The sequence below is a fragment of the Salmo trutta genome, chromosome 18 (assembly GCF_901001165.1).
Source record: "Salmo trutta chromosome 18, fSalTru1.1, whole genome shotgun sequence".
Taxonomy (NCBI): domain Eukaryota; kingdom Metazoa; phylum Chordata; class Actinopteri; order Salmoniformes; family Salmonidae; genus Salmo; species Salmo trutta.
The window spans coordinates 48,860,229-49,004,407 of NC_042974.1; the positions used below are offsets into that span (position 1 = coordinate 48,860,229).

Here is a 144,179-nt window from a genome sequence, read left to right on the forward strand (position 1 = left end):
GTAGCCTGACAAGGACTCAAACCTGAATCCAGCGACTGTCAAGCCAACACCTTAACCATTACACCACTTGGTCCGTACCATTTGACAAGGTTACTCAGTGTTGGGTTAATATTAATTACAGCTCCTTTATTGTCACATAAGTAAGCCTTTCTAAAGACTTCAGAACTGGCAAAAGACATGCTCAAACTTTAATTAGCATAACCATAAACCACTTAAACTGGCACATCACTTCCACTCACAGGTAGCCCAAAATAACTAACCTAAAGCCCCGCCCCCACTAAGCCACGCCTCCATTGATTGTACTTTTATGTTAAAAATGTTGGGTACAAAAATGTAGCATTATACTAGATTATCTGCACATGTACCCTAAAAAGTACCAAACAGTACCATGTGAGATCATATGTGTACCTCTGAAGGTACATTATGCGTATTATTATCTTTTGTACCCCAAGAAACAATACTGTACCCTAACTGTACCCTTTTTTTCTGAGAATGAACCATAATTGAAATTGTTTTGGGTTTGGACTGGAGTAGGTTGGCAAATTAACTTCAGATAATGAAACACCTTTTGAGGTTGATGGCAAGCCTTCCAGTCCCATTTGTTATTTCCTGTCAGTGCATTAAACAGTCTGTTACACACTCCAGGATGTTATGTCTACTCAAGCAGCCTCTTGTTGCCAAGGAGCCTTGTTTTGACTGCATGCTGCTCCAATTAATGGATCAAAAGTCTAAATAATCAACTGCAGTATAGATGTAGCTCCGGGATCGACAACCCTAGTCCTCATGGGCCCGATTGGTGTCACACTTTTGCCACAGCCAACACACCTGACTCCAATATTCAACTTATTTAGAATACAATTCGTTTAATCAGCTGTGTTTGCTAGGCATGGGGGGAATGTGTGACACCCCTTCGGCCCCTGAGAACTGGAGTTGCCCATCCCTGATGTAGATCAATACAAAACAGATACATTTTCAAAATAGTAAACCTACCTGCCTAATCTATTACCTCTTTCAGCTCCTCATGAAGATGGTACATGGATATGAATATGTACTAATCACCTCACACAACTACTCTAGCTAAGCTACACAGAACGTCCACAATGACCATCTCAGTTGATTGCTTTAATTTGGCTGTAATTGTATAGAAGTCTTTGTGCACTTGCTTCAGCTTTGCAGCTGTTTTTAACTGATGTGGTTCAGTGCATTAGGGATTACCAGTCAACATCCCTTCAGTGGCCACATGAATGTAATAACCATACATGAGTTGGTGTTGCCATTTGCTGTTAACAGTTTGGTAATATTTAATGAATAATTGATTTGGTGTACATTTCCTATTGTCAAAAAAGAATTGTACTGTGGGCGAACAATATACCACAGTGCTCACAGATGCTGTATGAAAGAAAAAACTCATGTCTACAACTACAGTATATAATAGCCTAATGATAAACTTGCAGACTTGAGAGATGAATTCATTGTTTGTTGTTTTCAGATCATAACACCAGTGAGCAAAAACAAGCCTGCAAGAAGCATGAACTTTACGTCAGCTTCCGAGACTTAGGATGGCAGGTAGGAAAGATGAACCATACCATATCTACTCTGCATAGCATGGCACAGCTTAATGTCACAAGTGGTCATAACATGTGTTACAAATATGTGTGTGTAAAAAGCACCTCTTTTAGTTTCAACCATGGTATTAAATGCAGTAGACCAGCAACAGACAGACTTAAGAAAACACATGAAGTGTCAATAAAGTGTCTTCAATATTAAAGAGGAGGACTTTGATGCTTAATTTGTATTTTCTTTATTCTATTTGAAGGACTGGATTATTGCACCGGAAGGTTATGCTGCTTTTTACTGCGATGGGGAATGTTCCTTTCCACTCAATGCACATATGAATGCGACAAATCACGCCATTGTGCAAACCCTGGTATGTAAAAAAAACTCAAAAGATGCTTATTTCCCATGAATTCATATTGAATTGCTTTACCAATATGGTAATAATTAATTCCACACCATATTGATTTTCTGAGCTGCTCAAACTGCAGCTTTGGGTCATTCCACCAATTATCTGGGTCGTTCCACCAATTCAGTACCTTTTGAGAAGTAAAACGTTGATTTCACCTTATTGTAAAATTCTGTCATAAACAGCACATGTTCAACTTAATAAAAAACAAGTTTAACACGTTTTCTCACGAGGTAAAAAAAAGTAACAGGGTTGACTGTAACAGGGTTGACTGTAACAGGGTTGACTTTGTCAAAGCAACAAAATAACGAAGTGTTTACAATGATGGTGAAAACATGGAGACATGTTGGGGTTAAGTGGGTTAAAATCTTCCTAGAAGTCACAGAGGGTGCATGGAGGGACAAAATGCAGAATGTTGTCACTTAAGCAAGTCTTCATTCATGTAAAAAAAAATACGATTTATTGAATTCTCCATGTGGTCTATATTAAACGGGCTATTCATTTAATATAACAGGCTTTTAAAAATCAATATTGGTGCATAATTCCTACTTAAAATATCAAAAGGGATGCAAAAGGCACTATTTTCACGGGAATTACCCGTCTCCTTTGTATACTCAGTCCTTTCTATTTGCTTCCACAGGTCCATCTGATGTTCCCTGACAATGTGCCAAAGCCATGCTGTGCACCGACCAAGCTGAACGCTATATCTGTGCTTTACTTTGATGACAGCTCAAATGTCATCCTCAAGAAATACAGAAACATGGTTGTTAGGTCATGTGGTTGCCATTAATGGGCAAGCAGGATTGTATTTCAGATATGTGGTATTGCTGGAAAAGTTCATATCAATATAGATAGATCTGAATGTGTGTTGTGCTGTACAGTATTGTGTATATATTAGTTTTATTAACTTATTTATTTGCCCCTATTTTTGTGATAACACTCAATATTGTACAATGAATATTAGTCCTTGTATATTTGACATCACTTAGCACTCTCTCCTATAGGCCATAGCGAACATATACAATTACATTGTAATAGTTATAGCATTTCATTGTACATCTTAGTAAAAGAAAACCTCTTTGTACAATATCGATCTATTGGATCTTATTGTTTATTGGATACGGTTCAACAAGTATACCAGTTTTTCCAAAATATTGCTTTATTCAAGCACACCTATATCACTGTTTTTCAAACTGTTACATTGGATTTCATTTTCAAACCATTGTTTTAAACCATTATAACCACTCAAAAAAGGTTTACATATTGCTGCTACAGTTAAATGAGGTCATATTTTAGGACATACCAGTTGAAAATGTTTTGTGTAGCTATCTTACTTAGATATAGTGTCAATTATTTCATCAACATTGTATTATTATGGTTTTATAAGCACATTGTAGCCTATACTAGCTTACGTGTATGCAACTTGCAACACTCTCTTTGATTTCTCCATCAGATGTGTTAAAAGCAGAATCTGTATTCATGTAATTTGAGTAACAGCCTGGCACAACATTAATCACGTTAAAGGTCTGATGTAAAATAGTAAATTAAGTATTTCAAATAGGACTCCTTGAATAACACTCTAGGGTTTTTCCTCTGGCTTTGACGTTAATCATGTTTACACTGTACACAGGCTTCAAACAGTCTATCGTAAAATCTGTAGTTAGACTTCTGGCTATAAAATATATGTATATATCATGCTTTCTATCAAATAAGTTATGCTGAAATGTACTTCCTATACGTCAAATATGTCATACATTCTGTTGAATATATCTTTCCATAGCATTCACTGAAAAAACATGAGGACTGGCCTGCTATATTCTCAGACCCAGGAAATGTCATAGATCAGTAACAGTCTATTGTAGGAATATATGAGAACTAGATAAAAGTTGTGGAGTAGCTCCCTAAAAACGTACTTTACGGCCAGTATATATTTTCATTTTACATTCTCAATACGTAATGAATGAAACTACCCTAAGAAAATACATTGTTTGCCCAATTGTGGTTATATCACTGTTATTTTTGTATTATTATGGATATTATATTATTATTGTCATGTTGTTATGCTTCATAATAATTTGAGTAATATATGTTTGGGAAAAGTACACGTTATTGTATTATTAGAGTGTGGCTTATATATTATTAAATGATCTTTTTGAAAATATTGCTTTCAAATACTTTCAATGTTTTATAAACTAAACCAAAACACTTTAAAAAGTAAACAGACAACTTACATTCCTTAAAAGATTTTCCATTTTAACTTGAAAATAACTGTCTTTTTTCCACCCTCAAGGGCCCTAAAACACCAAGCCCACCTTATAGAAACTCAATTGACAAACATATCTTTATTCTATAGACTTCAATGCCTCTTTTTTCATCCAGCTGCCGGCCTCTAGGTTGTCTTCGTGTATTAGTGTTTGGAATTCTATGGATGTTTTATGCACTGTTGCCGGACTACCGTCTGAGATTTATAAATGTTTGACAAGTATGATATAAACATAGGGGTCCACCCAGGGAGCCTGTAAATCTGCGGTGTTGTGAGAGAGTGCTAGTATTTAGTGGTGCTGGGAGCTTTGAGCAGAGCTCTGCTCTCTCCTGACAGGGAGGATTACGACATCCTATTTGTTGCTGTGTGTGGTGATCTACAGTCACTAGGCACGAAAGAGGCATCCCTCCTATTTTGGAGACTGTAGAATAAATATATAGTTTAGACCATACAGTGCCCAAATGTTTTACCACTACATTATTGTTTGATGTATAGTATATATCAGTAACATCAGGGTTTGAGTTACAGTGGTGGAATAGCAGTGCTTGTTGTTGTGCTGTGCTCATCTTTGCTAGCACTAAGTCATGAAGGGTACTTGAGCCCTGCCAAGCAGCTGTTGGTAAGCCCCGTTGTGCATAGGGTTGCCATAGAGAAGTGACCGTTTTAAATCAACTAGCTAGGACATCCAAGCTATTAGAAAGATAACTGCTAAGAGGGAGAATATCTAAATGTATTCTGTTTAATCTGTTAGACACAAACACTTTGGAGACACAATTCAGTTCAAGACAGTTCTGCTTTTTTGACTACTGACAGTGCCCTCCTGTCTTTCAGGATAAAAAGAGAAACACCTCTTATATCAAGGCTATGATTTTTTACATAGTTGCCATTCCAGCTCCCACTTAGCTGAAATGGAAAAAAATAACAAATAGTTAACCATTGAGGAAATAGCCCCTAATAACCACTAACACACCAAGAGCTGGATTCATTGAAACTTAGACATGTTTATGCAGTATACATAAAGTATATTTTTTCATTAATTATTTATGCAGTAGCCTAGCAGCAGGTAGCCTAGCAGTTAGAGAGGCCAGCCAGCAACCGGAGGGCTGACAGTTTGAATCCCAGGTGTGACGGGAAAAATCAGGCGAGAACAACCAGAGAGTTGTTGGTATCAAATCCGCGTTGCATGCGGTTGTGCCCTTGAGCAAGGCACTTAAAACCCCACAACAACTGCTCCACTGGCACCATAGTAGGCTTTGGCAGCCCACTGCTCCAACCTTTCCAACATGTGTGTATGTGTGGCTTTCGGAGGGGTCGGGATAAAGCGGAAGTGAAATATCCGTTGGACCTTCTGTACAATTGGACGAATAAAGTCAGCTTAATCTACTTCCCACACACACAAATTTTATTCTGGAAGCTGGAAGCTTGCACCTGTAAAGTGAGCAGACCAGGGACAAATCAAAGAAGGTTATATCAACAGGTGCATACACTCCCCTGACTAATACAAGCTCTCACGATAGCGGCTCACTTATGAAATGAGAGCAGAGACCTGGGATGACTAGGTCTTGCATTCACCCCTGGTTTGACAAATCATTCCAAGTAGGGCTTCCTGAAGAGTGTGAGAGAACGTGCCACTTTCAGAGAAGCCCAGGGATGTTCAGTACACTTGGAAATGTAGGTAACCAAAGGGATTAGGTTAAAGATTAATATGTATTTACACAACTGTATTGACATTCACCAAACACAGGATATGTACTTTTTCTTCCCTCACCCTCCCCTTTTTATAGCATTTTTTCTCACGTGGCAGAACATTGAGTGACTGTGTTTCACTTAATTAAAAACAGTGACCTGCCTGCCCAGATGTTATGCACGCTCCATCGAAAAATAGTGTTGACATTCAATGAATATAAGAGGCCACCTGCTAACTTAACTAAGGCGTGGAGGATGATTTGCATTCCTGTGGCCTGTTGCCTGGCATGATTACCTCTAGCACTTTACAATCCCATCTACTGTTTAATATCATGGATTCTTTCCAATCCAGCTACACTTCTCCCTCTCTATAACGTATGGGGCTAGGATGAATGAGCTCCTATTTTAAGGAACTCTCAGCAAGTATACAGGCTTCTTAGTGTAAACCCCCCGACCACATGAAAGGAAAGGGAAACCGTTGCCACACTGAGGGCAGATTGATACACTGCCCCCTTCCCCTTGGGAGGGCCCCATGCTGAATTACAGCCTGCAGTGAGTCAGAGGTGCCCTGCCACCCATCACATCAACAACCCTCTACTTCTGAGACACACCACAAAATGGCTGCTCTGAAAACAGATATAAAACAACCCATGACAATCCTCTTAAGTTTGTGTAGGGTGTTTTTCTTTGCCGAAGAATGTTACAATTAAGAATCAACCTTCATATTCCTCTGGTTTCATGGTCATGGTTAACTTAGATTGTCCTCATTTAGCATGTTATGCCTTTTGAAATAACTCAGACAATGGATAATAGAATATATTGCTGTTTAATATTCTAAGTTATTCTATAATCTTATTCTGGTTTTTGAAGATGTCAATCAGGTCCTTTATATCGAATGCTTTGTAAGCCAGTAAACAGTAGCAACCCTGCACTGCACACAGTGCTGATGAAATGTCAGTTTTGTGTTTCAGCGCTCTCAGTATGGCTACTCTGTTGATTTAATATATAAAACAGACCCAGCAGTACCAGCAGTTGTTCAGGAACATAGTTTCATCTTGTTCAGCAAATGTGTTATACTGAGCAGAGGAAGCTGCTCCTGAGATGACCCATCCATCACATGGGGATAGTCTGAATTGCTACGTGTTGATTGGGTGGTTCTCTCTGTAATGATCAAAACACAAGTCACAGAAAGCATGTGGCTCTACATCAGATCAGATGTATTAGAACACAGAAAACAAACACTATACAGGGTTTTTTGTAACCTTGTAAGGCGCAAGTAGGTTAGGGACATTTCTTTTGCTGTTTCAATTCTAATCCCTCAGTTTCAATGTTGGAATTGAAGACCATTAGGGAGAAGGTTGACTTTTTCCTGTGCGTTGTTAATCGTGGAACAGCACAATGCCATTACATTGTACTTGTTGAACCTGGTGAAGTGCAGTAGTAACATGACAGGTAATCTCTTGTCTGTGCAATCAGTTCTCATCATAATTTATTATTTATGCAGATATACAGTATTTTATAACAACATAACAAGTGTCACCAAATGCCTCAATATGGCTAGCTGAAACATTTCTGAGGTTGCGTAATATCCCCGCTATAGACGGTGGAAGAAGGCGTTATGAAGAATAATACGTGGGAAAGGGGAAAACAACACTGTGTGAAGTTCTGATTCATATAAAATATCCTTAACCCTAAAAACGGCAACATATTTCGACCCCTAACAGCGCCACCAGGGGTCATTTTTTACCCCAAATTGGAAATGATGGCAAAAAGACACTTTCTGTCAAACAGTAATGCGTTTTATTGTTTTGTAACACAAATAAATGGTTTACGTTCCCAAAAATAATCATATGAGACTGACTGGCTGAATTCTGTTTTATGTAGCAAACTTTAAAATTGTTTTTTTTTTTACATTGGATAAAAGTGAAGACTCAGAGCTAAAAAATGGTATATCATACCATACATTTGAAGAACAATAGGAAAGTAATTCTGCTTTGAAAGTTAATAAACTTGTAACCCCACTTTTAAGAAAACGGCCCTTGAATGTTTTGGTACACCTACTGGAGAGCTCTTCTGTGTCTACACCCCGCTTAGCATCTTTCCCACCCTCTTAAGCCTTTGCCCCATCTCTTTAAGGATTCACATGTGATGCTATGTACTAAACAACCCAAGATTTCAAGACGAAACTCTGAATTATACTACGTCTATTGACCGTTGTTGCAGTGACATCATTAAACATTCTATTGTTGTCCGAAATCGAACTTGTCATTGTCGTTATAAAAAGTATGAACACAAAAACTACAGGCTGCATAACATCAGCAGCCTGGTGGTCCAAATTAGCATAACTGGTGTATTTTAACACGAATAACCCAACTGTTTAAAAATGTATTTAGTATATGTCAATCTAGCAAACCAGGCAACTAAAAGCAACTTTCAAAACAATGTTTTGGTTTGTTTCTAGCTTGTCAACTAGCTAGCTAAAGTTAACCTCTTGACGGTCGCCTAGGATAGGGGGCGCTACAGCGAATTTTGAAAAAAATTCGTGCCCATTTTAAACGGCCTCCTACTCAAACTCAGAAGCTAGGATATGCATATAATTAATACTTGTGGATAGAAAACACCCTAAAGTTTCTAAAACTGTTTGAATGGTGTCTGTGAGTATAACAGAACTCATATGGCAGTCAAAACCCCGAGACAGATCGTAACAGGAAGTGGAATTCTGAATTGCGGACTCAACTTCATCACTTTGCCTATAAATCACACCGTGAGCAATAGTTCATTGAGCAGTTCCTATTGCTTCCACTAGACATCCTCAAAGTGGTTTGAGCCTTCTACTGTGAAAACTGACATAATGAGAGTCTGTGGAACGTGGTCACACGAGGAGGGCCATCACCATTATGACGCCGGCGCCCCTGGCTACCCTCCCCTTTCGAAACGTTTTGAAAGACAATGCAATCGTCCCCCTTGAATGTTATTGGAGCTCTGGTTGAAAAAGGCCCTAAAGATTTATGTTATACAACATTTGACATGTTTGAACGAACCTAAATAAAAAAAATAGCATTTTATTGAAAGAGGAGTCCCGCGGCCGACGGAGCTTTTGGAGCAGCCTTCAGAACGCGCTAACAAGAACAAACTATTGGGACGTAAAGGATTAACTTTTTCGAACGAAAATACATTTGTTGTGGACCTGGGATTCCTGGAAGTGCTTTCTGATGAAGATAATCAAAGGTAAGGGATTATTGACAATAGTATACAAGAGTAGATTTGATATGCGATTGTTCCAAGATGACGCTGACCTGTAACGGTAGCCTATTTTTCTGAGTATCGCATCCCCTTTTATCGCAAAGTGTGATTACCCAGTAAAGTTATTTTTAAATCTGGCATTACAGGTGCTTTCAAGAGATATTCATCTATAAATCTTAGAATGACAATATTACATTTTAAAAATGTTTTCGAATAGTAATTTAGTAAATTGTAGCGCTGTTTCACCGGATGCATTTGAGGGAAAATAGTTAGTCAACGTCACGCGCCGATGTAAAATGCTGTTTTTATATATAAATATGAACTTTATCGAACAAAAGAATGCATGTATTGTGTAACATGATGTCCTAGGAGTGTCATCTGATGAAGATTGTCAAAGGTTAGTGCTGCATTTAGCTGTTTTTTGGTTATTTGTGATGCATGTGGTTGGTCGGAAAATGGCTATGTGGCTACTTTTATGATATACTCCTCTAACATAATCTAATGTTTTGCTTTTGCTGTAAAGCCTTTTTGAAATCGGACAACGTGGTTCGATTCAGGAGAGGTGTATCTATAAAACTATATAACATAGTCCTGTATTTGAAAAAAATAAAATATTAAATTTCGTTATGCTAATGGCGATAGGATTTTTCGCTGGATGTCCGCTGGATGCGGGACGCAGCCCGACCAGGGGTTAAGTTATAAAAAATTAAATAAAAGCAGGGTATTCTACAGGGTGAATTTTAGAACTTGGACACTGTCTCGTTGGCCTAACGTTATATCCTAATTTGAGTTTGGTGCAGGTCATGTTGTTCTTCACATTACTGTCCCTGGTAAACACATACTATATCAAATAAAATCAATGTTTATTTGCCACATGCACAGGATACAGAAGGTGTAAACGGTACAGGGAAATGGTTACTTGCATAGTCACGTTTTCTGTTTAGACATGTAGCTACAGTAGCTAGCTAAACAATGAACCATACTCCCAACTCATACTCCCAACTCTCAAAGTACTTCATGAGTGCTACAGGGTGGTAGTCATTTAGTTCAGTTACCTTTGCTTTCTTGGGGCAGGAACAATGGTGGCCATCTTGAAGCATGTGGAGATAGGGAGAAATTGAATATGTCTGTAAACACACCAGCCAGCTGGTCTGCGGATGCTCTGAGGACGCAGCCAGCGTTGCCGTCTGGGCCGGCAGCCTTATGAGGGTTAACACATTTGAACGTCTTACTCACGTAGGCCACAGAGAAGGAGAGCCCACAGTCCTTGGTAGCAGGCCACGTCAGTGGCACTGTATTATCCTCAAAGCGGGCAAAGAAGGTGTTTAGTTTGTCTGGAAGCAAGACATCGGTGTCCGTGACGTGGCTTGTTTTCTTTTTGTAGTCCGTGATTGCCTGTAGACCCTGCCACATACGTCTCGTGTCTGAGCCGTTGAACTGCAACTCCACTTTGTCCATATACCAACATTTCACTTGTTTGATTGCCTTGTGGAGGGAATAACTACAATGTTTGTATTCAGCCATATTCCCAGTCATTTTTCCATGGTTAAATGCAGTGGTTTGCACTTTCAGTTTTGCGCGAATGCCGCCATCTATCCACGGTTTCTGGTTAGGGTAGGTTTTAATAGTCACAGTGGGTACAACATCTTCAGTGCATTTCCTTATAAACTCACTCACCAAATCAGCGTATAAATGGATATTATTCTCTGAGGCTGCCAGGAAAATTTCCCGGTCCGCGTGATCAAAACAATATTGAAGCGTGGATTCCGATTGGTCAGACCAGCGATGAATAGTTCTCGTCACGGGTACATCCTGTTTGAGTTTCTGCCTATAGGACGGGAGCAACAAAATGGAGTCGTGGTCAAATTTGCCGAAGGGAGGGCGGGGGAGGGCCTTGTATGCATCGTGGAAGTTAGAGTAGCAGTGATCCAGTGTATTGCCCGCACGAGTGCTACAATCAGTATGCTGATAGAATTTAGGTAGCCTTGTTCTCAAATTTGCTTAGTTAAAATCCCCAACTACAATAAATGCAGCCTCAGGATATATGGTTTTCAGTTTGCATAGAGTCCAGTGAAGTTCCTTGAGGGCCGTCGTGGTATCGGCTTAAAGGGGGATATACACGGCTGTGACAATAACGGACGAGAATTCTCTTGGGAGAGAATATGGTTGGCATTTGATGGAAAGCAACCCTTGCCCTAATTTTGTCTACCTTGTTATCTAGAGACTGCACATTGGCGAGTAATATACTCGGAGGCGGTGTGTGGTGTGCACGCCTCCGATGTCTGACCAGGAGGATACTCCGTCTACCTCTTCTGCGGCGACGTTGTTTTTGGATCCTCTTCGGGAAATTCCTGGTCGTAATGTTGGTAAGTTGACATCGCTCTGATATCCAATAGTACTTCTGTACGTAATAACACTTAAGATTTTCTGTGCTGACAATGTAAGAAATAATACATAAAAAAACGAAATACTGCATAGTTTCTTAAGGACTAGAAGAGAGGTGACCCTCTCTGTCGGCGCCACCTTGATATCTTTCAAAAAAGCTGCATTAGAAAGGGTTACCTACACATACTGACCAGCTCGTATTATAGATGGAAGTGTGCTACATGGCAGACCAATCCAAACTCATATCTCGGCCTGTCCAGCCCATCCATGATCTCATCCAATCATGGCTAGCGGGAAGGTTCCAGTCTTTTCCCATGGCTAAACCAACTTGGGGCGTAATTTAACAATTGTATTTGTATTTACATATGACATACAAGTTTGTTATTAAGATAAATGAAGGTTCACATATTCCAGAAGGCATTTCTGCCCCAAAACGCATTTTTTTGTAATTTTTAAGTTCAAATGCCTCTCCTGTGAAGTAGTGACACGTAACATATGCCTAGTTTCCTGAAACGAGTCACACTAGTTAAAAGTTTCAACACACCTACTATTTTCTACATTATAGAATAATAGTGAAGACATCAAAACAATGAAATAACACATATGGAATCATTTAGTAACCAAAAAAGTGTTAAACAAATCAAAATATATTTGACATTCTTCAAAGTAGCCACCCTTTGCCTTGATGACAGCTTTGCACACTCTTGGTATTCTCTAAACCAGCTTCACCTGGAATGCTTTTCCAACAGTCTTGAAGCATTTCCCACATATGCTGAGCACTTGTTGGCTGCTTTTCCTTTACTCTGCGGTCCAACTCATCCCTAACCATCTCAATTGGGTTGTGGTTGGGTGATTGTGGAGGCCAGGTCATCTGACGCAGCACTCCATCACTCTCCTTCTTGGTCAAATAGCCCTTACATAGCCTGGAGGTGTGTTGGGTTATTGTCCTGTTGAAAAACAAATGATATTCCCACTAAGCACAAACGAGATGGGATGGCGTATCACTGTAGAATGCTGGGGTTGCCATGCTGGTTAAGTGTGCCTTGAATTCTAAATAAATCACTGACAGTGTCACCAGCAAAGCACCCCCACTCCATCAGACCTCCTCCTCCATGCTTCACGGTGGGAACCACACATGCGGAGATCATTCGTTCACCTACTCTACATCTCACAAAGACACAGCGGTTGGAACCAAAAATCTCCAATTTGGACTCATCAGACCAAAGGACAGATTTCCACTGGTTTAACGTCCATTGCACAGTTTCTTGTCCCAAGCAAGTCTCTTTGTCTTATTGGTGTCCTTTAGTAGTGGTTTCTTTGCAGAAATTAGACCATGAAGGCCTGATTCACGCAGTCTCCTCTGAACAGAAGATGTTTAGATGTGTCTGTTACTTGAACTCTGTGAAGCATTTATTTGGGCTGCAATTTCTGAGGCTGGTAACTCCAATGAATTTATCCTCTGCAGCAGAGGTAACTCTGGGTCTTCCATTCCTGTGGTGGTCCTCATGAGAGCCAGTTTCATCATAGCGCTTGATGGTTTTTGCGACTGCGCTTGCAACTGCACAAATTTTCCGGATTGACTGACCTTCATGTCTTAAAGTAATGATGGACTGTCGTTTCTCTTTGCTTATTTGAGCTGTTCTTGCCATAATTTAGACTTGGTCTTTTACCAAATAGGGCTATCATCTGTATACGAACCCTACCTTGTCACAACACAACTGATTGGCTCAAACGCATTAAGAAGGAAAGAAATTCCACAATTGAACTTTTAAGAAGGCACACCTGTTAATTGAAATGCATTCCAGTTGACTACCTCATGAAGCTGGTTGAGAGAATGCCAAGAGTGTGCAAACCTGTCCTTTAGACAAAGGATGGCAACTTTTTTAATTTTTTACTTTTTTGATCACTACATGATTCCGTGTGTGTTATTTCATAGTTTTGATGTCTTCAATTTTAGTCTACAATGTAGAAAATAGTAAAAATAAAGAAAAACCCTTGAATGAGTAGGTGTGTCCAAACTTTTTACTGGTACTGTATATATAAACGCTGTATATATAAAAAAAGTGCACATTTATAGTCACATTTTATCTATTTCTGTGATACTCAGAAGCGGAGAAATTGGCGATTAAACTAATCTGACATGCCAGTACGACCTAAGATGGCCACAAATTTGGACGATATTGGCGATATGGTCGCAGGTGCCATTAGACTTTCAGCTCTAACTTTGGAACCCTGTGGACTATCAATTCAGTTCCAATTGCATCAGAAAAACGATACTCTCTACTTGGTTAAAAATACACTGACTGGAAACTAAATAAGTATTTTAACTTTTGTGTAATTTTTGAGTTGTAGTGGCTGCTATGCCCCCAGAGGCAAATCTTGGATGGCTCCATATCTATATACAACATCTAAGATGGCGTAGCAGTCAGGCGTATTTTGTCTTCGTCTTGTCTTGTCCCATGTATATATCTTTATATATATATTTTTATATCTTTATATCTATATCTTTTCTTCGCATATATTTTTTAATATTTTTCTTAACCCCAACTTCAACATACTCTCCTGCAACAAGCCTCACCCAATGTGGTATAGATCTGCTATTTTCTTTACTTTAGAACCGGAACCCTCAACAGAAGCTAGCCAGCTAACTAGCTACTAGCTAGTAATTAGCTAGCCACTGCTAGAGGTCATCAGCTAACCTTTAGCCAGGACAACTCCTGCCAGTCTGTACAGCGTGTTTTAATCCAGAGTTTTTCAGGTTCAGAGCTTAATCCAAAGATTCATTTTTCTCCATATCACCGGATTCCTACCGCAAGCTCTGAACCTCTTCACCTGGATCATTGCAGCTAGCTAGCTGCTATCCGATTGGCTTCTCCTGGCTAACGTCTCTGTCTCGAAGCAATCACCAATTAGCCTGGAGCTAGCCTATGCTAGGCCCATCTCCCAGCTAGCTGAAGAGGTCCATCAGCCACTCCTTGGGCTACAATACCTATTTTGCCAATTGGCCTGGACCCCTTTTATTGCCGATACAGAGCCCCGCCGATCCATCACGACTGGACTACCGACGTAATCCGCTCAAGGGTTTTTTCAACAGGCTCCTTCGTCGTGACATCCCCTGAATGCCCATCTGCTAGCCTGCTAGCCGCGGCCTGCTAGCTGTCTAGAGCATACCGGACTGTTAGCAGAAGTGCTCCATCAGTCAATTTCTTGGGCTACTATACCTATTTTGCCAATTGGCCTGGACCCTTTTACCACACGGACCCCTGCTGATCCATCACGACTGGTCTGCCAACATAACCGCACAAGGGGGCTACAACAACAGACTTCTTCTGTCGCGACGTCCCTCTAAGGCCCTTCTGCTAGCCTGCTAGCCCCGGCCCGCTAGCTGTCTGAATCGCCTGAATCGTCTCCAGCCCATCCAGCTACTCATTGGACCCTATGATCACTCGGCAACGCATGCCTCTCCCTAATGTCAATATGCCTTGTCCATTGCTGTTTTGGTTAGTGATTATTGTCTTATTTCACTGTAGAGCCTCCAGCCCTGCTCAATATGCCACAGCTAACTCTCTTGTCCCACCTCCCACACATGTGGTGACGTAACCTGGTTTAATTGATGTCTCTAGAGACAAAACTTCTCTCATTGTCACGCAATGCCTAGGTTTACCTCAACTGTATTCACATCCTACCATACCTTTGTCTGTACATTATGCATTGAATCTATTCTACCGCGACCAGAAACCTGCTCCTTTTACTCTCTGTTCCGAACGTACTAGAAGACCAGTTCTTATAGCCCTTAGCCGTACCCTTATCCTACTCCTCCTCTGCTCCTCTGGTGATGTAGAGGTTAATCCCTGCAGTGCCTTGCTCCTCTCCCATTCCCCAGGCCCTCTCATTTGTTGACTTCTTTAACCGTTAAAGCCTTGGTTTCATGCATGTTAACATTAGAAGCCTCCCCCCTAAGTTTGTTTTATTTGCTGCTTTAGCACACTCTGCCAACCAGGATGTCCTAGCTGTGTCTGAATCCTGGTTTAGGAAGGCCACCAAAAACCCTGAAATTTCCATCCCTAACTATAACATTTTTCCGACAAGATTGGGCACAGACCTGGATTGTAAAACAGAACACGGTAGGCTATCTCTGCAGTAGATTACAACTCTGCCCCCTTTGGCAGTTCTAACAATTTGAGCTTCTACTTTTAAAAATCCACCTTTCCAGAAACAAGTCTCTCACCGTTGCCGCTTGCTATAGACCACCTTCTGCCTCCAGCTGTGCCCTGGACACCATATGTGAATTGATTGCCCTCCATCTATCTTCAGAGCTCGTGCTGTTAGGTTACCTAAACTGGGACATGCTTAAAACCTGTTAGGGATAGGGGGCAGTATTTTCACAGCCGGATAAAAAACGTACCCGATTTAATCTAGTTATTACTCCTGCCCAGAAACTAGAATATGCATATAATTAGTAGATTTGGATAGAAAACACCCTAAAGTTTCTAAAACTGTTTGAATGGTGTTTGTGAGTATAACAGAACTCATATGGCAGGCCAAAACTTGAGAAGATTCTATATGGGAAGTGCCCTGTCTGACGATTTCTTGTCCTTCTATAGCCTCTTTATCAAAAATACAGGATCTCTGCTGTAACGTGACATTTTCTAAGGCTTTCATTGGCTCTAGGAAGGCGCCAGAACGTTGAATGATAGCTCTGCAGTCTCTGGGCAAAAAACAGCAGGGGTTTTGGAGAGTAGTCCTTCTGAGAACAATGACACTGGTCCGCTCGTGCATGTGACGACTCCATGTTTTACTTTCAGTGTTTAAACGGATACAATGTCTCCCGGTTGGAATATTATCGCTATTTTACGAGAAAAATTGCATAAAAATGTATTTTAACCTCTCTAGGGTATGTGGGATGAAATCGTCCCACCTAGTCAACAGCCAGTGGAATCGAGTGGCGCGATATTCAAATACCTTAGAAATGCTATTACTTCAATTTCTCAAACATATGACTATTTTACACCATTTTAAAGAAAAGACTCGTTAATCTAACCACATTGTCCGATTTCAAAAAGGCTTTACAATGAAAGCAAAACATTAGATTATGTCAGGAGAGTACCCAGCCAGAAATAATCACACACCAATTTTTCAAGCTAATGTCACAAAAACCAAAACCACAGCTAAATGCAGCACTAACCTTTGATGATCTTCATCAGATGACACTCCTAGGACATTATGTTTTACAATACATGCATGTTTTATTCAATCAAGTTCATATTTATATTAAAAACCAGCTTTTTACATTAGCATGTGACGTTCAGAACTAGCAAACATACTGAAAACTTCCGGTGAATTTACTAAATTACTCACGATAAACGTTCACAAAAAACATAACAATTATTTTAAGAATTATAGATACAGAACTCCTTTATGCAATCGCGGTGTCAGATTTTAAAATAGCTTTACGGCAAAAGCACATTTTGCAATATTCTGAGCAGATAGCTCGCCATCACGGACTAGCTAATTTGACACCCACCAAGTTTGGCGTTCACTAAACTCAGAATTACTATTGGATTACCCTTGCTGTTCTTCATCAGAATGCACTCCCAGGACTTCTACTTCATCCACAAATGTTGTTTTGGTTCAAAATAATCCATAGTTATGTTCAAATATCCTCTGTTTTGTTCTTGCGTTCAAGACACTATCCGAACGGTATATTGTATTTTGAATTTCACGCTCTGCAATTTCACCGGATGTTGTCGTTGTGGAACGCTAGCAGGACACCTAGCCCAAAGAGGTTTTTAAGTATCTCCAATACAAAATTAAATCTAGAATCGGCTTCCTATTTTGCAACAAAGCATCCTTCACTCATGCTGCCAAACATACCCTTGTAAAACTGACTATCCTGCCGATCCTTGACTTTGGCGATGTCATTTACAAAATAGCCTCCAACACTCTACTCAGCAAATTGGATGCAGTCTATCACAGTGCCATCCGTTTTGTCACCAAAGCCCCATATACTACCCACCACTGCGACCTGTATGCTCTCGTTGGCTGGCCCTCGCTTCATATTTGTTGCCAAACCCACTGGCTCCTGGTCATCTATAAGTCTTTGCTAGGTAAAGCCCCGCCTTATCTCAGCTCACTGGTCACCATAGCAGCACCCACCCATAGCACGCGCTCCAGCAGGTATATTTTACTGGTCACCCCCAAAGCCAATTCCTCCTTTGGCCGCCTTTCCTTCCAGTTCTCTGCTGCAAATGACTGGAACGATTTGCAAAAATCACTGGAGACCCATATCTCCCTCACTAACTTTAAGCACCAGCTGTCGGAGCAGCTCACAGATCACTGCACCTGTACATAGCCCATCTGTAAATAGCCCATCCAACTACCTCATCCCATACTGTTATTTATTTTTTTGCTCCTTTGCACCCCAGCATCTCTACTTGCTCATTCATCTTCTGCACATCTATCACTCCAGTGTTTAATTGCTAAATTGTAATTATTTCACCACTATGGCCTATTTATTGCCTTACATTCCTTATCTTACCTCATTTGCACACACTGTATATATACTTTTTTCTCTATTGTGTTATTGACTGTATGTTTGTTTATTCCATGTGTAACTCTGTTTTGTTGTTTGTGTCGCACTGCTTTGCTTTGTCTTGGCCAGGTCGCAGTTGTAAATGAGAACTTGTTCTCAACTAGCCTACCTGGTTAAATAAAGGTGAAAAAATAAATAAAATAAATATAATAAATAAATATATATATATATATATATATATAAATAAAAAAATTCAGGTTATGTACATCTACCTCTGTGCCAAATGTGGTGCTTTTATCATTGAGTCTACTATTGAGTCTAAATTTTTAGCTTAGCTACGTACTAGTATACAACATATTTGTTAATTCCTCCATATTAACACAGGAATCATAGTAAATTGGGTTTTCTTGTCAGTAACTAGTTGCTTGAAAAAGTCCCAAAATTACTGAGGGATAAATAAAGGTAAAAAAATTATTACATTTTTGACCACTTGGGTTCAAAATGTACCCCTGTTGGCGCTTTTAGGGTTAACACTGGTTTTTCAGTGATCTAATGAATACATGTAAATGAATTGCCACAAAACAACAGCCATTGTACATTATGTTGGGTAATTCCCACTTCTGTTTCCCTTCGGTAAACTACAGGATTTTTTTATATTTTTCTTTGCCTCTCAGTTTATTTTCAAAGTGTCAGCTTGCACTCTGTCCACAAGGCTGGTGAAATTGTATCTAATAACAATGTTTTGCAGTTTACTTTAGTCATCGTTCCACATATGGTTCTCCATATTTGTCTTCTGTGGGTGGGCTGGAACTTCCATTATAGCTCAATCAGTGTCTCTTGAAAAGCACGTACATCTGGGTCAGATTTTTACGTGTTGTTTGGTATGACAAGGCAAGACACACAAGGAATGTCTCCTAATACGTCTATATGTATGTGTGCTTGTGTGCACATTTGTTTCCTGAACTATAAAAATGGGGTGGTGTTGCAAAAAACTGCATGTGACCTGAAATGTCTTCTGCGATCATTATAAAAGGAAGCACCTGTGCCTTGGCAATGTTTGCGCTGTGACTTTGACTTTCATCTTGAGCCATCATTTCATGAGAAGCAAGCGGTTTCCCAAGGTAAACTTGTGTCTTGTTGTAAATTTAGGACAAATTCAAGGTTCCCCTCTATCGCTACAAACATAAATTGAGGATTACATCGACCCTATGTGAATTTCCTTCTTTCATGTCAATCAGCCTATACTGTTTAAAGATCAGTGGATAACATCTTGCTATCAATCTTAAACAACAGTTTTCCAGTCATTTATTCTTGAGACTTGCTTACCAAATCATGCCATATTTCCCCATTTTATATTTTCCTGTCACATTTTATGTTTACTTTTTTTGTAATGATAGGAGATTTCGCGATTTACTTTCAGTTATGGAATGCTGTGTTTTGTTATGGTTTTCATAAACTATTGTTGAGACTAATACAGGAAGCATGCCATGAAAATGTATGTACAATGCTGTAAAGGTGTTAAAGACTGCTGTTTCATTTAAAGTGTGACTGGTTTAATAAAATAACTTTCTTAAACAAATACATTCTCGTAAACCTGCCGCTCAAATGAAAGTCCGACATTGAGGCTTTTAAAAAAATGCTTCAAAATATAAAAATGCTACTCTCAATCTATAATGTTATCAGAGGCAGGGTGGTCAGTGCATGTCTCAAGTCAAACAGGCTAGCTTCTGGATCCTCTCACTTGTTCCTGTATTCCAACATGAATAAAGTCAGAGCTTCTGACCACATCATGGGCACTTGGGAAGAGAATGCGTGCTTTCTTCTTACTGTACAAGGCTATAGGGCTGCTACTGTACCTCACAATCATGGTCATAAGCCTGCAGTCAAGAGGGCTTGTAAACAGTATGCACGTTCTCCAATACTACTCCAGGACAGAACAACATGACCATGGAGAATACCTAGAAAGAAAAAGATGGTAAAGGGAAGAAAAGGCTTAATCTGCTATACAGTATATTAACCATCTTCTTCTGAAATGGTTTAAAACGAGGTCAGACATCGCCACCCTGTATCAATCAAACTGATTTATCATCAAGACTCAAAAGCTGAAGTCTGATCTCCTTCCAGAGTCCATCAGAAGACAAACACACCTGGCTTTAGGACCCAAGTGAAATAAAAAAACACTATTGCAATGACGGTAGGCCGTCATTGTAAATAAGAATGTGTTCTTAACTGACTTGCCTAGTTAAATAAAAGTTAAATAAAACAAATGAAAATATTGCCTGTCAGTGGTCATACATCCAGAAGTAACATCCTTGACAACAGAAACCTGATGACCAACAGTATCCCAAAATGATGTGTATTGAAACAGAATTTGTTGTTTCAGTCTTTGGATAAAATAAGAAAATATAATTTCCTTAGTCAATCTTCATCACTGTCGTGGTAGCCAAGACAAATATTTCATCAAAATGTGTCGAGTTGTGTAAGACAGATAGGTGGAGTAAAATGAATTTACCATGCTAGGGGATGCTAGCAGGAGTTCTAGCTTCTGTCTGTTGTTCTAGGCACAAGGAATCATACTGTTGCATTGGATACAAAATACGTTGTGCATTGGGGTCCTCATCAATCAGACCATTTTCTTGTGAAGTTCTGAAGGTCAGTAAAATGCATTAAACTTCACCAGAAGAGATGAGTTATGCTCTCTACTGTCTTTTCATCCTCTCACAACACCCGAGGAAGATATGTTTGCTTTGGAAAAAGAAATTCAAGTCACTTAGAAAGTAAATAGAGATATCAACAGCTGCCATTTAACTCTATTCATTTTTGTTCAGCTTCTTGTCAAGAATGCTATGAAATATAATTTCTTCCATCAAAGAGATGGGACAGTTTGAGAGATCATCATTTATAACCCAAGTGGACCCTCTACTGTACAATTAACCAATCTGCACAATACATCCTAAACTGCATTAAAACATCTGCCCAGTTACATCAATGTCAAACCTGTTGTTACCTACAGTAGTGTTCTATTTAATAGCCAGCCAGCAGTCTTCTCAGGAATCAAATCGACCATGATGTAGAACTCTTACAGCCAATCCATAATGTTTAAGCAAAAAATGCACTTTTCATCGTAATTCTGATTCCAAGCTTTAATGATGCAACGCACGGTAAGCTATTCTGCATGCCCACCTGCTGAACAGTACTTTAACAATCAACATTTTGCTCCTGTGTACATAGAGCTGTCATAGAGGCCATGTCAAGCGGTCGAGGGGCCTCGAAGCCAACTACGGCTTAGCGGAATGAGCATCCAAATCTGTTGAGAAATTACTTTGTAAAGTTGAATGTCCTACGTGACCCTCTTAGCCCTGCACTTGATGGTCATTTGGGGACAGTGGCCCCAATGCACAGGTCAGTGACTTGTAACCAAAAACCAAGGGGTGCTAGACAATGTGACTACTGCAAAGTAATCTTTAACACACATGCTGTCTCTGAGGGAAGCTGTGGAAAGTTGGCCCGGGCCAGTCGACCTTCCTGAAGGAACTGTATAAGGTAACCCGCTGTTTTTATAAAGGCTTTTACGTTTGCAAAAAATAATATTTCCCTGAGGTCATTTTTTTCTCTCTTTTACACACAGTTGAGTTGCGGGGAAGGGTAGAATGTGAAATAGTTAAGAACCATTCTGTTTTTTTAATGCATTCTCAAGTGTTCTGACAAATGTATCACAGATCTATTTATTTTTATCACATTGTATCTATTCAGCATATCTGATGCCGCCTACATACACATCTCAATCCATCCATTCTGACCAGATTTAGCTGACACATACCTTTGCAACCAGATAATCACTGGGAAGCTAATTTAGTGCTAACTTTCCATGGTTGAACAGTACATTTATAAAGCTTTCCTGCTGCCCATAAATAACGGACATTGTTGAAACCTATTCTAGCATTCACAGTTGAAGAATGAACAAGGCTCTTCTGTTGTAACCAGTGCTTTTAAGCAATTCAATCAAATCCAAGGTTTAGAATTGAAGACGGGTGGAGGGATGAAAATTGATTTAATCTGGATCCTGTTTTCTTTCTTCCATTTTGTTTTCAGTATACTGAGAGCTCAAAACCCTTTCATGCCATGTGAAAAACCTGCTCCCTATAAAGTGTGTTTTTCCACATCTGCTTCTATCTGAAGATAAAAAGATACACTCTCAATTTCTCATAAGCAACATTTTCCAGATAAGATGGGAATTTAACAGGATAACTGTTGGCATTTGCCATAGTTTTTATTTTTGATATCTAAATTTGTTCATCATCTGTTTGTTCTCCAAGAGTTTAATGCTTAAAATATATTGTGCATAAGAGATACACAAAGGAATGCAGATGCATATTTTTCCTGTTAGGATATTGTATTATAGCTGTTAGCCCATGCTGTGCTGAGTGGTTGCATAAGTGTAGGCCTACCACTTGTGAATTAAGAAAAGTCATGTTTTGTGAGATTCGTTCATTTCGTTTTGTTTACACTTCTTGGCAGTAAATTATCTTTATTTTGGCACCCAAGTTGAGAAACATTGATCATTTAAAGCATTTGGAAAAGAGGAGTCCTTTCAGACCATACATATGCATGAATATTCAAGATGTGCATTAGTTGTATCATCAATTACTCTTCAGTGTGTGAGGTGATAAAAATATATGTCATTTAGCCCTAATAGATGAATACTGTGCCTTATGTTTTACGGTAAGAGGTGTATTGGGATTTGTGTATAGGACTTGTATTTAAACTGGAGATTGATCCTCTACACACAAGGGAACCAGTAAAACAGTGCAGAAATGTTTTAACATGCTGCCAATGTGCTTCTGTGCTCTTAACAGACATATCCATTGATTCATTTATATAAATACTTGCAATGAAAGCATTGTTGAAACGTGTAATTAGATTTAGATTTAAATTAACTTCCCAAGAGATCTGAAGAATGTCTCATTTTCCTACTTAACATGAATCAATAAAAGCTATTTAAAAAAAGAAGAAAAAAGCTATCTTAATATCCTTTTGATATGCATCTTGAACATAAAACTTCCTCACTCACCTGCACTGCATTGCTTTCAATAAGCAGGGATTCCCCTAAGGGGCCTTTTCCCCCTTTAAAAGTTACCCTTAGCAGCTGGCATTTGTCAAGATGAGCCTACATTTTTGTTCTTTTAGCTGCATAGCTCTCATGTAAGGGAAACATTAAATGCCCAGTTAGGGACATTGAACTTATGTAGTTTACTCCAGCTGTCAGAGATTCAGCACCAGCCTTTTGAAATTGTACCCTGTAGAGGCAATTCTTATTCATCCAAGCCCCAGATAATAACATTGTACTGTAGAGTAGAATTGAAAACTTGCTTTGGCAATAACACATTGCTGTGGGAATTCTTTACATTTAATGCATTTATCTAAAATGGAGTAGTAATGCAGGTATACATTATAATGATACTGTACCTACATCTACCTTCAAAAGTATTTACACCCCTTAACTTTTTCCACATTTTGTTGTGTTACAAAGTGGGATTAAGCTGGATTTAATTGTATTTTTTTGTCAGCAATCTACACAAAATACTCTCATGTCAAAATGGAAGAATTTGCCAACTTTTTTAATAGAAAATGAAACAATGTATCAGTATCTTGATTAGATAAGTATTCAAATCCCTGAGTCAATACATGTTAGAATCACCTTTGGCAGCGATTACAGCTGTGAGTCTTTCTGGGTAAATCTCTAAGAGCTTTGCACACCTGGATTGTACAATATTTGCCCATTATTATTTTAAAAATCCTTCAAGCTCTGTCATGTTTGTTGTTGATCATTGCAAGACAACCATTTTCAAGTCTTGCCATATATTTCCAAGCTGATTTAAGGCAAAACTGCAGCTAGGTCACTCCGGAACATTCACTGTCATCTTGGTTAGCAACTCCTTGTGTTTAAGGTTATTGTCCTGTTGAAAGGTGAATTTGTCTTCCAGTGTCTGTTGGAAAGCAGACTGAACCAGGTTTTCCTCTAGGATTTTGCCTGTGCTTACAACCTGATCTCAGAGCATTTCGTATTATTCTGTACCTAAATCCTTTATGTTCCATTTAATATGATATGTTCGTTTTGTATTGTATGTATTAATGTGTGGATGTCCATCACCCATTTCGTATGATATGTTACGAATTTGCAAAATGTGCAAATGTTATGAATTTGTGAAATATAAAATATGTTATGAATTTGCAAAATGTATGATATGTTATGAATTCTAGCTAGGTGGCCAACGTTAGCTAGCTGCCTAAAATTAGCTAGATTAGTGGTTAGGGTTAAGGTTAGGGTTATGTTTAGGGTTAGGGTTAGGGTTAGGGGAAGGCTTAAGGTTAGGGGAAGGGTTAGCTAACATGCTATGTAGTAAGTACTTGAAAAGTTGCTAATTAGTTAAAGTTGGCCGTGATGAGATTCAAACTCACAACCTTTGGGTTGCTAGACATTTGCATTATACGCCCACCCATCGACACAGACCAACAACCCTATTTTCATTTTTGCCTTAACTAATCATCTGTCTTATCTAACCATACCAAACATTTTTATTCTATTTAACTAGGCAAGTGAGTTAAGAACAAATTCTTATTTTCAATGACGGCCTAGGAACAGTGGGTTAACTGCCTTGTTCAGGGGCAGAATGACAGATTTGTACCTTGTCAGCTCTGGGATTCAATCTTGCAACCTTTCAGTTACTAGTCCAACGCTCTAACCACTAGGCTACGCTGCCACCCCAACATAACATATCATAATAATTTCTGTGTCCCGGATTTATATTTAAGTCTCGTCTATGAGACCAGGCTGGTGCTTAGCTCTATTCCGCTTCTTTTTATCCACAAAAACTCCCTAGTCCTTGCCAATCACAAGCATACCCATGACATGATGCAGCCACCACCATTCTTGAAAATATGAAGAGTGTACTCAGTGATGTGTTGTATTGGATTTGCCCCAAACGTAATGCTTTGTATTCAAGACAAAAAGTTAATTTCTTTGCAACGCTATTTGTAGTATTACTGCAGTGCCTTATTGCACACAGGGTGCATGTTTTGGTCTAATTTATTCTGTACATGCCTCCTTCTTTTCACTCTATCATTTATGTTAGTATTGTGGAGTAACTACAATGTTGTTGATCTGTCTTCAGTTATTTCCTATCAGAGCCATTAAACTCTGTAACTGATAGGAAAACCTCCCTGGTCTTTGTGGTTGAATATGTGTTTGAAATTCACTGCTCGACATAGAGGCCTTACAGATAATTGTAAGTCTGGGGTACAGAGATGGGGTAGTTATTCAGAAATCATGTTAAACACTATTATTGCACACAAGTTTAGCACATTTTTACTCTTGAACTTATTTAGGCTTGCCATAACAAAATGATTGAATACTTATTGACTCAAGACATTTCGGCTTTTCACGTTTAATTAATTTCTTTACATTTCTAAAAACATAATTCCACTTTGACATTATGGGGTATTGTGTGTAGATCAGTGATGCAAAATCTCAATTAAAAACATTTTAAAATTCAAGCTGTAACACAACAAAATGTGGAATGTGTCCTCATTCTTGCCGCAGAAACTCCACAGAATAGTAAACCTACAGCCAAACTGTTTTTATTGAGTTGACTAAAATGACAATAGCAATCTTTCAATTTAATTTCAACTCTTACTTCCTATTTAAGTGATTTATGCACCTATCATGGAAACCATCTGCAAACATGGCAGGGTTGGCATTCCCTTCTGAAACCTTTTCCTATTTTCAGTGGCCTGGAAGAAGGTTGTGAGGGCGGGATTCTAAATTATCTGCCATGAGGGAGTTTTCAAATTTAGGGAGGTGACAAGTGATGGACATAAACCTGGGAGCCCAGTGACACAAAGAGACCTGGAGACCTTTCATGGGACGGTCATACAAGTTCCCTCTCTCCCCCTGAGTGGGGGGTAGGGGTCTCTCATCGCAGGGCAGCTTATTGTGGTGAAAGGGTTCAGTTCTAGGACTTCATTAAGCCTCTCTATTGTTAACATCTGGGTGAGGAAGAATGGGTCTTTCTCTGGTAAATTGTGCCCCGGCTTTACAAGGGGATTTTATTACGCTACGACGTTGACATTGGCAGCTACTGGCACGCCTGGCAATGGAAAACCTTCAGCTGTTTCAGTCACAGGAGATCAATCAAAGCAGCCTGTTTCCCTGAAGCTTTAGATTTCATCCTGAAACGGGGAAGTGAGGGACCTAGAATAAGCAGTGTGTGACTGTTCTTATTCTAAAGTCCAGAGACTCTGCAAGCAAGTACTTCCCCCTTTGAGCGCTTTCTGACTGCTCAGCTCACACAGTCGGTTGTAACACTGTCAGACTAGTCCAGACAAAACACTTGCTCACACTTCAGTCCCCAGTGAACTACCTAGCCACTGACCCTCCCATCCCATCCATGTGCCACTCTGTCTCACCCCCTCTTTTAATATCTCTCCCTCTCTCTCGCTGACTCTTTCTCTCTACTCTCGCTCCTCTCTCTCAGTCTCCATCCATTCCCTGCTAGGGATGCGGCTGCCATAGCAACTGCTGAGTCACTCCCGGCTCTCTGCTCTCAGCTGCCGTCCTCTAATGTGATTGCTTTAGTGAGGGTGGCACCCAGGCCTTCAGTCATCCACCCTGTCTGCATGCGTGAGCATATTGATCAGAGTACTCCAACACGTATATTTGTTGCAGTCGATTCAGTTGAACGTAAAGATCCATCACTGCAGGTGTCGGAGCCAGATGACCCTGGGGGAGCTCTACAGGCCGAACGAGAGCCTTTCAGATGGGCAACTTTCCCACCACGGTGAAGCACTGCCTGAGCTACGAGGAACTAATCCAGGATTATCCGTGGCTAGCACGCTGGCTGCAGGAAGAGAAGGTGGGGGTCGTTGTCTTGCTTTTGCTGCTCTGCGCACATGACTCACTCATGACATAAAGGGAGGGTGCAGGGCGGGGACATGTGAAAGGACAGAGAGGGGGAATCAGCCAGGGACGTAGAAACAGGCACTATATTAAGTGACATCACACTGTGCAAATGCTCTATTTCGGAATAAATTCCATTGTCGTGATAAGAGCATATAAAATAATTAGTATGCCTATTAAGTAACCAATCTGTTTAGTATTGTACCACTGTTGACTTGAACCCTAAAAGCAGGATCCTGTTTCTCCCGCATTGTCTGAAGTATTTTTATTGTCAAATATAGTGCATCAAGTGCGATCCCTTTTACTTCCGCTTGTCCGCACATCTGTTCCCTCTACCACAGTTAGATGAGTTACTAGTCAGGTATAACATCCCAAACTCTGTAATATTGTTGTTGGTAGACTGGTTTTGTTGTCAACTGTCAAATTGACTAGATACATTTAGATACTCAAAACGGACACACATTTGACTGTTTAAAGAAAACATTTCATGCATTATTAAAGCGCCAGCAGTGACCTGAAGCTCAATTGTTCTGGCATAAGGGCTTAAGGTTGTAACACACATTAGGAGAGAAGAGAAACTGAGTTGAAGGTGCAAATAATCATGTGTTAGTGCTAGAGCCAGAAGAGACAGCCAGAAGAGGACTGGCCGTACCTCGGAGCTTGGTTCCTCTCTATGTTATTTCCTAGCATCCTGCCTTCTAGGTAGTTTTTCCTAGCCACCGTGCTTCTGCATCTGCATTACTTGCTCTTTGGGGTTTAAGGCTACGTATCTGTAAAGCACTTTGTGACAACTGCTGATGTACAAAGGACTTCATCAAATACATTTGATTGATTGATTAGTGTTTGTGACAATAGATAAATTGTAATTGTAATCTAAAATGATGTGTTCAACGTCTAACATTACACTTTATTTTCATTTTTCCGTTTTTAGCGAGCTTTAACACATGAATACCCAGAGTATGTTAAAATTGTTGAAGTCGGACCAAGAGACGGACTTCAAAATGAAAAGGTATATCTTTTAGTCACAGTCACCCATCTGACATACACAGAACCCCCCCACCACCCATGAACACCCAAAAAAGTAATGTTCATTTAGGGGAGACTGGGGTTGGTTGTCTCACCATGGCTGTAACTATTTAAATTGTATTTATTTTTTATTATTCGCTGTTTGAGAGACTGGTGAATGTGCTGCTAAAAAGGCAAATCTGGGAGGCAAATCTAGGGGATGCAGGCGAACATAACGAACAAAACACTGTTTACGATTCCACTCGTTCGCAAAGAGGCAGGCGCAATTAGAACTCAGTCAGGTCAAGAATATAAGAAATCTACCATTTGATCAACACTGGGAGCAATATTTAGTTGACCCTTAATTGATTTTCTTTATTGTGTACTATATATATATACAATTAAAGTCGGAAGTGTACAGACACTTAGGTTGGAGTGATTAAAACTCATTTTTCAACCACTCCACACATTTCTTGTTAACAAACTATAGTTTTGACAAGTCAGTTAGGACATCTACTTTGTGCATGAAACAAGTAATTTTTCCAACAATTGTTTACAGACAGATTATTTCACTTATTATTCACTGTATCACAATTCCAGTGGGTCAGAAGTTTACATACACTAAGTTGACTGTGCCTTTAAACAACTTGGAAAATTCCAGAAAATGATGCCATGGCTTTAGAAGCTTCTGATAGGCTAATTGACATCATTTGAGTCAATTGGAGGTGTATCTGTGGAGGTATTTCAAGGTCTACCTTCAAACTCAGTGACTCTTTGCTTGACATCATGGGACAATCAAAAGAAATCAGCCAAGACCTCAGAAAGAAAACTGTAGACCTCCACAAGCCTGGTTCATCCTTGGGAGCAATTTCCAGACGCTTGAAAGTACCACGTTCATCTCTACAAACAATAGTACGCAAGTATAAACACCCTGGGACCATGTAGCCGTCATACCGCTCAGGAAGGAGATGCGTTCTGTCTCCTAGAGATGAAGGTACTTTGGTGCGAAAAGTGCAAATCAATCCCAGAACAACAGCAAAGGACCTTGTGAAGATGCTGGAGGAAACAGGTACAAAAGTATCTATACCCACAGTAAAATGAGTCCGATATCGACATAACCTGAAAAGCCGCTCAGCAAGGAAGAAGCCACTGCTCCAAACCGCCATAAAAAAGCCAGACTACAGTTTGCATCTGCACATGGGGACAAAGATCGTACTTTTTGTAGAAATGTCTTCTGGTCTGATGAAACAAAAATAGAACTGTTTGGCCATAATGACCATTGTTATGTTTGGAGGAAAAAGGGGGAGGCTTGTAAGCCGAAGAACACCATCCCAACCATGAAGCATGGGGGTGGCAGCATTATGTCGTGGGGGTGCTTTGCTGCAGGAGGGACTGGTGTACTTCACAAAATAGATGGCATCAAGAGGAGGAAAATGATGTGGATTTATTCAAGCAACATCTCAAGACATCAGTCAGGAGGTTAAAGCTTGGTCGCAAATGGGTCTTCCAAATGGACAATGACCCCAAGCATACTTCCAAAGTTGTGGCAAAATGGCTTAAGGACAACAAAGTCAAGGTATTGGAGTGGCCATCACAAAGCTCTGACCTCAATCCTATAAAAAACATTTGGGCAGAACTGAAAAAGTGTGTGCAAGGAAGGAGGCCTACAAATCTGACTCAGTTACACCAGCTCTGTCAGGAGGAATGGGCGAAATTCACTCAAATTATTGAGGGAAGCTTGTGGAAAGCTACCCGTAATGTAAGTTAAAGTTAAACAAGTCAAAGTTAAACAATTTAAAGGCAATGCTACCAAATACTAATTCAGTGTATGTTAACTTCTCACCCACTGGGAATGTGATGAAAGAAATAAAAGCTGAAATAAATCATTCTCTCTACTATTATTCTGACATTTCACATTCTTAAAATAAAGTGGTGATCCTAACTGACCTTAAAACAGGGAATTTTTACTAGGATTAAATGTCAGGAATTGTGAAAAACTGAGTTTAAATGTATTTGGCTAAGGTGTATGTAAACTTCCGACTTCAACTGTATATATATATATATATATATATATATATATATTGTGCACAATAAAGAAATGTACACCATAAAGAAAATCAATTACGAGTCAACATCTAATTATTGCTCCAGCGTTGATCAAAGGGCACATTTCTTATACTCTTGATCTGACTGAGGTCTAATCGTGCCTGCCTCTTTCCAAACGAGTGGAATCATAAACAGTGGTTTGTTCGTTATGTTCGCCTGCGTCCCCGGGATTTGCCTCCCAGATTTGCCTTTTTAGCAGCACATTCACCACTCTCTCAAGTGTCTAACTAAGCCCTCTCGCGGCACAGGTCGAGGCTGACATGAAACAAACTACCCCATCTCTCAGTCAGCTCATTAGACAACTAGTCTAGAGATTCTGCTGACAGTGTGTTTGCTAGATGTCGGACGAAAGGCAAATTTAAAGCCGTCCCGCCACTCCTGACATGTCTACAGACATCCCTACAGACTCTCATAGAATGAGTGCCAACTGGTAAATAGTCAGTTATAGATATGTCAGTCAGGTGACTATCTGCCAGCAGAGACTTCTATTGCAGTAACATTGAAGGGCTCTGGTTAGTATTACTTATCTAGCTAGAAGGATGAAATAAGAAGCTAACGTTAAACGGAGCCTAAAAATACACTACTAAGTTCTAATAATAACATTGCTTTAAAGAGAGTAGGCTCCTGAGACAGTGATGTGACGCTCAGTGGTGAGGCTGAGAGAGTCCCCCCCCCCCCCGTTCTGGACCTCACTAAAACAAAAATCCTAGTTATGGCCCTGTGTCTCAGGGGATGGTTGTCACCTGGAATATGGGGTTGGTTGTCACTATCAACATTACCACTGCCAATATACAATAAATTCTAAGCTTTTTTTGCGCTTGTGCTATAAAGAGCTCCCTTCATTGCCTCTCTTTCAAACACATATTTTTTCTGTTACAAAACCACACACACACACACACACACACACACACACACACACACACACACACACACACACACACACACACACATGCATAAAAGCTGAACATGCATACACAAATATACTCAATGTCATGTTATTCTTAAGGCAAAAATGCTGAATTTTGTTAGGAATATCGTTCAATCAAAGAAAGGATATTTCTAAGACTCGGTTTATTTCTTCATTTCCTGTTGCAAAAGGAATAAACTACTAGCAAACATTGTGACGACCAACTGCATTGTGTGACATCCAACCCCGCATTGGGTCTGCTTGTCAGAAATTGACAGACTGTGTTTGATGGCTAATAACTCCACGTTGGTACAGTGAGGGAAAAAAGTATTTGATCCCCTGCTGATTTTGTACGTTTGCCCACTGACAAAGAAATGATCAGTCTATAATTTTAATGGTAGATTTATTTGAACAGTGAGAGACAGAATAACAACCAAAAAATCCAGAAAAACGCATGTCACAAATGTTATAATTTGATTTGCATTTTAATGAGGGAAATAAGTATTTGACCCCCTCTCAATCAGAAAGATTTCTGGCTCCCAGGTGTCTTTTATTCAGGTAAGGAGCTGAGATTAGGAGGACACTCTTAAAGGGAGTGCTCCTAATCTCAGCTTGTTACCTGTATAAAAGACACCTGTCCACAGAAGCAATCAATCAATCAGATTCCAAACTCTCCACCATGGCCAAGACCAAAGAGCTCTCCAAGGATGTCAGGGACAAGATTGTAGACCTACACAAGGCTGGAATGGGCTACAAGACCATCGACAAGCAGCTTGGTGAGAAGGTGACAACAGTTGGTGCGATTATTCGCAAATGGAAGAAACACAAAAGAACTGTCAATCTCCCCCGGCCTGGGGCTCCATGCAAGATATCACCTCGTGGAGTTGCAATGATCATGAGAACAGTGAGGAATCAGCCCAGAACTACACGGGAGGATCTCGTCAATGATCTCAAGGCAGCTGGGACCATAGTCACCAAGAAAACAATTGGTAACACACTACGCCGTGAAGGACTGAAATCCTGCAGCGCCCGGAAGGTCCCCCTGCTCAAGAAAGCACATATACATGCCCGTCTGAAGTTTGCCAATGAACATCTGAATGATTCAGAGGACAACTGGGTGAAAGTGTTGTGGTCAGATGAGACCAAAATGGAGCTCTTTGGCATCAACTCAACTCGCTGTGTTTGGAGGAGGAGGAATGCTGCCTATGACCCCAAGAACACCATTCCCCACCGTCAAACATGGAGGTGGAAACATTATGCTTTGGGGGTGTTTTTCTGCTAAGGGGACAGGACAACTCACCGCATCAAAGGGACGATGGACGGGGCCATGTACCATCAAATCTTGGGTGAGAACCTCCTTCCCTCAGCCAGGGCATTGAAAATGGGTCATGTATGGGTATTCCAGCATGACAATGACCCAAAATACATGGCCAAGGCAACAAAGGAGTGGCTCAATAAGAAGCACATTAAGGTCCTGGAGTGGCCTAGCCAGTCTCCAGACCTTAATCCCATAGAAAATCTGTGGAGGGAGCTGAATGTTCGAGTTGCCAAACGTCAGCCTCGAAACCTTAATTATTTAGAGAAGATCTGTAAAGAGGAGTTGGACAAATCCCTCCTGAGATGTGTGCAAACCTGGTGGCCAACTACAAGAAACGTCTGACCTCTGTGATTGCCAACAAGGGTTTTGCCGCAAAGTACTAAGTCATGTTTTGCAGAGGGGTCAAATACTTATTTCCCTCATTAAAATGCAAATCAATTTATAACATTTTTGACATGCGTTTTTCAGGATTTTTTGTTGTTGTTATTCTGTCTCTCACTGTTCAAATAAACCTACCATTAAAATTATAGACCGATCATTTCTTTGTCAGTGGGCAAACATACAAATTCAGCAGGGGATCAAATACTTTTTTCCCTCCACTGTATAAGATATGAGGATAAAAATGTCCCCATTTCACCCCAAGACCTTGGTCTTTCTCCTAATATTGAAAAGAGTCTTGTAAGATATACTGGTCCTGAGAAATACACATGAGAGTAAAACGTGTGAAAACAACCCCAGTCTCCCCTACAAATGATTTATGTTCACTACACTACACCATTACAAACTCAATATGACATCTGAAAGCTGAAAGCTTACTTCCTTTGTGGCAAGCCCACATTTAGTTTTGTATTATGTAACAATCCTTTTGATTGATTCCGGGTTGATTTGATGATCCCCTTAAACATATGGATTATTTTTCTATGATTACCCAAGGCATGTGTTTCACATTTTCTTCTCAAAAAAGTGATTGATCAAATGAACACCAACTGCCCTTGAAATCTATGGGAAACATGACAAAATTTTACCAGATGGCTCATATGTTGTATGTTTAGTATGAGTATAGTATGTCACAACTTTATCATTCCCATATTCAAGTCTGCTGTAGCTGTACAGAATAACATGATGACAAAGTCAAACTATGGGGGTAGTACACGCTGTAATTGTAGGAAATATGTTTGGAATAAGTACAAGTAGCAGGTGAGTGCTGTAAATTACTTTGATTGCAAAGACATTGCAGCTGAATTGCCCAGATGTCCACGCTACATATACCTCCAATCTTGAGAAGGGATCAGAATCAGATCCTGAAAGAGCTGGTCTCCATGTCATTGTTTTTCAGGAAATGGTTCCAACAGGAGTCAAAATCCAGCTGATAGACATGCTCTCGGAAACAGGCCTGCCTGTGATCGAGGCCACCAGTTTTGTGTCTTCAAAGTGGGTACCGCAGGTAATAACTCTTCTTTGTGTGCCCAGAAAGTGTGCTGAGTGATTTTATTAGGCTCTTATTGTTCTCCCCAGGACTACGGAGGGGAAACCTGCTTCTCCATCATCCCAGTTATTCCTTAGACCCGGAGATGTTTTGGGGGGTAAATCCTTGAGATATAGGCCTATTCCAAAATATAAGACATCTCACCTCATGAAATAAACTACAGATGACTGTGTTATATTCATTATTTTTTTGTTGTATTGAGACATGATGGGGAACAGCTAGCTCTATTTCTATATGAGCTTCTGGTAAATATAAGTTTTACGTACTAGTCTCACTTGCCAGTTGCAGGGCGCTTCACCAGCAGCTATGGGAAAAGACTATACTTTGTTGATATGTTTTGTAAACATGCTTATGCTTTTGTCTGTTGTCCAGATGGCGGACCACACTGAAGTACTTCAAGCCATCCACAGATCTTCTCATGTTCGTTATCCAGTTCTGACACCCAACATGCACGGCTTTCAGGATGCTGTAAGCATTTCATTATTCATGCAAGAAATCACACTCTTCAAAATGAACAGATATCTCCCCAGGCTCCCCAGATACGACTACCGTTAATATATATAGTGCTACATCAAAGCTGAGTACACTTTATGCCTGAGATTAATGGAAATGTTTTACAGTGATTGTGTGTTGCATAATATTATATCTAAAGAATTGATATCTGTTGCAACTTCCTCCTGTCCTGTTGAAGGTTGCAGCTGGTGCTACTGAAGTGGCCGTGTTTGGGTCTGCATCTGAGACCTTCAGTAGGAAAAACATCAACTGCTCTATAGACGAGAGCATTCTGAGGTTCGAGGAAGTCATTTGCACTGCCAAACAACGACAGATTCCAGTCCGTGGGTTTGTATCACTCCTCACTTGCTTCTTCACCAGAGTAAAACGATTTGACTTTAACATCTTGCATTCATTCCATAGGCTCTATAGCTGATGTCAACCATGAACAATGCAAAATGCAATTTCTTAACTCAAATTACAATCAAGTTATTAGTGCAAGAGTTGATGTTGATGATAAACAAAATAGTTAGTTCAACATGTGTGTTCACTTCGCAGGTGTGTTGTGAAATAGTGTATGTTTACATTAACAATTTGAGACATTGAAAACACTACAGTTAAACGTTTCATAGGCCTATTGTTACTCTCTCTATTAGCAAAGGAACACAGCGTTAAATGACTCCAGAAATAATAGGTTAATAAGCGAAGTTCCAGATGTGCACTGCATCGCTCTATGTGTTACTACAACTACAAGTCCAGATGTACAGTACAGAACCGCTGACATGAAGCATGTTTCCATTCAGTGGTACAGTAGCACCCCTTTCACCCAAACAACTGCACATTGACATGGCAACGCGTCAGTTTGACACAGGCGTTCTGGCAAATGTGATTTAATGCCTGCTGTTGGAGATGGTTAGGGCAGCACTCCCTTCCCTGGAGTCCAGCTAGAACTTGCTGGAAATTCCGGTTGCAAACTGAAGTATCGTCTAACGACCGAGAGCCCAAGAGAAACATTTTCTACTTTTCACATGTTGTCCACTATTTCAAGCGGTGAACATTTCCTACACATATGGAATAGACATATAGTTTGACTTCATCCCCCTGCATCATTTCTCATTACTACTGTCAACAACATAAGGAACATATAACAAGATATTCAACACCAATTCGATATAAAATGTGAAGTCTATATTGCTCTGGCAGTTAGCGGCTAGTGAATCGAGAAAAAGGAGCTGTTCATTTTATGCTCTACCATAATTCTAATGACAGACAGAATAAATTATGAGTTTTTGACAAGAGAGAGATTACATTTTAGTACAATTCACTTTGTGACATTTGCCAAAGTTTACATGTTTATGACCCATGTATTAATATATGCCATGTGTGTTTATGACCCATGTATGTTTTCTTTTAGATATGTTTCTTGTGCACTAGGATGTCCATACGAGGGACCCATTGAATCCACTAAAGTTGCAGAGGTAAGACCCAATTTCTGCATTGCCTACTTTATATGTGTACATGTAATCTAAACAATGTCAAATCCCCATAAGGACCGATTTCCTTTTCTAGACGAAGAGATAACATTCAGATGTCTGTAATGCTGCAGCTATGAGCTCCTGTCTGTTTCTCCTGTATGTCCAAGGGACTTGTTTTTTGAAGTTGCTCTATTCTTGGCTATAGGTGGTGAAGAGGTTGTATGAACTGGGCTGCTACGAGGTGTCTCTGGGGGATACTATCGGCGTGGGCACCCCAGGCTCCATGGCCAAGATGTTACACAGCGTCATGAAGGAGGTACCCAGCAGCGCTCTGGCCGTTCACTGCCATGACACTTACGGCCAGGCCCTGGCCAACATCCTAATCGCACTGCAGGTAACCACTGACAGTAAGGCGCAATATGGTTTATGTCAATCATATTCTTTTTAGAGACCGGGAGGTGGGAGGTGGGGTTTAACTCAAATCTAGCAACATTTTTGAGAAACGCTGCATGGTAAGTAACAATGTGGCAATGTTACATTATCAAGTGGTCGGTCATAGATGGTATCATAAATGATTTTGTGTGCCAAACTTATGTGCTCAGTTTTATGTGAGAATTGAGGAAGCATTGTTTGCGTGACTGAAAATATATTCATAAATAGCAAAAACAAAGGTATATGTTACAATACGACATATGAAAATAGGAGAGGACACATCACTCAATTTGGAATTGGGAACATGATCTGGGAGTCCCCTACAAAGGAAAATAATACAAAAACTGCCCACCCCAAAAAATCCCAGAATCATAATGAACAAATGATAGGTCCACTGGGCTCTCTTATTACCAGCACCTACATTAAAGAGAATAAAAGAGTCTTTCAAGGATCATTAATAAAGCTTCATCCTTTCCTTAGACCACAAAATCTAATTAAGTTGTACAAAAGCTTCCTGTAATAGCCCTCTTTCTATGGTGTTTTTCACCACCTCTCTGGAGTGAACCTATAACTTGAGATTCAGTCGGGACATAAACTAGCGGTAATGTAGACATGGCTGTATCAGTTCTCTGGGGCACCCATTGTGCTCTGTCTCCCAGTTTGTCATCCTCGGCAGTGGAGGGATGCTCTTTGGGGGCTGGGTGGGTCAGCAGATGTGAGGGGGTCCACACAAAGGCTCACCTATTCGGTGTCTGTTTCACATGACAGTGCCCTGGCCTTGACAAAGGTACTGAGTGCGAGGGGGGAGACGGGCCAGCCCTGAGGGGCTCCCAACTCATCTGTCGCTTGGTTGTTGAACTATCTGACAATGCTGCATTTAAAGGGCACAGGGAAAATGATCCTTTCATTGGCCTGCTAAGAAACACATTGCAAATGGAGAATGTGAAAGAAACCCGTCCTGAGCAGCAACTATGTAACTGAGACAGGGAGGTTGCAGTGACAAGGGGAAATCTGTGATTGCTACATCCATTTGGGGATTTTTAAATTAATGATATATAGCTATTCATTCTTGAAGAATATAACTTATAACTTATAAATGCATAATGAGCTTAGTTCAATTAACTTACACAAAATATAAGCTTGTTTTACTAATTTATTTGTAAACAAAGTCATTGTAAACAAACACTCTATAGCCTCACTCTATAGCCTCACATGGTTAAAACTATCATTTTGATTTCATGGATGGTCAGCCCTTGCTTCCATAACTCCGTCTATGAATCTGAACATTTCCCCAGCCCCGTCCCTCAGCTATTTACCAAATCAGTGGCTTTGTTTTTGTTTAAACCGCAGATTTCTCCTTTAAGAAAATATATGACCATTTTCATTGCTGTGCTGCAATCCCTCTTACCCTAAGTAACCCAAAGTCTGCATAACTTTTAGCACTGATTCATGGCTTTACTTATGAATTTATCTACTTCCATGTTCAAAGAATTGTGCATGTTCACCAAACAGAATTCTGGTTTGTATTTAAAAATAGTGTTTACAACAGATCCTAATGTTGGGCGCATTTGACAACGGGTGAGAAGAACCAGAGGGTGGGTGAAATTCCTTTCTGTGGATCACATTGAAATTGATTTATCACAGCTGCCCCGTGACCACTGAAAATAATAACAGGCATGGATATTTAGACAACCATTTGTCCTCCTCCCATCTCAACAACCTCAGTGGAAATGAAAGATTTTATCGTAGATTTTTCATTACTGAGTGCCAGTTGTCCACACCACCAACTGGGAGAGAAATGAATTCCACCATCCCCTGTCAGAACCGTGTTACCTCTGCTTTTGTTCATGATAAAGACATTCCATGCTCTTTGTACCTTTTTTGGGGGAAGTTCTGGGGGCCTTTGTTACGAACCCACCTTTGGTGGGTCACACAATGAGAAAGTATGTACTTTATTTTTCAGACTTTGCTGGGAAATAGATTTGATCCGGCCCAACGTTTCCATGTAAACTGCAGCTGACTGCTGGGCTATTGATAGAACTCAGTGTAGCCAGACGCTCTTGGCTGAGAATTCAGACCTGTTCTTACGGATGTAGGATCTTGCTGAGAATTTTCCTGCACCGCAGGAAATGCGGATGAGCTTTGTGATTTACATAAATTCACTGAAAACCCACACTAACACATGGTTATATTAACAGTATTGCACTTTTCATGTAGACTACTTTTGGCCAGCTAATAGCCTAACCACCGATCAAGCAACGTTATGGACTAAACGTTCTGTTTCTGCAGGATTATTTTGCTTTGACAATATAGATCAAATTAAGATCCTACATCTGTACTCATGGTTAGCTCCTCTACACTAAGCAAAACAAGTCCTAGTCAAAGCTCATTGACAGGGCTTTAATCTTGTGACTCTCTAAATATTTAGTGGAAAGTATGGATGTTATTCTGATAATGGGTGTCTGTGAGTCAGTAAGGGACACTATTCCATCTTGTCCAATACATCTAAATACTCTAGATGAGTGTTTTACAAATGGTGACTTGAGAGCCCCACTAATGGGTTGTAGCTAATTCCTGCTGGTTAGTGGTTTTTGCCGGGGTCCTCGATAGAGATGTTTATGTTTACTTGTGGTTTACAAGAAACCTCCCAAATGGTCCCAGAACCAAAGTGTTTGGGAACCACTAGTGACAGAGACAAAGTTGTAATTAGAATGATAATGTTTCATAACCGTGGGCATGACAAATCAAACAGGCTGGTTGTCCAATAAAACCTATGGTTATGAGTTAACCCATACAATCCAGAGGACATTACATTTGAGCTGTGTAGGTGTAACATTGAGCGTCATGAAAGTGAAGTGAGATGGGTGTAAATACCTGTCAGTGGTAAACAACTCAGCCAATTTTCAACAAAGTGACTAAACATTTAGACAGGTCCATTCATGTGGTTTCATGGTTGATTACGAAAGCCTTACTCATTGGTCAAGGAGCAAAGACCCCTGGAATAATGAGTGTTAACATTTGGTGAATGTTAATGGCTCTTCAAACAAGAATTTGGAACAGTCTTGGCGATGTTCATAAGCATGTTAAGTGCTATAGCTAGCTAGCCAACAGCACGTCATATGACAATACTTTAACCTTACCCTAAAAATGGCTTGTGATCTGGCAACATTGCCAACATGACAGACTACAAGGAACTCCCATTTAATTGCCTGTTGAGGATATTAGCTTATTAGAATAGGCTTGTGGTGCAGGAGTCAGTGTGTGTGCCAGGTGACCACAATGAGGAAAGCCAGTAACTTGGTGGAAAATATTCCTCTCCGTGTGCGCTTGACATCAAGGGCTGGATTTAATCCGTATCACAGAAGTATCAAGGAAGATCCACTTAATAGCTCGATTTTGATTTAATGGCAATGTTCCCGCGTTCCCGGAGACTGCATTCACGCTAAACGCTGACTGCATTCATGCTAAACGCTGCATACAGTATGTCTGCTCAATCGGAAATGACCTTTATATTTTAATGCGGATCTTCCATGATACTTCCATTACGGATTGAATCCAGCCCCAAGACAACGTTCCCCTTTGCATGGTCTCTTTAGAGCACGAACACTCAAAGACATGGTGCCTTATTAAAGAGTAAAACACTATCAATGAATCAACCTTATGTTAACATGAAGTACTTGCTGCATCCCAAGGTGGAAAATGCATATTTTAATATTCTAAAAACCACACATATTAAAGTAAACTCTACAAACAACAAGGATAGATTGGCACAGGAAGTGGTTTAGCCCATGAGGCAAAATTTAGTATGAATTTAGTATGAATTACTCCTTCAGCTTACTGTACAAACCTTGGTAGTCAAATGCTTTGAGTGGTTTATAATGTAAGAGGTGCTTTCTTTAAGAGCGTGGTCTCTACTTGGCCAATGACCTCCATAGTCCAACAAGACAATAGACGGTTTTCATGCTTTAAGGTCTTCTGAGTAATCCATTTATGTTTTTGTCTACCTCCCTATTAGCCACAAATATCAAGGAAGAGGTTGTGGCTTTACAGTGGCAGGACTTATTTATTGCTGGAAAGGGCTGCCCCAGGTTAGAAATGTGTCAGCCTTGCAAGCTACCATTGAATACAATCTCCTTCAGTTCCACAGTTTATGTAGAGAAATGTCAAGGCTGAGTTGGCGAAACCTTGCTGCCTCAAACCCTTCAATGAACATACCCTTTCTGCCCCAACTGACGCACGGCCACACTTAAAACAAACAATACTGGGTAAGAGTGTTGCCATCTCTCAAGTTGTTCACTTACAGTATATAAGCCGCCTTCCGTAATCCCATATCATGTGATGTGAACAGCCAGAGCACACTATAAAGTTTATTTTGTCAGGAATGCATTGTTTTTATACCTCCACGGCTCACTGAATGTGGCTCTTTAACAGCCAGTCCACATCTGGTTTCTGAGCTGTGAGAGGCTAATTGAATGCTGGCAATTTGGACCTTCTGACCACCAGTCCCTGTGCGTATTTCGTCCCATATAGCAGCAAGAATCAGACATACTGTCGAAAGGGATTGCTGTGCTCTTGGTGTGCCCTGGTCCACCGGAGACCATCTGGCACTCTCGCAGTTAGCGGCAGAATGCGAGAGGTTTGGCACGGTAAATTACAACTCTGTGTTTACACAACAAAAAAGTCTGCCCAGTACAATATCCTGCCCTGGAGTTAACTAAGGTCTGGAAATCTCTTGCGCAGTGCACACCGGAGTGGATCACTTCAGCCAACACAAACAGCAATTACAGGCGGCTGAGACAGCCCCTGGATAAAATAGACCCTTTTCTCTGAGAAAAGGCACCAATTAGGACTGTTATTCAGAGAACAAACGGTGCTTCCATTATTGTTGTTTGTTTGGGTCTGTCCCCCAAGGACAGAAGTCCTTCATGGTTTCAGTCTGATGTGTCCCCGTGCCACAGCGGGGTCAGTGGGAGGATAAGCGCGTTAATTTTGTCTCATCATGGGATCCTCTGACATCTGGCTCTGCCAAGGAAGCAGGAAAACGTCTTTAATATTCTCCTGACGGTCACTGTTATGTGGAAAACCTTGCGGATATCTTAATCTGCGATGCTTCTGAAAAATAGATGCTTGGCTTCATAGTTTGTCCCGATGAAGACCCAAGGTTCCGATGCTGTTGTAAATAACCTGATAGCTTTGAGGCCTGAGGTCCTCAGAGGCATATCATATAGTCGTTTTCCCCCATCCTGAATGTAACAAGTGAAGCTGTGTAGGCAGGACTACAACGTTTTTATCACGTGGCTGTTGATAACTGTATAAAACTCAGGTTCTCTATTGGAGCATATAAATCATGTTTAAAAGCCAACATAAAAACAACAGCATATCCTGTGATATGAGAATAAACATCTGGTAAAACTGCTCTATGGTTCATAATGTCTTAATGAAACGTAAAGGTATTCGACAAGAATAATTAAACTTATCTACCAGACTGAAGATATTTTTATGACATCAACATTTTGGACGAAGCAAGCTCATGATCTTTTTCTGAAAGGCAGGGTTAACATTTAATGGAAGACGAATTAGCAATGTGGGCTGAAGGCAAATCCCACTGGTCACACCACGTCATTTAAATGTGGAAATTGGGGTAATATTTGGTTGAGCCATTGGTCAGCCAGAAGTTTGTTGAATTCCCAATGTGTTATCACAATTCTTTCAACCATCTAAAAGCATAGCCAAATTGCAATGAAAAACAATATCTGATTTTTGGTTTCGTTGTCATCTAAATGTGTTATCACTGTGCTTTCAACTATTTTAAAGCAAAACAAAGTTCAAATGGGAATACAATGTCAGATATTTTGTATTTACAGTATGCAACAATGTAATGTGTTATCACTGTGCTTCATCTAATAGCACAATCAAATAAATGACCTGGATTGAAGATGAGATTATATCAAAAGTAGCCTACATATAGTGCAATTGGTCAATGCTGTTCGAGATTCTGCACACAATGTTATAGCAATTGTAAAGATCTCCACAGACCTGCGACCTTTGCATGCTATCTTGAACATGCACTATGATTACGTAAGACATTTATAGTTACAGTAGGCTAACTTCAAAATGTGGCCATAGATGTTACTCACTTTAAGGTTGAATAAATACGGTTGGCAACGTAACCAAATATCAACATTTCTAATGCTTGGATATTTTCATCTGGGTCACTGGCATAATCCTATTCTATAACTTGTATTTTTGGTTTAGCTCGAGAGGTGAATCCAACATATGCTTTGTTAACTTGTTGACAACTCAATAGACTATTTACTGTATTGCAAAAGTTATATTGAATTGTGTTTAGTTGTCAACACAACCAAGTATCAACATTTGAAGGAGGTATTTATTTTGTGCCACTGACAAGTCTGGCTTTAATTCCAGTTTGTCTACAAATTAAGAATTGAAATGTTGGATTCATGTCACCATCTCAACCAATAATAAAAGGCAAAGAATGGGCTAAATCAAATCAAACGTTATTTAATGTCCATTTAAAATTTGATCACATTTTATTTTGTCCTATTGTTTAACTTTGATTTTTGGTGAGATGGATATGTGAATCCAACATATCAATTATTAATTTGTAGACAAACTGGAATTAAAGCCAGACTAAGTAAGTGGCACAGATGGAACTATCCAAACAGAAATTGTGATATTTGTTTGCATTGACAACCAAACACAATTCAATATCCAGTATGTCTACAAATGAATAATTAATATGTTGGATTCATGTATCCAGCTCAACCAAAAAAACTAAGTTAATTTTGTCTGTAATGTATTTTTCGTTATATGTCGGACCCCGGTAAGACTAGCTGTCACCATTGGCGTCGGCTAATGGGGATCCTAATAAATCAAATCCATCTCAACCAAAAATCTAAGTTAAAGAATAGGACTAAATCTTATCTAATCAAACTTTAAATGTACAAAAAATAAGTTTGATTTGATTTAGTCCTATTCTTTAACTTAGATTTTTGGTTGAGATGGATTTGATTTATTAGGATCCCCATTAGCCGACGCCAATGGCGACAGCTAGTCTTACCAGGGTCCGACATATAACGAAAAATACATTACAGACAAAACACTTTACAATTGACATACATTTAAAATCATGAACATGTAGTGTATGTGTGTATGCATCTATCAGTTACACATACTTGTCAGTACATACAAACAACAAGTAGGTCACATGGGGCAGTAATGGTTGCTGGGGGAAAGGCTGTCGTCTTATCGGCTCTGAACCAACCATGCTATTTTGTTTGTTTTTCGCATTGTTCGTAACTTGTTTTGTACATAATGTTGCTGCTACCATCTCTTATGACCGAAAAGAGCTTCTGGACATCAGAACTGTGATTACTCACCTCAAACTGTTGGACGGGAAGGATATAATACAGACACCCGACCAGGCCCAGACTTCGCGGAAAGAAATCAGGGTGCCTTGTGAGGATCAGGCTAATCTGCCCATGCCTTCCATCCTGCTAGCTTACGTTCAATCGCTGGAAAATAAATGGGACGAACTGAAAGCACGTTTATCCTACCAACGGGACATTAAAAACTGTAATATCTTACGTTTCACCGAGTCGTGGCTGAACTATGACATTAAGAACATACAGCTGGCGGGTTATACACTCTATCGGCAGGACAGAACAGCAGCCTATGGTTAGACATGGGGCGGGGGCCTATGCATTTATGTAAGCAACAGCTGGTGCATGATATCTAAGGAAGTCTCAAGGTTCTGCTCGCCTGATGTAGAGTATCTCATGATAAGCTGTAAACCACACTATCTACCTAGAGAGTTTTCATCTGTATTTTTCGTAGCTGTCTACGTCTACGTACCACCACAGACTGATGCTGGCACTAAAACCTCACTCAAGGAGCTGTTTACCGCCATAAGCAAACAGAAAAACGCTCATTCAGAGGCAGCGCTCCTAGTGGCCTTGGACTTCAATTTACCTCATTTCTATCAGCGTGTTAAATGGGCAACCAGAGGGGAAAAAAATCTAGACAACCTTTACTCCACATACAGAAACGCGTACACAGCTCTCCCTCGCCCTCCTTTTGGCAAATCTGACCTTAATTCTATCCTCCTGATTACTGCTTACAAGTAAAAATTAAAGCAGGAAGCACCAGTCTATAAAAAAGTGGTCAGATGAAGCAGATGCTAAATTACAGAACTGTTCTGCTAGCATAGACTGGAATATGTTCCAGGATTCTTACTAATGCATTGAGGAGTATACCACATCAGTCATGGCTTTATCAATCGTCCCCACAGTGACTGTAAATACATACCCCAACCAGAAGCCATGGATTACAGGCAACATTCGCACTGAGCTAAAGGGTAGAGCTGCCGCTTTCAAGGAGTGGGACTCTAACCCGGAAGCTTATAAGAAATCATGCTATGCCCTCCGATGAACCATCAAACAGGCAAAGCATCAATACAGTACTAAGATCGAATCGTACTGCACCAGCGCCGATGCTCGTTGGATGTGGCAGGGCCTACAAACTATTAAAGACTACAAAGGGAAGCACAGCCGAGAGCTGCCCAGTAACACAAGCCTACCGGACAAGCTAAATAACTTCTATGCTTGCTTCGAGGCATGTAGTACTGAAACATGCATGAGAGCATCAGCTGTTCCGGACGACTGTGTGATCACGCTCTCCGCAGCCGATGTGAGTAAGATTACCAGGACGTGCACTCCGAGCATGCGCTGACCAACTGGCAAGTGTCTTCACTGACATTTACAACCTCTCCCTGTCTGAGTCTGTAATACCAACTTGTTTCAAGCAGACCACCATAGTCCCTGTGCCCAAGAACACTAAGGTAACCTGTTTAAATGACTACCGAACAGTAGAACTCACGTCTGTAGCCATGAAATGCTTTGAAAGGCTGGTCATGGCTCACATCAACACCATTATTCCAGAAACCCTAGACCCACTCCAATTTGCATACTGCATCAACAGATCCACAGATTTACAATTACATTTAAGTCATTTAGCAGACGCTCTTATCCAGAGCAACTTACAAACAGATGACACAATCTCTATTGCACTCCACTCTGCCCTTTCACACCTGGACAAAAGGAACACCTATTTGAGAATGCTATTCATTGACTACAGCTCAGCGTTCAACACCATAGTGCCCTCAAAGCTCATCACTAAGCTAAGGACTCTGGGACTAAACACCTCCCTCTGCAACTGGATCCTGGACTTCCTGACGGGCCGCCCCCTGGTGGTAAGGGTAGGTAACAACACTTCCACCACGCTGATCGTCAACATGGGAGCCCCTCAGGGGTGCGTGCTCAGTCCCCTCCTGTACTCCCTGTTCATTCATGACTGCACGGCCAGGCACGACTCCAACACCATAAATTTGCTGATGACAGTGGTAGGCCTGATCACCGACAACGATGAGACAGCCTATAGGGAGGAGGACAGAGACCTGACCGTGTGATGCAAGGACAACAACCTCTCCCTCAACGTGATCAAGACAAAGGAGATGCTTGTAGACTAAAGGAAAAGGAGGTCTGAGCATGCCCCCATTCTCATCGACGGGGCTGTAGTGGAGCAGGTTGAGAGCTTCAAGTTCCTTGGCGTCCACATCACCAACAAACTAACATGGTCCAAGCACACCAAGACAGTCGTGTAGAGGGCACAACAAAACCTATTCCCCCTCAGGAGACTCAAAAGATTTGGCATGGGTCCTCAGATTCTCAAAAGGTTCTACAGCTGCACCATCGAGAGCATCCTGACCGGTTGCGTCACTGCCTGGTATGACAACTGCTCGGCCTCCGACTACAAGGCACTACAGAGAGTAGTGCGTACGGCCCAGTACATCACCGGGGCCAAGCTTCCTGCCATCCAGGACCTCTATACCAGGCAGTGTCAAAATTGTCAAAGACTCCAGCCACCCTAGTCATAGACTGTTCTCACTGTTACCGCATGGCAAGCGGTACCGGAGCGCCAAGTCTAGGTCCAAGAGGCTCCTAAATAGCTTCTACCCCCAAGCCATAAGACTCCTGAACAGCTAATCAAATGGCTACCCAGACTATTTGCATTGCCCCCCCCCCTCTCTTCTACGCTGTTGCTACTCTCTGTAATTATCTATGCATAGTCACTTTAATAACTCTACCTACATGTACATATTACCTCAATTACCTTGACACCGGTGCCCCCGCACATTGACTCTGTACCGGTACCCCCTGTATATAGCCCCGCTTTTGTTATTTAATGCTGTTCTTTAATAATTTGTTATTCTTATCTCTTACTTTTTTAGGTATTTTCGTAAAACTGCATTGTTGGTTAATGGCTTGTAAGTAAGCATTTCACTGTAAGGTCTACACCTGTTGTATTTGCCACATGTGACAAATACAATTTGATTTGATTTGAAATGGGGGAGAGGCGTTGTGCCATGAGGTGTTGCTTTATTCGTATCTGTAACGGCTTGGTGATCGTGGAGGAGACCCCCAGCCGCTCCATAAACGCTTTCCAGACCCTGGATGTGAACTGGGAACCTCGATCAGAGACAATGTCCTCCGGCACCCCGTAGTGCCGGAAGACGTGGGTAAATAGGGCCTCCGCAGTCTGCAGGGCCGTAGGGAGACCGGGCAATGGGAGGAGACGGCAGGACTTAGAGAACCGATCCACAACCACCAGAATCGCCGTGTTCCCCTGAGAGGGGGGAAGATCTGTCAGGAAGTCGATGGACAGGTGCGACCATGGTCGTTGTGGAACGGGGAGGGGCTGTAACTTCCCTCTTGGTAGATGCCTAGGAGCCTTACTCTGGGCACACACCGAACAGGAAGAGACATAGGACCTCACGTCCCTAGCTAAGGTGGGCTACCAGTACTTCCCCCTTAGACTCCGCACTGTCCTCGCCTCACCAGGATGACCCGCAGTGGGTAGCGTGTGCGCCCACCGAATCAAACGATCACGAACACCGAGCGGCACATACATGCGCCCCAAGGGCACCTGCGCAGGTTCTAACACCAATGCCCGCTCGATGTCCGCGTCCACCTCCCATACCACAGGTGCCACCAGCCTAGACGCTGGAATGATGGGAGTTGGCCAATTACGCACGGCCTTAACGCGGTCACACTCCATCACCACCCCCGTGGTGGAAATGCGATAACCCAGAAAGGAGACGGCTCGTTTGGAAAACTCACACTTCTCAGCCTTAACGTATAGGTCATGCTCCAGCAGTCTATCAAGCACCTTGCGCACCAGGGACACATGCGCGGAGCGGGTGGCGGAATATATCAGAATGTCATCGATATAGACTATCACGCCCTGCCCATGCAGGTCCCTGAGAATCTCGTCAACAAAGGATTGAAAGACGGCTGGAGCATTTTTCAACCCATACGGCATGACGAGGTACTCATAATGGCCTGATGTGGTACTAAAGGCGGTTTTCCACTCGTCTCCCTTCTTGATACGCACCAGATTATACGCGCTCCTGAGATCCAGTTTTGTGAAGAACTGTGCTCCGTGAAATGATTCCACCGCCGTAGCGATGAGAGGTAGTGGGTAACTAAACCCCACCGTAATAGCGTTTAGACCTCGGTAATCAATGCACGGACGCAGACCTCCCTCCTTTTTCTTCACAAAAAAGAAACTCGAGGAAGCGGGTGAGATGGAGGGCCGAATGTACCCCTGTCCCAGGGATTCCGTGACATATGTCTCCATAGCCGCAATCTCCTCCTGTGACAAGGGGTACACGTGACTCCTGGGAAGCGCAGCGTCAACCTGGAGATCTATCGCACAATCCCCCTGTCGATGAGGTGGTAATTTAGTCGCCCTCTTTTTACAAAAAGCGATCGCCAAATCGGCGTGTTCAGGGGGAATGCGCACGGTGGACACCTGGTCTGGACTCTCCACCGACGTGGCACCTATGGAAACTCCTAGACACCTACCTGAACACTCCTCTGACCACCCCTGGAGAACCCCCTGTTTCCACGAAATACGGGGATTGTGACCAGCCAGCCAGGGGATCCCCAGCACCACCGGAAACGCAGGCGAATCAATAAGGAAAAAACTAATGCGTTCCTTATGATTCCCCTGCGTTACCATGTCCAGTGGCACCGTAGACTCCCTGACTAACCCTGACCCTAATGGCCGGCTATCTAGGGAGTGCACAGGGAAAGGGGAATCTATCGGCACCCGCAGAATGCCCAGCTTAATGGCAAGTCCACGGTCCATAAAATTCCCAGCTGCGCCTGAATCGACCAGCGCCCTATGCTGGGAAGAGGGAAAAAAATTAGTAAACAAAACAGGTAAAAACACGTGACCAACAGGGGGTTCTGGGTGAATCTGGTGCTGACTCACCTGAGGTGACCGAGAAGTGTTCTGCCTGCCCTCTCGACTCCCAGACTGGCTCCTCCAGCACCGGTCGGCCGTGTGTCCTCTCCGACCACAGCTGGTGCAGGAGGAGCCACTTCCTCCGGTGCCCCTTTGCACGGCCCCCCCACCTCCATAGGGGTAGGGGCGGGGGTGCACGGGGGTGGAACGGGCAGGACCCTCTCCGAACGCCCGCGGGCAGCCAGCAAATTGTCCAGTCGTATGGACATATCTATGAGCTCGTCCAGGGACAGAGCTGTGTCCCGACAGGCCAGCTCCCTGCGGACGTCCGCCCGGAGACTGCAGCGGTAGTGGTCTATGAGGGCCCTGTCGTTCCACCCCGCCCCAGCAGCCAAGGTCCTGAACTCCAGCGCGAAGTCCTGGGCACTCCTCGTTTCCTGCCTGAGGTGGAACAGCCGTTCACCCGCCGCTCTTCCTTCCGTAGGGTGGTCGAACACGGCCCGAAAGCGGCGGGTGAACTCTGGGTAGTGGTCCCTCGCCGAGTCTGGACCGTTCCAGACCGCATTAGCCCACTCCAGAGCTCGGCCCGTCAGGCAGGAAACGAGGGCACTCACGCTCTCCTCCCCCGTGGGAGCAGGTCTGACGGTGGCCAGGTACAGCTCAAGCTGGAGCAAAAATCCCTGGCACCCAGCCGCCGCCCCATCGTACTCCCTCAGGAGCGCCAAACGAAGTGCGCCAGAGCCAGACGTCATGGGGGGCGAAGATGGCTGTATCGGGGGAGGTGGAGGTGGAGAGAGGATACCACTTCTCTCCCATCGGTCCATCCTCTCCATCATCTGGTCCATTGCCGATCCGATGCGATGGAGGACTGTCGTGTGGTGGAGTACGCGTTCCTCCATCGAGGGCAGAGGAGTGGCCGCTGCTCCCGCTGATTCCATGCCTTTTCTTATGGTGCGGGATTCTGTAACGGCTTGGTGATCGTGGAGGAGGAATGAGGCGCAGGAAGCAGCGAACACAGGGTAGTGGTGTTTTTAATATATACACTCACACAAAAAACAAAGGTTCCCACACATAGGGGAGAAAATACATACGGCGTCAAAACAACGTCGACACGAACATTAGCCGTCTATCAAATAAACAATCATTAATCCCGCACGAACAGGAGCGGGCCAGCTAAACTAAATAGCCCTTCTAATGGCTAATTGACCACAGGTGTCACAAAATAAAAAAAGGGAAAAGCAAAAGGGAATCGGTGGCAGCTAATAGGCCGGTGACGACAACCGCCGAGCGCCACCCGAGCAGGAGGGGGCGCCACCGTCGGTGGGAATCGTGACAGTATCTTGAAACCAGGCTTGCTGTTCACTTGCACTATATAAGATGGAAGGGAGTTCCATGCACTCATGGCTCTGTATAATACTGTATGCTTCCTTGAATTTGTTCTGAACCTGGAGACTGTGAAAAGACCCCTGGTGGCATGTCTGGTGGGGTAAGTGTGTGTGTCAGTGTTGTATGTACGTTGACTGTGCAAACAATTTTGAATTTCCAACACATTAATGTTTCTTATAAAAACAGGAAGTGACGCAGTCAGTCTTTCCTCAACTCTTAGCCAAGAGAGACTGGCATGCATTGTATTAATATTATCCCTCTGATTACAATGAAGAGCAAGACGTGCCGCTCTGTTGGAGATGGAGACGTGAATCCAACATATTAATGATTAACTTGAAGATTAAATGTGAAATCAACCAAAGTTTGAAACCTTAGGCCTATATATATTGTCTATTTTTAGTTGAACCCTGGGTTGAGTTGAAACAATAGCTGTTGATTACTTTTTAAATGCTATATAGGCCTAATTAGTATAATTGATTATATATGACTTATAAAGTATGGTTACATTTAATTTGCATTGTTAAACCTACCGTTTGGAATGACTTCGATAGCAACAGTGAATATATTTAGTTATTGAGAGATCTCTCAATAACCATTCTCACGATAGCACATTGGTAGTAGTCATTGACAAATATCAAAGCTAACTTGGGCTGTGTTAAATCTTTGGATGGGAGACCAAATTAATAGCTGTAGATATATCAACTCTACAGTAGGAAGTGCTGCCAAGCCTATTGTTTTTTCTGATAGTGGATGTAACTTTGGAGATCTGATGTTGTTTCAAAGGTATTAATTCAAAGGTACTAATTCAAACAAGGTTTGTCTATGTTGAACATTGGTTACAATGATGACATAATCCTGTGGTTGAAATTTCACCCTCAATACATTTTTCAAATCCAATGTATTTTCCATGTAGATTCCATGTCACAATTCATTGATAAATTAAGCTGAAGCAACATTGATTCAATTATTTTGTAGTCTTCATAACTTGGAAATGAATAACTGTCACTCTCAGCTCTACTTAGGCCTACTGTCTCCTTTGCTTATGTTTGAAGGGACAACATGTCGCTATGCCTTTTTGTGCTCTTTATACGGATTCTTCACCCCAGGACCATATGAGTGTAACGGCTGTTGCAAAGAGAGGACCAAGGTGCAGTGTGGTACGTGTTCATGATGGTATTTATTTTATCTGAACACTGAATCAAACACAAAGTGGAACAAAACGCACAGCTCTGTCAGGTGAAAAACACAAGACAGAAAATAACTACCCATAAAAACCCTGTGGGAAAAGGCTACCTAAGTATGGCTCCCAATCAGAGACAACGATAGACAGCTGTCCCTGATTGAGAGCCATACCCGGCCAAAACAAAGAAATACACAAAACATAGAAAACGGAACATAGAATGCCCACCCTAGTCACACCCTGGCCTAACCAAAATAGAGAACAAAAACCTCTCTATGGCCAGGTCCTGACAATGAGGGGGATGTTTTGGGAACGTTTTACAACGATAAAGCTTTTTTTCCCCTGCAACATCAAAGTTCAACCATAAAACAGTAAGCCTATCCCTTGCTAAGCAAAATTTTCTGGCTGTTTGGTACCGTGGTCCAACAAAAGCGCAGACATGCAGGGGAACAACCCACAACGCATCATTAATTCTCATATGGAGGCCAGACACTTGGTAGCCAGGCTGTAAAAAGCATTTCCCCACAGAAAGTTGAACTCTCTATGACAATTACTTTTATTGTGGACGTTGCATGAACAAAATTGAAGTCTGAGACGTTAAACAAAACAAGAAATACATTTTAGAATTGATTATTTTTACATATGGGTGTGCTCTATTTATTCAGGACATGGAAAAGACTAAGACATTGTATTCAAGGACATCAGAGGGTGTCAGTGAAATTGAGTTATAGCCTTGAATTTAAACAACCCCTTTTTCAAAGCTTAGTAACACACACCTTTGGAATTACCCATTTAGAAATGTACCATAGGGAGAAGGCTAATTATCCAGTGAATGGATTGTAACAAGAGTAGTGTGGTTACAATCGAGTAACACTTGATCTATATGGAGATCGCTGTGCCTAGTAACAAAAATGTATGTACACAAATGTATATTTTGTGAGGTGTGCAGAAAAAAAGAGGTGGTGCAGAAAAACACAAGCTACCATGAGGATCAGAAAACATGACACAACAATACGGAACTTTGTGCATTTACAAAGTCTGCTATTACCAAAAACATGCCGCAAATGATGTGCCACTGCATTAGTATGACAAAGAGGATGAGTAAGCTGAACTGTGGGGGGACACTAGGCTGTTGCGCCCGCTCATCTCAAAGAAATGAAGACCACATTTCTCCTAACTGCCCATAAATAAACCCACAACCCTGGCAGGGCACAGTATACCAACACATTACAATACAGGAGAACAGGGGACATTGTTCTGCATGGGATTTTACCTTCTGCTTGCCCTGTGCGTGTGGTTGCTGAATGTCTCTCCTGTGTGTATGTGTCTACCTCAGATGGGGATTTGTACAGTGGACTCGTCTGTAGCAGGTCTGGGAGGGTGCCCATATGCCCAGGGTGCCTCTGGCAACGTGTCAACAGAAGATGTTCTCTATATGCTCCATGGGATGGGCATTAAAACCGTGAGTGTTCCTTCACATAACTTGAAAATAGCCATTGGAAACGGCTTTGCAATCCCTAGTGAAACCCCCCACCCCCTTCATCTGAGAAAGCTTCATTCATAGGATAGATTTCTTGTTAAAATGTATTGTGCATAAAGTGGTTTCTGTATAACCTTCATTTGTATGTGTAGGCCTCCTGTTTCCATTTCCACAACTGTTTCTTTTGCAATTGCTCCCCCTGCTGGCAGGGTGCCATTCTTTCTTCTTTGAACCCTTGTTTCTGTCATTCCAGGGAGTGGATCTCTCTAAAGTAATCGAGGCAGGTGACTTCATCTGCAAAGCCTTAAACCGCAAGACCAACTCCAAGGTAGCCCAAGCAAGAGGCGATTACTCTGTGCATTGCCGCATGAAGAAGATAAATACTTGACACCTTATCCTTTTGAACATTGTTCCTTTTCATGCTGCATATAGATAGCAAATTATACAATACAACGTGCACTATACTTCATTTTTTGGACAAAAATGTATAGCCATTTAGCAGAGGCACTTTATTAAAGCGTTGCTGGATAAGGCCTACTTAAATTCAAGAAATAACTAAACTTTTTAAACCAAATAACTGTATAGTCTGTCTGATAGGAGGTAAAAGAGATGACTCCTCACTAAGTTGTGAAAGTTATTCATGATGTTGATGTTTGGGGTCTCGTCCCATTCATTTCCAGCTCAATGTGGTTACAATTAGACAAGGGGACCTGAGAGGGTTAAGGGAGTCCTGCTGGGTTTAAAACCAGTGTGGGTCGATCATTATCTCCCTCAAAATGTATTTTCATTTCCTAAGTCGCTTGCTCTGTCAAGATGGAAGTATGTCTGCCTCCACATGTGAAATATGTATTTGTTTTCTCTCTCTTCATCCTTCTCACCAGTGCATGACCCCATTCCATAAGTTGGATAAGGTCATTCATTAATTTTATTTTGTAGAGTTAAATGGACAGTAGTCGGAAGCTTTATGTTGAACTATTGTATTTGCAATAGTCAGAAGGGACAAATGTATTTTAGCTGGTGAAGCATCTCATCCTCCACTTTTGATAGAAGTAGGCCTGGCAATATCTATAAGAACACTGAACAATATCAAATATTGGTAAATTAAATCCCAACATGAACTTTGTTGTAGAACAAAGCATTTAACCTCCCTTCCACTAGACAGTCCTCCTTTTTAAACACCTTACTCTTGCAGATAAGTTGAGCAAATGTCAATATCCATGAGTAAAGTATTTTATTAATTTGCTTTTTAATAGTAATGAATGTACTGTAGTATTATGTATTGTGTGAGTATTATGTATTATGTTGCAAAGTGCTATAATAATAAGTAGTATATTGAATGTACGTAGTGCCTTTATTCTATGGGTTCAAGAAAGGTGGCATATATATTATATATTAAATGAAGAGTTAATAGCTAATAGCTAATAATTAGTTAGAAAGGTCATTTTGTTTTTGCAAACCAAGGTAACATACATAATGGTTTCCCTTTATATTGTACTTGGATTGGAGAAAATATCAACAGAAATACACTGAAGAGTGTTATGGTAAACCATGGTGAATCCAACATGTTTCTTACATGAAGATAATAAAGGTTGATTAAACAAAGTTGTTTACAGAGCAAGTTTTCTGTAGATTTCAGATCACACATGACCTTCTTAACTCTCAGTGTTTGCCTAAAGTGCTGCCTGCATACTGGCCCCTTCAGCCCAACCTTTCCCCAACATGAAAGCATTGTTATTGTAATTTTGCGACAATATAGTATTACTTTAATGATTATTTTACTTGAGATAAATCCAAACATTTATTACCCTTTACATATGTTCCTGTAAGGGTATCTCCTTGATCACAGGATAAAACATACAATCATCGTTTAATACGCTTTACCAAAATATTTTATGAATGTTAGAATACAACGTTTTTTCCCCATTGCTTAAAAGGGGCTTAAGGAGGCACATCATACATTTTGTAGACATCTGGATTAAGGTGTTGTGGTTCAATGAAAAGGGGGACATGACAAAGCAATGCATCTTATCAGACATGAGACAGGGCAAAGACATGACCTTAAACATAAACATCTGCTACATACCAACATCAACCTAATTATGCAATTCTCGAACACAGTCTGTATACATGTAGCCAGCTAGCATATTGCAAATATAATTAACTAATGGTAATACATTACACGTATTGTATAATACAACAAATATCTTGTTGTATTTGCTCCCTTGGGAAAATGGGAAGGTTATTTGTTTATTCTACACTGCTACTTACAAGGTTTTTAAAAAAATTGAAAGACGAAACATAACACTTTATTTATCTTTGAAATAAGTAGCAATGCAAGCTACAAGGTACTTGTTATTTCATAAAATACCAGGTAAAAAAACAGCTGAAACAGGGCTGTAAGGATTTTCAATTATTTTTATTATAAATAGGCTGAATCAGCTCTACAGTATTGGAGTGACAATAGAGTCAAGGGAAAAAAAACATCACTTAATAGGGAAGAGTCACTATTTGACCATCATTACCATCATTGACCATCATTGACTTAACCAGTTGTATGTCACTTCCACACCCCTTACGAGAGTGCTATGAGCTTTTTCCAGGAGTAATCGTGTAAACCATGCCGCTGTGTTATGACACACACAGAAGCAAGCATGCTAGGCTTATGACCGTTCATTTGTTTTAATTGCACAAAATTATCTTAAAACTGAGTCATGTTTTGGCATATTAGAGTAATAAGTTAAAAAAACATTAGATACCAACTAATTTAAATTAGAAAAGTTTTGCATTATCGTAAAACAAACCGTAAGCGCCACCGGTGTAGTGGTATCATGGAAGATTCCCATTCTTTCGACCCGGCTTTGATTCCCGGTCGGGGCACAGATTGTTTTGCTCCAGAGTGGCGCAGCGTTCTAAGGCACTGCATCTCAGCGCTAGAGGCATCACTACAGACCCTGGTTCGATTTCAGTCAGCATAGCAACCGGCCATTAATGGGAGTCCCATAGGGCGGCGCACAATTGGCCCAGCATCGTCCGGGTTAGGGTTTGGTCAGGGTAGGCCGTCATTGTAAATACTGACTTAGTTAAATAAAGGTTAAACAAAATAAAATAAAATAAAAATACCACTGCATACTGTACCATCATCATATACACAATATTTACACAGATACCAGCGTGTTTGAGCGTCAACAGGGTCAGAAAGTTACAACACAATTTTTATCAGGAGGGTTCCCTCTGTGCATTTTATGAGAAAAAAAAGCAATGGGTTGTATTGCAATTGCATTTTTTTAAAGTATTCTGCACTGTATTCTATTATTTATATATTGCACTACCGTCTGCGAAAAACAATAACGACTGCCAACAGGACTACTACAACAAGTAGTGCATATGCAAAATTATAAATTGGGTGGTTCGAGCCCAGAATGCTGATTGGCTGACAGCCATGGTATATTAGACTGCGTACCACGGATATGACAAAACATGTATTTTAACTGCTCCACTTAGGTTGGAGTCATTAAAATGCGTTTTTCAACCACTCCACACATTTCTTGTTAACAAACTATAGTTTTGGCAAGTCGGTTAGGACATATACTTTTTGCATGACACAAGTCATTTTTCCAACAATTGTTTACAGACAGATTATTTCACTTATAATTCACTGCATCACAATTCCAGTGGGTCAGGAGTTTACATACACTAAGTTGACTGTGCCTTTAAACAGCTTGGAAAATTCTAGAAAATTATGTCATAGCTTTAGAAGCTTCTGATAGGCTAATTGACATAATTTGAGTCAATTGGAGGTGTACCTGTGGATGTATTTCAAGGCCTACCTTCAAACTCAGTGCCCCTTTGCTTGACATCATGGGAAAATCAAAAGAAATCAGCCAAGACCTCAGCAAAATAATTGTAGACCTCCACAAGTCTGGTTCATCTTTGGGAGCAATTTTCAAATGCCTGAAGGTACCACGTTCATCTGCACAAACAATAGTATGCAAGTATATACATCATGGGACCACGCAGCCGTCATACCGCTCAGGAAGGAGACGCGTTCTGTCTCCTAGAGATGAAAGTACTTTGGTGTGAAAGTGCAAATCAATTCCAGAACAACAGCAAAGGACCATGGGAAGATGCTGGAGGAAACAGGTACAAAAGTATCTATATCCACAGTAAAACGAGTCCTATATCGACATAACCTGAAAGGCCACTCAGCAAGGAAGAAGCCACTGCTCCAAAACCGGCATAAAAAAACCAGACTACGGTTTGCAACTGCACATGGGGACAAAGATCGTACTTTTTGGAGAAATGTCCTCTGGTCTGATGAAACAAAAATAAAACTGTTTGGCCATAATGACCATTGTTATGTTTGGAGGGAAAAGGGGGAGGCTTGCAATCCGAAGAACACCATCCCAACCGTGAAGCACGGGGGTTGCAGCATCAAGTTGTGGGAGTGCTTTGCTGCAGGAGGGACTGGTGCACTTCACAAAATAGATGACATCATGAGGATGGAAAATAATGGGGCTTTATTGAAGCAACATCTCAAGACATCAGTCGCTAATGGGTCTTGGTCGCTAATGGGTCTTCCAAATGGACAATGACCCCAAGCATGCTTCCAAAGTTGTGGCAAAATGACTTAAGGACAACAAAGTCAAGGTATTGGAGTGGCCATCAGAAAGCCCTGACCTCAATCCTATAGAACATTTGTAGGCGGCAGATCTGAAAAAGCGTGTGCGAGCAAGGAGGCCTACAAACCTGACTCAGCTACACCAGCTCTGTTAGGAGGAATGGGCCAAAATTCACCCAACTTATTGTGTGAAGCTTGTGGAAGGCTACCCGAAATGTTTGACCCAAGTTAATAAACAATTTAAAGGCAATGCAACCAAATACTGATTGAGTGTATGTAAACTTCTGACCCACTGAGAATGTGATGAAATAAATAAAAGCTGAAATAAATAATTCGCTCTACCATTCTCATTTTTTTCTGTGAATTTAAAAAGTAAATACAGTAGATATAATAAGTCACACAAAAAAAACACCCAGGCAGGTACTACAATGTCTACATGGAAACATCATAGAAATCACCTGCAGCCTTTTAGAAATGTTTTATCATGATTGTCCAATACAGACCTGCAGAGCGCTTCCCCCGGGCAGTTGTCAAAGATTTCCAGACAGATCTTGGTCCTGGCCTCCTCCAAATGTTCTCCACATATGCCACTGTGCAGACCCCCCTTACTATGCATACCATCCTGATCTTCTGGGTCGCATTCATAGAGGACAACCATCTCTGCAACGTTATATGGCAGACCAGCGTAGAACTGTTGAGTGACCTGTCGACAGTGGGTGCTGTTGCATTGCTTTACTGAACACGCCTGCACAAAAGGAACCATGTGCCCTTTGTAGACCTCATCGTGGAGGCATATTGTTATCTGTTGCAGACAGGACCCTCCACTCTCATGAACTGAAAAATAAGGGTTCGGAGTAAGTGCTACTGTTTATAACTCAAACTACAATATTTTCAGTAACATAAATAGTTATAATCGTCAAATGTTGTTCTAAATGTATGAAAATGAGGATAATCAGTCCACATTTGAACCCTTCTTCTGTTGCGCTTTAGGGTGGGAGAAAGATTTGAAAACTTTATAAAGCTACCTACTGTCAGTCACAGAAAGAGCCATGTTGAATAGACCAAACTGCAGCAGGAATATGGATGCTCATGTTTTAATTTTAAAAAAAGGAGTAAAGCATCCACTGGAAAAACAATACATACGACAGGCACAGTCTTACAGGCATACAAAAACGCAGTGCAAGAACAACTACCCACAACCCCAAAGAAAAACACACACACACCTATATAGGACTTCCAATCAAAGGCAACTCAACACACCTGCCTTCAATTGGAAGTCCCAATCACCAACACAAACATTCACACACAAAACTGCCACGTCCTGACCCCAAAACTAATACACTAGCTCCATCTGCTGGTCAGGACGTGACACCTACCCATGTCGATTTGAAAAGTAAATAAAAGTTGATCAATGCTATGTAAATTACTGTACAGAAGATGAAGTGAGTGTCTTACCATTACCAGTTAACTTCTTTCTTCTATTTGACCTGTCCTTTAAATCATGTAGACTCGTTGAACACAATGCCTCCAGTGCATTCTGAATGCAGGGATTGTTGTTCATGACACTCCATATGCCTTGGCATATGCTGGTAAACATGAACACCTGGAATATATTTACAAAAACATTTTGAGGTCAACAATTATAAAGTTATGTGCTTTGCATTGAACTCTTCTCCAACATTTTGGTCGATAAAACACTTCCCATCCTCTTCTGACTGAATTTCACATAGTAAGTTGCAAAGAAGGCTACTGATTGACTTTCGATACAAAACTGTATTGCTTATGTTCCTCTTTAAAACTAGATTGTGTAGCATTATTTCAACAAACTCTATTTAACGTCACCACTTGTGCTACTCTTCAGTAGGAAGCTTCAGACTGTCTAAATAGGTCAGCTATCACAGAAGTAGTCGTTTCTGCTAAGAAGGAAAGCTTGTCCCTTATTCACCTATTTGAGACTCAGTGAAAATAAGCAAAAAATATCTCAAATCACCGTCAGACTTTAAATGCTCACCAATTACAACCGTGGTTTTGACTCCTGTCATTCGCTGCATGGTAACACTACAGTGAGGGAAAAAAGTATTTGATCCCCTGCTGATTTTGTACGTTTGCCCACTGACAAAGAAATGATCAGTTTATAATTTTAATGGTAGGTTTATTTGAACAGTGAGAGACAGAATAACAACAAAAAAATCCAGAAAAACGCATGTCAAAAATGTTATAAATTGATTTGCATTTTTTTGCCAGTCCTGTCTGGTCCAGCGACGGTGGGTTTGTGCCCATAGGCAACGTTGTTGCCAGTGATGTATGGTGAGGACCTGCCTTACAACAGGCCTACAAGCCCTCAGTCCAGCCTCTCTCAGCCTATTGCAGACAGTCTGAGCACTGATGGAGGGATTGTGAGTTCCTGGTGTAACTCGGGGAGTTGTTGTTGCCATCCTGTACCTGTCCCAAAGGTGTGATGTTTGGATGTAACAATCCTGTGCAGGTGTTGTTACACGTGGTCTGCCACTGCGAGGACGATCAGCTGTCCGTCCTGTCTCCCTGTAGCGCTGTCTTAGGCGTCTCACAGTACGGACATTGCAATTTATTGCCCTGGCCACATCTGCAGTCCTCATGCCTCCTTGCAGCATGCCCAAGGCACGTTCACGCAGATGAGCAGGGACCCTGGGCATCTTTCTTTTGGTGTTTTTCAGAGCCAGTAGAAAGGCCTCTTTAGTGTCCTAAGTTTTCATAACCTTAATTGCCTACCATCTGTAAGCTGTTAGTGTCTTAATGACCTTTCCACAGGTGCATGTTCATTAATGGTTTATGGTTCATTGAACAAGCATGGGAAACAGTGTTTAAACCCTTTACAATAAAGATCTGTGAAGTTATTTGGATTTTTATGAATTATCTTTGAAAGACAATATCCTGAAAAAGGAACTTTTCTTTTTTTGCTGAGTTTAGTATGTACTGTACTAATTTGTGGATGTCCATCATTTATGATATATTACAAATTTTCAAAACACATGATATGTTACAAATTCCAATTTGATGTGGCTAACGTTAGCTAGGTGGCTAACGTTAGATAGGATAGAGGTTATGCCTGAAAGTTAGGGTTAGGAGTTAGGTGAATGGGTTAAGGTTAGGGGAAGGGTTAGCTAATATGCTAGGTAGTGGCAAAGTAGCCAAAATCTAGTAAGTAGTTGCAAAGTTGTTATGTAACCATACCAAACGTAACATATCATACAAATTTGAGGGTCCTGGATTTACATTGACTATGTTATGTCTATTCTTGGAGAGCAGGCTGAGTAAAAGTTTCATGCTCTGTGTTACTAAAGGAAATCACTTGGTAACTTTTACTTGGAATATTCTGAGAGAAATGTAAGTTAATTCTAATGTAAGATGTTGAAAGTTGTCAAACTCATGTTTACTGACATGACAAAATAGGTTTAGGACAAGGTGAAATACAAACATCACTAATAAATGAGTAGTATAAGAAAACGCAGCATTGTCTCCACTTTGCTTTTCTCAACGTTAGCAGATAAGGACAGTAATGTAAGAGGTGGGTATATTCAGTCATTGAAACAATAGCCCAGACAACCTGGTTAGTCAATAACGGTAAAGTTAATAATGCTTCCCCAATGTATTTCTCCTTTTTAGGTTTATACAATTTCGTGTTTATTTCCTGGCACATGTACAAATTAGGTATATTATGAGGTAAAAACACAATACAATTAACACAAAGTGTACAACAACATGGGGTGCTCCATCCTGCATCTGGTCTAGGTCCCTTCCAGTCAGGCTACATTCACTCGCTAATCCTGTAGAATCAGCAATGATGCTGGTTCAATGATTTTGTTTATTTGTTAATGCTTCCACATGGAATTATTATGTTGTCTTAACACCTTTGTCATCTTCAACCTAGCTTATGGAGGGAAGAGAATCAAAGACTGGAGACGATATAAGGGTTATCCATCTGAAGTAGATAGTGACTAGTTACAATCAGTTAGTTTTTCCTTATCTCTGGGTATAAGTTCTAGCAGGTGAGGGATTTGCTTTCACAGAGGGTAGTGGGTATTGATTGCTTCTAGTCAATTCAGAGTATGTGGTCTCATTCAATATGTCTGTTATGAAAAGCTTGAGGTTACAAAGTGTATGAATTGTAATTGTGACCTTTGTACATATAATGGTGACAGTGAATGGCAGTGTGTCCTGGGGGGCATGGTGCAATAATGCAAACGCCAAGCATGTCCCAGGATAGGATTAAACCACATGGTCAGATATCCATGAGACATTGTCCATGTTGTTGACTTGGGTGGACCAGGATTTATGGCTGTCAGTGTTTGTTCTTGCCCGTATTCCCTCTGTTCGGTTGTGACATTGGCCAAAACAGCGACAGGAAAACGCTCCTTTGAATTCCACTCAAAGTTGAGTTTAAGCCTTATGGGGGGGGGGGGTAAGCAGAGTAGGCTGGTTGGGTGAGCTATAGGAGGACACACTCATTGTAATGGCTGGAATGGAATAAATGGAACGGAGTTAAATGTGTTTCTATATATTTGAGCCATTCCAGCTATTACAATGAGCCAGTCCTCCTATAGCTCCTCCCACCAGCCTCCACTGGTTTTAAGATGGTCATACCAAGGATCATTTAGCTATTTGATTTAGAATTTTACGACCGCTGTATATACAAATTATTTGTTGAAACATTGAATTTGGCCTTACTGCTGCTAGGGGGCAGCAGGTAGCCTAGTGGTTAGAGCATTGGGCTAGTAACCAAAAGATGGCTGGATCGAATCCCTGAGCTGAGAAGGTACAACTCTGTCGTTCTGCCCCTGACACAAGGCAATAAACCCACTGTTCCTCAGTAGGCCGTCATTGCAAATAAGAATTTGTTCTTAACTGACTTGCCTAGTTAAATAAAAAAATGTTTAATGAAGCAACAGGAAGTATGTTTTGAAGTGTTTGTCCTATATCTGAGATATAAGAAAGCTCAGGATTTTGTATTTATTTTTAACATGGAATGACCCATATACCTTTGACGTGGACATGCCCTTTTCACTTCCATACATTTTTCGGCCCAGTACTGGGTTACCTTCAGACGAGTCTTGTGAGGCTTGTGGGCGTCGTAGAGCAAAACAACGTGAGAGTCAACGCTTTCGATTTGTTTTTGTAGGCCAAACCGTTCTGATGCTACAGACAGAAGTTGGGACATCTGCAGTACCAACTTAAGATGAGTCCCGTGAAGCTTGTGGGGGTCGTGGAGGAAAACCATTGTGCTTGTGAGAGTCTCAGCTTTCCATAGTGGGGTCATATTAGTTTCTAATAATTTCTCTCTATTTCAGTTTCGATTTCGTGGTTGGTTCTATTTGGGTGTGGTGTACTGATTAGAATCATCTTCGCTGATTAGGATGTACTGCACCTGTTGTCCTCATTAGTCAGATGGGTTTTTCACCTGTGCTTGCACAACTGATATTTATGTCACGACTTCCGCCGAAGTCGATGCCTCTCCTTGTTCGGGCGGCGTTCGGCGTCGCCAGTTTTCTAGCCATCATCGATCTACTTTTCATTTTCCATTTGTTTTGTCTTGTCTTCCCACACACCTGGTTTCAATTCCATCATTACATGTTATGTATTTAACCCTCTGTTCCCCCCATGTCCTTGTCCGGAATTGTTTATTGTAAGTGCTTGTGCATGATGGGTTTTGTTACCCATTGTTTGTTTGTTCTATTTTATGGTGGTTTTTATTATTAAACTGCTCCTTTGGAACACAGTTTTTGCTCTCCTGCCGCCAGTACGCACCCTTTACAATTTAAGAGCTGTTGCCCAGTGCTTCAGGTGGAAAAAGAGATGTTGGAAGAACTACACCTCTGTTTAGTGCTTCAGGTTATTGAACAGAGCATATTACCTTTGTTTTCCTCTGTTTGGGTTTGCGCCACTTTTGTTTTCACTCCCCGTGTGTATTCTTTTAGTTTGTCTGATAACAGGCAAATCCAGAGGTTGCACATTATAGTGACCTTTTAAGACCCAACTGGAGTTGCCGGGCCAGCACTCAGGAGGCCCCCCATGGATGCCTTTCAGAACCCATTTTAAAATCCCTCCTGTTCAATTTGGGTTGTCAGTTTGTTACTTCTCTTTTTCTGTTGAGCAACAATTTTTGGTTTCTTATTGGGGAACCTAACAAGCCCAAACAATTCTGACTCTACAGACATTTGTGATAAGACCAATTTTCGGGATGTCTCCTGGTCTGACTAATACCGCTGTAGCACTGCCACCTTCCACCACAGATGCAGAAGGCCAATATCGGTGGATGCGGAGGATTGAGACACAGCCCATGCAAAAAAACACTAGCTTTAACCTCTACGGGCCACGGGGGCAGTATTGAGAATTTTGAAAAAAATATATGCCCATTTTTAACTGCCTCCTACACCAACTCAGAAGCTAGGATATGCATATTATTAACACATTCGGATAGAAAACACTCTGAATTTTCTAAAACAGTTTGAATGGTGTCTGTAAGTATAACAAAACTCATATTGCAGGCAAAAACCTGTGAAAAATAGATTTAAAAAAATGAGAATTTTGTGACTGTACTATTTAGTGTCATTGTTTTACAGATACCACAGTGAGAAAGGATTCAGTTCGCAACTCCTACTGCTTCCACTAGATGTCAACGATCTTTAGAAAGTTGTTGGAAGCATCTGTCATGAATACAGACCGAATTAGAAAGCTTACAAGTTGACACGTCATCACTTCATTTTTTGCGCCTGCGCATGAATCTGAGAAGAGTGTCTTTGTCATAATCGTTTATTCTAGATACTTGATAGGTTGTGTGAAAATATTACTGATGTTTACTGATGTTTCACGTTAAAAATGGACCAAAAGATTAATGCTAAACAACGTTTGACATGTTTAAACAAACATAAATAGATTATTTACTAGGTTTTCTTTAGCTTTTCGACGTGACTTTACACTGCCCACCTCATTTTGTGGGAGCCTACTGAACGCTAACTATTTGGACATAAATTATGAACTTTGTCAAAAGAAACCACATTTGTTCTGGACCTGGGATCGCTGGCAGCGCCTTCTGATGGAGATAATCAAAGGTAAGGGGATATTTAGAATGTTATTATCGATATTAGATGATGCTAATGCTAACGGTTTAGCTTAGCTTATAGCTTAGCTTATGTTGTTAGCATAGTACCCAGTTTATAGCAAAATGTGATTTCCCAGTAAAGTTATTTTGAGATCTGGCCATTCGGTAGCAATTACGAGATGATAATATATTATTCTTTGAATGACAATATTATAATTTACCAATGTTTTCGAATAGTAATTCCGTGATTTGTAATGCTGGATTCACTGGGAGCATTCGAGCCGAAAAAAATTCTGAATTTCACCGCGACTGTAAATGCTGTTTTTGGATATAAATATGAACTTGATGGAACTAAAAATGCATGTATTGTCTAACATAATGTCCTATGAATGTCATCTGATGCAGATTGTCAAAGGTAAGTGCATAATTCTAGCTAGTTTTCTGTCTGTTGATGCCCTTCTTTGAATTGGCTAAACATTACACGCAGCTATTGTCAATGTACTCTCCTCACATAACCTAACTTTATGCATTCTCCGTAAAGCCTCTGAAAATCGGACAGCGTGGTTAGATTTAGGAGATATATCTTTCAAATGGAGGAAAATAGTTGATTATTTGATTATTTGAAATGATTACTCTTGCAGTTTTGAATTCCCCGCCATGGTCACATGACAATGAATCCCAATACCGGGATAAGATCCTGCCCCCTGGCCTCAACAGAGCTGATGGGGAATTAGTTTATTTAAAAAATATATATAATTTCACCTTTATTTAACCTGGTAGGTCAGTTGAGAACAAGTTGTCATTTACAACTGCGACCTATTATATTGAGGCCTAAGGATATTTATCATTCACATTTTAATTGAAATAATGGATTTTAAATTATTTAATTCAAATCTAAAGTATGTGAAGAGCAATAAATGTTAATCCATAATGGCACTTTGTTAATGAATTCAAATCAGGTATTTCTGTTAACCCTACCACTACAGTACTAGGTTTTTAACCATTACAATAGATTGAGTAAGTTATGCTGGAACGTCAAATCCTACTTCCAAAGCTCCACTGTAAGTTTGTGATATGCTGTACTGTCCAGCAGATGGGGCAATAAAATCATGAAGTACACTGTGTACAGAACATTAGGAACACCTTCCTAATATTTAGTTGCACCCCCCCTCTTGCCCCTAGAACAGCCTCAATTCGTCAGGGCATGGACTCTAGTGTTCCACAGGGATGCTGGCCCATGTTGACTCCAATGCTTCCCACAGTTGTGTCATGTTGGCTGGATGTCATTTGGGGGGTGGACAATTCTTGATACACATGGGAAACTGTTGAGTGTGAAAAACCTAGCAGCGTTGCAGTTCTTGACACTAACGGATGTGCCTGGCACCTACAAACCATACTCTGTTTAAGTAATCTTGCTCTGATTTGTCATCCTGAGGGTCACAGAGATAAAAATGTAGCATAGTTTTGGTTGATAAAATCTATTTCTATATTCAAATGTAGGAACTGGGTTCTTAAGTTTGAACCCCTGCTGTTTCTGAACCCCTGCTGTGTTTTGTACACTCAGTGTATATTGAGATGAGCCAGAAACTCACCACTTAAAAAGTTATAGATGATTGAATTTGCAGCACTGATGGCATATATCAGCCAATGTGAGAACATGAACCAGGCCTACACAGTCTCTCTGTTGTTTGTGTTCTTAAACATCCCAAGCACTCTGCAATGACAAGGTAACATCAGTGAGACCTCATGAGTAATGACACCAGGCTGTTAAATGAAGTGTGTTGAAACTGTAAATAGAATTATAGTTTACTGACAGGTGTACATATTTAGTAGATGGAAGGGGGGAACAAATATTAGAGTTCAGCCAAATGTAAATTCTACCTCATTCTTTGAATAACTAGCAAGTAATATGCATCAAACATATGTTTGCTTATCGTGTTGATATAGATTAGAACATATGTGCTAGGTATGCTAATTTAATGTTTACAGATTAGTTCTCAGTATGTGATCACCTTTTTCTGTAAACACAATGTTTACCAGGGACTACTGTGAATGACAACTGTTATTTGAGTCAAATGACTCCTCTCCAAACCCAGAGTAAACTCTTGACTTATTGAAACCTCTCTATGATGAACCCTAGTGGTAATGGCTATTGATCCTGAAGACAGAGAGACAGAACACCCACAGAGGCTGTTTGCTACCTTTTCATGACGTTGAGGACGCTGACGGGCAGGTAGCAGAGGGCAAAGACAAAGAGGACCACCATCAACATGCAGGCGGTCTTCCTGCAGGCCCGAACCTGTTTGATCTCAGCGGACACTGCTGGTCCAGACCCTGACTGACTCCCCAGGTCCTGCAGGATAAGTGGAACCCTGGAGAGACTTTTGCTTCCTCTGCAGCACAGATGACGTCCCAGGAATCTGTTTACAGAACACACAGCACATCAGACTGTGGTCTTTGAAGAGCTTTGGTTGACAGACTCATTAAAACAGAAACATTTTAAAACGCTCAATGGGATGGATCTGAACAGTGGGGTGCATGATCTGAGAGTGCATTGTCAAATAATTACAAGCATAATTGACACTGATAACTTGGTGACTGCATGATCAAGAAATACATTTGGATAATCAGCAAACAAATAGCCATATTGCCAAGTGCAAATGTATATTATTGTTCACAAACATGAATTTACATAGATACCTGTTGACACCACAGCTTATGACATATTTGTATGTATGCCAGAACCATAAGACAGAGCGGCGCAAAGTATGTGGCAATGAAGAAACAGATGTGATCCACCTTGGGGTAGACATCAGCTGTTGAGAGAATGAAATTTGAATTGTAAATAAATGTGACATAGATCTTGATAGGGCGGTGCTAAGGTAGGAATCGTGGTGGTAATTTGTAAAATGCCAAGGGGAAACAAACATCGAAACAAATCAAGCTTTATTTATATTTACGTTTCAGACATGAATGCAACGCAATGCGATGCACAGAAAAAAAACTATTAAAATAAGTATTTACTACACAATATGTCTACATTAAATGTTTGTGTAACTACAACCTCATGTGTTTATGAAGCCTTTTTTTATGTACATATATATCAGTAACATGCATGAGCTTGTAGTTACTGTGCATGAAGCTAAAATGAGTGGCAAGACAGAACTGTCAGAGACAAAGCATGTCAAAGGGAATGAGATTGTGTTGAAATATGGTTCCTATTACAGAAAGGTTCAGCGGAACAAAGAATACATTCTACACTTTAAGAAATAACAATTGAATCATTGACAGGTATGAACTGCAAAGAAGGCATACTGTAACTTTAGACCACAGGTGTCAAACTCATTCCACGGAGGTTCGAGTGTCTGCAAGGTCACTCCTCCCTTGTACCTGATTGATCAATTAAGCTCACTGATTAGTTAGGAACTCTCCTCACCTGGTTATGTAGGTGTTAATTAGATACATTGAAAGGAAATAATAAAATCAAATTAAGCTCCATTTTATACAGCACATTTCAGACATGAAATGCAACACAATGTGATTCACAGGAAAACATGAATAAAAACAATGAAAATAAAACAAAATATGTTCTAACAAAAACCAGCAGACACTCTGCCCTCCATGGAATGAGTTTGACACGTTGCTGGCAATATTTGTATATTTTTTTATTTCACCTTTATTTAACCAGGTAGGCCAGTTGAGAACAAGGAAGTTCTCATTTACAACTGCGACCTGGCCAAGATAAAGCAAAGCAGTGCGACAAAAACAGAGTTACACATAAACAAACGTACAGTCAATAACACAATAGAAAAATATATCTACAGTGTGTGCAAAAGTAGAAGATTAGGGAGGTAAGGCAATAAATAGGCCAAAGAGGCTAAATAATTACAATTTAGCATTGACACTAGAGTGATAGATCTGTAGATGATGATGTGCAAGTAGAGATACTGGGGTGCAAAAGAGCAAGAAGTGTCACCGAAAATGTCATACTTGTCGTTGAATATGTCGTATGGTAGATAGAAGGACCAAGGCGCAGCGGGATTGTGGACACTCATGTTTATTACTGATAAAAACATGTAAGGTATCCACTTGAGAAAAAACAAAACAACAAACAATACTCACAACAGCAACAGTGTGGCAGGCTCAAACAAACGCAGTGCACACAACAATTCCCCAATACCCCAAAGACAAACACACACACCTATATAGGACTTCCAATCAAAGGCAACTATACACACCTGCCTTCAATTGGAAGTCCCAATCATCCACCCAACATTTAACAAACACAAACCCCCTGCCACATCCTGACCTAGACAAAGCAATACACCCTCTGCTGGTCAGGACGTGACAGTACCCCCCCCCTCAAGGTGCAGACTCCCGGATGCACCTAAAAAGAAAAACACAAGAAAATCCCCAATACCCCAACAAAAACCAACAAACAATAACCCCTAAACCATAAGGGAGGGAAGGGAGGGTGGCTGCCGTCACCGACGGCACTGTGCTACACCCTCCCTCCCCAACCCACCTATCCTGGAGGTGGCTCCGGTTCTGGCCGTTCCAGGCAGTCGGGCCACTCTGGCAGTTCGGGGCAGTCAGGGCAGTCTGGCAGCTCGGGGCAGTCTGGCAACTTGGGACAGTCTGGGCAGTCTGGCAACTCGGGACAGTCTGGGCAGTCTGGCAACTCGGGACAGTCTGGGCAGTCTGGCAACTCGGGACAGTCTGGGCAGTCTGGCCACTCCGGCAGTTCAGGGCAGTCTGGCCACTCCGGCAGTTCAGGGCAGTCTGGCCACTCCGGCAGTTCAGGGCAGTCTGGCCACTCCGGCAGTTCAGGGCAGTCTGGCCACTCCGGCGACTGTTGACTGGCGGGCAGCTCCGACGACTGTTGACTGGCGGGCAGCTCTGACGACTGTTGACTGTCGGGCAGCTCTGGTGATGGTTGACTGGCGGGCAGCTCCGACGACTGCTGACTGGCGGGCAGCTCCAACGGCTGTTGACTGGCGGGCAGCTCCGACGACTGTTGACTGTCGGGCAGCTCTGGTGATGGTTGACTGGCGGGCAGCTCCGACGACTGTTGACTGGCGGGCAGCTCCATATGTCGGTAGGATAGTCAGTTTTACGAGGGTATGTTTAGCAGCATGAATGAAGGAGGCTTTGTTGCAAAATAGGAAGCTGATTCTAGATTTAATTTTAGATTGGATATGCTTAATGTGAGTCTGGAAGGAGAGTTTACAATCTAACCAGACACCTAGGTATTTGTAGTTGTCCACATGTTCTAAGTCAGAACTGTCCAGAGTAGTGATGCTAGACGGGCATGCGGGTTAAAGAGCATGCATTTAGTTTTACTAGGATTTTAAGCAGTTGGAGGCCATGGAAGGAGTGTTCATTTAAATAAAACTAAAGGAATACATTTATTTATACAGGTTTTTCTCATTGAGATAACATCTCTTTTCCAAGAGAGACCTGGTCCAATAGCAGCACGGGGAGCAATGTTACAGACAAAACAACGTACATACACTAAAACAACATTAAACACAACTATAAACACACATACAGTACAACAAAAACATTTTACGTAAAAAACACAAAAGTCTTGACTAAATACAGCTGTCCTAAAGACAATTACACTCTTCTATGATATATACATTGATCAAGTTTTTAACTCCCACCAACGAAACTAGATCATCAAATTTTAAAATGTTCAGGAGAGAATTCCAGGACCAAGGAGCTAAGTAACTAAAACTATTTCTACCATGACCTGTTCTAATTTTTGGTACTGTTAGAAGCAAATGAGAATGGGACCGTAATTTATATTTATTTACCGACCTGACTAAAAAAGAACAGAGGTAAATTTTACCCAATATGGCCTTATAAATCAGTGTATACCAGTGTTTAAGCCTACGCAAGGTCAATGACAACCAGCCAACAGCGCTGTAGAGATCACAATGATGTGTTAGACGTTTTTGATTTGTAATGAACCTGACGGCTGCATGATACACTGAATTAAGTGCTCTCAGGGTAGTGGTTGAGGCCTGCATATATATAACATCACTAAAATCTAAAACCGCCAGTAATGTACATTGTACCAGCTCCTTCCTGGCCTCAAAAGAAAAACAAGCCTTATGGCGGTAAAAACCTGTTCTCAGCTTGAGCTTCCTTATCATGTTCTCTACATGCACAGTGAAGCTCAGCTTATCATCAACCCACACACCCAAATATTTGTACACTAACTTGCTCTATAGTATGTCCAGCCAATGTAGCAATGACATGATTAGTAACATGTCCGGCATTTGAAAATACCATGCATTTTGTTTTACCCAAATTTAGACCCATCTTTAAATCATACAGATTCTGTTGTATGATGTTAAATGCTCTTTGGACTTCTTTAAAAGCTAAAGATAAACTACTACCACCTGAATAAAGAACAGTATCATCTGCATAAAAATTAACATCCGCTGTTTCAATAAGATCCCCAATGTTGTTGATATACAAAATGAACAGCATTGGGCCCAAAATAGAACCTTGCGGAACATCTGAGCACACCTCTATGGACTCAGATTTACAACCATATGGGGTGCACATGGGGTGTTAGGTAAATTTTTAGTGGGCTCAATTATACCTTTGACACTTTCAAATAAACTGCCTGCATCTAAAAAATGCTGATTCAAGGCTTTCAGAATGGAGGTTCTCTCAGTTACAATCTGTATGTCTACCAACAATTGTTTGGGAAGCTGTGTATATATTTTGCACTCCAAACCTTTCACTACTTGCCAGAATTTGGATGAATTATTTAAATTACGTGAAGTAGATTTCAGGTAGTCGTCTGCTTTCAATGTACGGATCATAGCCACACCCATATTTCGAAGACGTTTAAAAGCCATCCAATCATCTGCCAAACCAGTCCCTCTTGCTTTAGCCCACATAGCATTTCGTTCCCACATAGCATTTCGTGTTGTATGGCATTGAAGCTCATTTGGAGGTTTGTTAACACAGTGTCCAAAGAAGGGACAGAAGTATACAGAATGGTGTCATCTGTGTAGAGGTGGATCAGAGAATCACCAGCAGCAAGAGCGACATCATTGATATATACAGAGAAAAGAGTCGGCCCGAGAATTGAACCCTGTGGCACCCCCATAGAGACTGCCAGAGCTCCGGACAACAGGCCCTCCGATTTGACACACTGAACTCTGTCTGAGAAGTAGTTGGTGAAACAGGAGAGGCAGTCATTTGAGAAACAAAGGCTATTGAGTCTGCCGATAAGAATGTGGTGATTGACAGAGTCAAAAGCCTTGGCCAGGTCAATGAAGACGGCTGCACAGCACTGTCTTTTATCGATGGCGGTTATGATATTGTTTAGGACCTTGAGCGTGGCTGAGGTGGACCCATGACCAGCTCGGAAACCAGACTGCATAGTGGAGAAGGTACGGTGGGATTCGAAATGGTCGGTGATCTGTTTTTTAACTTGGCTTTCGAAGACGTTAGAAAGGCAGGGCAGGATGGATATAGGTCTATAACAGTTTGGGTCGAGAGTGTCTCCCCCTTTGAAGAGGGTGATGACCGCGGCAGCTTTCCAATCTTTCGGGATCTCAGATGATACGAAAGAGATGTTGAATAGGCTAGTAATAGGGTTTGCAACAATTTTGGCTGATAATTTTAGAAAGAGAGGGTCCAGATTGTCTAGCCCAGCTGATTTGCAAGGATCCAGATTTTGCAGCTCTTTCAGAACATCTGCTGTCTGGATTTGGGTGAAGGAGAAGCGGAGGGGGGGGGCTTGGGCAAATTGCTGCAGGGGGTGCAGAGCTGTTGGCCAGGGTAGGGGTAGGCAGGTGGAAAGCATGGCCAGCCGTAGAATAACGCTTCTTAAAATGATTGATTATCGTAGATTTATCGGTGGTGACAGTGTTTCCTAGCCTCAGTGCAGTGGGCAGCTGGGAGGAGGTGCTCTTATTCTCCATGGACTTTACAGTGTCCCAAAACTTTTTGGAATTTGTGCTACAGGATGCAAATTTAGGTTTAAAAAAGCTAGCCTTAGCTTTCCTAACTGACTGTGTATATTGGTTCCTGCATATCGCGGGGGCTATTCGATGCTAATGCAGAAAGCCACAGGATATTTTTGTGCTGGTCAAGGCAGTCAAGTCTGGGGTGAACCAAGGGCTATATCTGTTCTTAGTTCAATTTTTTTTGAATGGGGCATGCTTATTTAAGATGGTGAGGAAAGCACTTTTAAAGAGCAACCAGGCATCCTCTACTGACGGGATGAGGTCAATATCCTTCCAGGATACCCGGGCCAGGTCAATTAGAAAGGCCTGCTCGGTGAAGTGTTTTAGGGAGAGTTTGACAGTGATGAGGGGTGGTCGTTTGACCGCAGACCCATTACAGACGCAGGCAATGAGGCAGTGATCGCTGAGATCCTGGTTGAAGACAGCAGAGGTGTATTTAAAGGGCAAATGGGTCAGGATGATCTCTAAGAGGGTGCCCTTGGTTACGGATTTAGGGTTGTACCTGGTAGGTTCTTTGATAATTTGTTTGAGATTGAGGGCATCTAGCTTAGATTGTAGGACGGCCGGGGTGTTAAGCATATCCAAGTTTAGGTCATCTAACAGTACGAACTCTGAAGATAGATGGGGGGCAATCAATTCACATATGGTGTCCAGGGCACAGCTGGGGGCTAAGGGGGGTCTATAACAAGCAGCAATAGTGAGGGACTTTTTTCTGGAAAGGTGGATTTTTAAAAGTAGAAGCTCAAATTGTTTGGGCACCGACCTGGATAGTATGACAGAACTCTGCAGGCTATCTCTGCAGTAGCTTGCAACTCCGCCCCCTTTGGCAGTTCTATCTTGTCAGAAAATGTTGTAGTTGGGGATGGAAATGTCAGGGTTTTTGGTGGCCTTCCTAAGCCAGGATTCAGACACGGCTAGGACATCAGGGTTGGCGAAGTGTGCTAAAGCAGTGAATAAAACAAACTTAGGGAGGAGGTTTCTGATGTCAACATGCATGAAACCAAGGGTTTTACGGTTACAGAAGTCAACAAATGAGAGCGCCTGGGGAATGGAAGTGTTGCTGGGGGCTGCAGGGCCTGGGTTAACCTCTACATCACCAGAGGAGCAGAGGAGGAGTAGGATAAGGGTACGGCTAAAGGCTATAAGAACTGGTCGTCTAGTGCGTTCGGAACAGAGAGTAAAAGGAGCAGATTTCTTGGCGTGAAAGAATAGATTTAAGGCATAATGTACAGATAAGGGAATGTTAGGATGTGAGTACAGTGGACGTAATCCTAGGCATTGAGTGACGATGACAGGTATTGTCTCTAGAGGCACCAGTTAAGCCAGTTGAGGTCACGGCATGTGTGGGAGGTGGGGCAAAAGGGCTATCTAAGGCATATTGGTTAGGGCTGGAGGCCCTACAGTGAAATAAGAAAATAATCACTAACCAAAACAGCAATAGACAAGGCATATTGACATTAGAGAGAGGCATGTGTAGCCGAGTGATCATAGTGTCCAATGAGTAGCAATAGGTGAGTCAGGGAGCCGATTCAGTAGTCGCTACTACGCTAGGAGAGCTGGAGACACGGCGATTCAGACAGCTAGCGGGATGGGGCTAGCAGAAGGGCCTTCGGCGACGTCGCAAACGAAAGAGCCTTTTGAAACCAATTCGGACAGTTACGTCGGCAGACCAGTCATGATGGATTGGCGGGGTTCCAGTAAAGGGTCCAGGCCAATTGGAAAAAGAGGTATTGTAGCCCAAGAATTAGCTGGTGGACCTCTTTGGTTAGCCGGGAGATGGGCCTAGCTCGAGGCTAGCTCAAGGCTAACTGGTGCTTGCTTCGGGACAGAGACGTTAGCCACTCGGATTGCAGCTGCAATGATCCGGTGTAAAGATTCAGAGCTTGCGATAGGAATCCGGGGATGTGGTAGCGAAAAAGCTGTCCGATATGCACTGGATTGATATCGCGCTGCGCAGACTGGCAGGTATTGACCGAGCTGAGGCTGGCTGGTGTCTGAGATAATGGTGAAGACCGCTATAAGTGACTGCTCGCTAGTAGCTAGTAGCTAGTTAGCTGGCTAGCTGCTGATGGGGGTTCTGGTTCTAAAGTATAAAAATAGCAGATCCGTACCACATTGGGTGAGGCGGGTTGCAGGAGAGTATATTCTGTCCGTAGATGGAACGTGAGATTAAAATATATATGAAAAAAAGAAGAGGTAAACGATATTTACACGGGACAAGACAAAACACACGTCCGACTGCTACGCCATCTTGGATTGGATCAATATAACTGTCCCCATATGGCAGGAGAGTCAAACTCATTCCACGGAAGGCCAAGTGTCTGCTGGTTTTTGTTTTTTCCTTTCAATTAAGCCCTAGACAACCTGGTGAGGTTACTAATTAGTGACCTTATTTCATCAACCAAATACTACGGAGGAGCAAAAACCAGCAGACAATCGGACCTCCGTGGAATGAGTTTTACACGTGCCTTGTGGCGTCTCAGACATGAGTCATGAGTAGGGTTGCAAAGCTACCATTCATTTACCAAAGTTACTGGAATCTTCTGTAATTTTGGTAACAAATGGCAATCTATGGTAACTTTTGTAATTTATACTTTAAAAAAAGATGTATTCATATATAGTATTTTTTATATATATATATCATTTTGTCCATGGGTTTCTAGTTGTGATGAGTATTTTTGTAATAATGTAAAAAAGGCGGTGTCAGAGGAAGGCCCCACAAATTGTCAAAGACTCCAGCCACCCAAGTCATAGACTTTCTCTGCTAAGGCATGGCAAGCCCGATGCACCGGTGCAAGTCTGGAACCAACATGACCCTGAACAGCTTCTACCCCTAAGCAATAACACTGCTAAATAGTTAGTTAAAAAGTTAACCAAATAGCTATCCAGACTATCTGCAATGACCCTTTTTGCATTAACTTTTCTGAAATATCACATATGCTGCTGCTACCGTTTATTATCTATCCTGTTGCCTAGTCACTTTATGTCTAGTTATATATCTATCTCAATTACCTCGTTCACCTGCACATCGACTCGGTACCCCATGTAGCCAAGTTATCATTACTCTTTGTGTATTTATTATTACGAGTAATTACTTTTCTATTATTTCTCTATTCTCTTTTTCTCTGCCTTATTGGGAAGGGCCTGTAAGCATTTCACTTTTAGTCTACACCAGTTGTTTTTGAAGCCTTTTTGAATCTGGGGTTAATTTGTCTAATGGTTATTGTTATTTTCAGTGTTACTTTGAATGTAGTAAAACAAATCTCAAAACCATTAAAGACTGATGTAAATACAAAATCTGGAGTTTATGGTTCATGAGGAGAAGATGATTGCAGATGATTTTGAGGATCAGCATTACACATGCAAAAAATGAGTTGTTAATAGTTTCCTTGTTTTTTGAGATATCCATACTGTGACGACCCTCTCACTCTGTCTGCCATATTCTTTCTCTCTGCTCTTTTTTCCTTAATAGGCTGTTGCTTATTTGAGCTTATTTCTTGCCATAATATGGACTTGGTCTTTTACCAAATAGGGCTATTTTCAGTATACCAACCCTACCTTGTCAAAACACAACTGACTGGCTCCCTCATGAAGCTGGTTGAGAGAATGCCAAGAGTGTGCAAAGCTGTCATCAAAGTAAAGGGTGGCTACTTTGAAGAACCTCAAATATTAAATATATTTTGATTTGTTTAACACTTTTTTGGTTGCTACATGATTCCATGTGTTATTTCATAGTTAATGTCTTCAATATAGTTCTACAATGTAGAAAATAGTAAAAAATAAAGAAAAACCCTTGAATGAGTAGGTGTGTCCAAACTTTTGACTGATACTGTACATACAAAGTTTCAAGTCTCTAGTCAAACTGGGTGAAACTTGTTATAATAGCACCACCTATAGGCCAATCGGTGCCGTTCTTAGGGACAAAGTTACTCATGGCCTGTAATTTCTGTGTAACAAATTAGGAAAAAAGTGACCAATCTATGCTGGAGTTATTTAACCATGTCAAATAAAAAACAAAATCTGAGAATAACAATACATTTAACATGCAAGTCCCTAAATATAGGGTCTAGGTAGATGGTAGTTTTTCCTATCAAAGAAAGACAGTGACAGTTTTTTCTAAATCAAGTCAACATGGACGTAGCATGTATATTTTTAATTGAGTAGAATTCAAAAGGTACCTACCTATGTAGAAAAATACATGTTGGAGGCAGGGATAGAACACTGAACCATGTAGAAATAACTTGTATGAGGCCTAGATAGAAAAATATATTTGTGCTATTTAACCTCTCTAGTACATGTGGGACGAACTCGTCCCACCTACGTAACAGCCACTGAAATCCAGTGGCGCGATTTTTGAATCGTTAGAAATGCTATAACTTCAATTTCTCAAACATATGACTATTTCACAGCTATTTAAAGACAAGAATCTCGTTAATCTAACCCCACTGTCCGATTTCAAAAAGGCTTTACAACAAAAGCAAAACATTAGATTATGTTAGCAGAGTACCCAGCCAGAAATAATCACACAGCCATTTTTCAAGCTAGCATATCATGTCACATAAACCCAAACCACAGCTAAATGCAGCACTAACCTTTTATAATCTTCATCAGATGACACACCTAGGACATTGTGTTATACAATACATGCATGTCTGTTCAATCAAGTTCATATTTATATCAAAAACCAGCTTTTTACATTAGCATGTGACGTTCAGAAAAAGCATAACCACCGCAAACTTCCGGTGAATTTACTAACAGTTTGCTAAATTACTCACGATAAACGTTCACAAAAAGCATAACAATTATTTTAAGAATTATAGATACATTACCCCTCTATGCACTCGATATGTCCGATTTTAAAATAGCTTTTCGGATGAAGCACATTTTGCAATAATCTAAGTACATAGCCCGGCATTACAGGGCTAGCTATTTAGATACCCACCCAGGTCAGCATCCACCAAAATCACATTTCCTATAAGAAAGATGTTCTTACCTTGCTTGTTCTTCATCAGAATACACTGCCAGGACTTCTACTTCAATAACAAATGTTGGTTTGGTCCCAAATAATCCATCGTTATGTTCCAACAGCGACGTTTTGTTCGTGAGTTCTAGAATGCTTTTTCGCGGTGTCGCGCATGGCGCATTGGCGTGTCAAAAATGTCTAAATATTCCATTACCGTACTTCGAAGCATGTCAACCGCTGTTTAAAACCAATTTTTATGCCATTTATGTCGTAGAGAAGTGATAATATTCCGACCGGGAGTATGCATTGAGCCTAAACAGCCGAATAAAATTTCTCCTCAGAAGCGACTCATGCACGCGCATCATTGAAAGGTCCTCCGAGCATCCACTTACAAAAGGCGATAATATGTTTCAACCTGAGGTTCCCTCGTAAACCTTCAGTTATTTCGCGGGCTCTGAGAGCCTATTGGAGCCCTGGGAATTGTCACGTTACAGCTAAGATCCTTACTTTTCAATAAAAAGAGGTAAGACGCACGACTCCTTGTCAGACAGGGTACTTCCTGCTTGAAACCTTGTCAGGTTTTTGCCTGCCATAGGAGTTCTGTTATACTCACAGACACCATTCAAACAGTTTTAGAAAATTCAGAGTGTTTTCTATCCAAACCTGAACAATAATATGCATATTCTAGCTTCTGAGTTGGTGTAGGAGGCAGTTAAAAATGGGAACATATTTTTTCCAAAATTCTCAATACTGCCCCCTATACCAAACAGGTTAATTACATGCTTGACAGTAGATGTTGGCATGGCGCCGAAACCTATGCTTTCTACTTGCACTTTTTTTGTACTCACTGTCAAGCCTATAACTAAACACAACTAGTGAGCGTTTGCGAGAACCTGCCTGGAATGCTAGAAACTCATAACCCACAGCCCCCGCGTGTGGGCAGGTTTAAGGTGTCACATAATCTGTCACATGATCTCAGTATATATACACCTGTTCTGAAAGGCCCTAGAGTCTGCAACACCACTAAGCAAGGGGCACCACCAAGCAAGCCGCATCATGAAGACCAAGGAGCTCTCCAAACAGGTCAGGGACAAAGTTGTGGAGAAGTACGGATCAGGGTTGGGTTATAAAAAAATATCCAAAACTTCGAACATCCCACGGAGCACCATTGGAAATAAAATAAAAGAGAGGGCCGCCCACCAAAACTCACGGACCGGGCAAGGAGGGCATTAATCAGAGAGGCAACAAAAAGAACCCTGAAGGAGCTGCAAAGCTCCACAGCGGAGATTGGAGTATCTGTCCATAGGACCACTTTAAGCCGTACACTCCACAGAGCTGGGCTTTACGGAAGAGTGGCTAGAAAAAAAGCCATTGCTTTTAAAGAAAAAAATAAGCAAACACATTTGGTGTTCGCCAAAAGGCATGTAGGAGACTCCCCACACATATGGAAGAAGGTATTCTTGTCAGATGAGACTAAAATTGAGCTTTTTGGCCATCAAGGAAAATGCTATGTCTGGTGCAAGCCCAATAACTCTCATCACCCCGAGAACACCATCCCCACTGTGAAGCATGGTGGTGGCAGCATCATGCTGTGGGGATGTTTTTCATCGGCAGGGACTGGGAAACTGGTCAGAATTGAAGGAATGATGGATGGCGCTAAATACAGGGAAATTCTTGAGGGAAACCTGTTTCAGTCTTCCAGAGATTTGAGACTAGGACAGAGGTTCGCCTTCCAGCAGGACAATGACCCTAAGCATACTGCTAAAGCAACACTCAAGTTGTTTAAGGGGAAACATCTAAATGTCTTGGAATGGCCTAGTCCACCAAAACTACCCGGATAAAGCACTAAACAAACTTCAGTTAGTGCTAAATACGGCTGCTAGAATCCTGACTAGAACCAAAAAATTTGATCATATTACTCCAGTGCTAGCCTCCCTACACTGGCTTCCTGTTAAGGCAAGGGCTGATTTCAAGGTTTTACTGCTAACCTACAAAGCATTACATGGGCTTGCTCCTACCTATCTTTCCGATTTGGTCCTGCCGTACATACCTACACGTACGCTACGGTCACTACACGTACGCTACGGCCTCCTAATTGTCCCTAGAATTTCTAAGCAAACGGCTGGAGGTAGGGCTTTCTCCTATAGAGCTCCATTTTTATGGAATGGTCTGCCTACCCATGTGAGAGACGCAGACTCAGTCTCAACCTTTAAGTCTTTACTGAAGACTCATCTCTTCAGTAGGTCCTATGATTAAGTATAGTCTGGCCCAGGGGTGTGAAGGTGAACGGAAAGGCTGGAGCAACGAACCGCCCTTGCTGTCTCTGCCTTGCCGGTTCCCCTCTTTCCACTGGGATTCTCTGCCTCTAACCCTATTACAGGGGCTGAGTCACTGACTTACTGGTGTTCTTCCATGCCGTCCATGGGAGGGGTGCGTCACTTGAGTGGGTTGAGTCACTGATGTGGTCTTCCTGTCTGGGTTGGCGCCCCCCCCTTGGGTTGTGCCATGGCGGAGATTTTTGTGGGCTATACTCGGCCTTGTCTTCGGACGGTAAGTTGGTGGTTGTAGACATCCCTCTAGTGGTGTGGGGGCTGTGCTTTGGCAAAGTGGGTGGGGTTATATCCTGCCTGTTTGGCCCTGTCCGGGGGTATCATTGGATGGGGCCACAGTGTCTTCTGATCCCTCCTGTCTCAGCCTCCAGTATTTATGCTGCAGTAGTTGATGTGCCGGGGGACTAGGGTCAGTCTGTTACATCTGGAGTATTCTCTTGTCTTATCCGGTGTCCTGTGTGAATTTAAATATGCTCTCTCTAATTCTCTCTTTCTCTCTTTCTTTCTTTCTCTCGGAGGACCTGAGCCCTAGGACCATGCCTCGGGACTACCTGGCATGATGACTCCTTGCTGTCCCCAGTCCACCTGGCCATGCTGCTGCTCCAGTTTCATCTGTTCTGCCTGCGGCTACGGAATCCTGACCTGTTCACCGGACGTGCTTGTTGCACCCTCGACAACTACAATGATTATTATTATTTGACCATGCTGGTCATTTATGAACATTTTAACATCTTGACCATGTTCTGTTATAATATCCACCCGGCACAGCCAGAAGAGGACTGGCCACCCCTCATAGCCTGGTTCCTCTCTAGGTTTCTTCCTAGGTTTTTGGCCTTTCTAGGGAGTTTTTCCTAGGGAGTTTTTCCTAGCCACCGTGTTTCTTTCACATGCATTGCTTGCTGTTTGGGGTTTTAGGCTGGGTTTCTGTACAGCACTTTGAGATTTCAGCTGATATACGAAGGGCTATATAAATAAATTTGATTTGATTTGATTTAGTCAAAGCCCAGACCTCAATCCAATTGAGAATCTGTGGTATCACTTAAAGATTGCTGTACACCAGCAGGAACCCATCCAATTTGAAGGAGCTGGAGCAGTTTTGCCTTGAAGAATTGACAAAAATCCCAGTGGCTAGATGTGGCTAGCTTATTGCTGCAAAAGGTGGCTCTACAAAGTATTGATTTTGGGGGGTGAATAGTTATGCACGCTCAAGTTATGTTTTTTTGTCTTATTTCTTGTTTGTTTCACAAGAAAAAATATTTTGCATCTTCAAAGTGGTAGGCTTGTTGTGTAAATCAAGTGATACAAACCCCCCAAAAATCAATTTTAATTCCAGGTTGTAAGGCAACAAAATAGGAAAAATGCCAAGGGGGTGAATACTTTCGCAAGCCACTGTATGTGGAGGGTGTCTGTGGGTCGGCAATATGCGTGTGTGTGTGTGTGTGAGCGTGCGTGTGTGTTTGTGTTTGTGTGTAGAGTCCTGTAAGTGTGCATAGAGTCAGTGTAAGAGAGTAAGTGCAAAAAACGGTCAATGCAATAGTCCGGCCAGCCTTTTGATTAACTGTTCAGCAGTCAAATGGCTTGGGGGTAGAAGCTGTTCAGGTGCCTTTTTGTCCGAGACTTGGTGCTCCGGTACCGCTTGCTGTGCGGTAGCAGAGTAAACAGTCTATGGCTTGGGTGGCTGGGGTCTTTTTTTCCGGGCCTTACCCTGACACCGCCCGGTATAGATGGCAGGGAGCTTGGCCCCAGTGATGTACTGGGCCATCTGCACCACTCTCTATAGCGCCTTGCAGTGCAGGTTAGGAGAGCATTTTAGCTAACCCTAAGCCATGTTCCACCTGCAACTAGCCATAGAAGTTTAGAAGACAGTGGTGGCTTCTAAGTCAGGAACTGAGGAAGTATTGCCAAGTAAAAGTTGTTTGAAAATCTGCTGCTTACCCTTAACACTACCATTGTATCAACTGGCAACCGCAAGCTGGAACAGCTAGCAATATCGGACTAGCCATTGATTTATCAGTTAGGTACAGTATTCAAATGTTTCCCTGAATGGCATTTTATCTGTTTTCACTGTGTTTAGATAAAACATGTATTATGCCTGTCTTATTTGTACTCTATTAATAATTTTGATAGCCAACATCCCAGTCAATTCTTATTTTCTCAACAGTCAATTCAAGGTTGTTCATGACAGCAGTAATCGTGTTTTTCATCTATCTTTTTATCTTTCTTTCGGAATATGACAAGGTAGGTACATTGTTACGGTCAGACTGAAAGCAGTCTTCTGTAACCTGTTTGCTATCAACCACTTGACATGTTGCTGGACCTGCAACTCTGGACAGAAATAATTTGTCAGGTAATACATGAATACAATGCTTTAATACGCTGATGCAATGACAACTATTATGAATTAGAAGAAGCTGTATGCCTGGATGCATGCACTCTGTGATATTGAATAATAAGCTTTCTATGTAAAGGTGATAGTAGTTAGTGACAGGTACCTCGTCTACTAAAAGTATGAATAGGTATGGTTCAAATACATGTCATTCAGAGTTAGTGGAATGCAAAACAAAAATAATGCTGTGCTCTATTCAAGTCATGCTTCTGTACCATGTTGACTGTGAAAGTGTCTTTCGTTTGTCAGAGGATTGGGTTGAACATTAACACATAAAACCTGACCCAAAAATGATTATCTGGCTTAAACAGACTGAAATAAATAATTAATCAAATAGTGGTACTGTAGCATGCACCACCCAGCAATGTTATTATAGTAAACTAAAACTGAAACGAAATTGAAAACTAATCATGAAAAAAATTATTTTGTAAACTGAAATAAAATTAACAAAACCATTTGAAAACCTGAAACTATACTACAACTATCTTTGAAACCCAAGGCCAGCTCCAGGCATAAGTGACATTAGCAGTCACTTTGGAACTCTGGGTCTGGTTCTCAACTTAATATTGAGAGTAAGAATAGTAAAATACACAAGGTGCAATTTCGAAATTTGGTTTTGCATCAGCAGTTTCTCTTGTTATGTCAGTCACTCAATTATCTGACAATGAGCCATGTACATTTTTAGATTGGTAGTTAGTCTAGCCAGCTATCTAAACTTGCAGTAATCATGGCCGAATACTAACCGGACACGTGCCCAGGGGCCCTGACCGTCAGGTGGCCCCCATTGATTTTGTTAGTCATTCCCATTCAGATATTATAATAACATGGCATAAGTCATGGAAAAATGTGTAGAATTGTAGGAATTTAGCTTTAAGGCCCCACCAGAGGGCAATGCTGCCCCTATTTCTATGTAATTCCTGACCTATAGTGGAAATTCTCGTTTAGGTTCCACCTCCGAAGAATGACGCAGGCTGCTAATAGATATTCACGAGTTGGGGGTGGGAACATTGTGGTGATTTCCAAGTGGAGTGAAGAACTAACAACAAGTAGAGCACTGACAGCTGTCAGTGTAGCTAGTTGGCATGCTAACCTTATCTAGCTAGCTAATGTTATCTCTTGTTGCTACACTGTGTTCAAAGATTAGCCAGCTGGCTAGATGGCTGGTTCTGGAGATGGATTTGTCATAAGCATTAGGAAACACTTTGCAACAGATGAATAAGGGAAATTAGTATATATTTGACTTTGTCATCTATTGTTATCTCCAATGTTTTGGCATGTTCTATAAATTGCAGCCTGGAATCCGCCATAGAAATAGAAAGAATAAGATGAAGCTTCAGTAATATGGATAGCCTATTGAACAGATTGGACTAGAGACACGTTTTTCTACAATGTAATGGACACGGTGCATCCTTTGGTAGGCTCCTGGCAGTCAGCCCATGCTAATACCATGCTTCTCACAGCTAGGTGAAGTGAAATGATAGGCTAAAATGACTGCTCATGATGCACGCCACAAGTGATATGCAACAGCACCCTGAGCATATCAGACACGAAACGAAACACCAATAAAAATGTAACAGCACAAAATAGAAACAACAGTTTTTCATTTGCGGGTGCTTTTTCATTGGTAGACACTTGTGATTTCTAGCTGCACCAATCAAATCAGTGGAGAGTGGTCAAAACCATTCATCTTGGGGCGACGGGGGTAGCAGGGTTCCAAAATGCAATCATATCCCAAGTCATTTTTTAAATACGGACAAGCAAAAATAATTGTTAAACTTGACAAATTATCCAATACATTTTGGATGCAAAAACATAAGTATGGACCCCATATTTGAATTTGCTCCATAGCTCAGGCGGCCAGGTGTAGGCTACGGCGAAAAGCATTGGCTCAGCCAAAGATGATCTATTATATTGCTCAGCTCAGTCGCAACTCATGAAGAAGAAGAATTTTTCAGGTGTTTCTTAGTAAACAATGCTATGCTGGTGGGTGGTAACATTCAAATAAAACCCAGCCCTGAAAAGAAACAGACTGAAAAGTTTTAGCATGCATATCACAGGGGAAACACTTCATTGGCACAGAAAATATTCCAAAGTTACCACTTCGGATTTCTCGCTTCAATCCCAAATATATCATACATTGACTAAAACAATGACTTATTGACTTAAATCGTTGTGCAACATCCTGGGTAAGCAGTGGCGACCCATCATTCAGGGCAGGTGGGGCTTAGCCCCACCTGTTTTGAGCCCCACATTTTTTGCAAAAAAAATGTAAAACATATTTTGGGGGGGGCTTGCTTGTTTTGCATGTTATTTTGGCATTAGTACATGTCACATATCAGTTTGTAAACAATGTAAAAAAAATATATATATATCATTGTAAAGCCGCATACAAACATGGTCTCTTTTTTGTTTCCTTGAGTGAGGCATCTCCAAAATGTAGGTGTTTCAGCCTAGTTTAGTGCTATTTGTGGCGGTGGGGCAAGCCAGCAGAAAATACAGAGCGTTGTGCCGTGATTGGCTCAGTGTTCTGCCACTCATGGAGACATTACATCACCGCAAAGTCTAAGGGTAGACCACGAAAATTGTAGCCCCTTGGGTGCTTCCATAGAGTTAGATTATAAGTGCCCATCCAAGAAGGCTCAAGGTCATTGGCCACACATAAAATTATGTCAAATCACGTAATATGTACAGTAGCTTTGATTGGACTGATCATGTCAACATCATACTTTCAAAATCTTAGCTAGTAGTCATCATCATGAATCAGGTCGACAATCTACTGGCAAATCCTTTTTAATCCTCGTTGTATGAAGAGAAATAATGAAGAGAAATTATAGATAAAATGTATCGGTGCTCATAAACAGTTGGAAATCGCAAATTCAACAATGGGTGGTTTGGAATCAGTGACAGTGGCTGTGTGGTCCTAAATCTGGGATTAAGGGGCTCCTTTCCAAGTTTAAAATGATAAACATTCAACATTGGCCATGCTGTCAATGAAGCATGATTTGTGCCGTACTCAAAACAACTAACTCGGAACTGCGAAAACTTGACTTCAGTGAGTTCAAAACAACAGGGAAGTCGGGAATAAACAAGCTCCGACTGGGAAAATACGTTTTGAATGGTCATCCAACTCGGAATTGTAAATCCGGCCTCTTTCTAGAGCTACAACCTGAAGATCAATGACGTCATCATGATTCGATCATGCTGCCTACATACCTACACTTTAATAAATGGATCACTAGTCACTTTAATAATGCCACTTTAATAATGTTTAAAGATCTTACTTTACTCATCTCATATGTATATACTGTGTTTTATACCATCTATTGCAGCTTGCCTATGCCGCTCAGTCATTGCTCATTCATATATTAATATGTACATATTCTTATCCCATCCTTTTAGATTTGTGTGTATTAGGTAGTTGTTGTGGAATTGTTATATTAATTGTTAGATATTATTGCACTGTCAGAACTAGAAGCACAAGCATTTCGCTACACTCGCATTAACATCTGCTAACCATGTGTATGTGACCAATAAGATTTTATTTGACTTGATTCAAGGTGTACGTAATAATGAGCAGCCTGGTGACCTTGAGCGCCGGAGTGGGAGTATACGTGACAACGTCAGTGAACTTCAGGTTGGAAAGTCGGAGCTCTAGAAAGATGCCAGAGTTTCCGAGTTGGATGACTTTTCCCCAGTCAGATCTCGTTTTTTCCAGAGTTCCGAGTTGTTTTGAACATGGAATTAGTCTCAGCGGAGGGAGGGAGAGGGCAGCAGAGGGTCCGCCTTTCATGGTCCCAGCTGTTTCCTTCTTTTCCTCCAGTGAGGAAACCAGAGAGAAGGGACACAGTCTTCCACCTGATGCCGAAACTCGAGTCTCACTGCATCAGCCTTAGGCACAAATTCATGTTGTTCCTATGACCAGAGAAAGTGAGATACTCCTCGATATTAAAATAGACACAACGAGCTGCTAATAATAATAGAAACGCAGGGCTATCGATACACTTGGCTACTCAATCATTGCAGATGCAGCGCGAGTGGAATTAGAGAGAAGCACGTTTCATGTTTTGCAATAGTGTTAAATAAAAACAGTGTTGACAGTGCTGAATAAATCATAGACAGTGCTGAATAAAGCAGAGACAATGCTTTGTGATGGTGCCGACAGAGATGGTCGCCTCGCTTCGTGTTCTTAGGAAACTATGCAGTATTTTGTTTTTTTATGTATTATTTCTTACATTTTTACCCCAGGAAATGGACGTTAACTTACCAACATTACGACCAGGAATACGACTTTCCCGAAGCGGATCCTCTCTTCGGACCACCACCCAGGACATTGGATCTAATCCCAGCAGCTGACCTAATACAACGGTGACGCAGAAGCGGCAGACGGAGCGGTCTTCTGGTCAGGCTTCGTAAACGGTGTCATAAAACTCTTCGATAGCAGGAGGGGTGAAGTCAGGCGCAGGAGACTGAGGTCCGTGAAACACACGTTTAATAGTATAGAGAAAATGCCGCAACAAGGCAGAGTGCACAATAATAAGGCAGGAGAACAGCTCCAAAATACCCAAGGACGGGACGCAGCCCGGCAACCCTAATGCCTAAAACATGCAGCGTCAAACTGGAAAATACAATGAACCCCTACGTGCCCAAAAGGCATGACACAAAAAACAATCCCGCACAAATCCCCAAACGAAATAGACAAACTAAATACCCCACTAATGACTAACACAAAACAGGTGCAGACTAAACAGACATAACCAACAGATACAGAAACATAGATCGGTGGCATCTAGTAGGCCGGCGACGACGACCGCCGAGCCCCGCCCGACCGGGGAGAGGCGCCACCTTCTGTGGACGTTGTGACAAACGGGTACATCACCCACCGCTCCCGAGTATACTACTCACCAATGTCCAGTCTCCTGACAACAAGGTAGACGAAATTCGTGCAAGGGTTGCCTTCCAGAGAGACATCAGAGATTGTAACATTCTCTGTTTCATGGAAACATGTTGTCGGAATCGGTTCAGCCACCGGGCTTCTCCATGCATCGTGCCGACAGAGATAAACACCTCTCTGGGAAGAGGAAGGGCGGGGGTGTATGCTTTATGATTAACGACTCATGGTGTAATCATAACAACATACAGGAACTCAAGTACTTCTGCTCACCAGACCAAGAATTCCTTACAATCAAATGCTGGCGATTCTACCTACCAAGAGAATTCACGTCAGTTATAGTCACAGCTGTGTACATACCCCCTCAAGCGAACACCAAGACGGCCCTCAGGGAACTTCACTGGAAACTATATATCCGGAGGCTGCATTTATTGTAGCTGGAGATTTTAACAAAGCAAATTTGAGAACAATGCCACCTACAAGGTAACTGAACTAAATGACTACTGCCCCGTAGCACTCACGTCTGTCATCATGAAGTGCTTTGAGAGGCTAGTTAAGGATCATATCACAGCCACCTTACCGGCCACCCTAGACCCACATCAGTTTGCATACCGCCCCAACAGGTCCACAGATGACGCAATCGCCATCACACTGCCTTTCCCATCTGGACAAAAACAATACCTATGTAAGAATGCTGTTCATTGACTACAGCTCAGCATTCAACACCATAGTACCCGCCAAGCTCATCATCAAGCTGGAGGCCCTGGGTCTCAACCCCGCCCTGTGCAGCTGGGTCCTGGACTTCCTGAAGGGCCGCCCCCAGTTGGTGAAGGTAGGAAACAACATCTCCACTTTGCTGACCCTCAACACAGGGGCCTCACAAGGGTGTGCGCTGAGCCCTCTGCTGTACTCTCTATTCACCCATGACTGCGTGGACATGCATGCCTCCAACTCAATCATCAAGTTGCAGATGACAAAACAGTAGTGGGCTTGATCACCAACAACGACAAGACAGCCTACAGGGAGGAGGTGAGGAAAACAACCTCTCCCTCAATGTCAACAAAACAAAGGAGATGATCGTGGACTTCAGGAAACAGCAGAGGGAGCAACCCCCTATCCACTTCGAAGGGACAGCAGTGGAGAAGGTGGAACGTTTTAAGTTCCTGGGCGTACACATCACAGACAAACTGAAATGGTCCATCCACACAAACAGTGTTGTCAAGAAGGTGCAACAGCGCCTCTTCAACCTCAGGAGGCTGACAGAATTTGGCTTGTCACCCAAAACCTTGACAAACTTTTACAGATGCACAATCGAGAGCATCCTGTTGGGCTGTATCACAGCCTGGTACGGCAACTGCACCGCCCTCAACCACAAGGCTCTCCAGAGGGTGGTGTGGCCTGCACAACGCATCACCAGGGGCAACCTACCTGCCCTCCAGGACACCTACAGCACCTGATGTCACAGTAAGGCCAAAAAGATAATCAAGGACAACGACCACCCGAGCCACTGCCTGTTCACACTGATATCATCCAGAAGGTGAGGTCAATAGAGGTGCATCAAATCTGGGACCGAGAGATTGAGAAACAGCTTCTATCTCAAGGCCATCAGACTTCTAAACAGCAATCACTACCTCAGAGAGGCTGCTGCCTACATTGAGACCCAATCACTGGACACATTAATAAATGGATCACTAGTCACTTTAAAAAATGCCATATCACATACATATCTTACATTACTCATATCACATGTATATACTGTATTTTATACCATCTACTGCACCTTGCCTATGCCGCTCGGCCATCGCTCATCCATATACTTATAAACTCAGCAAAAAAAGAAACATCCCTTTTTCAGGACCCTGTTTTTCAAAGATATTTCGTAAAAATCCAAATAACTTCACAGATCTCCATTGTAAAGGGTTTAAACACTGTTTCCCATGCTTGTTCAATGAACCATAAACCATTAATGAACATGCACCTGTCGAACGGTTGTTAAGACACTAACAGCTTACAAACGGTAGGCAATTAAGGTCACAGTTATGAAAACTTAGAACACTAAAGAAACCTTTCTACTGACTCTAAAAAAACACAAAAATAAAGATGCCCAGCGTCCCTGCTCATCTGTGTGAATGTGCCTTAGGCATGCTGCAAGGAGGCATGAGAACTGCAGATGTGGCCAGGGCAATAAATTGCAATGTCCGTACTGTGAGAAGCCTAAGACAGCGCTACAGGGAGACAGGACGGACAGCTGATCGTCCTCACAGTGGCAGACTACGTGTAACAACACCTGCATAGGATGGGTACATCTGAACATCACACCTGCGGGACAGGTACAGGATGGCAACAACAACTGCCCTAGTTACACGAGGAATGGACAATCCCTCCATCAGTGCTCAGACTGTCCTCAATAGGCTGAGAGAGGCTGGACTGAGGGCTTGAAGGCCTGTTGTAAGGCAGGTCCTCACCAGACATCACCGGCAACAACGTCACCTATGGGCACAAACCCACCATCGCTGGACCAGACAGGACTGGCAAAAAGTGCTCTTCACTGACGAGTCACGGTTTTGTCTCACCTGGGGTAATGGTCAGATTCGCGTTTAACGTCGAAGGAATGAGCTTTACACCGAGGCCTGTACTCTGGAGTGGGATCGATTTGGAGGTGGAGGATCCGTCATGGTCTGGGGCGGTGTGTCACAGCATCATTGGACTGAGCTTGTCATTGCAGGCAATCTCAACGCTGTGTGTTACAGGGAAGACATCCTCCTCCCTCATGTGGTACCCTTCCTGCAGGCTCATCCTGACATGACCCTCCAGCATGACAATGCCACCAACCATACTGCTTGTTCTGTGCATGATTTCCTGCAAGACAGGAATGTCAGTGTTCTGCCATGGCCAGCATGAGGCTGAATCTCAATCCCATTGAGCACGTCTGGGACATGTTGTATCGGAGGGTGAGGGCTAGGGCCATTCCCCCCAGAAATGTCAGGGAACTTGCAGGTGCCATGGTGGAAGAGTGGGGTAACATCTCACAGCAAGAACTGGCAAATCTGGTGCAGTCCATGAGGAGGAGATGCACTGCAGATACTGACTGTTACTTTTGATTTTGACCCCACCTTTGTTCAGGGATACATTATTTCAGTTCTGTTAGTCACATGTCTGTGGAACTTGTACAGTTTATGTGTCAGTTGTTGAATCTTATGTTCATACAAATATTTACACAAGTTAAGTTTGCTGAAAATAAATGCAGTTGACAGTGAGAGGACGTTTCTTTTTTTGCTGAGTTTATGTACATATTCTCATTCACACCTTTAGATTTCTGTGTATTAGGGAGTTGTTGGGGAATTGTTCAATTACTTGTTATATATTGTAAGTCGCTCTGGATAAGAGCGTCTGCTAAATGACTTAAATGTAAATGTAAATATATTACTGCACTGTCGGAACTAGAAGCACAAGCATTTCGCTACACTCGCATTAACATCTGCTAACGATGTGTATGTGACCATTAAACCCCTACAACTCATCCAGAATGCCGCAGCCCGTCTGGTGTTCAACCTTCCTAAGTTCTCTCACGTCACCCCGCTCCTCCGCACACTCCACTGGCTTCCAGTTGAAGCTCGCATCTGCTACAAGACCATGGTGCTTGCCTACGGAGCTGTGAGGGGAACGGCACCTCCATACCTTCAGGCTCTGATCAGTCCCTACACCCAAAGAAGGGCACTGCGTTCATCCACCTCTGGCCTGCTCGCCTCCCTACCTCTGCGGAAGCACAGTTCCCGCTCAGCCCATTCAAAACTGTTCGCTGCTCTGGCACCCCAATGGTGGAACAAGCTCCCTCACAACGCCAGGACAGCGGAGTCAATCACCACCTTCCGGAGACACCTGAAACCCAACCTGTTGAGGATCTTATCCCGATCTTATCCCGGTATTGGGATTCATTGTCATGTGACCATGGCGGGGAATTCAAAACTGCAAGAGTAATCATTTCAAAAAATCAAATAATCAACTATTTTCCTCCATTTGAAAGATATATCTCCTAAATCTAACCACGCTGTCCGATTTTCAGAGGCATTACGGAGAATGCATAAAGTTAGGTTATGTGAGGAGAGTACATTGACAATAGCTGCGTGTAATGTTTAGCCAATTCAAAGAAGGGCATCAACAGACAGAAAACTAGCTAGAATTATGCACTTACCTTTGACAATCTGCATCAGATGACACTCATAGGACATTATGTTATACAATACATGCATTTTTAGTTCCATCAAGTTCATATTTATATCCAAAAACAGCATTTACAGTCGCGGTGAAATTCAGAATTTTTTTCGGCTCGAATGCACCCAGTGAATCCAGCATTACAAATCACGGAATTACTATTCGAAAACATTGGTAAATTATAATATTGTCATTCAAAGAATAATATATTATCATCTCGTAATTGCTACCGAAGGGCCAGATCTCAAAATAACTTTACTGGGAAATCACATTTTGTATAAACTGTGTGAAACTATGTGAAACTATGCTAACAACAATAAGCTATATGCTAAGCTAAGCTAAGCTATACCGTTAGCATTAGCATCATCTAATATCGATAATAACATTCTAAATATCCCCTTACCTTTGATTATCTCCATCAGAAGGCGCTGCCAGAGATCCCAGGTCCAGAACAAATGTGGTTTCTTTTGACAAAGTTCATAATTTATGTCCAAATAGTTAGCGTTCAGTAGGCTCCCACAAAATGAGGTGGGCAGTGTAAAGTCACGTCGAAAAACTAAAGAAAACCTAGTAAATAATCTATTTACGTTTGTTTAAACATGTCAAACGTTGTTTAGCACTAATCTTTTGTTCCATTTTTAACGTGAAACATCAGTAAACATCAGTAATATTTTCACACAACCTATCAAGTGTCTAGAATAAACGATAATGACAAAGGCACTCTTCTCAGATTCATGCGCAGGCGCAAAAAATGAAGTGATGACGTGTCAACTTGTAAGCTTTCTAATTCGGTGTGTATTCATGACAGATGCTTCCAACAACTTTCTAAAGATCGTTGACATCTAGTGGAAGCCTTAGGAGTTGCGAACTGAATCCTTTCTCACTGTGGTATCTTTAAAACAATGACACTAAATAGTACAGCCACAAAATTCTCATTTTTTTTAATCTATTTTTCTCAGGTTTCTGCCTGCAATATGAGTTTTGTTATACTTACAGACACCATTCAAACTGTTTTAGAAAATTCAGAGTGTTTTCTATCCGAATGTGTTAATAATATGCATATCCTAGCTTCTGAGTTGGTGTAGGAGGCAGTTAAAAATGGGCACATATTTTTTTCAAAATTCTCAATACTGCCCCCGTGGCCCGTAGAGGTTTTAAGGAATACCTGGGATAGGATAAAGTAATCCTTTTAACCCACCCCCCCACCCCACCCCCCACCCCTCAAAAAATATAGATGTACTATTGTAAAGTGGTTGTTCCACTGAATATCATAAGGTGAATGCACCAATTTGTAAGTCGCTCTGGATAAGAGTGTCTGCTAAATGACGTAAATGTAATGTAAATGTAATAACATTTGATTTGATTTGATTTGACATGAACGCACTCAAAAACAGCAGCTCTTTGCTGTATTCTTTGACAGTCTCTCTCTGGTCATGGTTTTAAAAGTTATTAAATCTCACGCAGGCTGGTATCAAACTTTGCTGTCGCTGGGGTTGTGGCAGTTGTAGGGAGGCACAGTGATTTGAGCTCTCCGATTGGCCAGGGCAGTAGGCACACTAAATTTAGCCACAGATCTCCCAGTCTGCCGGGTAAGCAGTTTGTCTTCTCAGACAAATTAAGTGGTTAAAAATGGGATCTCTAGCCTACCCGGTGCGCAGGGCTTCTGAATCAAATGTGCCTACCGCCAAAAGCGCAACACAAGGGGAAAAAAGGAACGCAATCCTGTATGTCTTTATCTTTGGCTTTTCTACAGAAATGTTTGGTGATCGACTAGGAATGCCTTGAAGATCGCGATCGACCGGTTGGTGACCACTGATCTACCTCATCTCACTTAGTTTACCTTTAAACCTAACTTAACCTATGACCTGACCCATCACCTTATGCATTACTACTCCACAGTGGCAAGAAGAGACAAAAACACAAAAACTAAACAACACAAATGTCTCCCAGCCTCCCACACATAGGTTACTTTCTGTCCCTAACACTAAAACTTAAGCTTATAAAAATGATATTTAAATGTTTTGATGAAACTTAAACTCAATAAAAACTAGTAAAGATGATCTGTAAGCAGAATTTCTAATAAAAATCTTAACTACTAGAAGTAAAACCTAATATAAAAACACAAAACTATAATAACCTTGCTGCCCAGTAGGTCTATGTCACATACAGCAACCGATCAAAGGAAACACATTGACATTTGTTTGGAAAAAGCAACTATATTTACAAAGACACACAATGAACATTTCCCTAAAATTGTCCCATCATAATACCATTGCATTTCCCACAACACCTGTATCCACAACACGTGGAGCCACAGTAGAACAAAATAGAACTTCATTTTCAAGCATATTTTGCCAAAGTATTTTACCAAGAAAGCTATTCATCAAAACACTCCAGATGCTGCAATGATGCCAAAAACTGCAAGTAGGTTTTGACAAATGAACTCATTCACCCAATCATGCAACGTACATGTACGCACTGTAAATCCTATACCCTGGATATGTTTGTCTAATATATTTTCCACTGTCTATGATCACAGCTTTATTGTGATCTTTTAAAACTGAATAATGACATTTAATGTGTTTCATATGGAAATTAAGCTACTGTACCATAAATCCTAATAAATGAATCCATCCTATTTAACACAGTTAACTTTTAGTCTCACAGCCATCGAGTAGCTGATTTAGTTTTGGGTATAAAAAAATAAATATCAGATAACACTTTCTATGAGGCTCATTCATTTGATGTAACGGATTAAATGCATGAGCTTCATAGAAAATAATGCACTTGAGGAGCAAATAAGACTTAACAAATTGTGTTCAGTGTTTCCCCACACTGCAGTGTACACACACGCACACACACACACACACACACACACACACACACACACACACACACACACACACACACACACAAAATATATATATATCTATGTGATGATGTTGAATCAACATGGAAAACTGATTGGATTTTTAAAAAGTCATCAACGTAATGGATTTCGTATTTTATTCACCCAACTTTTCACATAAATCCAATGACATGGTGAAATGTTTTGTTGATTTCACGTTAGTTGACAACTCAACCAAATGTAAATTAAAACCAGACATTGAACTGACGTCTGTGCCCAGTAGGTTATCTCTTCAGTCAGTCCTATGATTGAGCGTAGTCTGGCAGTGGCACCCCTTGTGGTCTCTGCTTGGCTGGCTCCCCACTCGGATTCCCTGCATATTGACCTCTATTTCTCTCGCTATGTCTCACCTACCACATGACCGGAGCCCTAGGACTGTGCCTCAGGACAACCTGGTCTAACAATACCTGGCTGTCGATGTCGTCCCCTGTTCACCTGACTGTACTGCTGACCCAGTTCTGCTGGTCTGACTTCAGCTGTGGTCCTCTGACTTGAGTTCCCTGTCTGTGAACTTGTCCCGGACCCTGCTCGTATCTTTGTGCCTCATAGAAAGTGTTACTAATAATCAAATCACTGATATTTAACTGAAGTAATGATCAGTTTTCCATTGCTCTAAACAGACCTGAAAGGATGTCAGCTCTTCATGTGAACAGTTTTAAAGTTAAATGGTGCAGTACACTGTTTCCAATCTGTCAACAATTTGATTGCTTTTTTGAATGTCATCATTCAACCAGTAATCCATGTTGGATTGGTTCACTATGCTAACTTTATTTTCTACTACTTATTTTTGTGAATGAAATTCCCTACTCTTTGTATAAATTTGCCCAGTTTGTTTTCATGGTGGCTAGTTGTCTGCTGGCCAGTGTGGTTGTGTTGTTCATTGTTGGAGTTACTTTTAGCAGAGTGCATGCTCTTGGTCTTCTCTGGGGCATGTATGGGTGCAGGGCCTGTTGCAGGTTGTAAGGAGTGGGGTTGCATCTTCTCAAATGAGCAGAAAGGCTCAAATCTGCTATACAAACGACTACTGCCCCCCTGATCGCTACGCCAGTTTCCTGATGCAAGGCTTGCCCTTTCATGTCTTTCATCAATGGCAGTAGGCTGCCCCTGTGTCCTTGTGGATGTAGCTCTGGCAGGAGGGTTTTGCTGCAGCTCGTCAGTGCTGAAACGAGGGGCTGAAGATTGTCCTATATCATCTGCAAAGTGGTTCTTGTCCATCTTTAGCCTGGTAGAGGATCTGGTTGGATTTGCGGTGCCACTCTGCAATGCAACCTTCCTCTCTCTGTTTGGTCTTTGTTCTTCTTCCTCAGTCACTATGGTGTCTGAGCTACCACCCCATTTTGGAAGGACATGTTCCTTGGTTAGAGGGGAACCCTCTTTTTTCTCTGGTATGTTGAGCAATGATCTGATTTTCTTGGAGCTCTTCTTGAGGAAACGAGGTGAGCCCATTGCTGTACTGGTGGACTTGTAAGTGGGCTCTTTGCTGTTTATATCAAGGGCTGCTGCAGACACAGTTCTGGAGGGAGGCTCTTTCCAAATGGAAACAGGGAGTCTCTTTATGTCCACTGTGTTTTTGACATCATTTTGAGAGACAGATCTCTGATCGTCATTCAGATTTGAAGAATATCCTCCATTCTGTGCACCCACTCTTATTCCACCATCATCTGCCTGTTTCCTCACAAAGGCCCCACCATACATGTGACTGGAGGACTCTTTATTGTCTCTGTAGTCTATGTTGGACTTTGGGTCTGCCACACTGTGCCTTTTGTGCCAGTTGTCTTGGAGGAGCTCAGGGTTTTTGATTACCAGTCCCCCTTTGGCTCTGCCCAGGCTGGCATAGACAGATTGATGTGGGTCTCTTCCTGGGCCATAGCCAATGTTATTCCTAGGATCATCCAAAATTTGCATACTTTGCTTCTTCATTATAAACTCACCCTGTCTCATTCTGTTTTCCATTGATGTTGCTGGATTCCATTGCATTAATGAGTAATACGGTGCATTGTTTTGCCTTGCAGAGGGATCGACCTGTATGGAAGAGTTTTTTGAGTAACTGTTTGTCTCCGCTTGCTCTGGAATAGTGGACTTGAAAACAAGCGATGACCTAACTCTGGAGGGAATGAATGAACTAGCTTTGTTTTCCTGAGCTTCATACTGGTCCAGATAATCACAAGATTCCCCAATAGGAGCGTCAGTGTTATTGAGGTAAGACTCTATCCTATATGTGCGCAAGAAGGACTTAGCCGTGTGCTCCAAAGTTGGTATGTTCTGCTGCATGGAGCGGACGTGTTTGTCATTCCCGTGGTAGGACTGCCGAATATTGTGACCTCTGTACATCTGTGCCCCCTGAGAATTGTCGTCCATAGCATTGGAAAAGTGGCTTCTTCCAGGGGCGCAGTGATTACCTCCATCTCCAGCCACATTCCAGTTGCTTGCCCCATACCTTGTGTTGTGTGGAACATGCAAGACTTCTTGTCTCTCCCCAGCATAACTGTGTCTTTTCAGGAAGTTTGCAGTCTCTGCAGACTGGAACTGATGGATGTGTTTTTGAACACTCACACCATGATTGATCATGGGTCTGTGTTGAAATGGCTCCTCCTCATAAAGTCTCTCCTCCATCTCTCTGATAGGGCTCGTCATGCCCATCTGTCTCTCACAGGCTTTCCTGTACACTGTGTCGAGGGTATGTCTTAACTGGTCCTTCCTCTCAAAGGCTTGGCTGGATTGAGAAGCATACTTTGCCAGAGCATGCCTTCCATTCCTTTCTAGTAGCACACCCTCGGGAGGGGCGAGAACTGCTGGCATGGAGGAGCGAGCGAAGAGCGTTCGAAACTCCTCGTCATAGGAATCCACCAGCTGGCCTGTTATGACCTGCACCATACTCAGGTTGATTTTCTCATAGGACCACATGAAGCTGGGTGGAGAAGAAGAAACGTAGAGCAGCAATTACTTCAGTGTCAAATGTCAGCTCTAACAGACATGTTCAGCTCAGTCTATGCACGAGGTCAACTAAGGTAAACAGTTTTGCATTATCAATAAATTGTCTGCTGTCAACCCTTAGCATCTCTAATTCATCTCTAAGTTATGGCACATTTTTCTATCAAAGATAAGCCTTTGGCTGTCTAAAGTAAAACATGAATATTACTTTATCTGTTACTCTTTTTGAAAAGTCAACCCTTTCAGACACAAATCCCCAATCTTAAATGTTTTCATATCTCAAGAGAAGTTCTGTGTTCCACTTAGAAATCAAATACAGTCTCTACAGAAAGCCCTGTGAAGTAACAATGAACAGAACTTCTAAAAATCTTTAAATTGTCCAAGCTTTCATACTTATATTCCATGCATTATTTACATCACAGATGTAAAAAAAATGTTAAAAATAAAATAAGATTGATGTCAAAAGCCAGCTCTTTAAGCCTGTTCAAATAGTCACAATTACAATACAAAGAAAGAACATCATAATGACTCAATAAAGTAGACTGTATTTATAGCCAAAGAACATTTTAATCAATATTGAGAAATCCTTATTCTGAACCACTGGCCTCCTAGTTCCATTTACCTGTATGATCCGTACACCACTGTTTGGCAGTCCACCAATAGAAACCTCTGCTCCATTGTGCCATGAAATGTAGCTCCTGAACGACAGAGGTAATCCTGACCCTTCACTGTGCGTACTCTCATGTTCTGTAGACCAAGATAGTCAAAGTGGCATCTTAGCAAGACCATTCTACGGTAATACACCGCTTTATGCAAAGCCTGATTATTATTAGTATTCTTGCATGAAAGATATATTGACTCTATGAAATAGCGAGAGAGCTTTATTGCAGCCTTGTAAAATGCTATGACAAGAAAGCGTATCTCTTTTCACTGTGTCCTAAAAACCTCTGGTAATAACTACCTCAACCTGTAAACTACCTCGCCCTGCAAGATAAAGTGAGAATGAAGTTTTCAGTGGTTCAGGTTAATTCTGAAATTCATCTACACTACGTTGCCAAAACATCATCATCCCTTAATAACTTCAAGATAAAATAAAAAAATAACAAATCAATACTGTATATACGATGAGAGGAGGATCAGTCAATAATTTTGATTATCAACCTCTAAGTACATGAATTAACATTGCAGCAGAGTATGTGAACTTACCCTAAGTTTTTGGATTTGGACGTCTTGATTCTCAGCCATTGAGAGAAAGCTTTGCAGATGAAATTCATCCAGAAGCACATAAACTGGAGTTCCTCTGATGGAGGCATCAACCGCTTCTTTGAATATATCCACATCTGTAAAAATGTCCATTACAATTGCAATAACCTGTAAGGAAAAAAGGGAAAATAACAAAAAAGGTTATGGTTAACATGATGATTTATTCAAATAATTAGCTTACCATTGTAACACCTTAGTGTTGATGGACCCACCTTTTGGATCTTTTGTGAATTAGAGTATGAGGGATTGTGTAGAGCTGTGGTGCAGTGGTAACACTCCCAAGCACATGTCACATATGACACCCCAATGGAAAATGGCGGTTCAATCAGCGCGTCCACCCTTCCCACTGTTGCTCCCACCTACATTACCGGTCAAAAGTTTTAAAACACCTACTCATTCAAGGGTTTTTCTTTATTCTTACTATTTTCTACATTGTATAATAATAGTGAAGACATCAAAACTATGAATGTCCCAAAGCTGTCATCAAGGCAAAGGGTGGCTATTTGAAGAATCTCAAATATAAAATATGTTTTGATTTGTTTAACACTGTAAGGTTCTGGGTGTAGCTGGTGCAGAGGAGTCAGGCGCAGGACAGCAGAGATGAGTAACACAATGAAATGTACTCAAAATGTCCAAATACATGAATTAATACCAAGCCCACAAACATCAGACCGAACTTACAATAAAACAATCACTCACAAAAACCATGGGGACAACAGAGGGTTAAATAATGAACATGTAATTGTGGAATTGAAACCAGGTGTGTAAAACAAAGACAAAACAAATGGAAAATTAAAAGTGGATCGGCGATGGCTAGAAGGCCGGTGACGTCGACTGCCGAACGCCACCCGAACAAGAAGAGGCACCGACTTCGGCGGAAGTCGTGACAAACACTTTTTTGGTTACTGCATGATTCTATATGTGTTATGTCATAGTTTTGATGTCTTCACTATTGCTCTACAATGTAGAAAATAGTAAAAATAAAGAAAAACCCTTGAATGAGTAGGTGTTCTAAAACTTTTGACCGGTAGTGTACCTGTATCCCCCTCTCAATAAAAGTGTCAAATAAAGTGTCAAATAATTTTTGTGAGGCGTTACTGTAAGCTCAGGAACTCTATGTGTTTACTGTAACTGTGATTAACATGACCCTGCACGCCCTTATAAAGTGTAAAAATGTTATTAATTGTTGTTTTAGAGTTCTAATTATTTTCATGTTATACCCCTTTGGTACATATTATACCCTGGCCATCAGATGTACAGTACCATGACATAGACCCACCAGGTAAATCCAGGTGAAAGCTTTGATCCCTTTTTGGTGTCACTTGTTAAATTACTCAGTATATCAAAGTAAATGTTCACCAGAAAAAAACACACAGAACACTACAATACATGTGCTGAGTCCTATCATTATTAGACCTGTTTGAAAAATGTTCATAATATACACAATATGTCGCATTGTGCTGACTCTTCCTTTTTTAAAATAAAATCTATACTGTATAGTATCTCAAGGAGTGACTTAGTGTGTGATCACAAGGCTATGGCCACTCTATGTTTACCATATTCCCTGTGACAGGTTTGACTTGGTTTGACATACGGATGGGAGTATTACCTATATACAGTACACCCCCACGTCATCTGGCTAATACTTGGAATACTTGGAATTAGTACTGTCTAGACAATGTAGACTAAATCACATGAGAAACCACAGTAAAACTATAGCTTATGCCTGCACATGAACATATTCATTTTGCTGACCTCATTTCTCAATAAAATCAGACTGATCTGTAGCTAACCACACCAGCACTACTACCTGCAATCATGGTACTAGTATTGCTAGCACTCTTCTCTCATCTGGTTCAAACCTGCATTTACTCGTTCATGTTAACTAGACCGACTGGTTAGCCTCACAGCTCTACGGTCGTGGGAGAATATTTACCCGAAGTCTAACTGCCCACACGCGGCTAACGCAACACTAACCTCGCGGCTGTAGTGTGCCCACGTTGCACACCCTGGGTAGTATTAGCCGCAAGTCTTCTACTAGCTAGCTTACGCCTACTAAAGCCGAAGAAATTACACATTGTTTTTACAACAGGAATCTTAGCATAGCCCTGTTCTGCATAATGGCCACTGCTTCTCAATCCCAAGACGAGCCTAGAAAAGCACTCGAACCCCCATGTTCTTGTGCTTGTGGCTCCATGATTGCAGGGAAGGATTTTCACCTTCAATGCATACATTGCCTGGGAAGGTAACATGCTCAGGAAGAACTCGAGAACCACAACTCCTGTAAGCATTGTAAATTACTCTCTAGAGTGGGTTTGAGAAGGAGGTTAAAATGCTTTGTTTTCTCTAACCCCTCCCCTTTCAGCCACCGGCCGAGGTGGAGGCTCAACCCCTCCATAACCTCGCCCAGCTGGGGCGAAGTTATGGAGAGCCTCGATTCCCTCTCCTCACTGTCTGACGACATAGTGTTGGAGGAAGGTGAGCTAGGGGATGATGAGGAGGACGAGCCTGAATCCAGGTGCTTGGGATTACGTATCAAAACCTCTGTGCCTCCTGTACTGCCATCCAAGGCTGTGGTCGTACCATGAGTCTGGCGGTGGTGGGAGAAAGGGCTCTTAGCAGACAAAGAAAAAGTGAACCTCCTGGATGACCCTGTGACACCCAAGGAGTTGTTTAACCCCGCTGTCGACACCAAGCGGCAGAAGTGTGACATGCGACACCAAGCGGCAGAAGTGTGACATGTGTAAGAAAGAAAGCAAAGCCTTCAACTTCTGCCTGCCCCACAAACCCAGGCCCTGTGGCGGCCCGTTGGTCACTGCAACTCACCCCAGCCTCACAGCATGGAGGGGGCACCAAGTTGGCCCAAGACCCCCTGCAACACAGCAGACTGACAATACCCAGGCTAAGCTCTTAAACCAGGACAACCTAAACAGTCCTTTGGTGTGGCCGCAGCAAAGTTCCACTCTCTTTTATCCACCCTAAGGGGGGCAGGATGGGTCAGCCAACCTAGGGCACAGCCCTAAGCAGCAGAGGAGGATAGTTTGCAAAGCCTACGGCTTCCTTGCCCTACCCGTCTCAATCGGGTTTAACATAAACCGCCCGTCCCCATCTCTGCCTCGCCCGACAGTGGGGAGGAACATCTGCGTTGGGGGAAAAACAACATTCCCTTTGTAACAGCACACTTGCATGACATTGCTCACATGGGAAGATGGAGGATGTGCATTCTTACCCCCAAGTGCTCTTACCCCCCTTGGACTAGCCCCTCGGCACCTTCTCAGGTTCTAGCCAGGGACGGAAGTCAGCATGTCCACTCTCCCTTGGGTCTCTTCAGACATACAAAGCTGGATGACAGAATGCCATTTGCCCTTTTACTATGGCCAACCATTTCCCTTGCCTTATGGCATTTTCACCTCTAACCGTCGAGTGCACGAGCAACACAGTCTCTTTACTACCAGGTGCCATTACTCTAAGTGAGCGAGGCAGGGAAGAGACCTAACACAGGCCCTGGTTAGCAGAGATCACTCTCCTGCTTAATAACCAGTCCTGATAGCCATTGTTACGCAGGGATCTGCAGACCCAAACATACGTAAAGACTTGCCACCCTCACCCAGTAGCCATGGTACTCTGGGGATGGCCAGTGGCAGGATAAATCTGAATGCATCAAATTGGGGTTACGCAAGTAACCTAAAGTTTCCTTTGCAGGGGCACCTATACCTTTACTTATGAAGGTAAGTTGCAAAACCTGATTTTATAGACCCGCCCTGACCTCCTCAGACACTACTGACTAGTGAAAAGGAAACGTGTATCATTTTTCTCTGGGAGGAAAGAGAGTTGTGCTGTAAATAAAATGGGGCCAGGAATCTGGTTATTGAATTTGTCACTTTGTCTTGCAATAGTTTACATTTGTGGTTCTTGAGCTATCACATTCACACACAAAGAGACAGTCACATTTGGGGAGCAGGCAATATTAGCTAAACATGAGGCTTTCTACTATTAGTCCACAAAGGTACTGTCAGCAGCTTTAAAAAATACAATATTGTGATTTGCATTCCATAAACAACCATTAGCATTACCATTGTTGTGGACACAATGCATTGCAGCATTACAGTACCTGTCTGGCATCCTGAATCTGTTTACGGATCACCTCTTTGATGGTGGGGCTGTTTAGTCTGGGTGGATGGAAAAGCAGATCTATATTGGTTTGGTGTTTATCATGCATGACCATCGGCCATCCTAACTCCAGGTCGGGTGTTACTATGTCTGAGTGCACAGGCCAGTACGTCCCAGTTGAGGACTTGCTGGCCGGAGTGTCCAGTGCTGGGCCATTGATTTCTTCTGTGTGGCTGCTAGGCAATGGCTGTGAGGCATTTGTAGTGATGAAGTGGAGTTCATCTTCTGAGAGAAAGCTCCCTATCCGCTCGGCCTTGAGGAACTCCTGGTAGCTCTCTCTGCCACAATTCACCAGGGAATCGATAGCAAGGCGATAGGCTTCCTTATAGTGGGGATGAATGTAATCCTCAGACTGCAACTCTCCTTTCAAGGAGGACAGCAGGGAGAGTTGTTCGGATTCCATCGTCCCAGTGGCTAAGTGAGCCCTGTTACAGATGGTGGATGCTGGAAGTGAAATGGGCAAGAAGCAATGTGTTAGAAAAACAATGCGATAGTGAGTGTTTTCAATTAAATAAATTAGGTGTTATCACTGAAAATCCCCATTTTGGTATTTTCCCAGTTCATGTTTGTCTAACTTCTAGGAAGATTATATCCCACTTAACCCAAAGATTTCCCTGAGTTTTCACCATCATTGTAAAGCTGTAGATGTTTTGTTATTTTGGGGAATTCATTTCTGAGTACTTTTTAAAAGATTTGTACTTATTGCATGTGATTAGTTGTCAATCCTGTTACGTGAACTAAACTTTCATTTTAATATGGTCAAAATATTTATTTTTAAATGATGTTTTCAAACTAAACATTGAACATCTAATACTCAAATCATAGTGTAAAATCAGATGAGTTGGTTCTAATATTTTTGGCAATTTTCAGGTGTTTTGTGGGCACAACACGTCAAACCTGTTATCCATAGATAGATAGGCTAATCATGTTTTACCAAGTTAAGCATGCATTCAATTGCCCCTCCCTGTTGCACACAACATGCTTCCATTCCCCTATCACCAGGGGAGTTGTGACTGATTTAAAAGGAAATTGTCGACCCAGTTTCCGTCAACCATATAACTTTAATAGTCCCTTTTATAGTATCTTCATTTAACCTAGTGAGATGGGAAAACATGTTTGTTATGAAGTTAAACATTTACGACAGAATGTTTAAATTAGGTGAAATAAATAGGCACTCAATTGTGGAATGACATGTGTAGTGTTATCTTGTAATAGTTTCCCTTACTTTGTTTTTTGGTTAATCAATAACTATGTAATTAGCTAATTTCAATACATAGACATTCTAGCTGTCAGAATGTACACATCAGAAACAGGTGTTCATGTTGTCAGAAGCACACTGTGTTCTAAACTACTAACTGCAGCTGGCCCAGCTTGTACAGACTTGTTGATTAATATGTCTCGTGTCTGAGCCGTTGAATTGCGACTCCACTTTGTCTCTATGCGGATGTTTTACCTGTTTGATTGACTTGCGGAGCGAATAACTACACTGTTTGTATTCAGCCATATTCCCAGTCACCTTGCCATGGTTAAATGCGATGGTTTGCGCTTTCAGTTTTGTGCAAATGCTGCCATCTATCCACGGTTTCTGGTTAGGGTAGGTTTTTATAGTCACAGTGGGTACAACATCTCCTATTCACTTCCTGATAAACTCAGTCACCGTATCAGTATATTCATCTATGTTGTTCTCGGAGGCTACCCGGAACATATCACAGTCCACGTGATCAAAACAATCTTGAAGCATGGATTCTGATTGATCAGACCAGCGTTGAATAGTCCTTAGCACGGGAACATCCTGTTTGAGTTTCTGCCTACAGGAAGGCAGGAGCAAAATCGAGTCACGATCAGATTTGCCGAAGGAAGGGCGGGGGAGGGCCTTGTAGGCAACCCGGAAGTTGGAGTAGCATTGTTCGAGTGTTCTAGCAGCGCGAGTACTACAGTCAATATGTTGATAAAACTTGGTTACGTTTTCCTCAAATTTGCTTTCTTAAAATCCCCAGCTACAATAAATGAGGCCTCAGGATATGTGGTTTCCAGTTCGAATAAAGTCCATTAAAGTTCCTTGAGGGCCGTCGTGGTATCGGCTTGAGGGGGAATATACACGGCTGTGACTATAACCGTAGAGAATTCTCTTGGGAGGTAATACGGTCGGCATTTGATTGTGAGGTATTCTAGGTCAGGTGAACAAAAGGTCTTGAGTTCCTGTATGTTATCACAATCACACCATGAGTAGTTAATCATGAAACATACACCCCCGCCCTTCTTCTTCCCGGAGAATGTCTGCGCGATGAACTGAGAACCCAACTGGCTGAATGGACTCAGACAGTATATCCTGAGAGAGCCATGTTTCCGTGAAACAAAGTATGTTACAATCCCTGATGTCTCTCTGGAAGGAAATCCTTGCCCTGATATCGTCAGCTTTATTATCCAAAGACTGAACATTAGCGAGTAATATACTCGGAAGCGGTGGGTGGTGTGTGCACCTCCTGAGTCGGACTAAAAGTCCACTCCGAGTGTCTCTTTTCTCTTTTCTGCAGGTAGAGTTTTGGAACAGCCTCTGGGATTAGGGGATACAAACAAAGTATCCGGTTCGGGAAAGTCTTATTCAAATCAAAATCAAATCAAATGTATTAGTCATATGCGCCAAATACAACAGGTGTGGACCTTACAGTGAAATGCTTACTTACGAGCCCCTAACCAACAGTGCAGTAAAAAAAAAAAAATACGGATAAAAATAAGAGATAAAAGTAACAAGTAATTAAAGAACAGCATTAAAAAAAGAACAATATATATAGGGGGGTGCCAGTACAGACTCAATGTGTGGGGACACCGGTTAGTTGAGGTAGTATGTACAGTTGAAGTCGGAAGTTTACATACACCTTAGCCAAATACATTTAAACTCAGTTTTTCACAATTCCTGACATTTAATCCTAGTAAAAATTCCCTGTCTTAGGTCAGTTAGGATCACCACATTATTTTAAGAATGTGAAATGTCAGAATAATAGTAGAGAGGATTTATTTCAGCTTTTATTTCTTTCATCACATTCCCAGTGGGTCAGAAGTTTACATACACTCAATTAGTATTTGGTAGCATTGCCTTTAACTTGTTTAACTTGGGTCAAACGTTTCGGGTAGCCTTCCACAAGCTTCCCACAATAAGTTGGGTGAATTTAGGCCCATTCCTCCTGACAGAGCTGGTGTAACAGATTCAGGTTTGTAGGCCTCCTTGCTCGCACACGGTCTTGGCTGATTTCTTATGATTTTGCCATGATGTCAAGCAAAGAGGCACTGAGTTTGAAGGTAGACCTTGAAATACATCCACAGGTACACCTCCAATTGACTCAAATTATATAAATTAGCCTATCAGAAGCTTCTAAAGCCATGACATCATTTTCTGGAATTTTCCAAGATGTTTAAAGGCACAGTCAACTTAGTGTATGTAAACTTCTGACCCACTGGAATTGTGATACAGTGAATAATAAGTGAAATAATCTGTCTGTAAACAACAGTTGGAAAAATTACTTGTGCCATGCACAAAGTAGATGTCCTAACCGACTTGCTATATGATGTCCTAACCAAAACTATAGTTTGTTAACAAGAAATATGTGGAGTGGTTGAAAAACGAGTTTAATGACTCCAACTTAATTGTATGTCAACTTCCGATTTCAGCTGTACATGTAGTTAGAGATATTAAAGTGACTATGCATCGATGACAACAGAGAGTGGCAGTGGTGCAGAGGGGGGGGGGGCAATGCAAATAGTCTGGGTAGCCATTTCACTAGATGTTCAGGAGACTTATGGCTTGGTGGTAGAAGCTGTTCAGAAGCCTCTTGGACCTAGACATGGCGCTCCGGTACCGCTTGCCGTGCGGTAGCAGAGAGAACAGTCTATGACTAGGGTGGCTGAAGTCTTTGACAATTTTTAGGGCCTTCCTCTGACAACGCCTGGTGTAGAGGTCCTGGATGGCAGGAAGCTTGGCCCCAGTGGAGTACTGGGCCGTTCGCACTACACTTTGTAGTGCCTAGGTTTTGTCATGCTCGCTTCACGACTGTCTTGGTGTGCTTGGACCATGTTAGTTTGTTGGTGATGTGGACACCAAGGAACTTGAAGCTCTCAACCAGCTCCACTGCAGCCCCGTCGATGAGAATGGGGGCGTGCTCGGTCCTCCTTTTTCCTGTAGTCCACAATCATCTCCTTTGTCTTGATCACGTTGAGGGAGAGGTTGTTGTCCTGGCACCACACGGCCAGGTCTCTGATTTCCTCCCTATAAGCCGTCTCTTTGTTGTCAGTGATCAGGCCTACCACTGTTGTGTTGTCTGCAAACTTAACGATGGTGTTGGAGTCGTGCCTGGCCGTGCAGTCATGAGTGAACAGGGAGTACAGGAGGGGGCTGAGCACGCACCCCTGAGGGGCCCCTGTGTTGAGGATCAGAGTGGCGGATGGGTTGTTACGTACCCTTACCACCTAGGGGTGGCCTGCCAAGAAGTCCAGGATCCAGTTGCAGAGGGAGGTGTTTAGTCCCAGGGTCCTGAGCTTATTGATGAGCTTTGAGGGCACTATGATGTTGAACACTGAGCTGTAGTCAATGAACAGCATTGGGTATAGGGTTTCTGAGATGATGCTGTTGATGTGCCTCATGACACTCACCTGGACTCCATCACCTCCTTGATTATCTTCCTTATATCTGTCACTTCCCTTCCTTCTTTCCTCAAATGTTATTGATTCTGTTTCATGTTGGTGTGTTGTTTGTGTTTCGCGTTTATTGTTTTGTTTATTTATTAAAACACTCACTCCCTGTACTTGCTTCCCGACTCTCAGCGCACTCGTTACAACGAAGCATGTGACAAACAAAATTGTATTGTATTCATAGTTTTAGTAAAGTTAGTAAAGTTTTCCCTATTGTGCTTTTAAACCAATGTTTTGGAATCTGCCTTTCACTGCTATTGTGTGATGATGCAATGTGTCAAGTTGATTGTATATTAACTTAAACAGTTTCCTCAACAACAGACATTACTTTTTATGAGAAAATATTTAAATGAATAGAGGTTATGCACATTATTATGCTTATTAGCTCATATGTCTATCGTTATTTGTTCATAGTCCACTGAATTATTTGAAAGCATATTCTACATTCCATGTCACAACAGTCTAATGTTAAACTCTATAGCAGTTACTTACATTAAAAGTATGAGTTATAGAAAATGTATCTTGTAGTTTCCCAATAAATCCCAGTCCGGCATCTTTCTATGTATTCTGTTGACTGTTTAGCCGTATTGGAGGAAAAGCTTATATCTGCCAACTGAAAGAAACAAAGACAAGGTGGTGTCTCAACATGAGAAGCACTCTGTGGATGGAGGGTGTGGATTCCAGTTCACATGCAAATAGCTCAGGCTTTAAACTTGCTCACAGCACAGGGGCTGCCATAAACCTGTTTCAGATAGGTAGCCACACCCACCTCTTCTTCTTTGAGAGTTCAAAGTTCAATTGTATCTACGTAGACAATGGAGGTTTTGATAGTCTGTTCTATCAAATTTAAAGGAGCCTTTACACGTTTTATAATATGGCAATAAGCTTTAACAGTGCATGTTAACTAATTTGATGACATGTATGCTGAGTGTACAAAACATTAGGAACACCTTGCTAATATTGAGTTGCACCCCCTTTTGCCCTCAGAAGAGCCACAATTCGCCGGGGCATGGACTCTACAAGGTGTCGAAAGCCTTCCACAGGGATGATGGCCCATGTTGACTGCGATGCTTCTCACAGTTGTTTCAAGTTGGCTGGGTGTCCTTTGGGTGGTGGACCATTCTTCACACACATGGGCAGTGCTTCATTTTAACGGGATTCTGCCGGAACAGGATCAGGCACCTCTCTAGTTAAGGGCTGTTTGGTTTCAGGATCCAGTACCTCTCTAGTTAAGGGCTGTTTGGTTTCAGGATCCAGTACCTGTCTAGTTAAGGGCTGTTTGGTTTCAGGATCCAGTACTAGTTAAGGGCTGTTTGGTTTCAGGATCCAGTACCTCTCATGGCATGAAAAATGATTTTCACTGTTTGCAACTTAAAAATTATTATTAAAGCAACCAGAGTTAATTCAAGTTGACTCCTCTGTAATTCTCCTGCCCCCTAAAAAATGTAATGTAAAAATGTGCCTGATATTCTAAGAATTGATTTCTGTTGTGCCGGCCGGGTTTAGATTATATGGTTTGCGCAAAATTGTAGCCTGGCTGTTGCTCTGGCTGTTGCTCTAGGCCTATCTCTCACAGAACTAGAATGAAATTCACTTTATATGATCTCTCTTCCTCTCTCTGCTCTGATAGACATGAGTCTGCAACCTTCATCTCTCCACTTCATAATTTATTTCCTTATAGAATCATAGCCGAGGGAATGGTGCTGGAGATGCCGCAGTACTCCTGATAAATTGAAATACATTTGCCAAAGTTGTAGAATTACTGCTGTCTGTTCAGAAAGAAATTAACTAATTCAAAATACTAGGCTACACCAAGAGTAGGCTTATAACTTAGCCACAGAGGATCAATAGCCTATTTATTTTAAATAGCCTAGCTGTGGATTGTGGGTAGCCCTATCAGAAGGCATATCTACACGATTGCGCTGCAAATCTGTCAGTGAACAGCATGCAGCAAAAACAGGCCTTTCACAATATTTCAATTATTTCAATGGATCCTGCTAAAAAGAGAAGACTAATCTATCTGTCTGTACGCTACCAAGGTATCAACTCCCAAATAGGCCTATTGAGCGAACCTCATTGTTTTACAAAGTAAAACAAGAGCGAGAAGCGTTTGGCACAAACGCATCGGCCATCACCGGTGAGTGGGCTGCTATGCATCATTGGTTGAGTCAGTGAGACTGGAAAGCTTTTTTAGGACTATAATTTCCTCCTCATATTGTACAATACATGTCCACACACATAGGCCTACGCTGTTGATGGATTCAAGACAAAGTCTTTTTTTATGACTCTCAGATTCTCAGTTCGTCGGTGTCAAAGTTGTATGTCGTTTAGGTAATTTATTAAAAAAGATTCTGCTAAAGTCTCCAGTCTTCTAAAATAATATATAATTTCTTGAAATGTGTTAATAAAAGGCCATATTTCCCCCATGTGTGCAACTACTGCAAGAGCCTCTTCTCTACTGCTCTATGCCAGAACGCAAAAGTGATGATAATGCACACAATGCTGTATAATAAAGGTGGTTTTTTTCATGCATTCTGGTACCCCAGAGCCCCCCCCAGGTCACTTCCTCTCAGTTCACTTTTTGTTCTGGCACCTCCCAATTGACAAATTAAGCACTGCACATTGGAAACTGTTGAGTGTGAAAAACCCAGAGTAATTGCAATTCTTGACACAAACCAGTATGCCTGGCACCTACTACCATACCCCTTTCAAAGGCACTTAAATATTTTGTCTTGCCCCTTCACACTCTGAATGGCACACATACTCATTCCATGTCTCAATTGTCTCAATGCTTAAAAATCCTTCTTTAACCTGTTTTCTCTCCTTCATCTACACTGATTGGAGTGGATTTAACAGGTGACATTAATAATGGATCATAGCTTTCACCTAGATTCACCTGGTCAATTTATGTCATGGAAAGACCAGGTGTTCCTAATGTTATTTACACTCAGTGTATATAGTATAAGCATTGTGAGTGTTTGTGTACTGAATAAAAATGATAAATGTAGGCATTTGTCATGTCTAGACAGTGTCTATACAATACAACCCAACCCAGGTCATTCTTGACTACCTTTGTTTAGTCCCCCTTGCAAGCTGAATTGATGGTACTGGGGATTGCTGGAGAACACCTGCACCACACTAGTTCTGTCTGATGTGTGAATATGTTTTATATTCACACAAGTGAATATACTATACTTTCTTCATGACTTAGACATGAGTCAAGCAGAATAAATGGGGTGGGGGTGGGGGGGGGGATTGTAGCCCACCAGCGGTCTTTCAATCACCCATGAGATAATGCGCTTTTCAGATCAGTTCAGATCAGAGAGCAAAGCCTGGCGTGTGAACATTAGCTGATATTCTTTGCTAGTTAGTGAGTTATTAGTCCAGTTATAGAAAAGTGTAGGACAGAAAATGGGAGTTACTGCTTCCCACAAGAGCACAAAAGTGTAGGCTACATTTCTTTAAAAAGTCAGTCAGGTAAAAAGCTTATCTCTTAATAAAAGGAACAGTGTTGTATTTTGAGACAGGCTTCAATATGCGAAAAAGCCAATAGAAAGAGGGGTAGGTAACATTGTCTAATTCTCTGTATGGGTAATAATAATTACTTTATTTTGTAAAGTGCTTTCTTGCATCATACAACACAATGCAATGCAATGCACTGTCACCTATTTGGCCCACGGTCCTTCATAATGTAAAAACGTTCTTAAAAGTCTCATGCAATGTACTTTAGGCCTGCATTAAACACCACATATAGGCTACTGTAGGCTATATCATAAACATCTTAACCTATTTCCCTGTGAAAATGTTTGCTCCATTGGTTTAGTTGGTAGGCCTACAGCCTCAGTGTTCAGTGTTGACCATAAACAAGCACCGGAAGTTGGCCAAATTTTTACAAAGTTAAAGTTTCCACTGACAGACCTAAAATGTGCTCAGCGCCCCAAAAAAATTGAAAAATGATCTCCCCAAATGATCTCATTTGTACACTGTAACTACCTTGGAATTTCTTTGTAATATGATGATACCATCTAAAACACTAGAACTATGTCACACACGTTCTATCCTTGACACACGATCTGTCCTTGACACACGTGGACTTCAGAAAACAGCAGAGGGAGCACCCCCCTGTCCACATCGTTCCTCTGTGTACACATCACTGACAAACTGAAATTGTCCACCCACATAGACAGTGTGGTGAAGAAGGCACAACAGCACCTCTTCAACCTCAGGAGGATGAAGAACTTTGGCTTGGCACTTAAAACCCTAACAAAATTTTGCTGATGCACAATTGAAAGTATTCTGTCGGGCTGTATCCCCGCCTGGTATGGCAACTGCACCGCCCGCAACCGCAGGGCTCTCCAGAGGGTGGTGAGGTCTGCCCAACGCATCACCAGGGGCAAGCTCCCTGCCCTCTAGGACACCTACAGCACCCGATGTCACAGGAAGGCCAAAAATATCATCAAGGACAACAACCTCCCGAGCCACTGCCTGTTCACCCTGCTATCATCCAGAAGGTGAGGTCAGTACAGGTGCATCAAAGCTGGAACCAAGAGACTGAAAAACAGCTTCTATCTCAAGGCCATCAGACTGTTAAACAGCGATCACTGACATTGAGTGGCTGCTGCCAACATACTGACTCAAATCTCTAGCCACTTTAATAATTAAAAACTTGATGTAATAAATGTATCACTAGTCAATTTAAACAATGCCACTTTATATAATGTTTAGATTACCTTACATTACTCATTTCATATGTATATACTGTACTCTATACCATCTACTGCATCTTGCCTATGCCGCATGGCCATCGCTCATCCATATATTTATATGTACATATTCTTATTCATTCCTTTACACTTTTGTGTATAAGGTAGTTGTTGTGAAATTGTTAGATTATTTGTTATCGGCTAACCATGTGTATGTGACCAATAACATTTTATTTTATTTGACATCTCTGGAGACCTGAAAATAGCTGTGCAGCAACGCTCCCCATCCAACCTGACAGAGCTTGTGAGGATCTACAGCGTCATACCCAGGAAGTAGCGTCATGCCCAGGAAGACTCGAGGGTGTAATCACTGTCAAAGGTTCTTCAACAAAGTACTGAGTAAAGGGTCTGAATACTTATGTAAATGTGATACATCCTACACTAGTAGGTCCAAAATAATTCTCAAGTAACAGATATATTTAGTTGTTAGTATGTGCAATATGTGTACTGTACACATTGTTAACGTCCCAAAACCATTTATTTTATCTCTCACATGGAACTAAAATCACTCTTTCTATATCCAGGGTAACACATGGACATCATGTAGTCTTATCATACAGTCACACATTGCTAGAATATCCTTCATAAAACTTCAGAGTGAAATCCATGTGTCTTCTTTTCTCATTACCGTACAGTTTCTGGCAAGGGATTTCTGAAGGCCCCCTTAGGAACCGATGAAGCAGGACTTGTGTCGAGGAAATGGACATTGGAAGCCTGAATCTCAAATCAATGTCTAGCCCCTATATCCCTTAAAGCACTTGAGTAGAAATGAGAGGACAATAGTAAATGGTAATGTCACAGATGTGACTACAGTAATTGTCAGCATGAGCTCGTGCGCGAGCTACATGACAAATTCTAGAAATACAAACCAGAGAGTAATTTTATGCTTCAGACCCACCCTGCTAACGCAGCCAGTGTAGAAGGTGTTCATTGACAACAATGAGAGAGTGTCAATCACTGCTCATGCTCAGCCTAAGTAGCACATCCAGTGTAGCAGGTCTGTTAGGCCAATACATAGGCTTCATTCTAAGCAGTATGCTAATGGTTATTGGAAAGTAACCTATGTTTCTGGGTACACAGTCAGTAAGCCCTCTGTCCTTGTATGTTTAAATGCCAACCACATCATTTTACATGGGATGATGATTCAGATTCTACATAAATTGGTAAATAGCACCTTCTCTTAAATCAGCTGATTCAGTGTTTTTAAATTTGTTATCCCAATTAATTTGTTAACCAAATAAAAATGTATCTATTCCTAGGTATTGAACATTAGTTAACAGAGAGCTGCTCTGCAGCGGCTTTGGATTACTTGAGGAGCGAAGATGTAAAAAGTTTCCTGTAATTGTCAGCCAAGAGCTCCCATTGAACTCGTGATGTCGCCGGAGAGGATGGCTGCCGTTTTATTGGCTCTTAACCAACTGTGCTATTTTCTTTGTTTTTTGCATTGCTTGTAACTTATTTTGTACATAATGTTGCTGCTACCGTCTCTTATGACCGAAAAGAGTTTCTGGACATCAGAACAAGGATTCATATTTTTTCTTTAATGAGTCGGACGGGAAGGATATACTCCAAACACACGAACAGGCCCTCATCCCAGTCATTCGTAGGGGAACGAAACTGCGATTTTGCGGAAGGAGATCGGGGTGCCTTGTGAGGATCAGGCGACAAGTGGCTAATCTGCCTTTGCCATTGGTACTGTTAGCCAACGTTCAATCGCTGGAAAATGAACAGGACGAACTATGAGCACGTATATCCTTCCAACGGGACATTAAAAACTGTAATATTTTATGTTTCACCGAGTCGTGGTTGAACAACGACATTCATAACATACAGCTGACGGGTTATACACTATCGGCAGGATAGACCAGCAGCCTCTGGTAAGACACGGGGTAGCGGCCTATGTATATTTGTAAGCTGGTGCATGACATCTGAGGAAGTAAGCTGTAGACCACACTATCTACCTAGAGAGTTTTCATCTGCATTTTTCATAGCTGTCTACATACCACTACAGACCAATGCTGTATAAGCAAACAGGAAAATGCTCATCCAGAGGCGGCGCTCCTAGTGGCCGGGGACTTTAATGCAGGTAAACTTAAATCAGTTTTACCTCATTTCTATCAGCATGTTAAATGTGCAACAAGAGGGAAAAAAAACTCTAGACCACCTTTACTCCACACACATTGATGTGTACAAAGCTCGCCCTCGCCCTCCATTTGACAAATCTGACCATAATCATATCCTCCTGACTCATGCTTACAAGCAAAAATTAAAGCAAGAAGCACCAGTGACTCGGTCTATAAAAAAGTGGTCAGTTGAAGCAGATGCTAAACTACAGGACTGTTTTGCTAGCACAGACTGGAATATGTTCCGGGATTCTTCTGATGGCATTGAGTACACCACATCAGTCACTGACTTCATCAATAAGTGCAGTGATGACGTCGTCCGCACAGTGACTGTGCATACATACCCCAACCAGAAGCCATGGATTACAGGCAACATTTGCACTGAGCTAAAGGGTAGAGCTGGTGCTTTCAAGGAGTGGGACTCTAACCTGGAAGTCTATAAGAAATCCTGCTATGCTCTCCGACGAACCATCAAACAGGCAACGCGTCAATACAGGACTGAGACTGAATCGTGCTACACCGGCTCCGATGCTTGTCGGTTGTGGCAGGGCTTGCAAACTATTACATACTACAAAGGGAGGCACAGCCGAGAGCTGCCCAGTGACACAAGCCTACCAGACGAGCTAAATAACTTCTATGCTTGCTTTGAGGCAAGTAACACTGAAACATGCATGAGACATCCGCTGTTCCGGACAACTGTGTGATCACGCTCTCCGCAGACGATCTGAGTAAGACCTTTAAACAGGTCAACATTCACAAGGCCGCAGGGCCAGAAGGATTACCAGGGCGTGTACTCCAAGCATGCGCTGAACAACTGCAAGTGTCTTCACTGACATTTTCAACCTCTCTCTGTCTGAGTCTGTAATACCAACATGTTTCAAGCAGACCATCATAGTCCCTGTGCCCAAGAACCTGCCTAAGTGACTACCAACCCACTGCACTCATGTATGTAGCCATGAAGTGCTTTGAAAGGCTGGTCATGGCTCACATCAACACCACTTTCCCAGAAACCCTAGACCAACTCCAATTTGCATACCGCCCCAATAGATCCACAGATGATCTCTATTGCACTCCACGCTGCCCTTTCACACCTGGACAACAGGAGAATTCTGTTCATTGACTACAGCTCAGCGTTCAACACCATAGTGCCCTCAAAACTCATCACTAAGCTAAGGACCCTGGGACTAAACACCTCCCTCTGCAACTGGATCCTGGACTTTCTGACGAGCTGTCCCATGGCGGTAAGGGTAGGTAACAACACAGCCGCCACGCTGATCCTCAACACGGGGGCCCCTCAAGGGTGCGTGCTCAGTCCCCTCCTGTACTCCCTGTTCATTCATGACTCCACGGCCAGGCACAACTCCAACACCATCATTAAGTTTGCTGATGACACAACAGTGGTAGGCCTGATCACCGACAATGATGAGACAGCCTATAGGGAGGTCAGAGACCTGCAATGACAACAACCTCTCCCTCAATGTGATCAAGACAAAGGAGATGATTGTGGACTACATCACCAACAAACTAACATAGTCCAAGCACAACAAGACAGTTGTGAAGAGGGCACGACAAAACCTATTCCCCCTCAGGAGACTGAAAAGATTTGGCATGGGTCCTCAGATCCTCAAAAGGTTTTACAGCTGCACCATCGAGAGCATCCTGACTGGTTGCATCACTGCCTGGTACGGCAACTGCTCGGCCTCCGACCACAAGGCACTACAGAGGGTAGTGCGTACGGCCCAGGACATCACTGGGGCCAAGCTTCCTGCCATCCAGAACCTCCATACCAGGCGGTGTCAGAGGAAGGCCCTAAAAATTGTCAAAGACTCATCAACCTAGTCATAGACGGTTCTCTCTGCTACCGCATGGCAAGCGGTACCGGAGCGCCAAGTCTAGGTCCAAGAGGCTTCTTAATAGCTTCTACCCCCAAGCCATAAGTCTCCTGAACATCTAATTATATGGCTACCCAGACTATTTGCATTGCCCCCCCCCCCTTGCTGCTCTCTGTTATTATCTATGCATAGTCACTTTAATAACTCTACTTACATGTACATATTACTTCAATTACCCCGACACCGGTGCCCCCGCACATTGACTCTGTACCAGTACCCCCTGTATATAGCCTCGCTATTGTTATTTTATTGCTGTTCTTTAATTTTTTGTTACTTTTATCTCTTCCTTTTTTTAGGTATTTTCTTAAAACTGCATTGTTGGTTAAGGGCTTGTAAGTAAGAATTTCACTGTAAGGTCTACACCGGTTGTATTCGGCGCATGTGACAAATAACATTTGATTTGATTGAGTAATTGATGTACCATGTGTTTTCAGATGTGTGTACTGATGCCTTGTTCACATGCTATCGTAGTTATCGGAAATTCCTAGTTCTGACTGAGAAGTTTCATTTGAAAGACCCTCCATGTCGGAAAGTGGGAAAGTTGCCAAGTTGTGAAGTTTCACCATTGATCTTTTACCTTTTCAACCATATCCTGTCCCCTATTGTTTTCGATTTGGTTTGTATGTTTATGATTTTATTTAGCATGGTAGAAGATAAATGGAAAATAGAACAACTGATAAAGTGAAAGCAAAGTATGCAGAACTCAGCGATGAATATGGATTTATGTTTGGAACTTGATTGCAATGTTTAATGGAGAAAACCATACCTTAAGAATAAATCTTAAAAAATTGCTATTTGTGTTTGCCTCTAATTCACTTTGCCTGCTCAACCCTGATCCAAAAGAACCTGTACATTTTCCACCATTTCTGTAGTGCATGTGTCGTCTGAAGCATACATTTCTAGTCATTTCTGTGTGGCTGTGAACAAGCCAATGGGGCCTGAGTAGCCTTTATTACAAATTAATTGTACAGAGGATTATTTTACAATCTTTAATATTTTACATTATTAATCAAATGGGCACTACAGTACATTCCTTATATCTTTGAGACCACTTATAATTCTCTGTGCATCAATGATCTTCCCTGTGGCTCAGTTGGTAGAGCATGGTGTGTGCAACACCAGGGTTGTGGGTTTGATTCCCATGGGGGGCCAGTACAAAAAAAATGCATGAAATGTATGTGTTCACTTACTGTAAGTTGCTCTGGATAAGAGTGTCTGCTAAGTGACTGAAATGTAAATGTATTCTAGTTGACTAATAATCACTGCAATTATATGCTCCACTGAACAGGTCTTACTTGACAACCACATGAAGTACCTACCGTGTTACTTTCTATGTTAACTATTATTACTCTACGAAAGTGGACAGTTCAGCTTTTTAACCTGCTATGCATTTGACACATGTATGTAGTCACACACTTTGAGACCTCATGAAAACCTCAGTATTTTTGTTATGATTAGTAGTAATGGAAATAATACTAATGTTATTTGTAGTCCGATGCTATTTGTAAGAGTTTATTTTGTACTAAAGCTATACCTGCAGTATATCCCCTAGTTAAGGGATTGGGTTTCTGTTGACCCAACAATTCAAAGCATTTCAAAAATGTGTTCCCATCCCAAGCAGATAGAATCCAGTCAACGTGACTGTCAAAATCAAATCAAATCAAATCAAATCAAATCAAATTTATTTATATGGCCCTTCGTACATCAGCTGAAATCTCAAAGTGCTGTACAGAAACCCAGCCTAAAACCCCAAACAGCAAGCAATGCATGTGAAAGAAGCACGGTGGCTGGGAAAAACTCCCTAGGAAAAACTCCTGAGAAAGGCCAAAAACCTAGGAAGAAACCTAGAGAGGAACCAGGCTATGAGGGGTGGCCAGTCCTCTTCTGGCTGTGCCGGGTGGATATTATAACAGAACATGGTCAAGATGTTAAAATGTTCGTAAATGACCAGCATGGTCAAATAATAATAATCATAGTAATTGTCGAGGGTGCAACAAGCACGTCCGGTGAAACAGGTCAGGGTTCCGTAGCCGCAGGCAGAACAGTTGAAACTGGAGCAGCAGCATGGCCAGGTGGACTGGGGACAGCAAGGAGTCATCATGCCAGGTAGTCCTGAGGCATGGTCCTAGGGCTCAGGTCCTCCGAGAGAAAGAAAGAAAGAGAGAAGAGAGAATTAGAGAGAGCATATTTACATTCACACAGGACACCGGATAAGACAAGAGAATACTCCAGATGTAACAGACTGACCCTAGCCCCCCGACACATAAACTACTGCAGCATAAATACTGGAGGCTGAGACAGGAGGGATCAGAAGACACTGTGGCCCCATCCGATGATACCCCCGGACAGGGCCAAACAGGCAGGATATAACCCCACCCACTTTGCCAAAGCACAGCCCCCACACCACTAGAGGGATATCTACAACCACCAATTTACCGTCCGAAGACAAGGCCGAGTATAGCCCACAAAGATCTCCGCCACGGCACAACCCAAGGGGGGGGCGCCAACCCAGACAGGAAGACCACGTCAGTGGCTCAACCTACTCAAGTGACGCACCCCTCCCATGGACGGCATGGAAGAACACCAGTAAGTCAGTGACTCAGCCCCTGTAAAAGGGTTAGAGGCAGAGAATCCCAGTGGGAAGAGGGGAACCGACAAGGCAGAGACAGCAAGGGCGGTTCGTTGCTCCAGCCTTTCCGTTCACCTTCACACTCCTGGGCCAGACTATACTTAATCATAGGACCTACTGAAGAGATAAGTCTTCAGTAAAGACTTAAAGGTTGAGACTGAGTCTGCGTCTCTCACATGGGTAGGCAGACCATTCCATAAAAATGGAGCTCTATAGGAGAAAGCCCTACCTCCAGCCGTTTGCTTAGAAATTCTAGGGACAATTAGGAGGCCTGCGTCTTGTGACCGTAGCGTACGTGTAGGTATGTACGGCAGGACCAAATCGGAAAGATAGGTAGGAGCAAGCCCATGTAATGCTTTGTAGGTTAGCAGTAAAACCTTGAAATCAGCCCTTGCCTTAACAGGAAGCCAGTGTAGGGAGGCTAGCACTGGAGTAATATGATCAAATTTTTTGGTTCTAGTCAGGATTCTAGCAGCCGTATTTAGCACTAACTGAAGTTTGTTTAGTGCTTTATCCGGGTAGCCGGAAAGTAGAGCATTGCAGTAGTCGAGCCTAGAAGTAACAAAAGCATGGATTAATTTTTCTGCGTCATTTTTGGACAGAAAGTTTCTGATTTTTGCAATGTTACGTAGATGGAAAAAAGCTGTCCTTGAAGCAGTCTTGATATGTTCTTCAAAAGAGAGATCAGGGTCCAGAGTAACGCCGAGGTCCTTCACAGTTTTATTTGAGACGACTGTACAACCATCCAGATTAATTGTCAGATTCAACAGAAGATCTCTTTGTTTCTTGGGACCTAGGACAAGCATCTCTGTTTTGTCCGAGTTTAAAAGTAGAAAATTTGCAGCCATCCACTTCCTTATGTCTGAAACACAGGCTTCTAGCGAGGGCAATTTTGGGGCTTCACCATGTTTCATTGAAATGTACAGCTGTGTGTCGTCCGCATAGCAGTGAAATTTAACATTATGTTTTCGAATAACATCCCCAAGAGGTAAAATATATAGTGAAAACAATAGTGGTCCTAGAACGGAACCTTGAGGAACACCGAAATTTACAATTGATTTGTCAGAGGACGAACCATTCACAGAGACAAACTGATATCTTTCCGACAGATAAGATCTAAACCAGGCCAGAACTTGTCCATGTAGACCAATTTGGGTTTCCAATCTCTCCAAAAGAATGTGGTGATCGATGGTATCAAAAGCGGCACTAAGATCTAGGAGCATGAGGACAGATGCAGAGCCTCGGTCTGACGTCATTAAAAGGTCATTTACCACCTTCACAAGTGCAGTCTCAGTGCTATGATGGGGTCTAAAACCAGACTGAAGCGTTTTGTATACATTGTTTGTCTTCAGGAAGGCAGTGAGTTGCTGCGCAACAACTTTTTCTAAATTTTTTGAGAGGAATGGAAGATTCGATATAGGCCGATAGTTTTTTATAATTTCTGGGTCAAGATTCGGCTTTTTCAAGAGAGGCTTTATTACTGCCACTTTTAGTGAGCTTGGTACACATCCGGTGGATAGACAGCCATTTATTATGTTCAACATAGGAGGGCCAAGCACAGGAAGCAGCTCTTTCAGTAGTTTAGTTGGAATAGGGTCCAGTATGCAGCTTGAGGGTTTGGAGGCCATGATTATTTTCATCATTATGTCAAGAGATATAGTACTAAAACACTTTAGTATCTCCCTTGATCCTAGGTCCTGGCAGAGTTGTGCAGACTCAGGACAATGGAGCCCTGGAGGAATACCCAGATTTAAAGAGGAGTCCGTAATTTGCTTTCTAATGATCATGATCTTTTCCTCAAAGAAGTTCATAAATTTATTACTGCTGAAGTGAAAGCCATCCTCCATTTGCGAATGCTGCTTTTTAGTTAGCTTTGCGACAGTGTCAAAAAGAAATTTCGGATTGTTCTTATTTTCCTCAATTAAGTTGGAAAAATAGGATGATCGTGCAGCAGTGAGGGCTCTTCGATACTGCACGGTACTGTCTTTCCAAGCTAGTCGGAAGACTTCCAGTTTAGTGTGGCGCCATTTCCGTTCCAATTTTCTGGAAGCTTGCTTCAGAGCTCGTGTATTTTCTGTATACCAGGGAGCTAGTTTCTTATGACAGATGTTTTTAATTTTTAGGGGTGCAACTGCATCTAGGGTATTGCGCAAGGTTAAATTGAGTTCCTCGGTTAGGTGGTTAACTGATTCTTGTCCTCTGACGTCCTTGGGTAGGCAGAGGGAGTCTGGAAGGGCATCAAGGAATCTTTGGGTTGTCTGAGAATTTATAGCACGACTTTTAATCTTCCTTGGTTGGGGTCTGAGCAGATTATTTGTTGCAATTGTAAACGCAATAAAATGGTGGTCCGATAGTCCAGGATTATGAGGAAAAACATTAAGATCCACAACATTTATTCCATGGGACAAAACTAGGTCCAGAGTATGACTGTGGCAGTGAGTAGGTCCAGAGACATGTTGGACAAAACCCACTGAGTCGATGATGGCTCCGAAAGCCTTTTGGAGTGGGTCTGTGGACTTTTCCATGTGAATGTTAAAGTCACCAAAAATTAGAATATTATCTGCTATGACTACAAGATCCGATAGGAATTCAGGGAACTCAGTAAGGAACACTGCATATGGCCCAGGAGGCCTGTAAACAGTAGCTATAAAAAGTGATTGAGTAGGCTGCATAGATTTCATGACTAGAAGCTCAAAAGACGAAAACGTCATTGTTTTTTTTTTTTGTAAATTGAAATTTGCTATCGTAAATGTTAGCAACACCTCTGCCTTTGCCGGATGCACGGGGGGTATGGTCACTAGTGTAACCAGGGGGTGAGGCCTCATTTAACACAGTAAATTCATCAGGCTTAAGCCATGTTTCAGTCAGGCCAATCACATCAAGATTATGATCAGTGATTAGTTCATTGACTATAACTGCCTTGGAAGTGAGGGATCTGACATTAAGTAACCCAATTTTGAGATGTGAAGTATCACAATCTCTTTCAATAATGGCAGGAATGGAGGAGGTCTTTATACTAGTAAGATTACTGAAGCGAACACCGCCATTTTTAATTTTGCCCAACCTAGATCGAGGCACAGACACGGTCTCAATGGGGAAAGCTGAGCTGACTACGCTAACTGTGCTAGTGGCAGACTCCACTAAGCTGGCAGGCTGGCTAACAGCCTGTTGCCTGGCCTGCACCCTATTTCATTGTGGAGCTAGAGGAGTTAGAGCCCTGTCTATGTTCGTAGATAAGATGAGAGCACCCCTCCAGCTAGGATGGAGTCCGTCACTCCTCAGCAGGCCAGGCTTGAGTAACCAGAAACACTGTGACAAGGGTAGTATCGAAATGATCTCTTTATGGTCAGAAGTTGCCTCTCCAGATTCAGCAAGGGGAGCGTGGAAGGGGAAAATAAGTTTTAAACATTGCACTCCAATCAGATTCACAGGGTTTTCCTACAGGGCTGCCCCACTTCCTGTGCCCCTTTTGTTTTCTATTTGGTTTGTAATTTTAGCATGGTAAAAGATAATGGAAATAGAACAACTGACAACTCATACCATTTACATAAGTGTAGCTGGAGCTAAATGAAAAGCTGTTGAATACAGCAAGCAGCCACAGTCTTTCTGTAACTCTGTGCACTGAGAGTAGCAAGTTCAGTGAATGAACAAAACAAAAAAACACGAACAGCGTACCGACATGAAACAGGAACAGAAACTATGACACCTGGGGAAGGAACCAAAGAGAGTGACATATATAGGGCAGGTAATCAAGGAGATGATGGAGTCCAGGTGAGTGTCATAACGCGCGCAACGATGGTGAAAGGTGTGCACCATAACGAGCAACCTGGTGACCTAGAGGCCAGAGAGGGAGCACACGTGACAGTACCCCCTCCCCAACGTGCGACTCCAGCCGCAGGACACTGACCAAGATGACGATCCTGGGGATCAGGAGCAGACCAGTCACCTCTGCTAAGAAGCGGGAACCTGTCGATCCAGCTGAGGCGCGGGAGCATGGCGACCTAGAGCGCCGGAGAGAGAGCATACGTGACAGTAGCCCTCCGCTCCCCAGCACGTTCAGCTCCAGCCGCAGGACGTCAACCACAGGGACGATCCCGGGGATCAGGAGCGGACACCTCTGCTGAGGCGCGAGAGCCCGACGAACCGGCCGAGGCGCGAGAGCCCGCCGAACCGGCCGAAGTGCGAGAGCCCGCCGAGCCCACCAAGCCTGCTGAGTCGCGGGAGCCCGTCGAGCCCGCCGAGGTGCAGGAGCCCGTCGAGGGGCAGGAGCCCGTCGAGCCCGCCAACGCGCAGGAGCCTGTCGAACCCGCCGAGGCATGGGAATCCGACAAACCGGCTGAGGCCTCCCAGGTAGCTCCGGTTTTGACACCCGGATGCTCTCGATGGTGCAGCTGTAGAACCTTTTGAGGATCTGAGGACCCATGCCAAGTCTTTTCAGCTTCCTGAGGGGGAATAGGTTTTGTCGTGCCCTCTTCTCGACTGTCTTGGTATGCTTGGACCATGTTAGTTTGTTGGTGATGTGGACACCAAGGAACTTGAAGCTCTCAACCTGCTCCACTGCAGCACCGTCGATGAGAATGGGGGTGTGCTCACGCAGTAGCAGGACTATGGGCAATAGACCACTATTCCTTTATTCAATAAATGTTTTGCAGAGACGGGGCCTTGGCGTCATTCAGAGTTGGTTAAATTAACTAATCTGGGGAGGCCAAATGTTTTTTTTGTTGGTGACAAAATAAAATATAGTGCAACACATTGACTCCTGACAATGACACTCAGTGAGCTCGACAGGCTGCTGTTTCAGTAAATTGGCCCACTGGCTGGATTTCATGACTCACCTTAATTCCATTTTACTGAGGTACTTACGTCGAACACATATATTTAATGAATAACAGCTTGCTTTGTCTTTTGACTGTCTGCCTATCTACAGTGCATTTGGAAAGCGTTCAGACCCCTTGATTTTTTCCCACATTTTGTTAAGTTACAGCTATTCTCAATCTACACCCATAATGACAAAGCGAAAACAGGTTTTAAGAAATGTTTATACATTTATTAACAATTAAAAACAGAAATGCCTTATTTACATAAGTATTCAGACTCTTTGCTATGAGACTCGAAAATGAGCTCAGGTGCATCCTGTTTCCATTGATCCTCCTTGAGATGTTTCTACAACTTGATTGGAGTCCACCTGTGGTAAATTCAATTGATTGGACATTATTTGGAAAGGCACACACCTGTCTAAATAGGCTGTTATTGCTGCCAAAAGTGCTTCAACTGAGTTTTTGATTTGTCATTATGGGGTATTGATTGACGAGGGAAGAAAACAATATAATCCATTTTAGAATAAGGCTGTAACGTAGAAAAAGTCAAGGGGTATGAATACTTTCCGAATGCACTGTACAATGATCCTGCTCGTTATTTATTTTAAACATCTATTCATAATTAATCATCACACTACTAATCGAACAGATTATCTATTATTTTCAATCTATTATCAGATAAGGATTGTGTTGATGCCTGGGACGTTAGTTGTTGGATAGCGTGGTTGTAGTGGATTTTCTGAAGTATTACATTTCCTGCACAGTTGGATGTTTTGTTTGGGCTAAAACAATAGTAGGCTTATAATTGATACATTTTGTAGAATAAATACACTTTTTTCAACTGAAACAATTGTTGACTGATTATACGTTGTTGTTTTTTCCCCATTATCTATGACATGAATACATTGAGATAAAGCTAGAAAAGTTTTTTTGCTAAAAAACAAAACAAAGATGCAACTGTACATGGCAAAGATATAATTACTACCGTCACCTTGAATCTTGTCAGTCAGAAGGTTCCAATGAATATCATGTATTATCATCGAATGCATGTGTAAAATTCAAAGCATACATCTTGACTTCTTCAGAAATTCATGTTCAATCCTAGGACAGGGAATCAGACAAGATCTGCATTTTCGTCCACAAACCCATGTCTTTGTGTCTTGACATATACATATCAGGTTACATACAGTACATGAACCCTTATAATGTGTCTGAAATGCCTCTGGTAGTAAGTTCCCCAATGCTGAACAGGAAAGGACTCAGGGAGGACAAAATATGATCTTGCATTGTTCAGACATAATCTGGAAGTGGTTGTAGTCTTAATTAGGCCATGTAAGGCGCATCTTTTATTATTAACTCTGAGTTTTTGCCCTGAAGCTGCCCTGAGTCACCCTGGGAAATTCAAGCCCTGTTTTGATGTTATCCTTATCTCTGACTGGCAGGGCATCTGGGTCTAACTCTTGCTTGAGCATGCCCCGACAGGTGTTGTCATTACCAACTCTGATGTTTCCACAATAGAGCTGTGGGACTCCACACCAGAACGTGTGTATCCCTATTGTGACATTTAGGTATGGGACAAACACAGACAGTCTGTATGTTACCTGGAAATAATGGACGACGTGGTAGGGCCGATAATTTTTTTTTTTAAATACTAAAAATCTCTCCTAACATCCATAACAAAATGTTATGTCTGTCAGGAAGCTGTGGGATAAGAGGATTATGAGGAAAAATATTACCGGTGTGCTGGTTTAAGCATCACTGATTATTTGGATGAATCATGATTTAGCGCGGGTGCACCTACACCTGTCATCTTTAGAATTTTGGAAAGGGAAGGGCTCATTTCAATATAAGTAGACTTGGTTGAGAGGATTTTAGAGGAGGGGGTGTGGACTACCAAAGAGGATCCTCCCTGGTTACGTCAGTCGCACTAGGCCAAACATCTCGCCAAATGGAACATGTCTAAGCATGTACAGGTAACCAACAAAATACAGGAAACACCAACATAAAGTGTCTTAATAGGGAGTTGAGCCACCACGAGCCAGAACAGCTTCAATGCACCTTGGCATAGATTCTATAAGTGTGATGCGACATTTGGTGTTTTGTTGGTAGTGGTAGAAACTGTGTTTCAGGCAACGCTCCAGAATCTCCTATAAGTGTTCATTTGGGTTGAGATCTGGTGACAGATGCATGGTATATTGTTTACATCGTTTTCAAGCTCATCAAACCATACAGTGACCCCTCGTGCCCTGTGGATGGGGTCATTGTCATCCTATGGAGCATAGCCATGGTAGCCAAAATAATGGCCAAAATAATGTCCTGCCCAGCATTTTTATACATGATCCTAAGCATGATAGGATGTTAATTGTTTTAATAACTCAGGTACTTGCTTTCAATATACAATACTTTGTATCCGTCATACTCAAGCCTTTCCATTATTTTGGCAGTCACCTGTGTATACATCATTAAACTTGTCTAGCATATACGGTAGGTAGTCTAGCGGTTAAGAGAGCACTGTGCCAGGTTGCTGGTTTGCTAAGTGACAAAAAACGTTATGTACTGTTTTTGTTTTATAAATTGACACTACTGCTAAATTGACCGAATACATTAGGTTGGCATTTCACTAACACAAGATCAGTGACTCATATGGCACAGTGAGTATTTATTGCCTTTGCTAACCTAAAATAAGTTACAAGAACAGATTATACATTATATATACAATCAGTGTGTATCTGATTGGTAGTGATGTTGAAGAGTATTACATTTACTAAAAAGTCTAGCCTAAAATGTATTAGGGGCCTATTCAGAAGGGATGTGCTCATGGTTCCCAAACACGATCCTTCTGCATAAAAGGAGGTTAATGAATTGTTAGTGAACTAAAGCTCTCCAGAGGGATAGTTTGAGACATGTGTTGCCAGTGTTATGGAAGAATTAAGGTAGTTTAGTTCTTATGAGCACAATTAGGCTGCATTCATGACATCTCGTAAATTCGTATATACGAGCATACGACCGGAAAAAATCCACTTAACCCCCCTCCAACTCGTAATTACTAGTGGTAATGTCGTCTATCATCCCTGTTCTCCGACTTCTCCCACATGCTGAACTCTGAGAGACCTAATAAGGAAATGACCTTGATAACAGTGTCATGACGTGGCCCTCTTTGGGTACAGCGAGCACCATCCCCCTCTCTCTCTCTCTCACCACCTCTCTCTTCCCCCTACACCCAGGCTCTGTTATCGCAGGTCATAAATTCCTAGAGGAGTCTCTCTCCTCATGGCCATACAGTATAGAGAGAGTGAGTTTAACAGAAAAACAAAGGAACCCCTGTATTTTTGTGAATTGTTAGGTACTACTGCACTGTTGGAGCTAGGAACACAAGCATTTCCCTACACCTGCAATAACATCTTCTAAATATGTGTATATGACCTATACATTTTGATTTTGAGTATACAGGCCATGGAAGAACTAGGCCATTTTCAGCTTCCAGGAATTGTGTACAGATCCTTGCGACATGGGGCTGTGCATTATCATGCTGAAACATGAAGTGATGGCGGCGGATGAACGGCACGACAATGGGCCTCAGGATCTCGTCACGATATCTCTGTGCATTCAAGTTGCCATCGATAAAGTGCAATTGCGTTCGTTGGTCGTAGATTATGCCTGCCCATACCATAACCCCACCGCCACCATGGGCACTCTGTTCACAACATTGACATCAGCAAACCGCTTGGCCACACAACGCAATACACGTTGGTCTGCGGTTGTGAGGTCAGTTGGACGTTCTCTAAAACAACACTGGATGCGGCTTATGGTAGAGAAACGAACATTAAATTATCTGGCAACAGCTCTGGTGGACATTCCTGCAGTCAGCATGCCAATTACACACACTTTCAAAACTTGAGACATCTGTGGCATTGTGTTGTGTGACAAATCTTCACATTTTAGAGTGGCCTTTTATTGTCCCCAGCAAAAGGTCTACCTGTGTAATGATCATGCTGTTTAATCAGCTTCTTTATATGCCACACCTGTCAGGTGGATGAATTATCTTGGCAAAGTGAGAAAGCAGTATCCACACCTATCAGATGTAGTCATCATAATATAGTAGCCAAATCTAGAAAAATTGAAATTCCAAAATAGTGTATGAGATCATACAAGAGATTTTGCAGTGATTGCTATGTTGAAGATGTTACAAATATTTGCTGGGTTGTGTAATGAGGAGCAACCAGATGCCGCACTTGAAACATTTATGAAATTGCTTCTTCCAGTTACTGATAAGCATGCACCAATTAAGAAACGGACTATATAAACGGCTAAATCCCTGTGGATTGATGAGGAATTTAACAATTTAATGTTTGAGAGGGACGAGTCAAATGGGATGGCAAATACATCTGGCTGCATAGCCATGGCAAACGTACTGTAAATTGAGATATCCTGTGACGAAACTAAACCAAAAAAAAGAAACTATGACGAAACAAATAAATTATATAAAGGATGATAGTTAAAAAGATTTGGAACACCTTACATTCTAGGCGAAAAGGTGAATTCAGCTACATTCTTCATTGTATCAGATAGCTCATTCATCACGAAACCCTCTGATTTTGCCAACTACTTTAATTACTTTTTCATTGGCAAGATTAGCAAACGTAGGCATGACATGCCAACAACAAACTCTGAACTTTCACATCCATGCATAACTGATCAAATTACAGTATGAAATACAAGTGTTGTAATTTTGAATTCTGTAAAGTGAGTGTGGAAGAGATGAAAAAAATACTGAGGATGTTAGTGGACTATAATGCCAGTCTCTTCAATCTAAGCCTACAGAAAAGTATCTGCCCTCAGGCCTGGAGGGAATCAAAAGTAATTCTGCCACCTAAGAATAGCAAAGCACATCCTTTACTGGTTCTAACAGCGGACTGTTCAGCCTGCTACCGAGCCTTGCTATTACACAGTAAACAAATTAACAACTTTCTTTCAGCACGCTTATAGGGAAGGGCACCCAACGTACGGCACTGACACAAATGACTGATGATTGGCTGAAAGATATTGATAAGAAGATGATTATGGGAGCTGTTTTGTTAGACTTCAGTACAGCTTTTGACATTATTCATCATAGTCTGCTGCTGAAAAAACATATGCGTTATGGCTTTACATACTCTGCCACATTGTGGACAGACAATTACCTATCTAACAGAACACAAAGGGTGTTCTTTAATGGATGCCTCTAACGTAAACCAGGTAGAGTTAGGCATTCCTCAAGGTAGCTGTCTTGGCCCCTTACTTTATACAATTTTTACTAAAGACCTCCCACTAGACTTGAATAAAGCCAGTGTGTCTATGTACACTGATGACTCAACATCATAGAAGTCAGCTATCACAGCAAGTGAAATCACTGCAACACTTAAAAAAGAGCAGCAGTCAGTTTTAGAATGGGTGGCTAGTAATTCTGAAATACACCGCTCAAAAAAATAAAGGGAACACTAAAATAACACGTCCTACATCTGAATGAATGAAATAATCTTATTAAATACTTTCTTCTTTACATAGTTGAATGTGCTGACAACAAAATCACACAAAAATAATCAATGGAAATCCAATTTATCAACCCATGGAGGTCTGGATTTGGAGTCACACTAAAAATTAAAGTGGAAAACCACACTACAGGCTGATCCAACTTTGATGTAATGTCCTTAAAACAAGTCAAAATTAGACTCAGTAGTGTGTGTGGCCTCCACGTGCCTGTATGACCTCCCTACAACGCCTGGGCATGCTCCTGATGAGGTGGCGGATGGTCTCCTGAGGGATCTCCTCCCAGACCTGGACTAAAGCATCCGCCAACTCCTGGACAGTCTGTGGTGCAACGTGGCGTTGGTGGATGGAGCGAGACATGATGTCCCAGATGTGCTCAATTGGATTCAGGTCTGGGGAACGGGCGGGCCAGTCCATAGCATCAATGCCTTCCTCTTGCAGGAACTGCTGCCACACTCCAGCCACATGAGGTCTAGCATTGTCTTGCATTAGGAGGAACCCAGGGCCAACCGCACCAGCATATGGTCTCACAAGGGGTCTGAGGATCTCATCTCGGTACCTAATGGCAGTCAGGCTACCTCTGGCGAGCACATGGCGGGCTGTGCGGCCCCCCAAAGAAATGCCACCCCACACCATGACTGACCCAACGCCAAACCGGTCATGCTGGAGGATGTTGCAGGCAGCAGAACGTTCTCCATGGCGTCTCCAGACTCTGTCACGTCTGTCACGTGCTCAGTGTAAACCTGCTTTCATCTGTGAAGAGCACAGGGCGCCAGTGGCGAATTTGCCAATCTTGGTGTTCTCTGGCAAATGCCAAACGTCCTGCACAGTGTTGGGCTGTAAGCACAACCCCCACCTGTGGACGTTGGGCCCTCATACCACCCTCATGGAGTCTGTTTCTGACCGTTTGAGCAGACACATGCACATTTGTGGCCTGCTGGAGGTCATTTTGCAGGGCTCTGGCAGTGCTCCTCCTTGCACAAAGGCGGAGGTAGCGGTCCTGCTGCTGGGTTGTTGCCCTCCTACGGCCTCCTCCACGTCTCCTGATGTACTGGCCTGTCTTCTGGTAGCACCTCCATGCTCTGGACACTACGCTGACAGACACAGCAAACCTTATTGCCACAGCTCGCATTGATGTGCCATCCTGGATGAGCAGCACTACCTGAGACACTTGTGTGGGTTGTAGACTCCGTCTCATGCTACCACTAGAGTGAAAGCACCACCAGCATTCAAAAGTGACCAAAACATCAGCCAGGAAGCATAGGAACTGAGAAGTGGTCTGTGGTCACCACCTGCAGAACCACTCCTTTATTGGGGGTGTCTTGCTAATTGCCTATAATTTCCACCTGTTGTCTATTTCATTTGCACAACAGCATGTGAAATGTATTGTCAATCAGTGTTGCGTCCTACGTGGACAGTTTGATTTCACAGAAGTGTGATTGACTTGGAGTTACATTGTGTTGTTTATGTGTTCCCTTTATTTTTTTGAGCAGTGTATATTTAAACTACACAAAAACATTTGTATTTGGGACAAATCATTCACTAAACCCTAAACCTAAATCTTGAAATTAATAATATGGCCAGACTAAACTTCTTGGTTTAACCCTTGATTGTAAACTGAAATTTTCAAAACATACTCATGCAGCGGTAGCTAAGTCTGTCTGTGATGAAACGCTGCTCTGCTTTTTTGACATCACAATGAACAAAACAAGTCCTACAGGACCTAGGTTTATCACACCTGAACTACTTCTCAGTTATATGGTAAAGTGCCACAAAAAAGGACATAGGCAAATTACAGTTGGCCCAGTACAGAGCAGCTGTAACGGTTGTTGCAAGGAGAGGACCAAGGTGCAGCGTGGTACGTGTTCATGATGGTATTTATTTTATCTGAACACTGAATCAAAAACAAAGTGGAACAAAAACGCACAGCTCTGTCAGGTGAAAAACACAAGAGAGAAAACAACTACCCACCACAACCCTGTGGGAAAAGGCTACCTAAGTATGGCTCCCAATCAGAGACAAAGATAGACAGCTGTCCCTGATTGAGAGCCATACCCGGCCAAAACAAAGAAATTCACAAAACATAGAAAACGGAACATAGAATGCCCACCCTAGTCACACCCTGGCCTAACCAAAATAAAGAACAAAAACCTCTCTATGGCCAGGGCGTGACAGTACCCCCCCAAAGGTGCGGACTCCGGCCGCAAAACCTGACTCTAAAGGGGAGGGTCCGGATGGAGCTTCCTTACGGCGGCGCTCTGGTGCGGGACGTGGACCCCGCTCCACCTTGGCCCACTTAGGTGGTACCTCTGGAGTGGGGACCCTCGCCGCCGACCCCGGACTGGGGACCCTCGCACCGGGCCCTGGACAGGCGGGCAACTCTGGTAGCTCCGGACAGGCGGGCATCAGGCACAGGACTCACCAGGCTGGGGAGACTTGCAGGAGGCCTGGCTCTGGGCGCAGGCACAGGATTCACCAGGCTGAGGAGACTTGCAGGAGGCCTGGCTCTGGGCGCAGGCACAGGACTCACCAGGCTGGGGAGACTTGTAGGAGGCCTGGCTCTGGGAGCAGGCACAGGACTCACCAGGCTGGGGAGACATGCAGGAGGCCTGGCTCTGGGAGCAGGCACAGGACTCACCAGACTGGGGAGACATGCAGGAGGCCTGGCTCTGGGAGCAGGCACAGGACACACTGGGTCTTGGAGACGCACTGGAGGTCTGGAGCGCACGGCCTGCACAACCCGTCCTGGATGAATTGTCACTGTAGCCCGGTATGGGCGGAGCGCAGGCACAGGACAAACTGAGCCCTCCCAGCGCCCCGGAGACACAGTACGCAGAGCCGGGCGCAGGATATCCTGGGCCGAAACTGCGCACTGGGGACCAGATGCACTGAGCTGGCACAATCCGCCCTGGCTGGATGCCCACTCTAGCACGGCACTTGCGGGGGGCTGGTATCAACCGCACCAGACTGTACGTGCAGATGGGCGAGACCGTGCTCACTTCTGCATAGCACGGTGCTCTCCACGTCAACCGCTCCCCACGGTAAGCACGGGGAGTGGCTCAGGTCTATTGCCTGGAGGGGGCTGCCTCTCAGGCTTCCTTGCCAGCCGTGTTCCAGCATAACGTTCGCTCCCTTTTCCTACTGCCTCCGCTCTCCTGGCTGCCTCCACCTGTTCCCATGGGAGGCGATCCCTTCCAGCCAGGATCTCCTCCCATTTGTAGGATCCCTTGCCATTCAGGATATCCTCCCATGTCCAGGAGTCCTTCTTACCACGCTGCTTGGTCCTTCTTTGGTGGGTAGTTCTGTAATGGTTGTTGCAAGGAGAGGACCAAGGTGCAGCGTGGTACGTGTTCATGATGGTATTTATTTTATCTGAACATTGAATCAAAAACAAAGTGGAACAAAACGCACAGCTCTGTCAGGTGAAAAACACAAGACAGAAAACAACTAACCACAACAACCCTGTGGGAAAAGGCTACCTACGTATGGCTCCCAATCAGAGACAATGATAGACAGCTGTCACTGATTGAGAGCCATACCTGGCCAAAACAAAGAAATACACAAAACATAGAAAACGGAACATAGAATGCCCAACCTAGTCACATCCTGGCCTAACCAAAATAGAGAACAAAAACCTCTCTATGGCCAGGGTGTGACAGCGGCACGGCTGGAGCTTAAATGTACAGGGCCAAAAGTATTCACCCCCGTTGGCAGTTTTACTATTTTGTTGCCTTACAACCTGGAATTAAAATAGATTTTTTGGGGGGTTGTATCATTTGATTTACACAACATGCCTACCACTTTGAAGATGCAAAATATTTTTTATTGTGAAACAAACAAGAAATAATACAAAAAAACATAACTTGAGCGTGCATAACTATTCACCCCCCAAAATCAATACTTTGTAGAGCCACCTTTTGCAGCAATTACAGCTGGCAAGTCTCTTGGGATATATCTCTATAAGCTTGGCACATCGAGCCACTGGGATTTTTGTCAATTCTTCAAGGCAAAACTGCTCCAGCTCCTTCAAATTGGATGGGTTCCTGCTGGTGTACAGCAATCTTTAAGTGATACCACAGATTCTCAATTGGATTGAGGTCTGGGCTTTGACTAGGCCATTCCAAGACATTTAGATGTTTCCCCTTAAACAACTTGAGTGTTGCTTTAGCAGTATGCTTAGGGTCATTGTCCTGCTGGAAGGTGAACCTCCGTCCCAGTCTCTGGAAGACTGAGACGGGTTTCCCTCAAGAATTTCCCTGTATTTAGTGCCATCCATCATGCCAACAATTCTGACCAGTTTTCAGTCCCTGCCAATGTTCTCGGGGTGATGAGAGGTGTTGGGTTTGTGCCAGACATAGCGTTTTCCTTGATGGCCAAAAAGCTCAATTTTAGTCTTATCTGACCGAAGGACCTTCTTCTGTATGTTTGGGGAGTCTCCCACATGCTTTTTGGTGAACACCAAACGTGTTTGCTTATTTTTTTCTTTCAGCAGTGGCTTTTTTCTGGCCACTCTTCCGTAAAGCCCAGCTCTGTAGAGTGTACGGCTTAAAGTGGTCCTATGGACAGATACTCCAATCTCCGCTGTGGAGCTTTGCAGCTCCTTCAGGATCATCTTTGCTCTCTTTGTTGCTTCTCTGACTAATGCCCTCCTTGCCTGGTCTGTGAGTTTTGGTGGGCGGCCCTCTCTTGGCAGGTTTGTTGTGGTGCCATATTCTTTCCATTTTTTGATAATGGATTTAAGGGAGCTCCATGGGATGTTCAAAGTTCCTGATATTTTTTTTAGAACCCAACCTTGATCTGTACTTCTCCACAACTTTGTCCCTGACCTGGTTGGAAAGCTCCTTGATCTTCATGGTGCTGCTTGCTTGGTGGTGCCCCTTGCTTAGTGGTGTTGCAGACTCTGGGTCCTTTCAGAACAAGTGTATATATACTGAGATCATGTGACACTTAGATTGCACACAGGTGGACTTTATTTAATTAATTATGTGACTTCTGAAGGTAATAGGTTGTACCAGATCTTATTTAGGGGCTTCATAGCAAAGGGGGTGAATACATATGCATGCACCAGATTTCTGTTTTTAAGTTTTTTGAAACAAGTTATTATTTTCATTTCACTTCACCAATTTGGACTATTTTGTGTATGTCCATTACATGAAATCCAAATAAAAACATTTAAATTACAGGTTGTAATGCAACAGACAGGAAAAATGCCAAGAGGGTTGAATATTTTTGCAAAGCACTGTACACGGATGGTTAACATCAATAACATGCATGTGAAACTCTCCTGACTCAAAGTAGACGAGATATTGAGTGCATGTCTTTGTGAGAGGTATTGATGTGTTGAAAGCACCGAACTGTCTGTACAAACAGCTAACACACAACTCAGACACCCATACATACCACACAAGGGGCCACCATGCCACCAGGGGTCTCTTCACAGTCCCCAAATCATAAAACACCTCACAATGTGGAATGTGAAGACACACACACACACACGCATATGCACACACACATTGTAATATTGTATTATTCTAGTATTGTAAATTGCATATTGTTAATTTTTTATAATAGAGTAACAATGTAATAATGTTGTGTATGATTTATTTCATTTATGATGTAGGCTGTTGTGATATATTTTTTGGGGCCACAGGAAGAGCAGCTAATGTGGATTGTAATAAATACTACATTCTTATTAAGAAATGCTTCAATTGGCTCTAGGTAGATACAAAAGGACACACAGGGAAACACAGGTACAACACCAACACATGCAGATGTACTTGCATTATGTATTATAAAATGTTTATTCACATATATAAACAAAATCAGTGATCAAACAAACTTAAAGGTTACAAAATGTTTTATTCATTACAAATCAGAATGATTAACTAATACTATCAATCAGTTCAGAATAACTCAATTCATCCAGTATGTACTTACAGTATATATTGTCTTTCCTCACAGTTTTAGAATATCCAGAAAATGTTGCCTTTCATAAATGTTTATACAATAACAAAAGCGGTTGAATTTACTGCATGTTGTCACATTTGTCAATAATGATGAAACAGCCTCAAGTCCTCTTTGTCAATACTAGAGGGAATGACTCTCTACCCCCTTTTGTTATGTCACCAACAATTTAAATGTGTGTCTCAAAGGCTTCCATCTTCACCTTGGTAGTGTTGAAAGAGGTCGCATCACCTTGCCAGGTTCCATCTTTTGCAGGGTTAGCATTCGGTTACTCAGATTCAGTAATCATCAGTGGGGAGATTGAGAGGTTTTTTCCTCTTTGGTTGAGTTTTTCACGCTGTTTCTCTCTGTGTTCAAGGCCAGGTTGCCAGAGATTATGTTGCCATTTGTCTCTATCTTTTCCAAAAGTGTGTTTTCAAGCTACAGACAGAAATAAGATGTTACTGTTGAATTTGTCAGATGCTGTACCAATGAGAAAATAATTGAGCTGTGAACTCAATTACTGTGAAAAACTACAGAATATATTACAATTGATTAGTAACATTCTTGTTTAAAAAGGTATCAAAAATATACATGCATTTTTTGGGGGACGAAACAATGAATTTAGCATTACTGTCATTAGCCAATAGAAATGCATTGATTAACAGATTCACTACAGATAGTCCCCCCAAAAAATCTAAAATAAGTTTGATCTGAAGTGTTTTACATGTATTTATCTGTATTCATCACCTAGCATATGAATCCCTGAATTCTTTACATTCCATTATTATAAGATTGACATGATACACAGACTGTTGCGGCCAAAAATATTGACACGCTTGCACTTTCCTTAAAAAAAATAATTGAAATTGTTCTCCACATCTTGTTTTTGGATGACCAAATTAAGCAAATCAAAGAAAAGAGCACCCTCACTGCAAGCAAACATGGGGGAGGTTCAACAATGCTATGGGGTTGTTTTACTGCCTCTGGTACAGGGCCCTTGAACATGCGCAAGGCATCATGAAATCAGGAGATTATGAGGTGTTTTGGAAGCCAATGTCCAAAAACTGGAATTCCATTGAAGGTTATGGGTTTTCCAGCTGGACTACGACCCCAAACACACATCAAAAAGCACCCAGAAATGGTTCAAGAATAAATGCTGGACAGTTCTAGAGCAGCCAGCGAAGAGTCCAGATCTGAATCGCATCCAAGACCTATGGCAAGAGCTAAAATGTTCTGTGTGCTTTACCGTTACTTTACAACAACAAAAAAGTTTACGTAAAGTTGAAGTCGGAAGTTTACATACACCTTAGCCAAATACATTTAATTCAGTTTTTCACAATTCCTGACATTTAATCCTAGTAAAAATTCCCTGTCTTAGGTCAGTTAGGATCACCACTTTATTTTAAGAATGTGAAATGTCAGAAAAATAGCAGAGAAAATGATTTATTTCAGCGTTTATTTCTTTCATCACATTCCCAGTGGGTCAGAAGTTTACATACACTCAATTAGTATTTGGTAGCATTGCCTTTAACTTGGGTCAAACGTGTCGGGTAGCCTTCCACCAGCTTCCCACAATAAATTGGTTGAATTTAGGCCCATTCTTCCTGACATAGCTGGTGTAACGGAGTCAGGTTTGTAGGCCTCCTTGCTCGCAAACGCTTTTTCAGTTCTACCCACAAATTTTCGAAAGGATTGAGGTCAGGGCTTTGTGATGGCGACTCCAATACCTTGACTTTGTTGTCCTTAAGCCATTTTGCCACAACTTTGGAAGTGTGCTTGGGTTCATTGTCCATTTGGAGAGCCATTTGCGACCAACCTATAACTTCCTGACTGATGTCTTGAGATGTTGTTTCAATATATCCACATAATTTTCCTGCCTCATGATGCCATCTATTTTGTGAAGTGCACCAGTCCCTCCTGCAGCAAAGCACCCCCACAAAGCAACCCCCAAGCACCCCCTTTGTCCCCATGTGCAGTTGCAAACCGTAGTCTGGCATTTTTATGGCAGTTTTGGAGCAGTGGCTTCTACATTGCTGAGCTGCCTTTCAGGTTATGTTGATATAGGACTCATTTTACTGTGAATATAGATACTTTTGTGCCTGTTTCCTCCAGCATCTTCACAAGGTTCTTTGCTGTTGTTCTGGGATTGATTTGTACTTATCGCACCAAAGTAAGTTAATCTCTAGGTGACAGAACACGTCTCCTTCCTGATGGTATGACGGCTGCTTGGTCCCATGGTGTTTATACTTGCATACTACTGTTTGTACAGATGAACGTGGTACCTTCAGGCATTTGAAAATTGCTCCCAAGGATGAACCAGACAATTTTTTTCTGAGGTCTTGGTTGATTTCATTTGATTTTTTGATGATGTCAAGCAAAGAGGTACTGAGTTTGAAGGTAGGCCTTGAAATACATCCACAGGTACACCTCCAAATGACTCAAATGATGTCAATTAGCCTATCAGAAGCTTCTAATGCCATGACATAATTTTCTGGAATTCCAAGCTGTTTAAATGGCACAGTCAACTTAGTGTATTAAACTTCTGACCCACTGGAATTGTGATACAGTGAATTATAAGTTAAATAATCTGTCTGTAAACAATTGTTGGAAAAATGACTTGTCATGCACAGAGTAGATGTCCTAACCGACTTGCCAAAGCTATAGTTTGTTAACAAGAAATTTGTGGAGTGGTTGAAAAACAAGTTTTAATGACTCCAACCTAAGTGTATGTAAACCTCCGACTTCAACTGTAACTGCTGCTCACCCTACTTTCATGTTTCTCACTTTACTAACTGTGAATTACTGTATAATTCTTCACATTTTACCAGTAAAAAAAATCAATGCAGCATCTGCACGCCAACCATTTGATCGCATTCAGTTTCATAGGAATGTGCACTTAGATCTTCTGAAATGATGTACTGTGTTTATTCCTGAGCAAATTCGTAGCCAAACATTCTGCGTGTGTTGGCGACAGGCTAACGTTTTAACCGTTGGCTATGAGCCAGAGTTTGGTCTATTCAAGTGATCAGTCTGTCGCACATAGATTACAGTGTGTGTGGTCGGTTAATTTGATTGTTTTTTTTATTATATTTACAACAGAGAAAGGTTGTTTATTGTTACAACAGTTTGTTGAAGTTTGTACACCAGACAAAGACATAGGATCATGTGCAGGGTGAGTGAGAACAGAAACAAGGAGCAAGTGGCAGCGGAGGGAGCAGCAGCTACATACATTGTTTTAATGTAAAGTAGAGAATCCCCCACATGCGCCGAAGGTTCGGTTGTTTAGCTTTGGGAAGAAATGTCCAGAGAATTCGGCCAAGCAGCCAGTTTGTAAAAGTAAACAAAACCTCTAACGCATCTGAGGGAAGACGCACTCCCAACTCATAATGCTATATCGAAACAGCAAATGACAACTACAGGAAGTAAACATCAAATGACAACAGGAAGTAATGTCAATGCAAGGTAAGCGGGGACTCGTCTGGAGAGCCTTCGTATGAAATTAATAATTGTCTGTTAAGTGTCGTAAAGTCTGTCTCTGAAATAGCCTAGTAATTCAGGTGCTAGAAAAGTAAGCCAAACATCCTTGCCACTGAGCGTACAGCTGTATACAGGAGCAATTACTGGACAAAGCACTGACATTAGCAATGTTGTTAGCTATGAATTAGTATAATGATTTGAACATATTCAGTAGTGCATTCTAAACAGGATATTAGGCCATAATAATACAACCAGACGTTATATGTTACCTTATTGGACATCAGCACCTCATTCTCATGGATTGTCACAATGGGGTGAGTAGACCTTCGGTTTTGGCATCCAGAGTAAAACCAGGGACAGAGAACAGAACAACAAGATAAAGAACAATAATGAATAGTGGGTTCTTTCAAAGTGAATCCCCCCCTTCTTTTAAATAGTGCCTGTGCGTTAGTGTTTACCTCAGTGTTTAAACTTTAACATCAGGAGTTTGAGTAATATTTAAGTTTAAAAAGACAGGTGTGATTTTTTAAACTGTATATGGGAATATTTGTGCATGTATGTCACAAATATCTTCGTCTTCTGACGATAATGCGAAATCGTCATCGGAAAAGGTAGACCAATACGCAGCAGGTGTGCAGTTGTTCATTTTGAACATTTAATTAAATCAACACGAATACAAAACAACAAACAAGAAAACTAACGATAAACTGACAGTCCTGTTAGGCTTACTTACGCTAAACACGGAACAATCACCCACAAATAACAAACACAAACACACCCTAATATATGGGACTCTCAATCAAAGGCAGATAGACAACACCTGCCTTCAACCGAGAGTCCCAACCCCAATTAACCAAACATAGAACACACTCACCAGACTACACATAGAAATACATAAACATAGACCATCAACCAAAAACCCGGAAATACTAAATCAAACACCCTTTAAACAAACACACCACCCTGAACCCCATAAAACAAATACCCTCTGCCACGTCCTGACCAAACTACAATACTAATTAACCCTTATACTGGCCAGGACGTGACAGTACCCCCCCCCCCCCCCCTTAAAGGTGCTAACCCCGGAAGCACCTTTAAAACAAAAAACAAAACAAAAACAACAACCCCAAACAACAAAACAAAAATTCCCCTCTACTAAAGGGAGGGAAGGGAGGGTGGCTGCCGTCAACGACGGCACTGTGCTACACCCCCCCCTCCCCAACCCACCTATATCAGGAGGTGGCTCCGGTTCTGGCCTTTCCAAGCAGTCGGGCCACTCTGGCAGTTCGGGGCAGTCTGGCCAGTCTGGCAGCTCGGGGCAGTCTGGCAACTCGGGGCAGTCTGGCAACTCGGGGCAGTCTGGGCAGTCTGGCAACTCGGGGCAGTCTGGCAACTCGGGGCAGTCTGGCAACTCGGGACAGTCTGGGCAGTCTGGCAACTCGGGACAGTCTGGGCAGTCTGGCAACTCGGGACAGTCTGGGCAGTCTGGCAGCTCGGGACATTCTGGGCAGTCTGGCCACTCCGGCAGTTCAGGGCAGTCTGGCCACTCCGGCAGTTCAGCGCAGTCTGGCCACTCCGGCAGTTCAGCGCAGTCTGGCCACTCCGGCAGTTCAGCGCAGTCTGGCCACTCCGGCGACTGTTGACTGGCGGGCACCTCCGACGACTGTTGACTGGCGGGCAGCTCCGACGACTGTTGACTGGCGGGCAGCTCCGACGACTGTTGACTGGCGGGCAGCTCCGACGACTGTTGACTGGCGGGCAGCTCCGACGACTGTTGACTGGCGGGCAGCTCCGACGACTGTTGACTGGCGGGCAGCTCCGACGACTGTTGACTGGCGGGCAGCTCCGACGACTGTTGACTGGCGGGCAGCTCTGACGACTGTTGACTGGCGAGGCTGGGTTTACGCACTTGAAGGCTAGTGCGGGGAGCGGGAACAGGACGAGTCGGACTGGGTTGACGCACTTCCGGGTCCGCACGAGAGACAGGAGCTGGAAACCCAGGGCTATGGAGGCGCACAGCCGGTCTAGATCTTACCTCCTGCACAACCCGCCTTGGCTGGATGGAACTAGTAGCCCTGTACGAGCGGGGTGCTCGTACAGGGCAGACTGGGCTGTGCAGGGGCCTGATGGTAGCCGTGCGTAGAGCGGGAGTTGGGTAGCCTGGTCCTCGGAGGCGTACCGGCGACCAGATGCGCTGCGCAGGCATCCTCCTACCAGGCTGGATGCCCGCTCTAGCACGGCACCTGCGAGGGGCTGGAATAACTCGCACCGGACTGTGCGTGCGTATGGGTGAGAGAGTGCGCTTCTCAGCGAAACATAGCGCTCTCCACCCCATACGCTCCTCCATATTACCACGGGTAGCTGGCTTCCGGCTCTTCCTACGCCTAGCCAAACTACCCGTGTGCCCCCCCCCAAAAAATGTCTTGGGGGTGCCTCTCGTGCTTCTCCCTCAGCGCGTCCATGGCCTCGTACCTCCGCCTCTCTGCCTTGGCTGCCTCAATTTCCCACTGCGGGCGGCGATAATCCCCAGCCTGGTGCCAAGGTCCGGCCCCGTCCAGAACTTCCTCCCAGGTCCACTTCTCCCGCAAGTCCAACTCGAAGTCCCTCTGCTCCTTCCTCTGCTGCTTGGTCCATCGTTGGTGGGTGATTCTGTCACAAATATCTTCGTCTTCTAACGATAATGCGAAATCGTCATCGGAAAAGGTAGACCAATACGCAGCAGGTGTGCAGTTGTTCATTTTGAACATTTAATTAAATCAACACGAATACAAAACAACAAACAAGAAAACTAACGATAAACTGACAGTCCTGTTAGGCTTACTTACGCTAAACACGGAACAATCACCCACAAATAACAAACACACCCTAATATATGGGACTCTCAATCAAAGGCAGATAGACAACACCTGCCTTCAACTGAGAGTCCCAATCCCAATTAACCAAACATAGAACACACTCACCAGACTACACATAGAAATACATAAACATAGACCATCAACCAAAAACCCGGAAATACTAAATCAAACACCCTTTAAACAAACACACCACCCTGAACCACATAAAACAAATACCCTCTGCCACGTCCTGACCAAACTACAATACTAATTAACCCTTATACTGGCCAGGACGTGACAATGTATTCCTTAATCATTGTACATATAAAGTACTGACGTAGTTGATATTTTTGCCATGATTTCTGTCTTCCAAATCAGTATATTCTGTGATTTTACTGAAAAGAGAGTAGGAGAATAGAGGGGAATATTAGTGAATCAGCAGTGTATTTTATAGTACTGTACACAGCAAATGGGCCAGTTTAACCTAGTGTTGGTTTTCAGTGTAACATTTCTAGTGTTGATTCAGGAGTTAAATTAACTTAACACTTTGTGGTGTAAAATAACCCCGGTGTTGCTGTTAATACCCAAAGTTGAGTGTGATTGTGTAATTTTTGCTTTGTGTAGAGTAAAACACTCAAAACCACACCAATCATTATCATATTTCCCAGCATGCTGATTTTCAGAATTGTTTGTTCAATATCTGATTGTTCAATCAATGGACATTGATTGGTTGATTAATGTTATGCTATACAAAGATAAATAACATACATTTTAGTAGTTGGTCTAATAGCAACTGTTATTGAGATGATTGCTCCAGTTTAGATGATTTAGGTAGCCTCATCTCTCAATCTTCCCTACCCTAGCAGTCATTCTGAATGCAGGTCGTGGGTGATTAAATGTTCCAATTGTTGGATATCCTCACTCTCGTTTGATTCCAATAGTGTCGTGTAGAGTAGGCCAGAAGGCTAAACTGAAAAACATAACCTCTATCAAATAAAAAGATGGTGGAGCCGCAAAAGTACTTCTGTGCCAGGGTGTTTATATACATAGTGAATCTGGAAGAAAAACAACAGTACTGCCATCAAAAGTATACATTATGGGACCACTAAAAACAATGCTGCCCCATCAACAGCTCAATCTAAAAGGGTCCCCCCTTTGAACTGAGAGAGGCTCCTTTTGTAGGGGAAGCCATTCTCATCAGAACATATTAAACACTAATTAATTAAGTAATTACCATCATCAAAGCCTACATTTTCCACTCAGCTAAACATCATGAATGATGTACATTGCACCTTTGCAATCCGTTTCTCATGATACATTATAACACATTTACAAAATCCCATCCCTACTGACATTGTGTCTTCAAATATGCCCATTCACATGAACGAGCCATTCGGGACAGGCACTACAAAGCCAGCTTGATTGCTGTAGCTCTGGTCCTCATACCAGCATACCCGGAAATTACAGAAACGGAGAGAGAGGAACAGAACCAAACAAACAGCGCGCTCATCCATAACATTGATATGTACAATAAACGTTGCTTAACTTAAACGCGTGTCTGTATATCATAACAAACTGTTGCTGACGGGAGGTAAGAATAAAGTGTGTAATGTATGTAAGATAGCGAAGTTAACTTGTGTGTCTACCCACATTGCTAACGTAATTGACAAAGGAGCAGGCTCTCTCTCTGTGTGCCTGTGTGTCAGTCAAACGCGGCCAGTGTCGGACTTCTCAAACAGGAATTCCATTTCACTTTGCAAGCCAGCATAATCAGGCCTGCAAGTCACACCACCGTGTTAAGGTCTAACTAGGCCCTCAAGGAAAGGCCTTGTGATATACAAGTATGTAATGAATTGTCATAAAGAGTTTAATTTTAAAGCATAATACGGCTGGATGAACTGTTCAGAGGGTTCTAGGAAGAACCTTTAGATGAGTTCTTGGTAGAACCATTTACAGAGGATTCTATGAAGAACCCTATAGAACGTTCTAGGTAGAACCCTCTGCAAAGGGTTCTACCTAGCACAAAAAAGGGTTCCCCTATGGGGACAAACCGAAGAAACCTATATGGTTCTACTCAGCACCTTTTTGTCTAAGAGCGTACATGATCCATGGGTATGTTGGAAACACCTGTCTGACCTAGAAATGTGATCCATACCCTTCTTTGCATCTTGAGTCATAACTGTATTCTCACTAATGATTATTTTGCCTTGGGGGGACTAGGACAGTGGACACCACGCAAAATAGAACACCACTACGAATTGGGGAATTCCTAATAGCACAAATACCCTTCAAGAGATGTTTGCCGTATCAAAACATTGGCCTCCAGTTGACTATTCTGTTTACCTGTGCCTCTACTTTGTGTATAATTACCTTAAGAAGAGTTCATGTACCTGCAGCTTGACTGTAATGATGTAATGCTCGCTAGTGTAATGAATAATTGGTTATTTTGCTGCATGACGTATGATCAGATGAATAAAACTAGATTTATTCAATAGATTAAAAGGAAAGCGTGCCGCAAATAACAATGAAGCTGTTGTGAGGGAGCGAATGAAGACCCATGGTTTTAAGGATCTCCGTGTGACTGATTTGTTTTATAATAAAGGCCCAAATGATTACCAGACCCAGTGGACAACATATGGAAACCAATACTTTAATTGATTTCGAACATGAAAAATGTACACAGAGTATACAAAACACTAAGAACAGGTGAGTCCAGGTGAAAGCTATGATCCCTTATTGTCACTTGTTAAATCCACTTCAATCAATGTCGCTGAAGGGGAGGCAACAGGTTAAAGAACCATTTTTAAACCTTAAGAATATTGAGACATGGATTGTGTATGTGTACCATTCAGAGGGTGAAGGGGCAAGACAAAATATTTAAGTGCCTTTGAATGGGGTATGGTAGTAGGTGCCAGGCACACTGGTTTGTGTCAAGAACTGCAATGCTGCTGTTTTTTTCACACTCCACAGTTTACTGTTTGTATCAAGAACGGTCCACCACCCAAAGGACATTCAGCCAACTTGACACGACTGTGGGAAGCATTGGAGTCAACATGGGCCAGCATCGCTGTGGAACGCTTTCGACAGTGGGGAACTCGGGGGTAGCTCAATATTAGTAAGGTG

The 144,179-nt window shown here is 42.2% G+C and overlaps 3 protein-coding genes and 1 pseudogene across 5 annotated transcripts in view; 2 read left to right on the forward strand and 2 right to left on the reverse strand.

Annotated features, from left to right (window-relative positions):
- The window catches only part of LOC115153430 (bone morphogenetic protein 5), a 15,256-nt gene extending 11,132 nt beyond the window's left edge, over positions 1-4,124 (forward strand). The window contains exons 5-7 of the mRNA XM_029698868.1: positions 1,490-1,566; positions 1,817-1,927; positions 2,604-4,124. Of these exons, the coding sequence (XP_029554728.1) occupies positions 1,490-1,566; positions 1,817-1,927; positions 2,604-2,753 (338 nt within the window). The 3' untranslated portion in view covers positions 2,754-4,124. The remainder of the gene's footprint in view (positions 1-1,489; positions 1,567-1,816; positions 1,928-2,603) is intronic.
- Positions 4,125-21,529: 17,405 nt separating this feature from the next.
- Positions 21,530-54,227, forward strand: LOC115153431 (3-hydroxymethyl-3-methylglutaryl-CoA lyase, cytoplasmic-like). 3 transcript variants are annotated; one of them, XM_029698869.1, is made up of 11 exons: positions 21,534-21,615; positions 26,833-26,984; positions 27,960-28,037; positions 33,701-33,808; positions 34,223-34,318; positions 34,542-34,690; positions 35,757-35,820; positions 36,023-36,211; positions 51,018-51,122; positions 52,482-52,607; positions 52,879-54,227. In XM_029698869.1, exons 2-11 carry the CDS (start codon positions 26,889-26,891, stop codon positions 53,011-53,013), a joined length of 1,146 nt encoding a protein of 381 aa, XP_029554729.1. In that variant the 5' UTR covers positions 21,534-21,615; positions 26,833-26,888; the 3' UTR covers positions 53,014-54,227. The 3 variants fall into 3 exon arrangements, with proteins under 3 accessions (XP_029554731.1, XP_029554729.1, XP_029554730.1); XM_029698870.1 differs by lacking the exon at positions 51,018-51,122; XM_029698871.1 differs by lacking the exons at positions 26,833-26,984; positions 27,960-28,037 and having other exon boundaries at positions 21,530-21,615.
- Positions 54,228-65,931: 11,704 nt separating this feature from the next.
- LOC115152689 (orexin receptor type 2-like) lies at positions 65,932-71,172 on the reverse strand (annotated as a pseudogene).
- Positions 71,173-94,083: 22,911 nt separating this feature from the next.
- On the reverse strand, positions 94,084-107,777 carry LOC115153433 (protein FAM83B). Its single transcript, XM_029698872.1, has 5 exons — positions 107,542-107,777; positions 102,308-102,810; positions 98,140-98,304; positions 97,556-97,680; positions 94,084-96,910 (listed from the first exon to the last, which is right to left on the reverse strand). Exons 2-5 carry the CDS (start codon positions 102,767-102,769, stop codon positions 94,780-94,782), a joined length of 2,883 nt encoding a protein of 960 aa, XP_029554732.1. The 5' UTR covers positions 102,770-102,810; positions 107,542-107,777; the 3' UTR covers positions 94,084-94,779.
- Between the last annotated feature and the right edge of the window lie 36,402 nt (positions 107,778-144,179).

What these genes read in the sequence shown, in the direction of transcription:
- LOC115153433 (XM_029698872.1), bottom strand. Translation starts at nt 102,769, where the DNA reads ATGGAATCCGAACAACTCTCCCTGCTGTCCTCCTTGAAAGGAGAGTTG. An exon ending in AGATTCAGGATGCCAGACAG is followed by an intron (nt 98,305 to 102,307) that starts GTACTGTAATGC and finishes TTTTCCTTACAG; the next exon opens with GTTATTGCAATTGTAATGGA. An exon ending in TCCAAATCCAAAAACTTAGG is followed by an intron (nt 97,681 to 98,139) that starts GTAAGTTCACAT and finishes CTTGGTCTACAG; the next exon opens with AACATGAGAGTACGCACAGT.
- LOC115153431 (XM_029698869.1), top strand. Translation starts at nt 26,889, where the DNA reads ATGGGCAACTTTCCCACCACGGTGAAGCACTGCCTGAGCTACGAGGAA. An exon ending in ACGGACTTCAAAATGAAAAG is followed by an intron (nt 28,038 to 33,700) that starts GTATATCTTTTA and finishes ATTGTTTTTCAG; the next exon opens with GAAATGGTTCCAACAGGAGT. An exon ending in CTTCAAAGTGGGTACCGCAG is followed by an intron (nt 33,809 to 34,222) that starts GTAATAACTCTT and finishes TCTGTTGTCCAG; the next exon opens with ATGGCGGACCACACTGAAGT.